General features: G+C 47.1%; 1 protein-coding gene across 1 annotated transcript; it reads right to left on the reverse strand.

Moving 5' to 3' along the window:
• Window positions 1-10,548: 10,548 nt before the first annotated feature.
• PLPP4 (phospholipid phosphatase 4) lies at window positions 10,549-112,426 on the reverse strand. Its single transcript, XM_037496190.1, has 7 exons — window positions 112,226-112,426; window positions 71,709-71,817; window positions 64,516-64,606; window positions 59,784-59,847; window positions 57,833-57,957; window positions 19,780-19,950; window positions 10,549-11,073 (listed from the first exon to the last, which is right to left on the reverse strand). Exons 1-7 carry the CDS (start codon window positions 112,279-112,281, stop codon window positions 10,874-10,876), a joined length of 816 nt encoding a protein of 271 aa, XP_037352087.1. The 5' UTR covers window positions 112,282-112,426; the 3' UTR covers window positions 10,549-10,873.
• Window positions 112,427-144,179: the final 31,753 nt, after the last annotated feature.

The raw sequence follows: 144,179 nt of genomic DNA on the forward strand, positions 1-144,179 counted from the left end.
CTGTATAGATCTGGATGTAAAACCAAGGATCTTTTTCTATTCTTAGAGTATGCTAAAGCCCACTGACTTGCAGGGCCATGCAAAGTCTCCAGAAGTGACTATGCTATACTTCTTGGAGTGTAAGTGGCTTCTGCTGTGACACTTACTCATGCCATTGTGTGGGTGGCATTATTCTGGCCAACAATGACCACACACAATTTGGGACTGAGTGGCATTTATAACCATTGCACTAGGCTCTGAGAGCTAGCTGGAGTTGACAGCATAGGGCTAATTGAAAAGGCAACTCAAGTTATTTACTAGATAATGAGGGGAAATGCCTGTGATTTAACTTTTACCTACTATTGTTCCCCAGGGGGGTTTTGGAGGGAAGTAATCACCTCCTCATTACTGTAAAGTATTACTTGGTATGTGTCTGGTGACTGTTGTCATAGTTGTTTCCTCCTGTGAACTCTCCATGAGGCTGAGTTATTTGTTCCCAAATGACTCCAGCTTCTTTTAGGAATCCATTAGGATCACATCTTAATTTCCAGGAGTCAAGAGTGAAACACAGACTCTCAGTAGTTAGCTAGTCTAATATTTTATCCAATGTATGCGTTCCTTTGTCAGTACTCTATAGAGTCTAGTCTCTGCTTGCACATCTCCAGATAGAGAGCCCCCTATCTCACTTGGAAGCCCTACTCAGAAAATTCTTAAAATGAAACTGAAGACTCTCTCCTATTTATTGGTTCTAATTCTTCCTCCTGTCATGCAAGAGACAAATCTACTTAAGTTTCCAAGTGACAGCTCCTGTGTCATAATCTGCTCCAACCCCTTCAACTATTCCCCAAGCCTTATCAGCCCCCAAGTTTCTCCTCCAGCCAAAGATAGTGCAATAGAATTCTGACCCTCTCGGTTTCTTTCCTTTCCTCTTATTCTGCTTTTTTTCTGGTGTTTTTTTTCTCCATTAAAGATCATACATTATTTGAAACACCACCCCAAAACACTGCCACATGACTCCACTAGTCCTAATACCTCTTTGAAAATAGTAAGGGTAGATCTTTTGCTTCATGGAAGTAGAGTTTGGATCCTATTTACATGAGAAATCACAATGAAAGTTTGCATTGGGATCTTACGTTCCCCCCCCCCCCCAGTGTCAATACCTCTCAGACTCAGATCTCCACTTTCATTTCACATCACACGCCAGAGGACAAAATGGAGCTGGGAATCAAGACAATTACTTGGCTTAATTCAGATGACAGCAATCTTGGTTTAAGGTGGCAGCTTAGAGAAGAAAAGTATCTCACGAACACGAGGCTTTCTGGTAAGTCTCCTCAGCCTCCACATGATCACCCAACCTAAAGTCAAGGCCTCTGAGTACACACCAAGCTCTGTGGCTCCTTGGCCCCCCAGGTGTGCTGTTCCTCTTTTGTAAGCACCGACTGAGATTCTGGAAACTCCCTACCTGCTGCAGAATGATATGTCAAGAGACAAGGCAATTGCGAACGAAAACTAACACCATAATTGTGAAAATAACTGACAAAGAGTATTTATTGTGTGTCATTATTGCTCATGATAATGATGGCATTTTTAACCCACTTTCTTCTTGTTTCTATGGGATGCGCAACATAAGACCACATTTTCCCTTCAGATCACATCAAAGTAAGACTGGATTTAAATGCGTATTTATTTATTTATATACACATATTTGGAGAAATTGGACAGCTGAATCCCTGCATTTTGCAAAATGATATAATGGGTATCAATAACAGGGTGAAATCATGGCTCTGAGCCATCAGACGAAATGGAAGCTGCAGGCCAGCTGGAGAACACACTCAGGCTGAGGAGGGAAGGCCGTGGAATTCAAAGCAGCCTAGCATGGGGCTCTGCATTCAGCCTGCATCACCCAAGACAGAAAAGCAGTGTGTTAACGAGGGAGAAGGCTGAATAACACAGAGTTCCCTCTACAGGGCGCGTGCATCACAGGACGGATGGCGTGCCGGGGCTGATGTGAGAGCTAAAAGTGAGCCAGCAGAGGGCCAGGAACAAATGGAACTCATCAAAAGAAATGCAGGCCTGGGCAGACTCCCATCAAGAAAAGGAGGCCAGAGGGAAAGAAGCAAGTGGGTGCAGCTCGTGTTTCAGGGCTTGAACTCACTGCTACTGGGCAAAAGGAAACTAGCCCTCAGGGGGCTCAGGGGGACAGGGGTTCATTGCTTCCAGCAAACAGAAAGCCAGGCGTTGGGCTGGGTGGAGAGGCCAAAGTGATGAATCTGTTCATTCTCTCCTTCTTCAGCCTCTGATTTCCTCCAGGTGATCCTCTTCCTGGCAGATGCCCCTCTTCAAGCGCTGAGGGCCATAGCTCTTCATCCTCTTGGCAAACTTAGGTGGAGAGTGTCTCTTTTTCAATAGTTCTGCAGAAGTTCTGAACTTCAGTCTCAGGAGTTCTGATTGCTCAACTGTGGACCACATGTCCCTCTCTCAACCAATCCCTAATCTCAGAGGGATGTGATCGTTTGTCCGGGAGCCATCACGTGCTGCATCTCTGAAGCTGGTGTGGGGTCAACCCCACATTTACCATTCACACAGAGAGAAGAATGAGTATTTAACCCCCAAATTTTTTTTAAATAATAAATTTTATTTTTATATTCCCCATACATTTGCAACCCCCCCATTCTGATCCCAATCCCTCCCTTCCCACCCCCCACTCCCCAAAAAGTGTCTCTGGTTCATAGTTTTTTGTTGATTTTGATTTTCACTTTCTTATATTCATTTTCCTGGTCCCTTATTTAAGTTTTCTAGATTCCTGCTATGAGTGAGACCATCCGGTATTTTTCTTTTTCTTTCTGGCTTATTTTGCTGAGCATGATCCCTTCCAGCGCCATCCATGTTGCTGCAAATGGCATGTGTTTATCTTTTTTGAATGCTGAGTAATATTCCATGGTGTATATGGACCACATCTTCTTGATCCAGTCATCTATTTTTGGACATTTGGGCTGTTTCCAAAGCTTAGCTATTGTAAACAGTGCTGCTATAAACATAGGGGTGCAGGTGCTCTTTGGAATGGATGTTTCTGTGTCCTTTGGGTAAATTCCTAGGAGTGGAATTGCTGGATCATATGGAAGTTCTATGTTTAGTAGGTCCAGAAATCTCCACACAGCTCTCCATAGTGATTGGACCAGTTTGCACTCCCACCAACAGTGCAGGAGAGTTCCTTTTTCTCCACACCCTCGCCAACATTTGTTGTTGCTAGTTTTTTTAATATGTGCCATTCTCACTGGTGTAAGATGGTATCTCATGGTAGTTTTGATTTGCATTTCCCTGATTACAAGTGATGTTGAACATTTTTTTCATGTGCCTGTTGGCCATTTGCATTTCCTCTTCAGAGAAGTTTCTTTTTAGCTCTTCTGCCCATTTTTTGACTGGATTATTTTCTTTGTTATTGTTGAGTCTCATCAGCTCTTTGCAGATTTTTGTGATCAGTCCTTTATCATTAGTGTTGGGTGCAAAAATGTTCTCCCAGTTGGTGGTAACCCCCAAATTTAAATGCCATCAAGGGGAAAGCAGGTAGGACAGAAAACAAAAGCAGGTAACCATCTCAAGGTAACAAAATTAGGGCCTCCCCTGGTGGCGCAGTGATTGAGCGCTGGGCTGTGAAGCTGCCCGCAGCCTCTGCAGTGCCAGTTAGATCCCCGGCCACCGGTGAGGGTCCCACATGGCACGCAGACCTATCCTGCCATGCCCACTGCTCCCCTCAGCAGTGTATTTCATCAGTCTGCCTGTTCTGTTCCCCGCTCTGGCTCTGGTGAATTCTCTCACCCTCCCGTGCTTCTGACTGTACCCAGTGCTTGTATAAATAAATAAATCTTAAAAAAAAAAGAAAGATAACAAAATTGATGGAAGGCACTGAGACTCCTGAGGACAACACTAAATGTGGCTTCATTTGCCATCATCCCAAATGAAACTACACATTCTGGGGATCCTGTAACCATCAGGGTTCTGCTTTTTTTCAGTCATCATTTTGACCATGACTGTTATTGCAGAACTATGACTCCCAATTTGATTTTGAGTGAAAAAAGCACGAGATTATCCAGGACAATTAGAAATGAGTTTATCCTCATCAGCAGCCGGTCCCACATTGAGGACTGATAATGTTTAAAACAGTGATTGCCTTTAGTTCTTGTGAAAGCTTGTAAGTTTCCATGTTTCCTTTATGGACTTTTATTAATGAGACTATGTCTATGACTCATTATCCATGGGGAGTGCTTCCAGTGTGCACTTTACAAGTATAGACGTTTCTCTGTGATTTTCTGTTGTATTAGAAGTGCCAGGGGTGATCATTTCTAAGTCCGTTAATTATGTTGATACCTCTCACAAGGGTCCTATGACTCTTCATGTTAGACAACTGGGAGAGATTGTTCTGAAAGTCACAGAGAGCAGACAAGAGGCTTCTAGCTGGTGAATTCACTTAAGAGGCCATAAAATGACAATATTTTGACATTCCTTTGAGGCTAATCCCCATCATATGGTGATTTCAATGGGTGGAAGAATTAGGAGTGATATATACAAAGCAGAGAGGTCTTGTCACTTACAGGCAGCAGATCCACCTCAGGTGGAAAAGACCCAGCTTGGTTATTGGGCAAAGTCCTGCTGGTACTGCCCAAGAAATCATTTTAACCTCCACACTCTGCTTCATGACCACCCAGTCCACTCCTAATCTGGCCATTCTTTCCACAAATGCCTGATCATAGGCCTCAGTGAGAGAAGAACATGGACCCAAAGCTTTCTAAGGAACCAGAACATGTCACCACCAAATAGGACACTTTGACATAATGATTCTTTTGAGTCTGAACTGTGCCAAGAATTCTGTAAGGTATCTATCCTAATCTGCCCCATCTTCTCCCTGACATCACCCAATCACTGGTCTTCTATGAACCCCCAATCTCGCTCTGAAACGTGTGGAGCTACTGTATTGTCAATCCATGTGACCGTGGCCTTTGCCCAGTGTCAGTGAATGGTAGAGAGATGAGACTAAGACCCAGCAGAGACCCACATGCACAGGATTTAGATAAAGACACAGTTTCAGACGCCATCTTGTTCAAGGCTTCATGACAGGGGATCACCAAGAGTTCCTAGAAATGGCAAAAATAAGAGCCAGTATTTTTCCAGTCCTCACCAGATGCCAAGCTCCACCTCTCAGCACTTTGCATGGGTTGACTTATTTTTCATAGTAACTCTCAGGTGAGTTCTGTCATTTCACCACTTTACAGATGAACAAACTGAGGGTAACAGAATCAAAGTAACTTGCCCAGGGCCACCTGGTAGAATTGGGTTATAAATGTGTGGGTATCAACCCGTGTTCAGTTAAGAACTGAGAAATTGTAGAGCCTCATTTTCACCTGCTCAGCTACACTTCCTCAACCAAAACATGGAACCGAGCCAACCAAGGTACAGAGAGTAAGGCAACAAAATGACATACCTGATCAGGTGCGTGAGCATCTACCCCCACTGCCATCTGAGTGAGGTGAGACTTGGGCATTGCAAGCCTCAGTGGACAAGACATGCCAAGTTACCTTAGTGTCTTTAGATCAAATTAATTGGACACCGAGACCCTATCCCAGTACTACTGGCCTGGCAAGGAATTCATGCTGAGTGAGTTGGGGGACTGCTATTACCCAGTGTCCTAGAAAACTTCAAGGGTCTGGAGAACATTGGGGCCAGGGGACCACAATTTTCTTTTTTAAAATTTTTAAAGATTTATTTATTTATGCATACAAGAGCTGGGATACAGGCCAGAGATACAGGGGGTGAGAGGATTCACCAGAGACAGAGTGGGGAACAGAAGAGGCAGATTGACTGAGTATAGCAGGGAGCAGCAGGTGAGTCAGGAGAGGTCTGCTGTGCATGTTGGTTGCTCCCTGGCAGGCCAGGGATCGAAGTCGTGCTGCAGAGGCTGTGGATTGCTTCATAGTGAGGTGCTTAGCCGCTAGCGCCATCAGGGAGGCCCCAGGGACTACAATTTTCAACCCTTGCCAAGCCACTCACTGTCCACACTCAGGCAGTTCCTTGGGAGCAGAGATTCTGTTGCCTTCTTGCCACGCTGGCATCCATCAATCTTTGTTGAGGATGGGGGTTCCAGGGCATGGGGTCCCTTCTGTCAAGGCAGAACACAGCCGAAAATCCACCCCCTCCCACCTGCCCCAGGTGTCCTATTCCCCTCCAGAAACCATCATGGTTCCTGGTCCTCTTCCCAGTGTGAGCTCCCAGTGCAGGCAGGTTTGTTATTTCCTCAGTGTCTAAGCCAGAGCTGACACAGACGGTGCTCCCTCCGCCCCTCCCCACCAAAGGTGCTCCCTGACCCCCAACACCCAGCACCAACCCCACACGGACATCAGGACAGAAGGTTCTTCAGGCCTGGGGGAGAGACACCAGAAGAATAGGACAGCAAAGACTCTCAGGGTTGGTTTGGTTTTTTTTTTTCTTCTCCTTCAGCAGCACAGAAAGAACACGAAGTAATACCCCAACAAATCACCCTGCCCTTCTCCGAACAGCCAATGAGCGTTCAGCACTATTCACCCATCTTCAGCAGCCAAGAAAAAAAGACACAAGTATGAAGATAATTTTGAAGATTTCAAAGGTCTTTCTGACGGCAGTGACCAAGTTTGAGAGGCTCCCTCCGCCAGCCCCAGGATAGTAAGATCGCAGGCACACGCTGAAAGGGGTTCCTCCCTTGCCCGCAATGCTTTTGTTCCACAAAAGAGCTCAGCATTCAGTGTGGAGGAGGCTGACGAAGTTCCACGGCAGCCTGCCAAGCTCAGCACCCCCAGCTCAGGGAGTCAGAGCCAGTGAGAGGCAGAGACACGGGGCAGGTGGGGGAAATGACTGTAAAGCCATGGACACAAAGCAATGCACAGAGACCCCGAAAAGACACTCAGGACAGAGAGACCCAGAGGGAAAATCAGCGAACCCACCACTGCCAAAAGGCAAATTAAATGTGCTGCCCGTCATTCCCCAAACTTCACTAGTTTCGCGTTAAAGCAGCAGCTCTACCCTTGGGCAGCCGGGGAAATCATTTCACTTAATGGGCTGTCTGACTGCAAACCTGCTTCAAGGCTCAGTCACTTAAGAATATCTTTGCTCTCTGCCCTTGTCCCCTGACACTCCCCACTTGCACTTGGTGTTTTGAATTTGCTCCCCTTTTTTTGGTCTTTCTAGCAGAGGCCTGTTGGTTTGCAGGTATGTTTTAGCCAACAGGCCTGCAGCTGCAAGTGTGCAATAGTTTCTGGAAAGATCCTTGTAAGTCAGAGATCTTGTCTTCAGAAAAGAGGAAAAGCCAGGCCCTATGGCGGTCACCCCATGGTGTCATGGGGAATTCATGTCATCCTTTTGTTTGAGCTAATCATCCCGTTTCCTTCTGGAGATTAAAGAGAAATTGAGGGGCCTCCCTGGTGGTGCAAGGGGTTAAGACACAGCATTGTGAAGCTATCCACAGCCACTGCACCATGAGTTCAATCCCCAGCCAGGGAGCTACCCACATGGCGAGGCAGACCTCTCCTGTCTCGCCTGCTGCTCCCCTCAGCAGTGTATTTCATTCAATCCACCTGTTCTGCTCCCCTCTCTGTCTCTGGTGAATCCTCTCATCCCCCGCACCTCTGGCCTGCACCCCAGCTCTTATATGCATAAATAAATCTTAAAAAAAAAATAAAAAGAAATTGAAAGAACCCCTTTCTTCCTGATCTCTGTTCCATATTTGCTGGCAGAATGTTTTTCCGCAGACCTCCACACCTCGCTGCATCCTGTGACCAGGGAGCCTGGCAGCAGGAGGCAGGAGGCAGAGGCCAGTCCTGCCCCTGCATGTCGCCCCTGTATGTCATCAGCAGAAGCTGAGTCCTGAGGGCAGAAGTGACACTCCCAAGGTCATGTGCTTGTCACCCTCAGGACGCCTGCCTCCCTACCCTCAGCCCTCCACACTGCCACCCAGTGGGAATGACCACAAGTCATTCTCAAGGAAGATGACCAGAGACAAGGGGCTTCCGGGACACGGGTCCTGTTAGGTTTTCTCCAACGGCAATTCCCTGGGGCTACCATCGATGGAAAAAGCCAGCACTTTGGCCTAATTCCCACACACCAAGAAGCCCTGAGATCTGTGAGGGAGGCTGGAAACAGCCTGCTGTGTGCATTCATGTGACATTTTCTTTTGTGCTTTAAGTTAGGTACTGCCAGACACTACTGATGCCAACCATTCTACCCTCTTCTGAAGCAAGCAGAATCTACCAACAGATTGCTGGGTACTATTTTCCAAGCCTCCCTCACTTCTAAGGATGGCCATGTGGCACAGTTCAATGTATGGGGAAGCACATTTCTCCTTGAAATTCAGAGGAACTGGCTAGTAGAATCATCTTGTCACCTGACTGGGCTCCTTCTTGCATTTAATAAGCATGACTGGATAAGGATGTGATTCTAGGGGATACTGCAGCCACTTTGTGACCATGAGGACAATACCAGTGGCATATTGAGCATGGTCGAAGAGGATGGAAAGGGGTGGAGACCTGTGAGACTCCCTTTCTCTCAAATCCTTGTTATTTACATATTAATAAACTCCTATCAACTGCTTTCGGTTGGGTCTTGAAAAATCAGATCTTATAACTAACCAGACTTGCCTTTTGATCTGGCAAGGACTACCTGGAGCTAGAGCAGATCAGCATCTTTTACCTGGGTGTAACTCTCTAGTTATCCACAGTCTCCACCAATCTCTAATGTCCCTCACTTGCCTCAATCACTGCATTCCTCTCCTATCTCTTAAGACATTTGATCTAAGGCTGATGATCTCTAATATAGACTCTGGGTGCACTCAGGGAAGGGAGGTAAGTCTTATAGACCACAGCCTCCAGGGTGGGCTTGCTTTGACTTTTTACACTGTGTGCAACCTGCTTTGTCAAAGTGATGGGATCAGTAACCCCTCACACTCTAAAATACATCAGGGACTGGGATTAAGTGTCTTCATTCAGGCCATTTTATTAATGTGTTATGAGGTTCCTTCCTTCCATTAATAGAGCATGAAATTAAAATATATGGATCCTCAAAAACACCTGCCTTTTGTGAACTGGCTCATGCTGTTAATTACAGCTCCTATAGATCCAACCATATGCTCCATGTTATTCTGTCCTTTGTAATTTTAATTACAATTTAATGAAAGCTTTTCTATGGCTTGTCATAGCACTTCCAACTTAATTATCAGCATTAACAATGCTGTATTCTTTGTTACTTTTCAGGGTTCTTCCATTTATCTGTAAGTGTATGTATTGATATTATATTTACACTTCATGCTCCAGAATTTTAAGTCATCATTAGTTGAAATACAGCTCTCACTGCCTCCTGCTCACTGTTGGGGAGAGTGGGTAAAACTAGAATCACAGAAGGAAACAGGCCCTATTTTTTTAAATAGTAGCAAAGGATCCTTTTCCTGCATTTTTGTTTTCGATGTGGTTTTTGAAAATTATAAAAATTTTAGTTAAATCAGAATATTGTATAACCTATTTTGCATAAATGTGCACTGAGTTTAAAATGATATCTCACCAATTGCTATGATTTAGTTTGTAAAACATGTCACATTCATTTTTCAAATCGCTTGCCAGTGTATCTGCAGCAATTTAAACAATCTGCTTTTGGACAGAAGTCAATTCGAGCCTTCCCAGCCCACACGGGACAGTCACTGTACAGACACCTTTGGGAAGGACCACGGCTGGAGAGAGTTGCTGGGGGGTCCTTGGATGAGGCCTTTACCAGGTGCACCCAGGCCTGAGCCCATCAAGGATGCCCTGGAGGGTGGGGCTGGCACTCCCGGCCCGGAGCTGCTCAGCCAAATGTCGCAGTTGCCTGAGTCTTTCCCAATGCTGCTGTTACACGAACTGCTGGCAAGTGACAGGCTCTAGACCTCAGAGATGCATCTCCTCCACGCAGGCCTGGGAATCTGAAGCCCCACACGGTACATTTGCAAAGAACAAGCGGGCCAAGCAGCAGCTCTGGACTCAGACTAAACAAAGCTTCTGAACTTGCCACATTTAAACAATGCCAAGAGCAGAGAGAAAGACACAGCACGTTGCTGCTACTGTTCTCGCACCTTCACTGAGCGCTACCACACTGAAACGCTGCCTGCTAGTGGGGAATGGGAATGTGCCGCCCCAGGAGGCAAAGTACCCTGAAGCTGCTGCTTACCGCCAGGTAACCCGGTCACACTACCCACACCCCTCAGACCATGGCGGCAACCTTCCCCACTCTGGCACTCACATGTCTTTGTTTTCGCTGGACTGAAGTCTGCACATGACTTCCTTCTAACTGCAGTGAGTCAGCAAGCCCCAGAAGCGCCAGGCTGCAGCTCCGAGCTGCAATTGCCCAGCACAGACTGTGAGAGGCCTCCCAGCCTGTTTCCAGGCTCCACACTGGAACCCCTACTGCCCGAGCTGGCTTGGGCCTGCCCACCCCGCTGGCCTCGGCTGTGAAACCTACCGCATCTCCAAATGACTTCTGCTGCACTGGACGGCCAACACCACGTCTTCCAGGTGGGAGGTTTTATTATGTTTTACAACCATGAAGACATAGGAAGGTGGCTGTGACAGCAAACATTTCAGAGACAGGAGTCGACCGCCCTGCACGCTGCACCCACCCCGCCCTGGCAGCCTCCTTCCACGCGCCCCTCGGAGATTGTTCCTGGGTCCTTCCTTTGCAAAGTCAAGAAAGTCGGATGCAGACACTTAAGTAGCAGGAACATCATCAGCAGAATGGGAGCAGGATAACTTTGAGAAAAGACTGATGAGAAACTCGCCAGAGAAGCCTCTTCTCTGCTGTTAAGATGGCAGGTTAGAAGCACCTGGGTCTAATGTCCCTCCTCCCCAAAGAGTCATACAGGGCCCTCGGTGACGCCCTCCAGAGGCAGGCTGGGCGCACTGTCGGCCATGGGCCTCTCCTCTTTCTTCATGGAGGTCGGGACCCGGAGGCTCACGTAGGGTTTGTGACAAGCTGTGTTGGCCAAGGGAGGGTAGTGCTGTCGGTAGCAAACGTAGGCAAACATGAGGCCGATGACTCCGCCAACAAAAGAATCTAGCAGGAAGGGGCAGAACAGGAGAAGAGCGTTAGCATTCACCCACATGCGGCTGGAACTTTCCAGTACCTGCTCTGCTTATCATCGGACACCCTGAAGGACTAAGGGAAAGAAGAAACGTGGGGGCTACACATCTCGGCCTCTGCAAACTCTCATTTCCATAGCGTCAACATCCCTGTCAGATGTGTGCTTGATTCACTCTCTTCTTTTTCTCTTTAATCCACACCTAAGCGTTGCACAGGCTCAGATTTACCTGCTGGCTTTCAAAAATCAATTCTAAAGCTGGGAGGATTCCAGCCATCCCTCTGCAGTCTCCATGCCCTCAGGGGCTGCCACTGCCTTTTGTTTAGCGAGTTCTCTCTGGGGCTGCAGCTGCCTTCGGTTTAGCAAGTTGCCTCTGGAGCGCTGCACCATGGCTGAGCCACAGAAGCCCAGGGTGCGTCCGTCTCAGCCTCGCGTGGCAAAGTGGTTTCCCAGGGAAGAAACCAACCTTCTAAGTCACAAAGTGAATGAGACATTTTATGATAATCAGGAGGGGCAAACTTGACAGACTCTGGTGGGAGGACCAATCCCTCCACAGGCCGCAGATCTCAAGCTGCAGAGATGGAGGGGGCAGCCGAGTGGGAGGGGCAGCTGCAGGCAAAAAAGCGTCCCCCACCGTGAAGCAAAGAGGACACTCAGCTGGTGCCCAACAGACTCCATGAAAGCAGCAGGCCCTGCAGACCTCTTCGTGTGTGTGCACACAAACAAGCTTTAACCTGTGTCTGGGTTATTCTTTTTTTTAAGATTTATTTATTTACCTATGCATACAAGAACTGGGGTACAGGCCAGAGGTGTGGGGGGGGGGTGAGAGGACTCACCAGAGACAGAGTGGGGAACAGAACAGGCAGATAGACTGACATACACTGCTGAGGGGAGCAGCAGACAAGTCAGGAGAGGTCTGCTGTGCCATGTGGGTATCTTCCTGGCCGGGGATTGAACTCATGCTGCAGTGGCCGTGGACAGCCCCATAGGCTGCATCTTAATCCCTTGCCAGGGAGGCCCAATATGGATTATTCTTGCCCAAAAGATCTTATCACAATGGAGAACCTCAACACAAAAGAAGCCTGAGCTCTTGTGAAGTGGCCACATGCTGAGCCATCATTCTCCATTTGAGGGTTTCACTTTCCACTCGTTATCTTGTGGGATCCCACACACTGAATTCCTATGTCAGTAGCACCAGCTTCACTGTGCAGAGGAAGGAGACTCCAAGAGGCCAGTGGACCCCTGCACCCCACACCCTCCTTCATGGCAGAACTAGGCTGGAGCTCTGTGTTCCTGCTTCGTCCGGCCCTTTCTCTCCAGGTGACCGATGCCCCGTGTGCAGCTGGCCACACGTGGGTGCAGGTGACGCAGAGGCTTCTTCTGCTGGTCAGTTCTCTGGGTAGTGAGTTTTCAAACACTCCCTGTAAGCCACACACTGTGCCTGGCGCATCGACTGCACACGGTTTTATTTATATGGTTTAAGTCACAAGCGGATTCCCTGGTGTCTCCTGCTGGGCCATTTGGGGTGGCTGTCAAGGAAAGGCATCTCAGGAAAACAAACTGTTGAATGCTTAAATATCTGCACCCCCTCATCGGTCTGCATGTGATCCTGTCCCAGGTGTCCCGGGTCCATCTAGATATATGGGAGTTATTTTTGGAGAAGGGGACAATGCTTTGGTATTTTATTATCTTCTGAAGATTGCTTCTACCTGCAGCATCTTTATTAGGTTAATCGGCTAAAGAGCAGGCAAAGGGCATTTCTCGGATGGTGGCATGAAGGCCACAGTGTCCTGCTGCTGCCAGGCTAACAGGGAGGGCTCCTGCCCACGCTCCCAGTCATGGGCCCCTCCCACGCCCTGCAGCCACTGACTTCCCTTCTGTTCCTCAATATGCCTACTTCCCCTCTCCTTCCTACAAAAGCTGCTCCAACCTAGGGGTCCCTTCCCCCCCACCTATTCAGTGTCTGTTCCCCCTCAGGGCACCACTCTACCTCGTGTGCAACGAAGCCTCCCTGACCCCAAGCCTGGTCTGAGTGTCCCAGGCACACAATTTCAACCCCCACTCTGGCCACAGATGCAAACAGGATGGCAAAAAATGACAAACTGCAACTGTTTCATGTTGAACCCATGAAGGCAGGGGCCATGTCTATTGTACTGGCTGTTGCGTCCTCTCCAACACACCTTGCTCACGAAGAACTGAGCTGGTTAGTCCCTGGGGGGCGAATATGAGCACAGACACACAGGGGCTGGATGCTGGCGGCTGCCCCGTGTGTCCCTGTGTGGGCTTCTCTCCCTCCCTGGGCCTCCGTCCTCACCAGTTAACACAAGAGCATGGGGTGCATGGCGACCAATAGACCTTCCCACGCAGCGTTCCACAATCCCCACCCCCAGGGTCAGCCTATGGGTATAAGCATTCAGACTTCTGGAAAAGCAGACAAGGCCCATCTAGGAAGTAGATCATATTCTTGGGATAAATGTCACTTAGCCACAGATGTCCTTCTGGTTGAAGGAGGTGGTCAGAACATGGTGGCTTCCTCGTGACAGGGGAAGTTACTAGGGCAAACTCCGCTCTGACAAAACCAACAATGCTGTGGTTGTTACTGTTCCTTTTATTCTCCCACCACTGAGGCTCGCTTTGTCTTTGGGGCTCTGAGTTTCTGTAAGAAACTTAAATAGCACAGGGGCTGTGCCATCAAGGGCAGCACCCACATCTGTCTTCCTCAACACCATGTTTTGGTGGAGAACATGCCTGGCACACAGGCCAAAAAGACACATGAATGGATGTAGGTTTAAAGTGTGATTTTTTTTTTTCAATGAAAGAATATGCAGACTAAGGTTCACTTTTAGCAAAGCCACCTTTAAAGAAAAAATAATCACAAGAAATGTTGAGGATTTGGTCAAAATCTGTCCTTCATTCACAATATTTATTGCGTGCTGTTGAGTTGAATTGCGTGTCCCTACAGATCCATTGAGGTCCTACCCCAGTTACTGAGAACATGACTTGATTTGGAAATGGAGTCTTTAGGGGGTGACCGAGTCAAAGTGAGGTCCCTGGGGTGGGCCCTCATCTGGCTGGTGTCTTTATGAAAAGGGGAAATGTGGACACAGCGACAGCAACATACAAAGAAGAAAGATGAGAGGAAGAAGCACAAGAAGAAAACCCCATGAATTTGGAAGCAGAAATTGAAATTACTTTGCCACAACAAGGGAGGGAGCAGTTGGGCTCCTCAAAGCCAGAAGAGGCCCTGGGGGTTCGGGGTGGGGAAGGGTCTTTCCCCTCCAGGTGTCAGGGAGTGGGCCCGGCCAACACCTTGATCTTCAACTCCTGGCCTCCAGACTGTGAGGGAATAAATTTCATGGAATTTTGTTATAGCAGCCCGAAGAAACTAATAAAGTACCTATCAGATGCCATCCTAACAAAAGAGTTACAAATCCCAGGCGACATGGAGGTTATATTCTAAATCAGAGTTCAAACTATGGAACCTCTTGGTTCCCACACTGCCTATAGCTGCTTCCTGCTACTGCGGCCAAGCTGGGGAGCTGCAGCAGAGGCAGGCAGGGCCCACATAAAGCTTAAGATATCTATTATCTGACCTTTACGGAAAAAGCTGCTGACTCCTGCTTGTGGATAAGGCCAGGAGTAATCAATACATAATGAATTGCTTGGTGTGTTAGACGCTGGTGAGTGAGCACAGCGAAGGGAGCACATGGAGCAGTCATCAGAAGACTTCCTCACTGAGTCGATAATTGAACCCAGATTAGGAGGAAGGGAAGAACAAGCCACACCCACCTCTGAGAGGAGCATTCCAGGCACAGGGGCCTGCAAAGCTGGACCTGGCATGCTCAAGGAACAGGAAGAAGCCCAAGGGGCTGCATTGGCGCTGGCATGAGTATGGTGGGGAAGTAGTCAGAAAACACCAAAGGGGTCGGAACTAAGGGACCAGATCTTGGAGGCCATCGCAGGACCTGCATTTGGACGCTGAATGCACGGGGGCGTCACTGGGGAAGCTCAGCAGAGGAGATGCACGAGCTGACTTCCGGCTGTACAGGCTCGTGTTGGCTGCAGTGTGAGGGGCAGGGGAGGGAGACTGGGGCATGGGGGAGGCATCAGCAGTAATCCAGACAACAGATGATGGTGGAACAGACCAGAGTGGGAAAAGAACATTGGATTCTAGAAATACCCTGAACTTAAGAGCCAATAGGAAAACAGAGAAAATCACAGAATGCAGGTAGGAGGATTCCCTGGAGTGAGATCGAGCTCGTCTGAGACGTGGGACCAGCCAATGTCCATCTTCCCTGGAACGAAGCCATGGGGAAAGGCCAGGACCAAGCCAGGACCAAGCCTCCTGAGGGACGCCGGAGATATAAGGAGAGCAGGAGGTGGGCTCACGGGCTATCAACACTCAGAGGTTCCCAGGCCCTGAGCAGCAGGACAGCTGCCCCAGCCCAGAACAGCGGACTTCCAAGGGAAAATGAGGTGAGATCAGTTTAGTCAGGACTGAAAAACTGGGGGATAATCACGGTGGTTTTGTTCCACACAAGGCAGGAGCAACACCATAGGTCCAAGGGCTCCATCTCAAGTCACTTCATTTAGAAAACACAGAGGTTGCTGGACAGCCCAAGGGAGGCCTGGTTAGTGGACTGTGTGTCCCTCACCTCCGGGGGGAGTGGGTGGGAGGAGAGAGATGGGAGCAGCCTCACCTGCCCTGTGAGGAGCTGGGAGTCCTGCCTGGCACCCGTATGTCCAGCAGGGCACCCGCTGCCACTCCCAGAAACACTCCTGAAGCCTGGTCACTCCACTTACATTCATTTCAAGTCACAGACCCTTCACAACCCAGTCAGGGAAGGGCCAAGGCAGTGGCGGCCATTTCGAAAACTTCAGCCCAGTCACACACGGTGTCCGTGACTGACAGGACGCTTCCCAACCTCGGGTGGGGACAAATGGCTGTTGCCTCCCTTGAGACCCACTCGTACGGATGACAGTCAGAGGAAGATGCTCTTTCTTATAAATGAAACACCATCCAAGGTTTCTTAAGAGGACCTATCATTAGAGAAATTAGTGTTGATTAAAAGGTTCCCCCCAAAGCAGCATCACATGAGAAGCCTGGGTCCAGGCACAGGAACTCGGGGCGGGGAGGGAGTGACATTCCCAGCTGTAACTGGAAACTATAAACATGCAGGTGTGTGGGTTCAAGGACAGACCGTGCTCTCTCTCTGCACTTTCCCTACACATGCTTTCCCTAGCATGAGGAGGCCACAGATTTTATTGCTTGAAAACATAGCTAAACACAAAAGTGAGCCTTTTTGTGATGCCCTGGGCACTGCAGCTAACATCACCCACGAGGCTCTCCAGCTTCCAGCTGACCCGAGAGCCAGCACGGCACACAGACACAGAGCCCCTCAGTCTCACAGGAGTCTGGTGTCCATCCAGTGGATTTTACTTCTAGAGAATGTTTCACCTGCCCCTCGGTGCCACAGCCTGTGCCTCACCTAATAAAACAAGACTTGTGTATCTGCAGTGCAACTGGGAAGGCAGAAAAAACCAGAAGGGTATGGACAACAGAAAAAAAAATAAGAAAGAAAGAAAAGAAACATGATAATGGACAGAGCAAGGCATATGAGTTTATGGGTTATTAACTGGATGTGAATATGTAACCGAGTAATCGGATGTACTTCCACATTAGGCACAGTTGCTTAAATCAAAATTGAAATGCAGTCATAAAATTCTCATAATATCAGTGCTGTTATAAGGTCTATAATGAGGGGACTTGGGTTTTGCTGGTGCCTCTGGGGCTCCACGTGAACTCACATGATGGATGGCCTCTGCCGACAGGCACTTCAGTCCACCCAAGAAAAGCAACAACTTATTTATCTCCATCAGGCATCCTGCTGCAAACACCCACCTACACTGCATCCAAGGGCCTCACCGCCCGGCCCTTCTCCAAGCTGGAAACCTTGAAGGCCTCTTCAATTACTCCCTTGATGAGTGACTGTTAGACATCGATACTTCTTATCATGCAAGAGGGAAAGAGAGAGCTGAGGCGCTACGTAGGTCAGTCTACACGGCAACAGACCTTTGGGGCTGAAAGCGCTATCTTGGGTGCCAAAGGATCCCCGGCCTCCACCCATTAGATGCCAGCAGCAAACACTATTACTGCCACCTCTGGCTGGTAAAACCAAAAGAAGTCTCCAGGCATTGCTCGATGTCCCCTCAGAGGCAGACACCACCCGTTGAGAGCCACTGGGGTAGACAGTGATGTATATATTCCCATGAAGGTGAATTCAGGTAAAATGAGCATGACTCAGAGCCCATTAGAGGATCCAAGGAGAGACAAGCTCCTCTCCTCGCTGAATTCATGGGCAGGGACTGAACAGGCAACGGCACAGCTGAACTGGTCCTCGGGCCACATAGGTGACCTGTACCGACGGGTGCACATTCAGTTTTGGCCACAGAAGTCTGCAGTGACAGTTTTGGTTCACTCCGAGGTAAGGGCCTGAAAATCACTGAACATAAAGCCTCTTGCTGTGCTTTCCCATAAAGCCCCAATATTCTAAGGCACTAATATTCTCCCTCCACTGCTCTCCAGGTTCTTTTTGTGCCAGCTGGATAGGCTGGGTCTGCAGCCCAGTTGCCAGCAGGCCTTGGGTGCACCAGCTGCATCAAGTCACCACTTACCTCCCTAAGCCAAGAAGCACCCCTCATTTTTTTATGCTGCACACCCACAGCTAGGCACAGGGGTGCAAACCCAGTGAGGACCAAGAGTACGTACTTAAGAGGGACTGAGCTCAGGTCTTAGTTTTTCAGGACAAGCTCACACTACAAAGCCTCTTCCCACCTTCCAAGGTAAAGCAAAAATCAATTCGATTCTGAAACCCTTAATCATCTCCCAAATCCAAAGTGGTAAAATAAAAGAGAAAACTGGAGATTCATAGCTTACAAATAGACTGTGTTCCCAAAACACAGAGGTCTCTAAATTAGTTTTTGGAAAACACAACACATCCTTCTTACGAAACAACACAGCAAACACCACCGATTTGCATTTGTGCAATATGTTTTCATTTCTAAAGTACATTCAGATCCATCATTTCACTCGGTCTATGAAATATCTCTGTGAAACATTTGGGGCTGATTTCTCCATGTTCAGAAAAAGAAACTGCAGTTTACAAGGGATAAATGAAAAGCGGTCTATAAAATGCCATGCAGCCTATAATATTCTTTGTGGAGAGGGGCTCTTCCTATGTGGGCAACAGTGATTCTGGGAGCAAATATTCCCATTTCCAGGGGTGCAGTGGGTCTTCCCTGGAGCTGCTGCTTAGTGACTCCCTCCTGGCTTCCCTTCTGTCATGTCGTGTGGCCCCATATTATCCAGAATCTCATCTAAGTTATTGATGATGACAGCAAAGAACAGGGAGCGCCCAGCCTGTAGTCTACACTGCCCGCCTCCATGGGAGAGCTCAGGATCCTGCTCAGCGCTTGATGCATCCTCCTGTCCAGACCAACCATCAGTCTTCCTGTGCCTTTGGCCCTAAGTCAAAGCCTTTTCTGCTGGAGGCTCATGAGCTCCGGGAGAAGGAACCGAGGCTGGGAAAGGAGCAGAAGTAGCAGCAGAAAATGGGGAGATGCTGCGAGGATCATGAGGTGCCCAGAGAAGAGAGGGAGAAGCCTCTCCCCACCACCATCTAGGGGTTCCCCTCATCTCTGACCTCATCTGCTGCCTCACCACTCGTAAAAACACCTGGGAAGGAGATAGACCCACAAGGCAGGTGGCTGCAGAGACAGAAAAGGTAGAGGAGGGAACAGGGCAACCCAGGGAAGCTGGAGGTAGGCACAACTAATTCTGCTTATTCACTTGTAGCTGACACAACAGAGCTCTTCACCAGTGCTATTTAGACTCCATCAAAAATAACTGACTTGCTTGTTACAAATGCAGACTCCAGGCTACTACTCCACAGCCACCCCCAAGGTCCTATTCGTAGCTCAGGGTGCCAGACTAAGGTGCTGTGTGGGCTGCCGTTGGGGAAACTCAGCTCTAGACCTGGAGCTCCCGGAGGCAACACATCCTGTGGACACGCATTTGTCTCTGCTCCACCCCTATTTGTAAGAGCAGGCGCTGCCAGCTAGTGGGGCAGCTGCGAGCTGGTTTAGTTTTATCCCTGAAACAAGCTCCTCATTCATCTTGTGTTCATCTGACTTTTCACAGATACCCGGGATTCATGCACACAGGTAAGCCTCATCCAGCCTTGCAGCAGCTGCTGAGAACACTGCAGGCATTGATCCTTGGCTGGACACATCCTTTGGAAGTTCATCCATGGTGAGAAATACATCCCTGTGGCATGGATTTGAAATGTGAAAGGAAAGAAGCCACAAACCACTTGGCACAAGTCTGGGAAACCAAGCCAATGACCCAACCTTGAGTCTGAATCCAAGGGCTTGCCATCCTGGCTGGACTCACAGTCTCCTTGAGCACAGAGGAGAAGGAGAAGCTTAGTTCTGTTCCTAGCAAGAGCAGCATGAAGGCCAGAACTCACTGGAACAGGCATATCTTCTTTAAATCTGTATCTACACGGTCACCTTGACCTTTGATTTACCATGGTGCTCAGTTCTCCCCAGTAGGTGCATTTCCACGTCCTCCTGCATGGGGAGCCAGGCTACCCCGAGGGCTGGGCTGGGGAGGGACTCACCTTGCCAGTGATGCTTGTAGTCACACATGCGGGACAGTGCGATCATCATGGCACAGTACAGGGGCAAGATGGCGGCACAGAGCCTCCAGCTCTTCCCCCTCCCGCTCTCCGTGAAGCAGTGCAGCTTGCCAGCCAAGTAGAACGTTGTGAAGCCAAGGCCTGAAAAGGCAACTGCCAAAGAAAAACAGCAGGTGTTACCTAGTGGGTGGTGACAGACGGACACAGGGCATCCTGCCGGCCCCCCGAGGCCCCTAGGCCCAGGCCAGGTTGGCACCAGGTTTCCTGCCACAGCCAGGCTGGCGTGAAACTGTCAACCATGAGCATGACCTTCCAGGCTGGCAGCTCAGAAGCTACCCCACTTCACCCACTCACTCAACAGGCACCTCATGGGCACCTAATGTGTGCAGGCGGGCCTGGCTCTGGGAGCAAATAAAAGGACAGCTGAGGGACAAGGCCACGCTAATGGGTCATTTTCATAGAAAATTTTGTGTTGCATAAGAAAACAGCGCATCCAGAACAAAAGACTGAAGATGGTTTAGCTGGGGAGGGTGAGGGAGGCTACGGGGTTTTAACTCGGTGGCATTCACGACGATAGGACCAGTTAACACTACAAAAGAGACAGACAGAAAAGCCAGAGATGACAAATTCCTGTTTTCTTAGAAATTAGGGTTGCAAAGACAACTGGGGTCTGTGCTAAAAGCGTTGTCAAAAGTGTGGAGTTGGGTGTAGCATATATTCCCCAAGCCCTTCAGCCAGTCAGCTTTTTTTTTTTTTTCTTTTATAGAGGCATGTTTTATTTATTTATTTGTTCGTTTGTTTCGTTTACACATGCACTGGGTACAGTCAGAGGCGCGGGAGGGTGAGAGAATTCACCAGAGCCAGAGCGGGGAGCAGAGCAGGCAGAGGGACCGAAGCAGCGGGCGGCAGGAGAGGGAGCAGCGGGCGGCAGGAGAGGTCTGCGCGTCATGTGGGACCCTCCTCCGGTGGCCGGGGAGCAGCCAGGGATCGAACCGGCGCTGCAGAGGCTGCGGGCAGCTTCGCATCCCAGCGCTCAACCGCTGCGCCACCGGGGAGGCCCCAGCCAGTCAGCTTTAAAACATAGTGAAGCTTAGTGAGATTTAAGGTGGGTCTCCTGTCTGCTCGCAACAACTGTCCTCAGCCCTGGCTCCACAGGTGCTCACCTTTAAATCTGGGAAGCTTTGAAAGATGCCGGTGGTGAAGTCCCACGGTCAGACATTCTGCTTGCGCGTTTCGACCAGTCCAGTGTGGACGCTAAGGGGAATGTGTGTGTGTGTACGGGTGTGTGTGTGTGTGTGTGTGCGGGTGTGCGCTTTCCCCGGGTGATTCCAAGGGCAGCCAGGATCGAATTTAGAAACCTCTATTGAAAGCAGGTGCTATAGCTAAACTGACTCTGGGTCAGTCAATCAAGACTTTCCCTTTCAGCAGTGCTCCGAGGTAGCCAGTCCACACCGCAACTTGGTAAAACAAGTTTTGTAAACACCTAAATGCCAACAACTTTGAGACTCAGCAGTAGCCTCAGTGCCACCAAAGTTGTTACAGATGCAGACTCTCAAGCCCGCCCCAACCCACTGAGGTAGCATCTGCGTTTTACAAGAGTCAGCAGTGACCTGTGAGCAGGTCCAGTGTAGGGTAAGGAAAAAAATGTCAGGCTTTTCTGCCCTCCCGCCATCAGGATAGACGATGGATCCTTGCGGTCCTGAATGCATGCCTGATGGCGGGCACCTGGAGCAGGGTGTGGGCATAGGGAGATGGGATTCACCTGGGCTGAGACTGTGCTTTTTAAGGTCAGCGTCATGGGGACGCCAGCAGAAGCCAAGAAGCCGAAAGAGAAGCCAAGAAAGAAGTAGCAGAAGCTGAAACAGAAGCAGAGAGAAGGCCGGAGAGCCCAGATAGAGTGAAGACTTGCTGGGGGCTGGGAGGCCTGCCAGCCTCCCGGCCCCCCAGCACTCCTGCCTGCTGTGTACTGGGTAAACCCCAATAAAAAACCCAATAAAAAACCTGCAAAACCCCTGAGGGCTGGATGGATCAGAAAACTGATTAATCAGTTTCACATTACTTAAAACGGCCTCATAGAGATGCTTTATGGAGAGGATGGGTGTGTCGTAGGCTGAATGTAGGGGCTGAATGTAACTGGTCCTATCATAGTGAATGCCACCGAGTTAATCAGTGGCAGTTACCCGGTCTGCGGGATCAGAAAACCTGCTCTGTGTCCAGTCCTGCCCCTACATTCAGCCTACGACACACCCATCCTCTCTATAAAGCATCTCTATGAGGCCGTTTTAAGTAATGTGAAAAATGTGGGGAAATCTAAGACGCTATTCTGTTCAAACTTACTTAGGATTATAGAAAAAATGGAAAGGGATGAATACAGAGGCAAACGGTGACCTTTCCATTCAGCGGGCTATGACGCAACCTCGAAAATTACTGTGATTGCACAGCAACGTGCACACTACTCAGGACACAATGTTAAGCAAAAAAGTAGGACCTGAAATTATAGGTTCAAGGTAATCATGGCTACAGGTGCAAAAAAACTGAATAACCTGCAGCTTTAACAAATAATCTCTGATGAGCATCTTTTTAGAAGGGATTCTCCGGGTAGGAACCGAGCTTTTATCAAGGTACAGCTTTTTCAGCAACAAATTAAACAAGGAAGCCGTTTTTAAAAACAGAATATAGAACCAGGTTTACCTCAGGAATAAAAATGAAGCACTTGAACATTTTGAATAATGATTAACATTCAAATACACAGCTAAGGAGCGCCAACATAAATCGAATGGCCTGCTTAAAGGAAAAAATATGTGAGAAACAGCATCGCCCAGCCCTGCTCTCGATGTTTGCTCTGATGAAAGGGTTTTAAGTGATTTACAAGGCGTTCCGAAGTCGCCCCACCTGGCCACTAGCCTAGCAGGCACAATGGGTTCTGAATTTCCATTCACCCTCTTCCCTGAGGTATCAGATGGGGAGGACACTGGACAGTGGGCTCCAGTGGGTACCAGCCTCTCCCTCAGCTCTTGCAGGAAGAGAAAGAGACTCCATTCGGGCCTGTCCAGAGTCCCATGCATGCGGAAAGCACCCACATTCGACCCTGAGGCTGTACAGGGTTATGGATAAAAGTCTTCAAGACTTCAGAGGAAAGGAGAGGCAGCTCTGTGTTGCCAAAGTAGCATCACTTGGGAAAAGAAACAGAAAGAAAGGAAAAAGCCAGTGAGCATCGGGTGCACATGACGCGGGGATGTGTGTGGGTCTCTATGCAAAATGGTCTGGAGATTTTAAAACAGAGAAGTCCCAGTTCCAACTGTCCTGAACAGCTGAGCACATCATGGGATGGACATGGGCTGGGGGCACTGGAACCCTGCATATCAAGACCTGGGGCAGGTGGTGAATTCACACCCTCGGCCTGCACCCGATCACCTCCTTGCCCCCCAGAAGCTGGAATGTGGCCAGCTTTGGTGCCAGAGGACAGTGGCTTGTTCTTTGAAGAGCAGGAAAAATGTGCTTTCTCACATGGTGGGGCTCAAGCTGCAGGCGCTCCAGAAAGCTCAAGTGCCCACAGCTTTGAAAAGGAGGCAGAACTAAAAGCATGCATGCATGCATCATTCATTCATTTATTCACATATTTTTATTTTACTTTTTTGCTATCACATTGGTTCACATTACTTGTGTATTAGAAGTAGAGATTCGGGCCTCCCCGGTGGCGCAGCGGTTGCGTGCTGGGTTGCGAAGCTACCCGCGGCCTCTGCGGCGCCGGTTCGATCCCCGGCTGCTCCCCGGCCACCGGAGGAGAGTCCCGCATGGCGCGCAGACCTCTCCTGCCGCCCGCTGCTCCCCTCAGCAGTGTATTTCGGCCCTTCTGCCTGCTCTGCTCCCTGCTCTGGCTCTGGTGAATTCTCTCACCCTCCCGCGCTTCTGACTGTACCCAGTGCATGTATAAACCAAACAAACAAATAATAAATAAATAAGACATGCCTCTAGAAAATTAAAAAAAAAAAAGGGTGTCTTGGTGGTGGGGCAGGGGCACTTTAAAGGCCCTCAACAGCCTAGGCCCATGTGCATCCACATCCAGGCAGCCAGTTCCTTCAATACTCTCCTGGCTTTGAGCAGTATTTTTAAAGCAGCACCATGTGCTCTGACTACAAGCCGATATGATGAGGCTCCAGTTTTATGCTAAACCTGATGCTTGTCATTTTCTCCTGTTGACATTTGTACTGTCATTGATTCAGCATGAATCTGGGAGGGAGGTAAGTGAGGCCCCCAGATATAGAGCCCCCACCCCCCACACACACTCACACACTTCTCTGGATTCTTCTTCCAAGGATGACCCCAGAATCCTCCTGGAGCCTGGGACAGGGGTCCCTCTGGACTCCAGGGACCAACAGCCACCTCCCAGATATTTGGGCTGCACCCCAGAGAACAGTGTAAGAGGTTCTCAGAATTCTCAGGAAAGATGAGGCTACAGAAAGGGAAGCAACATCTGAAGAGGGGGCTGATACTCCCAATATCCAAACATACAAACAAAAATGTAAACCAAAATTTCCTCAATTAAATTTTTTTTGAAAAAGGAAAGCACCATGAGCCACTGAGAGTCCAAAGGATGGATAGCCCGGGGGGGGGGGGGGGAGGAAAGCGCCAGGGAACCAGGATAGAGGGCAGGCACCCGGCAGGCACCGGGGAGTGGTCCAATAGAGGAAGGCCAAGCCCACTGGGTGGTGCCAAGCGTCTCCCACTGCCAGGCACCATGCAGCTTTCCTCACCTGGTTCTGCTTCATCCCCAGAACCACAAGGGAAGAGACATTAGGCTGCTTTATTGGGCAGAAGTGAGACTCGGTCCACTATTTACCAAAGGTTACTGCAGCCTAAGAAACTGAATTATTTCTAAATAGAGAGAAAAAAAAAAACCCTAATCATAGCTTTTCTTAGCACAATTGCAGGTCAACTCTGCTCACTGCCCATTCCCCTCTATGCCCCCTCAACAGGGGCCCAGCAGGGCCACCCCTGAAGCTGAGGACCCAGCACACAGCCTGGCAAGAGAATTCGCTGGAACGTCGTGCCTGCCTGAACATAAACACGGTAGAGCCCATTTGCCAGACCACAAACACCTGACTTTGTTCAACACTCTGGCACCAGACCCAGGCCCTCAGGGACATAAGGATACAGGTGACCCGAAGTGCGTGTCATCCATCCTGTCTCTAGGCTGGTGAGATGCAAATGACCTGAGAGCCCGTCCACGACGGAGATGACTGCACAGCCTTGTCTGAGAAGGAGCAACGGGGGAAGAGAAAGGGACCCAAACACTCATCATTAGCTTGAAAGCAAATGTCAGCGTCAGGAAAAGCAAACAAAAGAGCAGACTGTCAACTCCCAGGGGACCCCAGTGTGCAGCTTCCAGAAGGATTCTGCTCGGAACAGAAGGCCCAGCGCAGGCTCCGTGCAGGGAAAGGGCAGAGGGAGCAGGAGCCTTAGGGAAGAAATCGAAAGAAGGAAGAAGAAGGAAGAAACCTCTGGGAAAGTAGATGCTGCCCTTTGCCAACCCCCAGAGGCCCCGATGCCAGCAAGGGTCAGGGGAGGATTCCAGGTTTTTATTTATTTATTTATGTTTAAGATTTATTTTATTTATACAAGAGCTGGGGTATAGGTCAGATGCGCGGGAGGGTGAGAGGATTCACCAGAGACAGAGTGGGAAACAGAACAGGCAGACTGATGAAATACACCGCTGAGGTGTAGGGTAAGGAAAAATGTCAGGCTTTTCTGCCCTCCCACCCTCAGGATGGATGATGGATCCTTGTGGTCCTGAATGCATGCCTGATGGCGGGCGCCTGGAGTAGGGTGTGGGCATAGGTAGATGGGATTCACCTGGGCTAAGACTGGGCTTTTAAGGGCAGCGTCACAGGGATGCCAGCAGAAACCAAGAATGAACAGAAGCTGAAAGAGAAGCCAAGAAGCCGAGAGAGAAGCAGAGAAGGCCGGAGAGCCCAGATAGAGTGAAGACTTGCTGGGGCCAGCCTCCTGGCCCCCCAGCACCCTGGCCTCCTGTGTACTGGGTAAATCCCAATAAAAGACCTGCAAAAAACCACTGAGGACTCTGACTCCTCCTTTACCTGGTCTTCTGGATCCTAGAAAACCTGCCCTGTGTTCATTCCTGGCCTCTCCATGAGGGGAGCAGCGGGGAGACAGGAGAGGTCTGCTGCGCCATGTGGGTTGCTCTGAGGCCAGCGGGGATCGAACCGGCGCTGCAGAGGCTGCGGACAGCTTCACAGCGCTGCGCTCAACCACCTGCAACACTGGGGAGGCCCAGATTCCAGGTTTTTAAAATGACAACATGGGCTTCTCCCCGCCACCCACTCCTCACACTGCTGGATGAAAAATTCTTTTCAAGGATCATAAATGTCCCCAGGAAAGGTGCCAACAGCCACAAAGGCGGGAGTAGTTCTGAATAGCTGAGAGTCCCGTTCTACAGAGGGTCCCAATCCCCAGGACAGCTTTTGCATTCTGCAGTCTTGATTATATGCCACAATGATCTGAAACACACATTTAAGAATAAGCCTTCAAAAGGGAGAGATTACCTTTCCCCCAGAGCCATCAGGGGAGCTGATAAAAGCAAGGGGAGGAGTTGATAAAGATAACATTTTAATGGAACATAATTTTATTTTATCTCCACAGGCTTTGACACAACATAAATTTGATGGTGAGATTTGAAGAGAAATGCCACGTTTGAGAAAAAACTAAAAAGGCAGTAGCTCTTCATGTTCCTTGTGCTCATCAGCTTAGCCTCCATGGGGTGCAGGGGCTTCAGAAGCCCTTGAAGTCTTAAGGATGGTGGCTGCCCCGCCATCTTGCCTGAGCCTGCCTTTGGTGAGGTGTTGAACCACCTGCAGTGGACTTGTTAGGGGAAAACCACCTTTCTAACCTTGCCCTAGCAACCCTGATTGGGGAGCTCAGCTGCATGGCAAGGAAACGTGAAGCAGAAGAGTTATCTATGTATCTCCCCACGTCCTGGCACAGAGCTCCTAAAACCTTTGTAAATTCCCAAGTTCCAAGAGCACTAGGATCGTCTCTTGTATTGCGGTGACTCTGGTGGGTTCCTGGCAGCTCCTGAACTGGGGGCCGGTCACCAGAAAGACAGAGTCAACATGAGAAAATCCCCAAAGCAGTGAGAGAAGCTTGGAATTTCAGCCACACCCACATTCTTCAGAGATGGGACAGGGGCTGGAAATGGAGTTTGTGATTGATCATCCCCACAAAAGAAACCTCCGCAAAAATCCCCATAGTACGAGGTCCAGTAAGGAGAACGTCCCCACACTTCAGCAAGAGGACCCCACAGAGACAGATGCTCCTGACTCCGGACTCACCAGACCTCACCTGGCTATTCACATGGACTCTTCGTCATAGCCTTTAACAAGCTGGGAAACCTAAGTATTCCCCAGAGTCCTGTGAGTCGCTCTAGCAAATCAGCTCAACCCAAGGGAGGGAGCAATGGGTCCGAAGCAGAAGTGGAAACCCCGACTTGGGCTCCACATCTCAAGGAGGTCTTAGGAGACTGAGCCCCTTACCTGCGGGATCTGATGCTACCTCCACGTAGAGAGTATCAGAATTGAGTTAAATTGTAGGACAGCCAGCTGGCATGAAGAAATACTGTGGGGGGGAATCCCACATACCTGGCAGAAGAGCTGTGAATAAGGGAGTGGTGGTGGTAAGTGCAGTAGTAATTGTAGTAGTAGCTAGAACAGTCACTGTAGTAGTAGCCATGAGAGCAATTGTAGTCATAGTAGTAATTATAGTAGTAGTTGTAACAGTAGTTATAACAGTGGCGGTAACTTCAGCAGTAGAAGTAGTGGGTAGCAGTAGTGACTGTTGCAGTAGTGATGACAGTGGTAGTGACCGTAGTGGCGGTGGTTTTGCAGTAGCAGTTGTAGTAATCGTAGCAGCAGAAATTACAGCAGCAGTGATTGTGGTGGTGATGGTAGTAGTAATTATGGTAATTGTAGTAGCAGTAGTAGTAATTACACCAGTAATTGTAGTAGTAGTAGTAACAATGTGATGGCAGAGGAGAAACATAGGAGGAAAGATTGGCTTCTCCACACAGAACAGAAATGAGCTGGGCATTAAGGAGACCAATCTCCAAGGCCTTTGGCTCAAATGCTGACAAGCAGGGCCAGTCGCGGTGGGTACTGACCACTAGGCCCATCGCATGGCTGTGGGGAAGTGTGGGTGAAAAGGGGGACGGCATGCCAGCCTCACGTGCCCGTCCTAAGCTGGGCAAGGTGGTTTTTTGGCTACCAAGACTGGCACTTTCCAGTCTCAAGCCTGAGCCCCCAAGCTCCCGCCCCACCCCTGCCCCTGCTGGTTCTTCTTGAGAACCAATTCCCATCACCAAAGACCACCCATGTCCACCCCTCACTCACAGCCCAAGGACACTGACGGCATCTGCTTGATGTTCCAGAGACTGTCTCCCCTGGACATGCCCATCCCGGTCCAAAAAGATCTACATTCATATGAGAACCGCAGATGGTTTTTAAAGTCAGGAGGGCCATTGCAATTTGAGGATGCAAATACATGGTGTTCTCATCTCCTGTGGCCTCGGCAGACTCTGCTACCTGAGCAAGGGACTCTCTACAAGAGGCAGCTTTGGGCTCGAATCTTCCCCAAGACAGTGTCTGGCAGTGACGTGCCCCAACAAGTTGAAATTCACTTTCTGCTTTTAAATCATTTAATACAGGCCAGCGCTGTCGCAGGCACAGAATTCATCTTGGTGTGAGAAACACGGGGTCCAGGCCCTAGGAGGGGTGTCCTCTCCTCCCATGGTCTCATCTGGACACCAAATGGGACAACAAAGCCTGCATCACTGCACTCTTGGAAGACACAAGACTGTGAAAGTACTTTGCACACAGTCATTCAATATATGAACAAAAGATGCTGCTGTCAGCTGAGCTGAGGAAACAGGTCTGGATGCGGTGAAGGTAGCAGCTGGTCTCACCCCCGGATCTGTCCGCCTCTCAGGCCAAGCTGGGCCACCTTTCCTGTACAGAATAGCTATCATTCCCCCATCCTGACCTCACTTCCAGCAGTGTGGCGAGATACGACTCCCACTGAAATAATTAGATGCTGGATGAAACAGAAACAAGCAACGAGTCTTTTAAACACATCTCTGAGTTGACAGCCAGAGGAGACTTCATGAAAGCAGGTTTCCCCAATGTGAAAGGGAAGCAAGGACCTCAGGAGCAGGGACAGCAGAGCCAGACTGCCCCAGGGTCTGGAACCTATGCTTGGAGCTTCCACTCCGATGCCTCCAGGTCCAGAGTGGAGAGACAAGATCCCAGGTGTCCCAGGTGGACAGTGCAGCAGACAATCCCTCTAACCCTGAGAGGCTGGAGGCCAGAGCACAGGCCCACCCTGCAGAAGGAAGCAAGGGGCGGCCCCTCCACCCCATGTGTGAGGCGAGATTTCACATCTACAGGGTGACTCGTGTGGGTTTCTGCTACCCAATTCATGCTTCCCATGTGGTTCCCAAAACACCTTATGTGGGGACTTATTTTGGGGTGACATGGTAGCAGCTAGTACTCCCAAGTAATTGGCAGCATTTCTTGCTGAAGGGTTTCAACTTCAAAAGCATCCCCCAAATTAAGTTCTAGGAAAAAGTAAAAGCCCAGGGTAAGAAAACTCAAAACACAAATGATTTCAGAGTATTGGTATGAAAAATGGTTCACAATGACTTTAGATATTATAAGGCAATTATATTATTTGCAGTATGTTTAAGGAAAGTATAGAAAAGCATAAAATAAGGATGGAAAATATGCATTATAAAAAAAGAAGTAGAATTTTTTCAAAGACCAAGTAAAATTTCTACAAACAAAATACCGAACTTAAAAAGTGAATAGATTAAAGACCATATAAGACAAAGCTAAATAGAAAATAAGTAAATTGGAAGACAGAGTAAAAATTTTTCCAAAATGCAATGAGAAGAAAAGATGCAGAGAGCCAGAGTTGGAAAATTTAAATGAGAGGGTTAGTGACACAGATAATATGGTGACCAAGGTCACAAATGTCCAACAAGGATTGAGGGGAAAAGAAAGTGGGGAGGGGCCTCCCGGTGGCTCAGCAGGTTGAGTGCAGAGCTGTGAAGCTGTCCGCAGCCTCTGCAGCGTGGGTTCGATTCCCGGCCAGCCAGGGAGATTCGCACATGGCGCAGCAGACCTCTCCTGCCTCGCCCGCTGCTCCCCTCAGCAGTGTATTTCTTCAGTCTGCCTGTTCTCTTCCCTGCTCTGTCTCTGGTGGATCCTCTCAACCTCCACTGCGCGTCTGGCCTGTACCCCGGTTCTTATATAAATAAATATAAAAATCTTTAAAAAAAAAAAAGAAAAGAAAGAAAGAAAACAGGGAGGACGGAGAACAGGCAGAATTCAAAAGGATGATGGCTGAGGAGATCTCAGGATGTGGAAAGACACAAGCCTGAGGTTTATAATATCCAGTGAATCTCAGATAAGACCTGTAAAAGAAAGTCCATACCCGGACACATAATAAAATGTTATGCCTCACAAGAGGAAAAAAAAAGATACTAAAAGCATCCATAAAGGGAAAATAGAATACCTACAAAGAAGCAGCATTATGACTTATAACTGACTTCAGAAATGCCAAAAATCAAAGCCAGGAGACAGCTACATCACATCCTTCAAAATTTGGAGTGCCTGTCACCGTCAAATTAGAATTCCATATTTAGTAAAGCTCTCTTCCAAGAATGAGGTCAAATAACTAAAATTTAGAAAAATAAAAACAGAGCATTTATCACAAAAGAAGATCAAAGAAAGAAATGTCAAGGTATATTTTGGGCAGAAGGTGGAAAGGCTGAGTCGGCACAGGGAACGGAAGCAGAGGTGTCAGCATGTATGTGGGTTACGCTATGCACCAGTGGGTGATTTTGTTGGGGACACGAAGGAAGAATCAGGCTAGAATTAAAATACCAAGCAAAGCCACCAGATCAGTTACAATGCATTTACCAGAACTAAACATGTAATGTCTCTACAATGCTCAGAAGGAAAAATATATATGTGTGTATAACAATTGACTTGAGACTCTGTGAACTATGTATATGAAACCAGAGGCTTGATAGAACTCCCAAAGTTCCTCCCAAAGAGGAAAACAATGACATCAGAACATGAAAATAGTAAAGGAGGCAGGAGACAGTACATAATGAATGATATAAATAGCTGCTGATACACGAGTGATGACAACAAAGATAATTGAAATTAGGTCTCCAACTAAATGTTAAAAAAAAATACAGACACAAAGCATAGGACACAGAGAATCAAAGGATGGAAAAATATTAGAAATATGAGAAATCTGGCTTCAACATTTAAGTCAGATGATGTTTATTGTAAATGGCAGCATTAAAAATAAAGATGGTCGTGACTGCATTTTAAAGGCCAGAGAAGGTAATAGGAGATTCTAATCTGTTTATGCATCTCTTTGAAATATGAGTCAAAAGTGAACAGGATTTCAAATACCACTAAACTATGATATTTATTATAGTAGTAGACACATATTTGTAATTGATAAATAAAGCATAAACAGAAATATCAGGTAGGATATACAGGATTTGAATAGTACAATGAACAAACTTGGTCTAATTGACAAATATACAGTCTTTGTGTCCAACAATTTTAAAATTCACATTCTAAGCAAATTAAAAATAGAATGAACCTGATCTAGAATATCCACCAAAAAGCCATGCTTATTGGCAAAATGTTTAAAGCACTTCTATTATATCAGCAAGAAGACATGGACACTTGGTATCCCCACTTTTAAAATATTGCCTGGGAAATTCTAGCTAGTAAAGATAAGAGAACTATATACAAGGTTTTAAGAATTGGAAAGGAAAAAATAAAACCTATCATTATATGTAAAAGATATGATTTTCTATTTAGAAAACCTGAAATAATCTAATAATCAGAATTAGAAGGAGAATTAGCAAAATTTCTACATTAAAAAAAACCCAATATACCAAAATCATTGCCCTTCTGGACACAAGGAAACAGTCAAGTAAAAAAAATGTTATTGTAAAAATAAAATTTACAATAGCAGTAAGAATGTAGAGTACCTAAGATTAACCTAATAATGTGGCAATTGTTTAAAGAGAGAAGAAGAAAGCTATTAAAGGATATTAAGATCTAAACAGACAAAGATTTCATGCACTTGGGTAAGAAAATATCACTTCTCTCCATATTTGACCCATACATTTAATAAAATGCCAATCAAACTCTCAACAAGGATTTTCATGGAACTTGAGTCATTGATTCTGAAATAGGTATGGATGAGCAAAGGGCTAAGAATAGCAAAACCCTACTGAAGAAGACGGTCTTTTACTTCCACTTACACAAGAATTATACCCCCTACGCCTTTGGAATGAGGTCATGTGCTAGTTCTGGCAATGAAATATGATGTGCGCCACTTCTGGGAGGAAGCCGGTGTGTGATTCCCCAGGCTCTCGTCTCTCCTGAGGAAGTACAGGGTGAGACAGCACAGAGCCTCAGCCTCTCTGGACCCCCGAGTGATTACAATTATACATGGAGCATAAGCAAGAGCTGCCCCATTTTAGTCTGAAGCCACTAAGATTTATACTCAAAACTAGTACAGCCTATCCTGACGACAGGAGATCCACTGATTAAATCTTCGGCTGTCAGAGGTTGTGATGCTGCGAACTAGACACTGCAGCCTTGGTAAAGGGACAAGCAAATGGGCCCATGGATCAGTAAAGAAAGTGCTCAAGCCCCATCTTGGCAAGGACCTGAGCTATGGCGAAGGCTGTGGCTTAGACTAGTGGGGATCAGCAAATAGGGCCAGGAAAGATATGGAAAAAACCAAACAGAGTCACCAGCGTATGCCACACAGCATACTCAGAAATCAACTCCAGATGGATCACAGACCTCAAAGCAAAGCAAAAATACTAAGCCTATTAGAAGACAGCAGTGTTGGGCTTGGGAGACATGTCTTTTTTTTTTTTTTTTTTAAAGATTTATTTATTTACTTATATAAGCACTGGGCACAGTCAGAAATGCAGGAAGTTGAGAGAATTCACCAGAGCCAGAGCGGGGAGCAGAGCAGGCAGAAGGACCGAAGTACACTGCTGAGGGGAGCAGCGGGCGGCAGGAGAGGTCTGCTGTGACGTGTGGGACCCTCGCCAGCGGCTGGGGATCGAACCGGCGCTGCAGAGGCTGCGGGCAGCTTCACAGCCCAGCACTCAGCCGCTGCACCGCCAGGGGAGGCCCAGGAGACATGTCTTTAAAAAGACACAAAAAATACTAACGATACAGGAAAGGACTGATAAAACTGATGGCACTTAATATTGAGACCTTAGTTCATGCAAGTAGATAAAAAATCCTGGCCTGGATACGCATCTCACCACAGCTGAAAAGGACATTGGTGGTCTACTGGAACAGCCTGGAGAAGGTTCGCATATGCCTTTACATGAAAATTCACTCAAATGGAAAGTGGGATGATGTTGACTGAACTTTCATTTTGAGGACACACACACAAACACACAACATCCAATTCAGTAGAATGTACTCTAAGGCCTTGATGCTGGTGACTTTTGCGCAGTAGGAATATAAAATTCTTCATTTTAATGCTTGCTCCTCCGTATAACCTAACTTTCTACCGTGTGCATGCACTACTTTTGTGATATAAAGGGATTATTAAAAGAAATGAATGAATAAACAAATGAAAGAATGGATACACAAACCAACAGAAGAGATATGTTTGCTGTATATATGACCAACAAAGAACTAACATTCAGAATATTTTTTAAATCCTCTTAGTCAATGAGAAAAAGACAATCTAACTGAAAAATAGGCAAAAGACATGAATAGTAATGTCATAACAAGAGGAAATCTAAATTCCATTAGATTTATGACACTGGTCCAGTTCATGTATCAGGAAGATACATGATCACAATGGCCAGGAGTTCCCACCACACCCTCCAGAAGGGCAAAGTTAAATTCTGACAATGCCAAGTACTAGCAGGGCTGTGGATAATGGGAACCCCCATATCGGGCGTTATTTACTAAAGTTGAAAATAAGCAAATACTCCTGAAATATTACTTGCCAAGAATACATCTGGGAGTCATTTTTTGCAAAGAATGTACCAGGAATTCACAGCAACTCTGTTAATCATTAATCTAAATTGGAGATGACCCAAATGTCCATTAATATTAGAATGATTTTAAAAGCCTGTGATATAGGCATCACGTAGAATACAGCATGGCAATAAAAATGAATACGCTGCTACATACATCAATACACAGAGGTGTCAAGTAGCCAACGTCCAACTGAGTAAACTTAAAAATCTGCTGACTGGGCCTCCCCGGTGGCGCAGCGGTTGAGCGCTGGGTTGCGAAGCTGCCTGCAGCCTCTGCAGCGCCGGTTCAATCCCCGGCCGCCGAGTGAGGGTCCCACATGGCGCGCAGACCTCTCCTGCAGCCCGCTGCTCCCCTCAGCAGTGTACTTCGTTCATCTGCCTGTTCTGATCCCAGCTCTGTCCCTGGTGAATCCTCTCACCCTCCCATGCTTCTGACTGTGCCCAGTGCTGTATAAATAAATAAATAAATCTTAAAAAAAAAAGAAAGCCCTTAAAAAAAAAATCTGCTGACTTTATCAAATGATTCATGGATCAATAAAGAATCCATGTAGTATGAAGAAAGGAGCTTTCTAAGAAAGAGCGATACTAGGAAGTTATACATGAAAAAAATATGATTTCAGGCTTAGGGAGTTACCTGTGGGGAACTGAAGGGATTTAGATGGCACATGATCGCCTCTTCTTTTGGGGTGAAGAGGATCACCTCATTGGTGTTGACCAGAACATTCCATGCTGGCCTGTTAAGGTTATGTATTAAATGGTGGCAGACTTAGCAGTTAGGTTATGTATTAAATGGTGGCAGACTTAGCACAAGCAACTCTTTTGGTCCAGTTGTTTCTTTTTATCAGAAGACTCCAAAAAAAAAAAAAAAAAGAGATGAGCACAAACAGAAAATGAAAAAATTAATATTCTGTATGACTCTATAGATACAAAGTACAAAAACAGGAGAAACTAAACAATACATGTTTGGGGATCCAGAAGAGAGGAGAGAGAGAGTGTGTGTGTGTGCATGTGTGTGTGTGTGTGTGATTCTATGTAGAAAAACAAGAAATTATTCTTAAAATGTCTAACAGTGGTTAGAGTGGGAAAGAGATCAGTAAGTCACCAGGGAGGATTATGCAGGATTTCCAAGGTATGGTTGGTTCAATTGTGTTTCTGAATCACAGTGGTGGGTACATGAGGGTCTGCTTTCTGTTATTACTTACTATTGATTAATAGCATCATTTGACAGTATTACTATTATGCACTATTATGTAAACAAGTTGTATATTTTCATACATGACTTGTACATATATTTCACCATTAACTAACTGCCCCTATAAAACAGCAGCAGGGTATCAAAAAAATGATGTGCCCCAAAAGCAAATGCAGAATTAGAACCATGATAGGGACTATTCAACCATTCACTCAGTCATCAAGCAGTTAGACCGCTGACAAAATTTCACATCCCCCAACCCTGGTCATCTTGCATTGTAATTCATCCCCACACAGCCTCATGATCACAGCACACCTGGTGCTGGCCCATGCTGGAGCCAACACACACCAGTGAGCACAAAGCACAGATTTGCTTTTAGGAGGTACAAAATATTATCATCGTGGAGCCTTTAAGTTGCATTTGTATGACATAATGATTGGTTTAACCAGAAGACAGAAGCAATGGTCCTCAAGAAAACAACAAAGGAAGCCCACCTGAACTTCACCTCATTATTCAGGTGCAATGAACTCCGACTAATACTTAATTACATGAGGCATCTGGAAGTTCCAAGTAGAATAAGACATGGCATGCATTCTCCCAAGGCACTTGATTGATTTTCTCAGATTACAAAATTCAAGTCAGGAGAATTCTGAAAACATTGATTTAGCAAGAAAGAACCCAGGGAGCGCCCCAGATTTGTAATGGGAATAAATACAGAACAAATGAAATGAGCCAGGTCACCTCTTACAGATCTAACACCCAAGTGCATTTCAAGCTTCATTGCTATTTTATTTTTCTAATGTAACTGTTTCTTAAGGGTGAGAAGACAGACTCATTCCTTTTTCTCCTGTTCATCACATCACATGCTTGCACACTGTGCCACTTGTTATGATGATTTGCATGATTTGCACAGACTCAGAAATATGCTAAGCCAGGAGCAGGGTTATCTATTTGCTTTGAAAAAAATTAGCAATGAAGCATGCTCCATAAACAGGACCATAAAGTAAAATACTTTGGATACAAAGGTTTTGAGGAAGAAAATGACTGTCTCATGCATAAATCAACTGGAGATTTCTTCACTAAAATCTTGAACTAAAAAACAGACAAGTAAATGTTTATGCAATGCAGCACTGAGGTATCCAGTTTGAATTCTCAAGTCACTATTTATTAACTTGACCTAGGGAAGAATCCTTAACCCTCTGGGTATCACCTGCAAACTGGGATTAATAAGGATATCTACTTTCTAGGTTTTTCCTGAGGATTTAAGTAAGACATGTAGAACGTTTGGTACATATCCAGAATAATAAATACCACTTGTAATAGTATAAAATCTCAATACTCCATTCAGTACTCAGAGACTGAACTTTCTGTGTCTGTCCTATTTCATACTCAAGTCCCCACCTTTTGACATCTAGCCCATGAACTTTGAACACAGCCTGCATCCACAAACAGATATTTGGGCCAGAAACAGTTTAATCCTTTTGCTCCCACTGTGATTTCAAACATGAGAGACAGAACAACTGATCCCCAGGTCATGAAGATTCCCTCCCCAGGTGAATAAATATTAGTCTCAGGATTGTTTAGAAAAGCATAGACAATAGGAAAAATGCCAGCACCCTAAATACAGGGGAAAAAACAGGATATTTATTGTTTTAATATTTTTTAAAGATTTATTTTTTATTTATACAAGAACCGGGGTACAGGCCAGATGCATGGGAGGGTGAGAGGATTCACCAGAGACAGAGAAGGGAAGAGAACAGGCAGACTGATGAAATACACTGCTGAGGGGGAGAGGCAGGCGAGACAGGAAAGGTCTGCTCGCCGTGTGGGTTGCTCCGAGGCCGGCAGGGATCGAACTGGCACTGCAGAGACTGCAGACAGCGCCACAGCTCAACCACCTGCGCCAACAGGGAGGCCCAAAATCAGGATATTTAAAGAAGGAACTAGAATTCTGGAAATTAGAGATGAAACATCTGATGAGAGACTGGCAATATTCATAGAAGTGAGTGTAAGGTCTCCCAACAGGGCTCACCAAGTTCCTAAGGCAAGGAGGGGAGAGGGAGCTGTCAGTCACACAGGCTACTAGTTTGCAAAAATAACAGATTGGGGATAAGCATGCCTATAATTTGGCCTCAAGGTATATGAGTCAATATTCTGGTGGAATAATCCCTCTTTGATTGAGAGAATTTTATCAATGGAGTCTAGCTCCCTTACTGAAACTTTCAAAGACTTTTCCCTGCATCAATTTCATCAGCTCCAGTATTTACTCATCACTCAGCTCCTTGAAGAGATTTACAAATCAGCAAAGCTGATATGCCTTTCCAATCACTGATGCAAGACTACAGCTTTGGGGAAATGAAGCTCAGAGATGAAAGCTGGTATTCTGCACTGCCAAAGTAGGTCATGGATTCAATAGTTCAGTTAAAAAAAAGAAGAAGCAGTCATTTGTGAAGTCAGTTAAAATGGTCCATCTGGTCTACCAGTCACTCTGCTTTCCTGAGAATGAGCACAAAAGCATGTGTGTATAGAATGCAGAAAATGATAAGGACACTCTTGGATAACCAACAGTGTAGAATGAGGTTGAGAAATGTCAAAACCCAACAACCAAGTCAGATTCCAACTTTCTATGACAAGGTGGAATGATAATATATCTTATGCCTGGACTTACATACAGAAGCCAAGATTGAATTAAAGGCCATCTAATTATTGCAGCTAAATATCTAAGTTTAGTGAAAGGTGATTTTATTCCTTATAAGAATACAATCTTTTATCAACAAATAAGAAATCTCATCTGCCAAGATCTAGAAAAATGTGTTGACATCCAGACACACACACTTAAAACAACTATCAGCAGCAGCACCCCACTTGGGGCTGTCAGGTTGATATTTTTATTATGAAGTCATTAATTCAATAAATATTTACTCAGTTTGTGCTACATACCTGGCCAGGTATAATATTGCTTAGCTCTGGGGGCAATGAGACAGCCTTAGTTCTTGGCCTCATGGAATCCAGCCAGAGAAATAACTCAAAAAATGTTAGGAACAAATAGGTTTCTGGAAGTGAAAATGTTTGAAGGGGCCAGTGGAGGTACTGCTTTATACAATCTCAAAGGTAAGAGGGAGCTAGATATGAAAAGAACATTAAAAAAAAGATCCAAGGTAGAGAACAGAGACCCAAAAAAGGAGCGTTTAATATGACTGAAGAACAGTCGATGTGCCTAGAGCAGAGCATGGCATAAGAATGAAGCAGGGCTAGATTTTATAAAGACTTTGTGTAGCACAATAAGTCACTTCAATCGTATTCTAAGAGTTCAACTTTTATCCTGAAACTCTCAAAGAAAACAGTAGAAAATCAATTGGTTGGTGTGTGAATGGCTGGGTGTTGAATAGGAGCCCATTGGTTTCAGTTATTATATTAGCAGACAACAACTGAGCTCGGGTTACACAGCTTTTTCACAATATCTTTTCAAATACCACTTAATAATAATCAGAATTTATAGTCTCTTGTTTTTCAAGTTAAAAGAAATACTATGTGAAGGGCTTCATCAATTCACGAGGTGTTCTTGAATATCCTTGAGCTCTACTAGTATGAAAACAGTACATCTTGAATGTTTGAAAATTTTGCATTTGGTCTAGCCTATTTTATTGAGATAAATGCACATACGGTGATATGTCTATATCTTAAATCTTGAAAAATATAGACACATAAGCATGACCCCAAAGGAAGAGCATGCACAACCCTCTGTGGTCATCTTCCCAGTCCATGACCCCAACCTGACCGCATGCGCACACACACTCAGGGCACCTGCTCAGTGATTTACAGATTTAATCTTTAGTATATGATTCACTTAGAATTTATTTTTTACATTTATTGTGAGGTAGGGTCATGGATAATTTTTTTCACACTTTTTTTTTTAATTGAGAATTCTTTTTTTTAAATAAATTTTATTTTTATATTCCCCATACAATTGCAACCCCCTTATTTTGACCCCAATCCCTCCCCTCCCCGCCCCCTATCCCCCATAGAGTGTCTCTGGTTCATAGTTTTTTGTTGACTTTGATTTTCACTTTCTTATAGTTATTCATTTTCCTGGTCCCTTATTTAAGTTTTCTAGATTCCTGCTATGAGTGAGACCATCCAGTATTTTTCTTTTTCTTTCTGGCTTATTTCGCTGAGCATGATCCCTTCCAGCGCCATCCATGTTGCTGCAAATGGCATGTGTTTATCTTTTTTGAATGCTGAGTAATATTCCATGGTGTATATGTACCACATCTTCTTGATCCAGTCATCTAAACATAGGGGTGCAGGTGCTCTTTGGAATTGATGTTTCTGTGTCCTTTGGGTAAATACCTAGGAGTGGAATTGCTGGATCATATGGAAGCTCTATGTTTAATTTTTTTTCACACTTTTATTCAGGTTTTCTAGTACTGTTGATTTTTAACCTTTCCTTTCACCACTGTATTACCTTGGCACCTTTGTCAAAAATAAATTATGTGTGGCCTATGTCTTGACTATTCTATCCTTATGTCACAATGATGTGATTACTGCAGTTTTATAACAGGTCTTGAAATCAAGTACTATCAGTACTTTAAATGTGTCCCTCTTTTTCAAAAGTGTTAGGTTATTCTAGGTCCTTTGAATTTATACAGATTTATAATGGGCTTTTCAATTCCAACAAAAAAAAATTTAAATAGAATTGTGTTGACTCCATAGCTCAATTTAGGAAGAATCGATATTTCATCCACACTGTATCATATGACTCCTGGACACGGTGTATCTATTTATTTTTTTTCTTTCCTCAGGTATGCTTTGTAGTTTTAAATATATAAGTTTTGCAATTTTTATTGTTTATTCCCATATACTCAGAAGTTGATGCTGCTGTAAATGGTTCTTTTTAAATTGTACTTTTGAATTGTTTCTTGCTGTTGTATAGGGGGAAAAATGCTTTTTATATTCACCTAGCTTATGAGCTTTCAAAATTCAAGGATTCATTCTGTTATGTTTTGTAGATTTCTTAGAATTTTCTAAATAAATAACCACATCATCAGCAAACAAAAATAAGTTTACTTCTTCCTTACCTTTTATTTCTTTTTCTCGCCTACTTGCACTGACTGGGAAGCCCCTCCATCACAAGTTTTAGTAGAAAGAGTAAGAATGGACATCCCTTAATGATGACCCTCAAAAGGAGCCAGCATTCAGTCATTCTATCACTGAGCATGAAGTCAGCAGTGAGTTTTTCATAGGTGCCTCTTATCAAACTGAGAAAGTTCCACCTTATTCCTAGTTTTAGAACAAATGTTATTGTAAATGGCTGATGCTCTTCTACCTCACTTGACAAGATGACATAATTCGATGAGTTGCAATGATTGATTTCCAATTTTTAAATGAGCATTGCTTTTCTAGGATAAATTCTAATTCTCTTTCATGTATTTCTGGACTTGCTAATTTATTAAAGGATTTTGTGGCTTCTTATAAGCCATTGATCTAACATTTTTCTCCTCTGCAATGTCTTTGTCAGATTTTATTACCAGGATTATTTTATAACTTTATTTGTATCAGTTGGGATATGTTCCCTCCTCCTCAAATTTTTGAAAGTTTTGTGTAAGATCGATATTACTTCCTCCCAAATGTTTGATCAAAGATCCTAGAAAGGCAATCTAGGTCTGGAACTTTCTTTCTACAAAGGTTTATAATCACCAATTAGATATCTATTTCATTTTTTATCAGTATTGGTGAGTTTGACCATTTTACTAATATTTCTGAATTTAATGGAATTAAATTGTTTATAATTCCTTATGTCCTTTGAATGCATTTATTGTCATGAGCAGTGGTTGCTTCCTATTATGGGTAATGGTGTTTGCTCCATTTTTCTTTTATCAGTCTTGTAGGAGTTTATCAATTTTATTAATCTTTAAAAATAACAATAAAGATATACACAATACTAGCTTCTCCCTCATGGCTGGAATGAGAAGTCCTTTACTGAAAAGTGTTGATATTCCAAGGCCTGCTGGCACTTAAATCTATCCCTAGAACATGACACCATTTATTGTGGCTCATGGGTACCTGTTATCCTTACAAAATTCAATAGCATGTGACTAAAACAAATGAAAATATTAGCATATTTTGAAAGTTAACTGATATACACCAACATGATGAGATATGATTATATCCATTTCACAGAGGAGAAAACCAGGCTTTCGCGAAACTAAGCCATCATCAAAGTTCCAGATGCCATTGTGGGCTCACTCCTATGTGCTCTTCTTACTCCCAGTCCTCGGAATCCCCCCTTACACCATGAAATTTCCACAAACAACTCGGGACCTTCTGAGAGTATCTAAGCAGCCTCTGGAAAGTCATTAATGATGACAGTGGCCAAACGCAGCTGGAAAATGCAACATATAATAAGAAAAGGTGTCTTGGTTTTTCATAAGGCTAAGGAGGATCACATTGTAGGAGATAAAATGTACCTTTTGATGGTAATGAATCAAGCAGCAATTTGATCAATTCTAAATGAGTTTTTGACTTACTGACAATCAATCACTCTCCTACTGAGTTTCTCCTACAAATTATAAATTATTTTTCAAAAAAAAACCCATGATTTTCAACTCTCACTTCAAAGCATGATTGACAAAGATGGGAAATGTCACTTGCAAGTTTGTGTTATGTTATGTTTCATCAAAATCGTGCCATCTCTGTGTATTTAATAATTAATCCTCAAAGGGTTATGCTTTGTCCTCTAAGATCTAGACATTTCTTTGAAAAGCATTTATTTCCTCCTGACCAAGAAATATTAGGGTCTAACCAAACATTTACTTTAGTATTTGTTCTTATGGACTACCTTATTTTCGAAAATGTAGAGAAATAATTCCACTTTCCATTATTTGTGTTTATTACTCTTAAAGGCAAAGAAAAGGAAATTATTTCAGGAACCACTGTTATAGGAAAAAGCTGTCCCATGTCCCCTGAGCCCTGGTAAAATATTGAACGTACATATTAGACCTATACCTCTGCTACTACCTTCATAATAATAAATCATGCAATGACAAAAAAAAATCAGTGCTGTGACTTTTACTCTTCTTCATATTTGAATTCGCAAGGGATAACTGTTTTTTTGAATATTCTTTAGTGTTATCCTTACAGTCACTCTGCCAGAAAGACAAGGCAGGTAATATGGAGACTGAGCGGGGGACCCTCTCCACACAGGGTCTTCAGGAAGAGCAGGGATGTTGAGTCCAACCTTGAAAGGTGAGTAGGTGAGACGTACATGCATCTTCTCAAGGCTACTGCATGCCTGGCAGGCAGGCTGGACACTAGCAAGGACAAGGACATTTCCTGGAGGAGAAGAAATAATCCATAAACGAGGCCTGACACCTGAGACTGATGCTGACAGGTTCTCAGGTCAGGGTACATGCTGGAGGGAAAAGGAAGCTCTCTTCAAAGGGACAGAAGAGTGTGACAGTTAATTGTGTGTGCCGACTTAAGCGGATCACAGAGCAGCCAGGTATTTGGCTACACCATATTCTAGGTATGTCTGTGAGGCTGTTTCTAGATTAGCAATTGAATCTGGGGACTGAGAGTAGCAGGTGGCCCTGCTGATGACGTGGGCCTCATGGATCTACTGAGGTCCTGTGTAGAACAAAAAGATGGGAAAAAGAAGAACGTGCCTTGTCTCTCTGCTTGAAGATGTGGGCTGGGACATCAGCCCTTTCCTGCCCTTGCACCGAGACATCCTCAGAGCTCCTGGTGCTCAGACCTTTGGTCCCAGACCAGAATTTACACCACCAATATCCCTGGGCCTCCAGCGTGCAGACAGCAGGTCATGCTTCTGCCCCCACACTCACACGCACCATCCCTTAGAATAAATCTCACTGTAAACATGATTGGTTCCATTTCTTTGGGGAACCGTGATTAACATACCAAGAAAACCCAAATTGATACAAGCATGGCTTGGGAAAACCCCCAGATTGGAGTTCCTTAGTGAATTACTAAAGGAACTGGTGAGTGATGGTGAGCGTGAGTGACATAAAGCTCTCAGTTGTCAATGTGGGTTCCCAAGAAGAGCACTCAGGGCTTCTGGCATCGCTGTGGGAGAGAGAACTGAAGAGGGAGGCAGTATAGTGGGCTTGGGGTCAGGGAAGGTTCAGAATCCAGAAATTGGGGTCTCAGGAAGGATTTAGATGGAAAACTGGAGGTCGGTCAAGCCTTTGTCCAGCCCACCTTGAAGCTGCCCTGTCACTTCCAGAGCACAGCAAGGGAAAGGGACTACATCCCTTGACCTGCCTCTGGGTCCCACGGGCCCGGCAGGCTCAGTTTATGTCCCCTGGAACTGCAGGGGCTACATGCTGACCTCATAGCAGGGCGCTCAGCGGCAAGCAGCAAGGCGGGTCCAGGCTACCTGACTTGTGCACCCCACCCCCGCCCCCACCTCAGCATCCAAGCAAGGTCCCTGCTGCTGGAACAGGAAGGACACAAGCGGCGTTGGTGTGAAGGTCCCTGATGATTGTGCCACTGCAGACATGCACCCCTCTTCCTAGTCTGCTACTGATGTCACCCCTATGACAGGTGCCTCTGGGAGCAGTGGCTCTTAAAACTGAAGCCCACAGATGGCTTCTGGGAGAAGAAAAACTCCCACCAAGTGAGCATGGCCATTGCACAGAAAAACTGTAAATTTTGGACTTGGGTGTGATTGCAGTGAACGCCTGAGACAAGAGTGAGTGGTGGGTTTGGGGTCAACTTCGCCGGGTGAGCTGCTGTCGCAGGTCACTACAGAACAGCTAAGGAGTAAGAGCATGGGCTGGATGCACGAAAGGAACCGAGCACTTGAACAAAGTCACTATTCACTGAGGTTTGCACAATTCCTGTGTTAGCTTGAAGCCCCCCAACAGCACCTTCTTTTTTGGCAGGAAGGCAGCTCCCTCCTCTGCAGTGAACTGGCACCACCCTGCTTGTGACCTCCGGAATCCCGGCTCTCGGCTCTCGAGACCAACTAGGAGGAGGCTCAGTAAACAGCAGTTCCCTGCGGCTACTAACTTCCGAGGACAAACACCCAGCTGTGCCCAGAGGCGTCCCTGTGCCTCCACCAATTGCCTCCATCCAGTAGGCTGTTCACTGAGAAACTCACAGTTAATCATGCCCTTCGGTTTGGTCACCAGCCAGTGAGCAATGGGGTGGAGGAAACAGGTGATGACCTCAGTCCCAGGGTCTAAGGTCAGGCAGTGTATCTGGTGGTTTGTGTCGGGGCCCACGCAGGCCGAGAACCAGCTGACCTTGCTCTGTGTATTCCCGCCTCTGTGAACTCACTAGGGTTGGGCCAGTGGTAACTGGTAGATGCCCTTGGAAATGAACCTCCAGCAGGTCTTCTCAGCCTGAGGCTGCAGGAAAGAGCAACACACTGGCTCCTTGGACCAGCCATGTGCAGAGGCCCAGCACAAGGGAGGGTTCTTCGAAGCACACGCTGGTTGTCAAGAGTCATCTAAATGGCTCCCCACACTTAAATGCCTCCCTGGCCATGATCACAGAAATGTTTTTTTTAATTTTTTACTTTTGCTTTGAAAAATGGTAAAACACTGCTCCCAGTCTTTCCCAAGGTCAAAGTTCAAGGGCAAATAACACCAAGTGATGTTATTTAATTTCCCCACACACATCCCGAAAGTAGGGGTTAGAACTCTTGTCTTACAAATGAGTAAACTGAGGCACAAAGTCACAAAGCAACTTGCCCAGAGTTGCCTCATTACTAAGGGAACCAGGCCAGACTTGGGCGTGAGTCTGAAAATCTCTATCACAATCAAGATGGAAATACTTTTGAATACAACATCATTTAACGTTCCTGTGTCAGTAATTTAATGACTATAAAAGCAAATGCATCATTCTCAGTCCCAGCGTAGGTCTTAAAGTGGCATTTTTTTGACATCCAAGAATATGTAGTTATGACCACATGGGAAAAGAAGAAATAAATGAATGTTCATGGTGTTCAGACCAGAAATTCAAGTCTTAAAATGACCTACGTGCTTCAGCGCTCCTCTCCAGCATCACTCTGGCCCTTTCCGCCCACGAGGTGCTTCTCAGAAATGCTCTCACTTCCTCTTCCCGGTATTGGCACCCTCCGTCCCCCGCCTCCCTCATAATTAATTGTCCCAGATGCTTCTGACTATGGAGGAGACACCACTTAATCTGTACGTGTTTTCCCCTGCAGTGAACATCAGGACTGTATACAAAGGCCCCTGCACATTCATGGTGTCCATTGCTGCCCATCGGGGCTGCCAGAAACAGCCACGAGAATGAATATTCAGAGCCCGGGGGACCCGGCTGCTGAGGGCAGTGTGCCCCTGGGTGGTAACTGCTAGGTGGGGAGGAACAGCTTGTGGTCCGAAATTGAATACAAATAGGCTTCCAAACAACTTCTAACTTCTGAAAATATCTGTTAAAAAAACCCCAAAAAACAAAAAACAGACTCAAGGAATGTCAGTTCTCTCGAGTAAAGAAGCTCGTTTGTCTCTCTTCCCAGAAGTCTCCAGTCCCACAGCCCACCCAAGGCTTCCAGTAGAAAAGGGCCCTAACTCACAGTGCCATCTTGGTCTTCCTAGTCATTGGGCAGGACTCAAAAAGCACCTACTATGTGCCTGGCACAAGGCAAGGAGAGTCACTCCCTTTATACTTCCAGCTCTCCCAGCAGCATCTTTGGCAGGTAATTTTAAACCCTCTTAAAAACGGTGACACTGAGGCTGAAAGAAACCAAAGAATTTTAACACCCAAAGTGGATCATAAATCCAAATCCCACCCATCACCCCTTCCTCTTCTGAGTCAATAAGAAGCCTGAGCCATCAAACAGTCCCCATTAGGTTACCAGCTAGCAGGAGAGCTGACCAAGTTACCTCACCTGCTTGGGTCTCTCTTTTGCTCTAAACAAAGGAAGGTGAGGGTTTTCTGAGCACTCAGGCCAAGTGTAGATGTGAGTCCTTATCACCCATTTACAGCATAAATGTCGCTTCAATAAAGTCTTAATTCAATTAAACCAACAAATCAATCCATTCATATAATGAGCCACTCACCATGCAAGGGCCTGTGCACATCTATGTGCTGAGGAAGTCACAGCCTTGCCTCATGGAAGTGAAGACCAGTGATGGGAGCAGACAGAAAGCAGGTCAACCACCCAGAAGGTCACAGTCTCACTATGAGCAAGAACAAGAGGGCCTCCCAGGTGGCGCAGTGGTTGAGCGCTGGGTTGCAAAGCTGCCCGCAGCCTCCACAGCACCTGTTCGATCCCCCGCCACTGGGCGAGGGTCCCACATGGCGCGCAGACCTCTCCTGCCGCCCGCTGCTCCCCTCAACAGAGTACTTCGGTCCTTCTGCCTGTTCTGCTCTCTGCTCTGGCTCTGGTGAATTCTCTCACCCTCCCATGGTTCTGACTGTACCCAGTGCTTGCATAAATAAATAAATAAATATTTAAGAAAACAAAAAAAAGAACAACAAGAGCAGGACTGGGCACCTGGGATAACTTTCATACTGACACTCTTAGCTTGAAACTCAAGGAGTAAGTAGAAGTGGGTCATTGCCATGTCTAGCTTTGGGTCCCTCAGGATGAGACCCTGAGGTAGATTCCAGTGACCCAAGACACACTGGGTCTGCAGACCAGGAAAACAGCCCTCATCAGAAGGGAAGCAAGACAGGCTGAGGACACCAGCAAATTGTGTGATGACAGCAAGTCACAACTGTGGGCACACGGAAGGACAGTGTGACACACACACCGCAGACCTGTCTCCTCAGGGCAACAGAGCTGTGGTACTTCAACACCAACGTCCAGTAATCATCAGCTGATGGCTCCTCTAGGGTCTGGGATAAAGCATCACCCCCACAATCTGCGAGGAGCACAGCAGAGGTTCTGGCAGCCAGCAGAAGCCCTCTGGGAGAGAAGCAAGGGCCAGCTGTTGGAAATTGGGCTGGTGTGCATGACAGAGTCATGCTGATGGAATATGGGTGGGGTTCTGCCAGTGTTTGAGAAGGACAAGTGCAAAGGCCAAGGGAGGAAAGAGCACTCGTGCTGAGGGAGCTGTCAAGACTTGCGCTTTGAAGCCAAGTGTTGGGTTCTGAAGTCAGTTGCCCCGGGTATAAATGCCAGCTCTGTGACATGCAGGCTGCATGACTTTAGGACAAATTATTACCCTCTCTAAGCCTCAGTTTTCCCAGATGGTTAGAGGACTAATAACAGTACTGACCTCACAAGTATGCTGTAAAGCTATGGCCTTGGTTCTTCAGCCCTGTTAACAGAGTCTCTGACATTTTCACCATGTGCAAATAAATGACAGCAGCAGGCTGCATGATCATGAAAAGAACAGGGTGACTGGAATGTAAGAAGCAAGGGAGTGGGGAGCAGGATAGGAGGTTAAGGAGCCACCAGGGGCCAGACACACAAGGGCCTGAAGACCATGGGAAAGTGACTGGTTACCTTGGGTGCTCTGGAAGCCACCTAAGAGCTTTAAGCTGTGGTGTATCCTGACATCATCTTTCTAGAATGGCATGTGCTTCAAAGTGCTTTTCCTACTTCTGCATTCCCAGAGCTAACTCCACTGCTGGCATAGAAGGAGGCACTATTAAGCACTAATTAGCAGACTCCAGAGGCTGATGGAAGGAAGCATGGGTTTGAATCATCCAAAGACTGCACCAACTTGGCTGTAGAATGATGTTTCACTTTTCCTTCAGCAGACTTAACTTCCTAATTAAGTTGGCTCCAGCTCACATTCAAATGACTTTGCATTTTCCAAGCAGATGCCAACAGAGGCGAGAGGCAGCCCCCATTCTCAGCAGGAGGCATAAGGAAGCAAGCCCGGAATGAAATGCTCACTGTGGAGACACCCCGCCCGCCCCCCAAAGGAATAACTTATGTACAGTACTGAGTTTTATCCAAAAGGGAAAAGAAAACACACTGGTTCTAAGGATGTGAAAATCTGATAATGATTCTGAGAAAAACAAAGGGACCTAGTGATTCTGAACCCAACAGATAAAGTTTCCATGGCAGGGCACCTGCTAAGGATGGATGCCCCCCTAGGATTCAGGACAAGTTCCAAGTTCCAGGGGACTGTGGAATAGTGTTGGTGCAATTAATTGATTTTTCTCCTTCTCTCTCTATCCATCCATATCCTCAAAGATGTCCATTAAAGGGGGACATGTGGTAATTTGAATTTCTATCTTAGAACACGTCTAACATCTTGAATGATCTCCAGGCCCAAATATGGAAGGATGTATTTAAAACCCAATGGTTTGAAACAGTGAATAAAGGAACCCATACAAAATAGCTGTGTACCCAACAATTCCTTTATAATCAAAGTCTATCACCAAGGACCAGAACAAGGTCCTGTTATGAAAATGTTTCACAGTCTTTGGGCCCAGAGGCCTTGCATCTTTAGGAAATCATTACATGAAGTAGGAGGAGATAATATGTGGAGTAGAACATACTTTTTAATGATGCAGGTCAAAATATCAACAATAACCATCATAAACATGTATGTGCCTATAATTTCATAATTTTATAAGCAATTTTATATACTAATAAACTCAACAACCTGATAGAACTTCAACACATATGGAGTAAAATCAAAAGGAGAAACAGACAAATCTATATTCACAGTTGAAGATCACCAAAGCCTATCAGTAAATGACAGAATATTGAGGCAAAAAGAAAAAAAGCAAGATAAAAATTTCTGAATGAAACCTTATTAATTTAATTAACACATATGGAAGGGCCATAGCCAACAAATGTATACTTTCTTTCCAGGTGTGTCTGAAACATCCATTGAAATAAACTATACACTAAGCAAGAAAACAAATCTCAGTAAATTTCTAGAGACTGAAATTTTGTATATATGTTTTCTTTTCACAATAAAACTAAATTAAAAATTTCTAACATTAAGGTAGCTACAAAAGCCTTAAACATCTGGAAAGTTAAAAAAAAATCTAAATAAGAAGATCAAAGATCAGAGATGAAATCCCAAAAGAATTAGAAAATACTATAAACATGACAATAACAATACAATATACCAAATTTTGTGGGGTACACCTAAAGCAGGGCTTAAGGGAAATATGTAGCTTCATTGCACTAAAAGGAAAAAGATTTTTAAAAACTATGATTTAAATTTCCAATTTAAGAAACTGGGAAATGATGAGCAAATTAAAAACAAATTAAAGGTTTCACTTATACGAGGAATGTAGAGGATCCAAATAAGGGATCAGGGGGGAGAAAAGTAATCATAATAAAGTGAAAATCAACAAGCAGCTATAAACCAGAGACATTCAGCAGTGGGGGAGAAGGGAGTAGAATCAAAACAGGGCTGGGAAGAGCACAAGGGTGAGTTGGTGGCGGGAATTTCACAGGGACTATAACCAAGATGAGAAAGCATACATTGTACAAAAATGAAGAACGACGTAAAAATAGATAAAATAAAAAATAAAATAAATAAAAACAAATTTAAAAGGGTAATGCAGATAAGAACCAAAATAAATGAAATAGAAAAGAGACCAAATAAAAGAGAAAATAAGCCAAAACAAAAGTTGGGGTTTTAAAAAATTAGCAAAATGGATAAACCACATATTGAATTAATCAAGGAAAAAAGGAGAGAAAATATAAATTACTATGACAGAACCGAAGAGAAACTTTCACTGCTGATCTTACTTATCAAAGTCAGTAGGGAAATTTTATAAGCAACTTTACATACTAATAAACTCAACAACCTGATGAACATGATTACTCTAAAAACTCAATTTATCAAAACTGGCGATGTGAGGAGCTATGTGGATCCACTCAGCTCAGAACACAGGGGCCCCTCTCCTCTTCCACAGCATCAGTCAAGGGCAAGGGTACATTCCCCAGAGGGGCAGGGTGTCAGCATGTCTTGTGCCCCAAGAATACCAGAGGCCATGGTGACCCTCCTGCTAATGCCCACATCCTAAGGCATGGGTATCATTTAGAGAGAAAATGCCACTGTCCCTCACCCCAACTCCAGAGATCTATAATTGCCTAAACAAGCTTGAGGGGAAAAAAACAAAAAAGAACTCAAGCAGCCCGATTTCGAGACCTACCATAAAGCTATAATAATCAATACAATGTAGTTCTGGCCTATGGCACCGGATCAATGAACCGTATATGTGTTCAGAAACAGACCCACCCTTCAGCAGTCTACTGATCTTTGCAAAGGCACTGAAGCTATTTGATGATGAAAAGAAAGTCTTTGCAACAAGTGATGCCAAAAAATGGATATCAATATAGGAAAATATGAATTTCCAATTCTCCCTCAGACAATGAGCAAAGGTCAACTTGAGGAAAGCCTAAATATAAAACTTCGAAGAAAGCATGCGAAAATATTTTTGCAACTGGAGCCCTGGGAAAAGACTCGTGAACGGGGGACGAGAGGTAATAACCATAAAAGAAGAAAAGTAATACAATAGATTTAATCAAAATTTAAAACTGTTTATTAAAAAGACACCCTAAGAACATGATGGGAAAAATCATTGGTGGGAGAAAATATTCACAAAATATTTATCTGACAGAAATCTTATAAATAGAAAACGCACAAGAAGGTCCACCAATTAATCATAAATATGAACAAAAAATGAAATGGGCAAAGGACACGAGAGATGCTGCACAAATTAGTTATGTGAACACTTAGTATGCAAATGAAAATATACCCAAGATCACTCATCAGCGGGGGAATGCAATTAATACTACCACGAGAGCACGGCAAACCTACGAAAATGACCAGACTTAGAAAGTCTGACAACGCCAAACGTCGGTGAAGATACGGAATGTTCCTGGAACTTTCAAACATTGCCAGTGGGAATGAAAATTGACACAAGCATTTTGTAAAGATTTTGACAATTTCTTCGAACGTTAAAACTAATTCTTCACCCAGCCACACCACTCATGGGCGGACAGCCAAGATAAAAGGCAATAATCCACTAAGAGAATTGCACACAAATGTTCAGAAGCTCTATTGGCAATTGGGAAAACTGGAACCCATCTCAATGTTTACCAAAAGGAGGATGGATAAGCAAGTTGTCATTCTTTGCCATGAAATCACAGATATTCATAACAACATGAAGAATTTCGGGATATTATGCTGAACAAACGCTGCCAGACCCAGGAAAAGAACACCTGCTGTGATTCACTTCTGTGAAGTCTGAAATAGGCAAAGCTCATCTAAAGTTTAAAAAGGTATTGAGGAGATGAAGATGGAAAGTGGACATAAAGGAACTTTTTGGGGTTACAGAAATACTGGATAGAGTGCTAGGAAGATGCTCCACAAGGTGTAGTCGCTTATCAGAAATGGGTGATCTATACATTTGAATGCAAATTTTACCTTCAAATACTGAAATAAATTTTAAAATTCATCATCACGATTGAAGTGAGCAGAGAAAACCAGGAATTAGGGATGGCAGAGTCATGCAGAGCCTGGGGATTCACGAGATTACTGCTTTCTTTCACATATCTGAAACTTTATATAATAAAAAGTCAAAAAAAGAGAGAATGAAAAAGGCATTAGGCTTTAATTATAATATTTAATCTGACCCTGATCTTTTTTTTGCCCACGAAAATCAAACAGTGAACCATGAAGAGCATTTTGAATTAAAAATTAAACAGTATCCATTCCTAAAAATATTCTCTTTGTTCAGACCAGGAATTTGGAGAGTGGATAAATTTAATACATGAGTGATCGATTCCTCCCACTGTTTTGCCTATACCCTAGAACAGGGCTCCTTGGCCTGGACACTATTGACATTTGGGGCTGGAAAATTCACTCTGTGCACTATAGGGTGTATAGGGTGTAGAGCAGCACCTTTGGACTCTTCCCACTAGATGCCAGTAGTACCTGTCCCCTCCCAAAGTCATGACAACCAAGAATGTCTCCAGATATTGCTAAATGCTCATTGGGGGTGGGGGGAAAAGAGGGGGCAAACTGCCCAGTTAAGATCTACTTCCCCAGGACACACATTCTCAACCAAAACAATATGGATAAAAAGAGGATGAAATTGGTTCTTGGATATGAAAAAATCTTACATATTACAATTGCCATGGTCTTCTAAAGGGCCACGGTACATAAGCAGGTATAGTTTATCTGTGGCATTAAAATTTCATGGAAATTCCATACGATTCAGTTATTTGAAAAATAACAAAAACACTAATATGAAGAGATACATGCACCCACATGTTTCCTGCAGCACTACTTACAACAGCCAGGAGCTGGAAACAGCCTAAGTGCCCATCAAACAGATAAATGCAGAAAGAAGCTGTGTTGCACATACACAATGGCTACTACTCAGTTATAAAAGGGGGTGAAATTCTGCCTTTTGCAACACTTACAACACAGCTGGACCTTCGGGTTATTATACTTAGTGAAGTAAGTCAGACAGAGAAAGACATACACATGGTGATTTCATTCATATGTGATCTGTAGAACAACCAAATACATGCATTAAATAAAATAAACTTTAAGACTCTTAGACCAATGAGTGGTTAACAGGAGGGATGGGGTAAGAGACGTGGGAAAGTAGAGAAGGGGTTCATCATGTGGTGAAGGGCAGAACTTTACCACATAGGATGCTGACTTTTGACAATGCACACCTGAAACTTACATAATAATGTTGCAATGCAATGTTACTTCAATTAAAAAAAAAATCCATGGCAAAGAGAAAAAATATTTCTGAAAAAATATTTTCAGAGGGGGTGATAATGGAAAAAAGATGAAACATCCTCCTACCAGAGGTTTGATTCTACTTTTTAAAAAAAAGGTGTGCCCAAACCAGCCTTTCCAGTATGCAAAGAAGAGTCCATTTGGGTGAAAAAGAAGTTACAAAGTAAGTGTGGTTGCTTCCAGAATCCCCAAATTTGTCTTGGAAACTTGACATGTAGGATAACAAGACCCTTTAAGAAAAAAGGGTCTTGACATGATACTGAAATTGGAATTTCATTCCTAAGTGTCAAGAGAAACCACACAAATGGAGGTGACCTCAGATAAAGGACCACCTATTTGACCTGGTTGAACCCAGGACCTAAGCAGCTCATGTCTTAATGAAGCATTTTTTAAACTTCCCACCTACCAACAAAACCTCTTGACAGCAATTTCACTTCATTAAATGATGCAAAACTAACGAATGTTGCAGTTTCCTCTCTCCTGCTTTCTTTTTCTTTATGCAAAATCCTGCCGAAGCACTCAGACCAGCTGGTCTACAATATCAAATATTCATGCTTCGTGGAGCTAAACCTGGCTGGTTAGCATAGATGATGTCTTGTGATAATTTCTTCATTCACATCTAAAACCCATTCAGCAAAAGCAAACTCCTAGATTCTCAGCTTACAGAGACCCTCTAGTGTCTATACGCCCATCTCAAGGGCTGTCATCAAAGAAATCTTGAGGCTAAATGCGGACCTTCTAATGTTTGGCACTTCTGCCACTGAGGTTTTAATCATTCTAAGGGTATTTATGATCTTAAAATGAAAGGGGAAGGAAAGAAGAGCTGGGTGATGGCTAATTTGCTGTGTCGAGTTTTAGCTAGGTTGTAGTGGCCAGCTGTTTGGTCAAACAGCCAGATGTTTCTGTGACGGTCTTTTTCTGATGAGATAAGCATTCATAATCAGCTGATTTTAAGTACAGGAGCACTCCCTCCACAGTGTGGGTGGTCCTATCCAATCAGTTGAGGGCCTTAAGAGCTGAGTTTTCCAAATAAAGAATTCTACCTCCAGACAGCACACAGAATGCCCGAGTTTCCAGCCTGCTGGTTTGTCCTGCTAATTTTAGACTTTTTGAGCCATTTTAGGTTCACAGAAAAATTAAGAAGGTACAGAAAATCTCCCATATAACCCAGGCTTCCGCACATGCTTGGCCTTCCTCATTATCAACATGCCCCATCATTTGTCACAGTGTGGGAGCCTTCATTGGCATGTCACAATCACCCAAAGTCCACAGTTTTCATCAGGGTTCGCTCTGGGTGCTGTTCATTCCATGGGTTTGACACATTTGTCATGGCAGGCACCATCATTTTAGTATCATTTGGAATTGTTTCATTGCCCTAAAAGTTCTCTTATTCATCCCTGCTTCATTCCAACCTCTACAGTAGCGCTTTTGAACATTTTGTTTGGCGCATGCTCAACATGCTCCATTTTGTGAGCCATCTGTCACTTTTGCAACTATGTAAATAAATGTGCATCTCTGTGTACCAATAAAACTTTATTTACAAAAACAGGCAACCACTGGATTTGGGTGACCCCCCGGATAGCAGCATCATTCTATTCACTCCCACCATTTTTACAGGAAGAACATGGCATTCATAATTTGTCCTTTCTATTTTTCTCTTGGAAGGTTCTCCTCTTTCTGGAAGTTGAATCAATATCCAATCAAATGTTGAGATTATGCAATGAAAGACAATTTCCTTTTTAGAATATTCCCGCTGGGAGAATGGCATTGCTTTTCTCCACATTAAATCTCAAGCTCCTCATCACTCTGAAAGAAATTACTTGCTCTTTGAAATTGTGATCTCTGCTTTTCCAATCCCGGTTGTTTAGGCTGCCTGGGAGAGCAAATCCCCTAAGACTGCTGCCCTGGGGATGTCCTGTTTGCAGACAGATTGCAATGTAAGCACTTGTGGTGGGTGGGAGGCAGCTGTTCAGCTGCTATGGTTGGATTAAGGACAAGACCTTTTTGTTTCCAAAAGAAATCAGTGTTTGTTCTTAAATTCTGCTGGATGATGTGTGGATATGGACTACCTTTGAGGTGCCAGTCACCTGTGAACAGAGCAGAAGTGTCCCATGTTCACCTAGCATGAGCAATCAGCATAGAAGAGCCCTTAGTCCAGAACTCCTGTGTCCACTCACACATGTCCAGCTACACAACTGGTTTTATTGAGGAGGATGAAGAGTATGTGTGTCAATCCAGAGCCCAAGCAAGTCATCCCTTCTGGGCTGCAGAATCTCCTTAAAAGTCACACCAGCCACTAGGTTTCCTAGTGTCTACAACAAGAAATGCAGAGAGCAGCACTCATGGCTTTTTCTAAGTGGCTGTGGCAGCTTTCTGCAAGGCAATCACTGACCTGTCATAAAAAAGGGAAAAAAGAACAGACGAAAATACCCCCATCAAAGCCTAGAGGCTGGGGACAATTCTGTGTCTGCCAAATAGTAAGAATTCGTAACATTTTAAGTAGCATTTTAAGCAAAAGATAGTAATAGCTACTGTCAAAAAGCTTGTCTAGCACATCGAACATCAGCCCCGCATTTGACAAGGCAGCTGGCGGGCAGCCCTGTCAGAAAATGCATTTGCTAGGGAGGGAGTGCCTCTAAAATGAACATATATGGCCTCTAATCTCTAGGGTCCAGCAGTCTTCCAGCTTGAGATATTCACATGAGAGCCGCTTCCTCCCCAAGTTCAGATGCAACAGCAGATATGAAACGGTGCTGTGGTCTTCAGTCAACCACTTGAAAGTCAGGATTAAGGTTTTCCTAGAGGGTTTCATTTCTTACTGCTTTTAATTTTTGAAGCCCCTTAAAGCTCAGCACCAAGGCTTTGGGAGGACAAAAGACATTTTAAAACAACAGAGAACTTGAGTGACCTGGCAAGACAATAGATGGAGAACAATCTGGGTGAATACTATTCCAGGTGCCTCCAAATAATGCCTGTACAGTAGTCCCCAACAATAAGGAGACAAATAACTCGATACAGCTGGGATTTCCCCAGCTGGTATGTACCGCTTCCTCCAAAACAGACATCACTAAAAACGTGACTTTGGAGAGAAAAAACTAACAGAGAGAGGAAGTGATTTCCAAGGTATGTTCTATCTTAAGCTCCCCCCCACTCCCCGCCCCAACTATAAGACAAATCCTTTCACTAACTGGTAAGTGATCAAAATCTCTGTCTTCAAACCCAATGGCTGTTGTAACAAAGGATCACAAATCCAGTCACTAAAAACAAGAAATTTATTCTCTCACTGTTCTGGAAACCAGAAGGCAAGATCAAAACCTTGACAAGGTTACATCCTGAGGCTCTAGAGGAGGAGATTTCTTCATCTCTTTTGGCTTCCGGCAACTCCAGGTGTTCCTTGGTTTGGGGCAGTATCCTCCAACCTCTGCCTACTTCTCTCTAAGTTTCAAATATTCCTCTGTTTCTTTCTTATAATGGTTTCTGTCACTGGATTGAGGCCTGTCGAGCCGCACAGTGATCTCACCTTAAGATTCTTAATTATATCTGCAAAGACCCTTTTTCAACTGTCATGTTCACAGGTCCCAGGGCTAGGCGTTGGACAGATCGTTAGAGTCCACTATCCATTTCGGTACCGTGTCTGGGAAACTAGAGACGATATAACTACAGGAATTATTTATTCAAGTGAACATGAACGGTGAGTTCTCCATTATATTCAATCATCAGAAGTCCTCAGAGGCCGTTGTGAAGGTCAGACTTTGCACAAGTTACTGAGTCTGTCTGAGCCTCACCGGCCCCGTACCTAAAATAGGGACATCTGACCTGGCAGGCAGTTGACAGGTCAGCAGGGATTCACTTAGAGTGCCTGTATTCCAAGATAGTTGACAGCCTGGTCTGCAATGGCTCTCAGCCAAATGTCCAACAACCACTTTGCAGGGAAGGCCTCCAGTTATTCTTGGACCCAGCTACTATCAGGGAATGTCTTAGTTATTAGGGGAAAAAAAGACTGAAATAACAAGCTTGCCAATGGCAAACGATGATCAGCCCTGCAGGGAATCAAGGGTTTGGGGTCACGAGAGCACCCTGTACTCTCCCTGGGGTCACTCTCCATGGCCATGTTTCTCCCCCCATTATCCCAGAATCACCAACCTAGTATACAGTCTGCCATGCCCTGCCTGTAGCGTTGCCAGGACACGAACTGTGTCTTATGGATCTCTGCATCTTCAGCACTCGGCCCAGTGCCTTGGCACCTGAGCCATTCAATGAAGATTGATGGAATGAATGAATGAAGACAAGAGCCAGGAGGTTCCAATGATAAGCAAGGAGGTGGATAACTACTATTTATGTCAAGTACTTTACTAAGTACTTCCTATATATTGAGTGGATTAAAGATCATCACACACCTAAACATTTTGGCACAGTAGATGCTCCAGAAATGCCAGTGATCATTATCGCTCATTTTAATCATCACGGAGGCATTCACACAGCAGGAAGGGAGGCACAGGGAGCTGAGTCACAGAGCTAATACCTGGACAGCCAGGATTCATCCCACTCAAAGGTGGGTTCCTTCCACTACACCATGCTCCCCTTGACCCACCTGAGATCACCCATCTATAAGCAGACTCTCAGTGAGGGGAGGGGGAAGCCTATGTATACATATATATGCTATATATCGGTGTCCACACACAGACACACACACACACACACACACACACACACACTCTCTGAGGGAATAAATTAGCAAGAACGCTCAACTGAAAAGCATAGTATCTCACAGGATCTGGTAAATTCCCTTGCACTGTCAGGTTCCTGAATCTCACCACCTACGGGTAAAGTGTCACACGTCCCCCCGGCAAGCTCTGGAAAGCAACATATGTCCTGTGATCTCGAGAGATGCCTCTTATTACTACCCCGCAAATGTCTTGTCTCTAAGTCAACCATCCTGCGATGAAGACAGAACACCTTCTCTGTCCACCCAAATGTGCAAAACAGGGATCAGGAGACATGATGGGAATTAAAGTGAGTCTCGGCCACTGAACTTACAGGAGGAATGGATGCTGGGGAAGCTTTTGCGGCCCTCGGACACCAGATCCGGGTCACCAGTGCAGTGCATTTCCGAGTTCATCACTCCATCTGGAAAGCAGCGGTAAAAGAAATCGGGGCGAGGTCTACAAAAGACACCATGGACATTTTCAATATAAAACGCTGCCATCACAAACAAACCCCCAGCTGATCCCCGCCACTCCCAGCTGCCCCGACTCCTCCTCTGCCATCCGCACCCAGCTCCCTGTGGAGGCTCTAGACCCGGGGTCTCCAGGACGCTCAGGCTTCTGGGACAGGAAGATCTGATCTGCCCCGCGCTCTGACACTTACTACTTTTATGACCTTGGAGAGGTCACAGAGCCACCCCCAGTCTCAGTTTCCACTTCTGTAAAGGGGGAGCTGAGTCCCTACCCAAAGGCCCCCGATGTTTAAGGGAGATGAAGCACAAGAAACCCCAAGCACAGCCCCCGTGGAGGGAGCATAGATCCGGCCTCCACCTGCGGCCCCGCTTCCAGGGGCCCAGACTCCAAGACCCTTGCACCCCCATCTCTTGTGTCCAGGTGGCCAACTGCCTTCCTCAAATAGCAGGTCTCACTTCACCTCACTGAGGGAGCCTGGCAGCTCTGCTCCGCGACACGCGCATACGGACACCTGCCTGGCATCTCTGAGCCCTACCGGGTCCCAGACACAGTGCTCACTAAGCAACCATGGGAGGGATACAGCACACACTCCTCGGGACCCTCCTGCGGCCGGTCAGGGGCTGTCTTCACTTTACAGGTGGGGAAAAGAAGGCTTAGGGAGATGACACTGCTGCCCGAGGTCACTCGTAACCAGTAAGTGGCAAAGACAAGCTCTGAGCCCCAGCAAATGAATGCTCACAGCTACACCTTCACCCCCATGCTTTTCCTCCCCACTAAGGGGGTTCCCCACACAGGCATGGTGGTCAGTCTCTCCAGTGATTCAAGGAATATTTTCCAGATGCCCACCATGGGCAAGTCTCGCTAAGGCAGTAAGCCAGCGCCCCTTTTCTGCCTGGATCAGGTCACAGTCCATGCACACTGATCACTGGTCCTCCCTGCTCTGGAGGCCCAATGATAACCCCTCAATATCTGTAGCTATTGATGCTCAATGTCAGTAATCAACATCAAAACTCTGTCAGCACTGCTGGTGTGGTATACTGTCCTCCTACTCTAGTGCCTCGCCAAGCGTGGCTGTTCGTTTACCTGCTGAAACAGAACCTCTGAAGGACAGGACCCAAGGGTCAGCATTTAATCCAGGCCCCACCACAACTCCAAGCACCTGGAGCACTGCAGTACTGCCCAAGGGCATCCACCTCCTGCCCCCTTGGGCCTCCAGGGCGCCCTGCACCAAGGAGCTGAGGTTCTGAGAGGGAAGCCGCCCTGCCCAAGCCCAGCAGTTAGCCAGGGTCAACGTCAGGTCTCAAATTCACGCCTTCTGACCATTTGTCTCTACAGTGACTAGCTCACTTCCAGAGCAGGTGATCGAGGAGACAGGATAAATGGAGAATGGAATCATTTCCCAGGGGTAACAGAAAGGTGCCCCACGCCAAAGCTCAAATGCCAATGTATACTTTCCCCAAAGAGAACAGTAAATAAATAGTCTCAATTTTTTTGGAGGCCAAAACTGTCAAGTGAGTAGTGAGGCCCCGGGTTAGCAGGGGGTGACCCTAAAAACGCCCACGATGGGGTCAGGACCACCAGAAAGGCCCTTCAATGGACACGCTCTTCTAGGACCTCCTGCTCTCAGAAACAGCATCCACAGTTCAAAGAAGAGACAAGATCTGTGCTGGGGACAGAAAGTCCATGAGGAGGCTTATCTAAGGGACCACCAGAAGAGGCCAGCTCTGTCCCCTCCCATGCCCTGTGGCCAAGGCTCCTCCTCAGGTGGCCCTATGGGGCTCAGTCACCCCATGTTTCTTTGTGGAACTTACCTTCCCACTATTAACTTAATAGTGTTTGTGCAGACTCCATTCAAAGCAAGAGCCAAGGACACCGCTACAAAACAAAACCAACAGACAGAAAAATAACCAGCTGGCTCTCAGGTCAAAATCATCAGCATCAGCACCATCAGCATCAGCATCATCACTGTGACATCATCATACTGTTTAATTGATGACTAGAAATATGAACCCAATCTTAAAAAACAGAGGAAACTTGGTTGCTGGAGTAAAATATAATTAGCTCAGGACTCTGGAAAGTGACTCACAACATTTCAAGCCCCTAGGACATGAAATTTATCTCTCCTCCTTCCCTGAAATTTTCATTATCACAGAGGAGCCCATCTATCACTCCCTGGCTTGATGTGCACAGATTTAATACTACAGTGTGTAGAACCTCTTTTACTGGTAGCAAGAAACATTACTTTTTTATTTCCTCTGGCAAGTTTCTCAGACATAAGTCTAGTGAGAGCAGTTGCTGGAATCCTCCTGCGCACTAGGACATTCCCACCTGGCGATGATCTCCTGGATGAACTATCATCTACCAACAGCTGTCCCCGCTATAAAAGAAAGCACTGTTTTTGAGAAGGTGAAGAATCCCCAAACTGGGATTTCAGGTTTGCCCACTTGGTGCTTTTGTCACCTCAATTAGCAGGAACTTCTGAAATACACCGCTGTGAAAGAGACAGAATGGGGCCTTTCTCCAAGCAGTCTGGAAGGACTTTGCTAAGTGAAGGATGCATTGTCCAATGGGTGCAGAGGACCAGAGTTGCAGAATTTTCCCTGCGAGGACCTCCCCCATCTCATGTGGTTAGTTAGCCTATACAAAGGGTACGCCGATGTGCTGGAAGGTCAAATGCCTTGCATAAGCAATAAAGTCTATGGATGCTCTCTATTCCATTGCTTTGTTGAGTAATAAAGCCTCTGAGCTACCGTTTCCCTTTGACAAATATTAACTACTCAATACTAGCTGAGATTTATGTGTGAATACAGCAGGGGAGGGACATTTTCAGGAAGGAGTTGCCTACAGCAATTCATGGCCATCTGGGGAGATAAATGTGTTGTTCTATAAGCAGAAAGCACTCTAGAATGGCCAGCCTGGTCACCAAGGACATAGGCCAGTGGTGGAGACAGAAACTACCTGCTCTGAACCAGTGGTGGGAAGCAGAGAGAATGGGAGGGATCAGATCGAATGACCACCTTTGTCTAAGGGGAACTCATCACCTAAGTGTGGGAGAGGAAACAACTGGACATATATCTGAGTGTGACAGCAAAGGAGGGTTGCACGGGCAGCTGGTGGAGAGCAGAGCATGAATCACAGAACAGTACTGCCATTAAAACACCAGGCCTGCATCTGGGGTGTCTACATTGGAAAGAAGCATGGGGAACTTGGAGAGGTTCTCTGATGACGTATTTGCACAGACCCTTCCTAAAATGCTAGCTTCCCATCTGGAAACCTGGGAGCACTGCCGAGAGGTCTCTGTTGCAGGGAGGAGAGGAAAATCCCTGGGTTTTCTTCTCTGTGTACTGCATGCTAATGAACAGGCTGTGACATCACCCAGTAAAGACTGAGGACTTTTCCTGGTAGGTTTGACTTGCTCGCTGCTGAGTTTTCCCCACAGGGCTGGCTCATTCTGATTCCTGTCCTCATGGGGCTGAGCACAGAGAACATCTCCAAGAACAAGCATCACAAGCTGATCTCAAAAGCCCTTCAGGAGCGTTAGAGATTTCTACATAGATCCAGACACCATCCATGCTCCAACCTCTGCACCTGTGGGGCTTACTGCAGCACAGAGAGGTTCTTTAAAAAGCAGCAAGTAGCTGAGTTAGAAACGTGTGGCTGTGATGTAACCACAACTTCACTCTCTGATCCAAAAGCCTGAAGGAGGCAGAAAAGAGTGGGGATCTGGGGGTTTAGGGTGGAAGCCATGTCAGCATTCTGGGAGTAAACCAAACAGATGAGGATGTTCCTCTGAATAGCACATACACACCCCTCCAGGGATGACATGGGGGCCTCACACAGATACCAGAGAGAAGGCTGTGCTGAGATTCAATGCAGGAAAGCTGGGTGAGCAGAACAGGGACGGCCCAACAGGAGCCCTTGCTGACACACAGCAGCCCAGTGGGTCTGGCTCAGGGGCTGTTTGCAGCACCTCGCCTCCCCTGCACTGAAGGCTTGAGCAAAGCTTCAGACAGACAACCCAGACTGTATATGATAAAAAAGATTCAAAATGCCATGCATGTTGGCCTGCAAGTGGCCTGTACTGGGATCACCACTACTTATGAGCCTTCCCAAAGATCAGAGAACTTTTATTGAGACTTTTTTTGTCCTTGAGAATTCAGCACAGCAGTGCTTCTCTAACAGGGTCCCTGTTACAGACTTTGCTCTGCAGCCTAAATCCCTAAAAACCCAGTGCTCCCTGGGACAAGTCTCTCTCCTTTTGTCCAATGGCAGAAACACAAAGAGGACCTCTGTGAACATGCATTCAAGGGGAATCCTTGGGCTCTGTCTGCAGAAAATGCCAGAGCAAAGAAGGGACATCACCTCCCTGAGAAAGTCCAGAGCTCCAGATTGCAGTGGAAAGGCTATTCCTAGTTTTCTATCCTTGCTTTTTAGAGATCAGCCCCATCCCCTACTCTCAGGGCTTCCTAAGAGCAGTGATCTTAAGAAGATGTGTGCACTGGGAGGCTCTCAATCATTTTTACAGGGCAGACTTTCATTTATTTAGGCAAACAGAACATCCAATAACTCCGCCTTCTCTGTTAACTTATAGGAGGCAGGGTATGCTGTGCAATTTTGAAATGTCACCCTAAGGGAGATTTAGCTGAGAATGAAAAGGTCTAGAGGAAGTAACTATGAGCTACTTACTGCTGTAACAGCAGCTCGACTCCAAAAGCTGGCAGTAAATTATAACCATAACCATGAAAGATAGTTCTTACCCACAGACACATATCCTGGGACTCTGTGCCGGGGGAGCAACTAAAGTAAGGAGTGAACATGTCCAGGCCAACCACGAGGGGCTGCCAACAGGATATTTTGGGGACTGCAGTGATACCTGTCCAAGCACTACCCTCACTGCTAAGTCACATGGGGAAGGGCACATTTGCCCTTTCTTGGAAAAACTGAGCTTTCCAACCTCAGTTGAGGACACCAAGATCACGTGACTGCCAAACCCCCACCCACAGGGGAGCAGCCTGGGGCACGCACCTGACCTAAACACCGGCCACAGCCTTGTGTCCAGGCTTGAGAAATCAGGGGCCAGGGTCTCCGCCTGGGACATCTATACCATGAGATTCAGCAAAACTAAGTAACAAACACTAGAGCTGATCCCAGGAGTGGGGCATGAGCAACAACCACCGTGAGCCTCAGAAACAAGGCCGAGGCAGGGGAATGAGGTAAGTGGGGTGAGGAGAAGAGGGGAGAGGCTGTGAGCTGAGGGGAGCATCTCCACCCAGTGACCTGGCTCACTCTTCCAGTCCCCACTACACACCTCTGTCCTTCTCCCCGGGGTCTTAGATGTCTGTGAAATTGCTTGTTATAGCCGTACAATTAAACCCGCAATTTATCTGGGCTAATATGAGAGGGATTCTGTTCTTTTCAACTAGACTGAACCTAAATAAAGTCCAGTGACGTAAGCAATGTTGCCTGCCCTGCCTCAGAGTAAAAACCCTTTAGCTGTTCAATATACTCTAGATCTAGCTCTCACCCTGCTCCCTTACCAAGCAAAGGGAGGTCCTATCTTGCTACATTCACATTTCCTCTAAACCCAGTATCTAACAAATATGTCCTTTTGTGGGAAATCTCATTTTTCAGATTTACTGTCAAACCGAATGTCAAGTCCTCACAATAAACCAACAGCACAATTTGTGTGAAGGGTTTGGATAACTTTTATGGGGGAATGTCAAAAAAAAAATCTAATTCAGTTTTCATAATTAGCAAAAAGCTGGAAACACAGTTGCAGGCTGTCCCTTAACAGTGTCCTTTACTTACCATGAGGTGAATGTGCAAATCAGAAAAATGGATTTAATCTTAAAAAGTCCTAAAAAAAGCTTGTGTCACATGCAGACGTCTTAGCTTGGGGAGAATTTATAACACTCATATTGTGGCCAAGGACAAAGGCTGTGGACTCTTTACACTTGCTCAATTTCCAAAACGAATATGAGTCATGGGACTTGTTTCCAACTTCTATTTTATACCTGCTTTTGCATCTTTGTCATTAGTCATAGGGGGTTGATCAAGGAGTCTGTGGTCAGTTTCCAAATTCCTTGAAATGTGGGCCTATTAGGCACAAATGTGGGATTGGACAGCCACTGAAGCAAAATTTCAGATTCGCTTTGCTTACCACCCAAGGGGCTACGCCACCTCTGTACCAGATCATGTTCAGCACCAAGGACAACAGCAAAAAAAATAGGCTCCCCACCCCTCAATTTGTGCATTGGTTCTTTTTAGAGCTTAAGTCTATCTTGCCTATGGGTGCTATGGAGGCTATGGCCACTCCACCTGGTTGGCAGGCTGCCTGTACTGTGGAAACACGAGCAAGGATGTAAAATAATGGTATTTCAATAACAATGATTTTTTTTTTTTAAGCAAAGTCTATCTTGTCCGTTTCTCCCAAGCTTAATTTGACCAACAGAAAAATCCACTGGGTGAGCGAAGATATTGTCAATCTTGTGATCTGATTAAGTTCAGCCCCACCCCCTGAAGCAGGATCTGTGAATACTCTACCTAAGAAGGCTTCCTTAATTTCAGTCTTGTCTGTTCGCCGGATAATTTTCACCACACAAATAACAGCCAGGGGTGTGAGGAAAGAAATTGCCTGGAAAAAATAACAAATAATCCCTTATGAAGACAGCAGTTTGCTATCAATGGGCTGATTAATAATTAATTCCCATTAGCTTCCTTTACACTCACTAGTTGGATGACCTTACAGAACGCCTGACCTCAGACAAAGGAAGAGGATTGACATCTGCACACAGAGACGCCAGAGACTTGAAACACTGGGTAGCTGATGGTGGGTTATATTCAACTCGTAATTGCTGGGAGCCACATTGAAAGTGGTGGTTTTTTAAACAGAAAAGAACGGTCTATAATGATGCTGACTCATCTTTGCCAGGAAGCCCCCTCGCTGGCCCCCCTGCAGAAAGGGTGGAAGAACCCCTGGCCTCCCATTTCTGGCTCTCTGGCAAATAGGGACACGTGGGACTTGCTCAGAGTCAGCCATTCCATCCCTGTTCAGTGTCCTTTTGTACAATATGAATCTGCCCTCAAAGCAGAGGACAGTCCTTCTGCTCGAAGTCTCTCCTCCTTCCTCCTCCATCCTCTTTCCTCCCTGGCCCAAAGCACAGAAGTACAATAAGGACTTATGAAACCAAGCTCGTGGGATTCAGGTGCAAATGCTCATCACAGAACCAGAACCTCTAAGAGCAGAACTAGCGCAGGGACCACCAGACACTGGAGCCACGTGAATCCTCAGAATGACTGAGCCTTTCTTCTCAATTCTCAGGGACTAAATGAATTGTCCAAAGACACATAGCTGGTGAGTAGCAAGGCCACACTCAGGAGACCAGGTGCTCTGCATTCCACACCTCGTCTTAATTCAGCATTCTATGGTTATTAGTTATTTTCAACATTCCACCATCCCAGAAAAAGCTCTATACAAACACAAATACATAGCTTTATAAATGCATGTGTGTATGTATATATATGCATATTTATATATATATATATATATCTCACCTCCTCAGATTATAACATCTCAGGATAACAATGTCAGAAGGCACCAAATAGCTCACAAGTCCCCAGTTGGTGGCAGGATTGGCTGTAATAACCACTGATCACTGGTGTTCACACTTTTGGAAACTCCCACTGGTGCTTTAATGGGATGCTATTTTTAGGATAGAGTGAAGTAATGGGGAGACGACACTAATTGTATAAGAACAGAATTCATCCAGATGAACATGACCCTTCAAAATACTTGAAGATGCCCTGCATAATGCTACAATCAGACTGCAAGAGCTCAAAACACCTTGGGGACCCCTGTTTGGGAGCTGTCTTCAAAGATGGTTCACGAGATAGGAGAATCCCTTCCCTTACCTGCCTATTTCTTTCTGAGCACCTATGCACGTTACCAGCCTCCTTATCAGGCCCTGAATGATTTGGTTGCTTACATGCTAAATAAAAAAGTTTTGTCACCATAGTTTTCAAAAGAATGTGGCTTGGGTCTAAGGGCAGCTAGGAGAGAAGCAGAGGATTTCTCAGGGCAACTGGAAAAGGCAACAAGACTTTGTGCATTAAGTTTCCAGTAAGTCCATGCCAGGCTCCACAGCCACCTGGGGGCTCTCACACCTACAGGCCTGTTAAAAGGCTGGGGCCTGGGCCTCCCTGGTGGTGCAGGGGTCAAAGTCTCAGCACTATCAAACTATCGGCAGCCACTGTGACATGACTTCGATCCCCGGCCAGAGAGCTACCCACATGGTGCAGCTGACCTCTCCTGTCTCGCCCGCTGCTCCCCTCAGCAGTGTATTTCAGTGGATCCACCTGTTCTGCTCCCCACTCTGTCTCTGGTGAATCCCCTCACTACCAACCCCCCACCCCCTGCACCTCTGGCCTTTACCCCAGTTCTTATATGCATAAATAAATAAATCTTTTAAAAAATAAATAAATAAAAGGCTGGGTCCTTCCAATACATTTATCAGACAGGTCTGTGAATCTACATCTACATTAAGAAGCACCTCGAATGATACTGGGGCTGGTGATTGACAAACACTGCTTCAGAGTTTGGATTCACACATTCAGTGTTTAACCAGCCATGACTGGAGTCTCTGCTTACTTAGGTTCAAAGTTATAGTCAAAGTCAAAGAAGTTCCTGTTTCCCCAGATCCAATTCTCCCACAGGTCCACCTCCTTGCTTATTCTTACTTCCGTGCTGGAGGTCAGGCCACCTGCTCCCAACAGGGCAAGTAATTCCCTGAACAGTGAATGCCCTTCAGGGACCCCACTGACAGCTAAACCTTCACTACGAGGACAGCACAGAACTGAAGAAAGCCTAACACGATTGCCCGGATAATATATGCTAAGGTCAGACAGAAATAAAATGCCAGGAAAAAATAGGAGTTGGGAAGACTTTCCCTACGAAGCTGCAGAGACTGTCTCCAGGAGGCCCGAGGCAGGAGGGAACAGGCAGCAGAGGGGACACCGCACAGGGGCTCGAGGTGCTCGACTTGACGGCCAAGGGGGGTCTCTCTTAACACCCCTCCTGCCTCTGCTCTCCTTCTCCTAATGGGATCCCCCAACACTCACTGAACCAGACTGCATTTAATTTAACCCATTTCATGACTTCGGATACGCACTGGCTTCCTCTCCAGAACCACCAGCTTTGTGACAAATGCTCAGCACCCAGGAGGGTCCAAGACCCCATGGCATGAGCTTCTCACACAAAGGGATGCAGGCATCTGACAGGGAGCCAGGGGTTCAAGCCCCAGCTCTGACCCTTACCAGCCCTGTGGCCTTGAGCCAGTCACTCAACCTCTGCCTTTGAGTCTCAGTCTCCACATCCCTAAAATGGGGCCCATCACAAAATCCAAGGCAAAGTATCATCGCCAGGATTCAAATTCACTGGCAAATACTGATGCTTCTTATGTGTCACTTGCTAAGGAGGGTGCTATGAGTCTCCAATCTGCTGCCCCCAGCACCCTGGAGGGAAGCATTGCTAAAGTCTTTTTTACAGACAAGGAGACTGAGACACCAAGAGGAAGTGATTTCCCCATTTCTCCCACAGAGCTAGGAAGTTGGGAGTTGATGCTCAGCAGCCCCGCAAGGGCACACACCCTCCCCCTCCCCGAGTCCAGCGGAGAGTGACCATCCAGCGACCATGTCGGCTTCCACATCATAGTCCCCCGGGGAAAACTGTGAGCCAACAGCCCAAGCTAGGAAAAGCTTGGTAGAGTGACCAGGCCAGGGAAGTCATGAAGAGCTGAAGCTCCGGCCCCAGGTCCCACCAGTGGCACCACTGGGTCAGGGACAGGGCAGAGCTAATCCCAGCACCTCACCCTATCTCCACCCAGGGCCCTGCCTCGTGCATCCTCTGATGGAACCAACACGGGCCGGGCCACACCCAGTCACCCCCAAATGGGGCACCCCACGAGGAGGGCATGCCTGTGGGCATCGGGATACTCAAGCAAGGAGTGCGAAGGGAGGCGGTACCGAGGGTCCCAAAACTGTTAACAAGTGCAGGGGTCAAAGCTTGAGCACCCCAACGTGAGGAGATTCGCTGGAGACGAGCCTGTCACTGCTCTTTGTCCACATCAGACAAACAGTGGGCCCGAAATGCCTTCATTTCTGTGTTGGACAGAGAGGGGAGGAACCGAGCCATCAGGGAGACAATTCAGGACACGCAGACACCTGGAGGGGCCCTGCTGTGGGCAAACAATCCCAGCTCTTCGCGGAAAGAGCTGCCTCCAACTTCGCAAAAGAGGCTAAAAATTAAACTGTCCATCACCAGCCAGCCTGTCTCTTTCCCTCCCCTCCACCCCCAAAATTGCCTTTATTTCAGTCTTCCTTCAAATCAGCCTACTCCAGACTAGGAAGCCCTGTGATCAACTCCAGACAATAGCAGTGATATTCAAGGAAAATCAATCTTCTGGACACATTGTGGCTGGAGAAAAAAGACAAGGGCAAAGGTGAGGTCTTGCGTAAAAAAAATTTAAGTCAAGGGAAAACCTGGGGACACGTCTCTACCCGGGTTCCATCTGGAGTCCTGCCTGGGCTTCAAGGGTCTCATGAGATGCCAGACCACCACACTGGTGCTTATGCCCATTCCCCACTAGAGGAAAAGTCCTGCCTCTTCAGCTCTGCACCCCAATACCTAGCGCCAGGCTTGGCCCAAGGCAGGTGCCTCATACCTGTCTGTTAAAAGAAGGATAATGAACTAACCTCATGTCACCGCAGGCTGCTGCTTTCCTTGCTGCCCTGCACCCCTCCACCATACAGTGCTCCAAACACACACCTGGTCATGGGCCTGCAGGGCCCTTGCTGACCGTGTCTGTGCCCCTCTGTGAGGCCACTCCCACAGCTCCAGGGAGTCCACACTCAGCTGCCAGCACTTGATCCCAGTCTGACCACTGATGTCACATGATCCTAGACTCACTGTTTCATCCCACGACAGCTTCATTTTCTCCACTGAAAGGATGGGACAACAAAGGTGGAAATCCCAGATGACTCTAAGGGCTTCGCTGAGATGTGCTTATACGGGGATGAGCACAGTTCCACAGTCACACCGTGATGACTTGGTGGTGATGGTGATGATGGTGATGGGGGTGATGCACCCTGCAAGTTTACCCAAGTCTCTCCTCTGTTTCTTTCCAGATTCTATTTTTTCTTTAGAGTATCATGTCCCCCAGATGGCTTCAGGGTTCCCCAAGGGTATACCCCAAGTCTGATTTGACTCCCCATCACCTGCAGCTGCTATGGATTTCACCCACAGCAGCTCCTGGAGGGGTCCCATGTGGAAGTAGACACAGTTTCTAGTGACAACAAAATAGTACCAACAGCCCAACTGAGACTTTCCACCCTGAAGATGCTCTGGAGATCCCCACGGTCTCAGGCAGGAAGAGTGACTCTTTTGAAGGCAGGGGCCTGGGAACTCCCAGGAAATGTCAAGATTCAGTGCTCCTGGGAAGGGTGGGGACTGCTGTCATTGAGGGGAACAAACTCTGGGGATCAAATGGCCCAACCTGCATCTTGAAAGATGTCACCTCTGCAAATAGTGCCAAACACAGGCATGTCTTACTGACATTTCCTCTGCACTCAATTCTCCAGCCAGGATTCTGACACTATTTTTGTGACATATGACAAACTGGCTCCTCTAAAACTCTCTCTCACGCACGCACACACACACACACACACACACACACACACCCCTCCAGAGGCACTTATTTCCCAATCAAGAAATATCTGGGTTAATACCAACAGCTTTGAAAAAAACAATTTGATTACAAAGTTTGAAAGTTTTGATTAAAACATTCCAATTAAAAGTAAAAGATTTTCTATATCAAATAATGAAAGTTGAGCTTTCTATGGAAACCAAGCTACTTTTTAAAAACGGTGAAAATATGTTCAATTACTAAGTCTTCTATAAACACCTGGAGAGCTCAAGTGATCAAAATGATAGACAAATGGTATGTCAGACGCTTAATAAAACCGCAGAGAACACAGCGACCATAAGCGCTGGCAGAGCACGTTCATCTCTGTGCTGCAGGTAACACAAATCCAGCCACTGCTTTTCTTGGGTTATTATGAAATTGCACTAAATGCTGTAACCAAATGAATGAAATTTATCCACTGCTATTAGCAAAACAAAAGAGTGAACTTATTTCATTAGATTAGAGGGTAGGAGTCAGTATTTGTGGTTGAAAACCCTTCAGTTCTCTGAGGTCACAGTCCTGAATCATGCCTTTTCTGCCCCTTCCTCCCGCTGCCAGTCTGCTCATGGCTGCCGTGGGGAATGTCTGTGGCATTCGTATCTAGACCTCAAAACAATCCATTGTTCTACATCTAGGACACACCACCAACTTCTCACAACACCTCACATGAACACGTGTCTCCAAATTGGGTTTCACAGCACAGGAAATATGAAATCTTTGAAGCATGGGAATAAGGGGCAAATAGAAATTCCCTCCTATTAAAACCATGGCGTATACTCGCGAGACACACACTGGTTCCTTTATTTTTAGAATTTGTGGAAGATCTGAGTTGGAGCAGAAATGGAAAAGTCTGGTTTTAGCACTCACGGGTTAGGTAATGACCAACTCATAAACACTCTAATTATCCAGCTTCCCTGAGATTTCCCAAAATTGAGTTTATCTTCCCTCAGAAAAAATAATCACTAAAAGGTGAGTAAAATAATACTTTAATGCTTATGTAGTGTTCTGGGCATTTGGGAGAGTTCGCAGACAAAATCTTTCTGATCAGCACTAATTACAAGATTTCCTCCATAAAGTCAAGGGGATTTCTTTGGATGCAAAAGCACTCCTCTGGTGCTAGCTGAAAGCTCATTTCCACCCTCAGGGATGGGAAACACAAGAGCTGGTCAACAGAATTCCCTGGAGCTACAAGGCTGTCCATACAAAAGTTACTGTTCCCAGGAAAAGGGGGAGCTTAAATACTTCCTCTGCTGCTGAAGGATGTGATGATGGTTCTGCGGGTCAGTGGGGAGCAGCAGGGACGCCAGACCCAAGCTCCCTCATCCCCTGCACCCTAACTGTGCACCTGCCAAATGTGGACAAGACATTTCCTCACTGGGGGGGCAGATGGGATTAAATGAGATTCTCTCTTAAGCACCCCGTGAAAGTGCCTGGTACGTAGGAAGTGAAGAAGCAAAGGCTGAGATTGGCATGGGGTGGGGTGAAGACGTCAAAGTAACCCCAATATCTCCAGCAGCTATTTGAGTGCTTGTCCACTTCTCCCAGAAGCACAGAGACAGGAGACACGATCCAGGGCTGAGCCACACTCTGGTCTCAGCAGGTGTCAACAGCTGCTTGGCTAAAACAGCAAAGGGGTGAGCAGCTGCCTGAATGCCTGGGTTGGACACGTTCAAGGCAATCCTACAAGGGGGTGCAGCAGGAAGACCCCTTGCCTCGTTTCTAGTCTTATTTTTTGGTAAATATTTGGCAACAACTCAGCATAGCTCAGGTAGACAAGCCCCTTCTCCATCCAAAGTGTTGGGCAATAATTACTCCCTCTCACTTGACCAAGCAGCCTCCATCGTGATCTGAACTGGAGTTTAATTTGACGGGCTGCTTCTTTTCTTTTCCTTCCAGGCTGCTCTTGGCCTTCAGCAGGGGCTAGGAAAGCAGAAACGAAACCCATTTGGTTCATCCTGGGGAGAGTGGTCCAGTCAGCCATGAAATCACAGTACTTACAAACATGAGGCGGGTGGGGATGTTGTCTGACTGCACCAGAGGGTTTTTATAGAGCCAGATCTCTTCCGGCTGGATGACTCTCTGGAACGGATCCAAAAACTCTGTAAAACTGAAACAAAAACAAAGAAAGACGCGTGAGGCCCGGCCCGGCTCTTCCCTGTGCTCCCAGGCCCCAGCAAGGCGGCCGCACCCGCGGGCGGAGAATCCAGCCCAGGGCATGGAAACAGGCTGGCCCTGCTGGTGGGTCTCGCCAGGTACAACTGGGCAAAGAGGGAAAGAATTTCTCAGACTCTCGAATTTTCCGTCATCACCTGCCAACAAGGACCATTTCTGGGCAGGAGAGAATAGCTATGGGGTGACATCCAAAGGGCCTAAGAACTTGGGGTTCCAAAATGAACTGGGAGTTGAAGTGGTGAGTGGTGGCTCAGCCTGGGCAAGGCCACGGCAGAAGCATGGTCTCTGGAAACGAAATGCACTTGGGTTGGACCAAAGGGAGCATCAGCGGGGCCCCTGGGGAAGGAGCAGGTGGGCCCTCCAGGTCACCCTCGGCGTCCTGGCACCACCGCCACCACTAGGGGGCAGAATGAGCATGAAGAAATTTCCAAAACAACACAGGTTGGGACAGGAGAGGAACAGAAGGGAAAAGAGGAAGGAGGGAAAGGAAATGAGGTGCACTCTGGGGCTGCTGCCAAGGGCCAGACAACTTAGAGCAGCCACCTCCTCAGCTCTTCACCCTCCCGGGCCTCCCACACCTGAGAACCACACCACCCGGCAGATGCAAGCAACAGTCACCAAGAGGGTATCTTGGCGGGGCAGCCTGCAGGGACGGGGTCTGCTGTCGGCTCCCAGCCGCCGGCCACCTCCCAGCCCTGTGGCCCACTGCTCCACCCGGTGGGCCGGATTCGGGTGCCAGGTGGCTAGAGAGAGCCAAGGGAGCTAGGGGACTGAAGCATGTGTGCCAGGGTAAGGAATGTGGTTTTCCAGTCAGTGAGGGATGGAATGATCACGATGGGGAGTGAGCAGAGCAGAGAAAGGGAGGCAGACACAGGGACTAGGGGGGTGAGCCGGAGACATGCGCAGAGTGACGGAGGGGCAGCGGGATGGAGAGACACCAGCGGCAGGTGGGCGGGTCTTAGGGGTTTCTGAGGCTTTGGGTTTGCACTTCCAGGAAAAGGAAAACCACCAGCCAAGGCGAGGAGCAGAGGGGTTGGGAGGCAGAGAGGAGGAAGCCAGCTGTCCTGTCCTCTGAGAGCCCATCAGGGTGCCCAACAGTCTTAGGGTAACCCCTGGGGCTCGGACAAACCCCAACATCAGCTCATCCTAAAGCCATCCCAGGCCCTGGACAGAATCAGCCTTGGTTTCTGCCCCAGACTCAGGCTTGTGTGTGACGATGACTGTGATGGTTTGTGTGACGGTTTGCAAGTCCCCTGGAGCGTGTGGGGGCAGGGGCCACTCCAGGGCGTGTCCTCCGAGTCCAGAAGGATGGCTCCCTGGCTACGTAGGGTCTGATGTCTATTTTGCAACTTTGAACAGGTGCTCCAGAAAATATTCTCCATTCAAGCAGCCTCCCACTGAACTCCAGTGTGATCTAGAGAGACCTAAATTCACTTGGGTTTTGCGTCTTTCTTTTTCCAGGTCCATCCCTCTCCCTCCTTCCCTCCCTCTCACTCCTTTAAGGTTTTACACTCTAAAGCTCATTTGTCCAGTCTCTGTAATTTCAAGAAGAAAGCAGGGCCACCCGGGACTGTTCTGCCAGCACTGTGCCCAGCAGCCCTGCCTGGCACATGAGCTACTAGTGAAGTACTTTCTAGATGGTGGAATGAACCAAGTCTCCACAGCCCGGAGCCAGAAGATTTCTGCAGAATCTCGTCATAAATGCACTGAGATTCCCTCTTGAGTAGGAAGCATCTCCTGCTAGCAACCGCACAAACCTCCAAGAGAAGGTGTGGGGGGCACAGGGCTGCCGGACACCTGCCCTCTGTCCCTCACCCTGTCACTAAGCTGCTCACACCAAGAATGAGCCACGTCTCCTCACCCAGCTCAGTGTCCAGAGTCAGGGGCACCCACTGGAGATGAGGCAGAAACCTTGGAGAGAGACTCCGACAGGATGGGGCCTGGGCGTGCGGATTTGAAGACACTCCCCAAGGTGACCCTGAAGGGTCCTGAGTGCCAGCACTGCACCAGAGGCCCCCTCAGAGACCTCCACCCTTGTCCCCAAGGAGACACTCGGTGATCTTACTGCACAGGCTCTGGAGTCAGGTCCGCCCTTGCTTACTCAAATGCCAGCTCTGGCTGTGTGGCTCCTAGTAAGTTCCTGAACATCTCTGAGCCTCAGTGCCCCCCACCCCCGCCATCTATAAAACGGGTGCACCTTACAGAGTGGGGATGAAAATTAAAAGAAAGGAGACAGAAACAGGGCCTCCCTGGTGGCGCAAGGGGTTGAGACGCAAGCTGCGAAGCTGTCCACAGCCACTGGAGCATGAGTTCGATCCCCAGCCACGGAGCTACCCACATGGCACAGCAGACCTCTCCTGACTCGCCCGCTGCTCCCCTCAGCAGTGGATTTCAGTCAGTCTGCCTGTTCTGTTCCCCACTCTGTCTCTGGTGAATCCTCTCAACCCCCGCACCTCTGGCCTGTACCCCAGTTCTTGCGTGCATAAATAAATAAATCTTTAAAAAAAGAGAGAGACACAGGAGGAGGACCCAGGATTTCATCACCATTACCATTTTACTGCAGGCTCCATCTGCAAGATTTACTGCACAGTTTTCAGGCTTGTTTTTATTTGATTTTGTGACAAGCTACTCACTGCTCCCAAGGGTCTTAAGACATTTTAAATAAAACTAAGGAAAAAGAAATTTGTTTGAAAGATGCTTCTAAGAATATAAAACCTACAAGTGAAAACAGCAGCATCCCCAGTACCCCAGTTACTTATTGCTCATTCAAATGCTGGCTCTGGCTGTGTGGTTCTTAGTGGTGGCAGAAAAAAATCACCCCGCAACTTCATGAGTCCAAACAACCATTTGTTTTTCTCATAATTTCGTGACTCAGGAAATCGAGCAGGCGGTTCTCACTTAAAATCTCTCACATGGTCATGGTGGCCAGACATCAGCCGGGCTGCATCACCATGGACTTGACACTGGACATCAGAAGGTCACAGCCAGGGCGAGGTGGATGCTGCAGTCGGCTGGGGTCTGCCTGGAGCAACACACACAACCCCAAGCACTGTGCTCAGAATCCTCCCTGGCTGCTGGCAGCACCCAGAATGTATCCCAAGAGAACCAGGGAGAAGCCAAAGGGTTTTCCTGCCCTAGCCTGTGTTTTCCACCATATTCTATTGGTCTATTGGCTACAAGTGAGTCACAAGGTCAGCCCAGGTTCAAGGAAGGGAGACAGGACCCACCTGTTGGCAGGGGTGTGGCAAGGCAAAGTAGAAGGTTGCTGTGCTGCAGCCACCTTTAAAATACAATGTCCTCCAGGGTGTCATCACCTTTGCCTCCACAGTGCACACTCCCAAACCACCCCCCAAAAACCAAATCCCATTGTTTTGCCAAACAGTAGTTAACAGGTCAGAGCAACGGAATCCTGTCCTTCTGTTAGGGGGAAAAGGCTGTCCTAAAGCTAATCCCATACAGGCTTTGTGGACTCCACCCCCACCCCAGGCCAAAGCCAAAGACACTGGGAACTCCAAATCCCATCCCCACCCAAGGGAAGGTGGCTGGGACCTGAGGGTGGGGTTAAGCAGCCAGGTTGATATAAAGGCAGACCCGTGGGCTTTGGGGGGGGTCCCCCATTTTGGCTCTCCGCCAGCTCGCAGCGTCCCGCCAGTTCTGAGAGTGCCTTTGGGTTTCCAGGTCGGCGGATCGGGTAGGACGCATTAAAGACTTTATTTCCCTATTTTCTCTCTGAGTTGTACATTTTCCTTATTTCCTTTTCCCTTGTAAATAAACCTTGTATTAACCTTTTGTGTGTGCCTGTAGTGGAGTATTCATAAGTCCCTTTTAAGCGCGCGGGTGAGGACCCACAGCCAGGAACCCGTTCAATATCGGGGCTGCCCTATAACACTTCCTCACCTGTCTCCCAGGTGTCACTGTCCTAGAGGCAAACATTCCAAGCCTCCTGCACCAGCCAAGCAAGCGCCTCACCCAGCCCAGGAGCTGCAGGCGGAGCAATGTATGGAGCACATTGTAGCCTCAGGGAGCAGGAGCACCAAGGAAGACCCTTCTTCAGCCACACTCCAGCCTGGTGTCTGCCTCTGAGGCCCAGACAGTGAGGCAGCCATCTAGAGAATATGTGTCCCAAAAAGCAAAGGGAGGCAGGGGCAGGCCAAGTGTATGGTGGAATGTTCAGGTGACATTACAGGCTATTTCCAAAAGAGGGTATGGCAGGCCTGGAGACACCCCTCAAGCTCTTTGGGAGTGGTGTGAAATCCAGGAGATGGAAAGCCGACTTCCGGATGGACAGCTCCGGTGGGGCCTCTGACGCCCTGCCAACCAGGCTCCCCGCCCACTGAGGCCTCCCTGGTCAACATCAGATCAGCATGTCCCAAAGGCCTATGTGCCAGGGACCAAGGTGGAGGTATAGGGTGGGGACTGGGGTTGGCGTGTCCAGAGGGCTTCGAGGTGAAGCTGCTCCCCTGTGGATGAAACCCTGAGTGGAAAGAGGCCAGGACACTGTCAGCTCCTGAGGATGTGATAAATATATGGAATCTTGGGCCCCAGCCCAGACCGACTGAATCAGAATCTTCATGTTTAACCAGAGCTCCAGGGCATTCTGGGGAGCAGCGCCGGTAGAGACGCCCAGCTTCCGGGAGAGCCCTGGCCTCCAATCTCAGTTACTCAAGAGCCAAGTTGGTCCATTTTGCCTGCTCTTTCCTCCATGGGCACTGCAACTGTCCTTTAGACTTTGTAAATGAACTCAGTTATTCTAGAAGAAACTTCATGTCATGCCTTAATTTTAAAATCGCCCTTCCCCCCAGTGAACAGCGGCAAACATCAACATAAGTTCACTGAGAAAAAGATTGTTACTAAAGTCCACCCCAAGGCCATCACCTCTGAGCAGAAGCAGGGTCTCTGCCAGGGTCGCAAGTCCTGCCTATGCAAGAGAGAGGACGGAGGCAGAAGGCAGAGGCAAGCGCCCTCTCCCTGGTGGCAGAGTCAGAAGGTCCCGTCCAGGAATGATCTGACCACCTGGCAAGTCCCTAAACCGCCACCTGTGGTGGAGGCAGAAAAACAAAGTGGAAAAGCACAAATGAGGGCCTCCTCGGTGGCACAGCGGGTTGAGCACAGCGTTGTGAAGCTGTCCGCAGCCTCTGCAGCGCAGTTCGATTCCCAGCCGGCCAGGGGGATTCCCACATGGCGTGGCAGACCTCTCCTGTCTCGCCCGCTGCTCCCCTCAGCAGTGTTTTCAGTCCGTCTGCCTGTTCTGCTCCCCGCTCTGTCTCTGGTGAATCCTCTCACCCTCCCACGCCTCTGGCCCATACCCCAGTGCTTGTATAAATAAATAAATCTTTAAAAAATTTTAAAAAGAAAGAAAGGCACAAGTAACTCCAGAGCGCAGCCACCCGAGCCCCTGGGTATAGAAGAAACAGCCCCAGCTGCACAGCCCAGGCCAGGAACAGCCGAGCCCTTGAGCTTTCAAGGCTGAAGAAAGCGCAGCAACTCCCTGACCTTGGCATGCGTGTAAAACTGAGCTGACTTTTATTTCCAATAAAAATAATGCAGGTAACCACATCTCGATGCACGGAAAGGCTCTGAGAGATGGCTCGGCGTGAGAGTTCTCATTCTCCGGGGATGAGGCCCAAGCCTGTCCACACAAGGACACACACACACTCTCAATCACACAGAGAGACATGGGTGACACACACACAGTCACACATGTACTTACACGCTTACACATGTGCACTCACATGCACAGTCACACATGACAGTCAGGGAATGATTCTAACAAGCCAGTGACACCTTCCTGTGTCCTCCAGGCACTGCGTAGCCTGCCTCCCGGGCCCTGTTCTGCTTGGATGGGGTCCCGCATGTCCTCCTCCCTGGGATGTCAGCACACAGGACTAATGGGCAGCTGCCAATCTCATCACCCCATGCCAGGTGCCATCTACGACCATCTCTCAACCCCCTTCATCACTCACGTCTTGAATAGGAGATGACAGCATGGACTCCACGGCCATGCCCTGTTAAACATGGCAGGACAGATGCGGCCGGGGTGGAGTGCTGGAGGGAAAGTGTGGGCCAAAGCTGAGACCATTGACCCCTCCAGGTCCTGGGAGGTCAGGCAGAGGACCCGGCTCAGGCCGCTCGCATAAAGCAAAGCTACCAACTCAAAGACTCTACCTGCTCACAAGGACTCTTCTCCAACCTTCCGAAAAATGGCACTAAACCTGCCTCCCCTCCCTGTGGTCTCCAGAGCTGTGAACACACCCTGGTGTGCCCCCCCAAACAGGCGACATGGAGACAGAAGCCGTGGCAGGTACACTCTGAACCCAAATAATAAACCCTTGGACCTAAGTTCCAGTTGGTAGGAAATCCAGGGTCCGAGAAATAAGTCAAAGACCCTCCAGGCAACAGACAGACGAGTTCAGGAGTAGCACTGCAGGGAACATTCTAGACGGAAGCATCTGAAGAGACAAGACCACCGAATGGAACATAAATGCATTGACAAGATCCTGGGTCAAGGCAAATGGAAAGGAAACTCTGAGGAAGGCTGGGGAGATTTGGGGACGGCAGAGTGACCTGAATATTAAACGATATTAAGGAAATATCCATTTCCTGTGCTAGGGTAATGACACAGATAAGATTTTTAGAAAAAGAACATTTAGGGGGATTAGGACAAGCTGTGGCAGCAACTTCCTTTCAAATAGTTCCGGAAAATGTTATGTAAACGCATCAACACGGAGAGCAAGCAACTAGGGTGAGAAGGTGAATTGCTACATGGAGGTACATGGGGGATCCTTTAGCCCTTTCCACTTTCCTATTTGAAACCGTTGGCAGGATAACACGTAGGCGCAGAGAGAGCCAGCAGCAGGACTCCAACAGAGGGGGAAGAGCACCAGGGAGGTGTGGACAAGAACACAGGTGAGCGGCCAGGCCGGGGGCGCTGACCAGCCCAAGCTCCACCCCTGCCACTGACCAGCTGTGTGACCTCAGGCAAGCTGCGCCCCCTCTCTGAGTCCTTGAGTCCTGGCTGCCTCCTCTGTGGCTGGAGATACCCAGGCCACTCAGCCAGTGGGCAGCAGGGGAGGGGCAGGGCGGGTAATAGGGGTGAGGAAGCAGGTGGACTGTCCAGGCAGGCTGCTCTGCTCAGCACAGTCCCGGCCCCAGGGGTGGTCTCTTGGAGCAACGGCATATTCAAGACACCCCTGCAATGAGGCACAGGCATAAAGGGAAGCACATTCTGCAGAAACACAATGTTCAGAGCCCATAAAATCACCCCAGAAATCCAAACGTTACTGAAACTCTTTCCAAACATTTCAACAGAGGGCGCCTCCCCTTTGGAAGCAAATTACCGGAGACTGAAGATGTTTTCAGGACCTGAACTCAAACCCAAACTCCTGTGACCATGAACCCAGGCCGTAAAAGTGAACACGCCCACCGGGCGGGTCCACCTGGGGCGTCCTGACCTGAGTCAAGCGGCTGAGTCCTCCCCAAGCGCAAAACGGGCCACCCCCCTGCTGGGAAGCTGTGAGGATGTGAGATCACTGCGTCCCCCAGCAACTCAACGAGGGGCACCCACTCTGCCAGTCACGGGCAGACTGAAATGAAAACCAGACCCTTGAGTTCATGCCATCAGATGTTTTTAGGCGGGCAGTTGAAGGCTTTGTGTTTTCATGTTCTCGTTGATTAAAGTTGCTTTTTGTGAAGTATTACATGTGAGTGACGCCCTGTGATTTGCCTTAAAATACTCCACCAAAAGGAAAAAAAAGGCAAAGGAGGGAACAGTGGGGGAGAGAAGATGGACTCACTGGTGGAGAGGGTTTGAAAATTTCCACAGCAAAGTGATTCTTGGAATGATTTCGTTCACTGGTCAAAAAGACACTACACAAGTGAGTGTTTTATCAGCCACGGCAACTGATATTCTTGAAAAGTCTTATTAGCTTTGATTGAATTTCAGTGAAGTGTGACAATGGGGAGAGCAATAAAAAAAAATTAGGAAGGAGAAAGGAGGGCGGGAGAAAATCAGAAGCAGAAGGAAGGAGAGAAATGGCAGGAGGTCAGGTCATTCACAAAATGAGTTTCCTGCACACTGGATGGACCAGGGGCGCCTCAGGAGTCTGGAGGTGAGGGCTCCTCTCCCTGCCGCTGATGGCACCCAGACTGGATGCCGCAAAGCAGAGGCCTAATGCTGATGAGGGGCAGGTGAGAGACTCCTTCAGGAAGGTGACAAGGGTGGAGCCAGGCCACGGGCTCAGGACTCAGCCTCTCACTGGCTGCCAGGCTTCCCAGAGCCTGGACCCCACCCCAACACAAGCTGGGTCCCCTTGACCAGCAGAGCCAACAGTTCAGAGTCCTCCACACTGAGCCCCTCCGGGTGAGCCACATTTCCCAAAGGAAAATTAGGTTTGGTGCAGGGAGCACTGAGTTGTACCCAAGTCACAGATGAACAAAACCAGTCCAAAGAAAAGACCAGTAAAAGACAGAAGCAGGAAAATGTGTTTCTTTGCTGAAAGACTTCAGTCTCCAATAAATCTCTGACTCCAAAATGTCCACTTAATTTATTCCTGAATTAAGTGGGAGTCCTTGGGAATTTCTAATGTATTCTAGAACATTCTACAGACCCAGTAAAGCAGGTCCAAGATCCCAGGACACACCACTGAGCAGAGACTGGGGGCTGGTGAGTGCAGGGGACAGAATGCTACTCAAGACTCCAGGAAAAACACAGAGAAGAGAGAATTTAATCTGAAGGGGTTTCTGAGCTATAATTTTAATTAAAATATACCACTCAGAGAGCACTTGTTCCTGAACAGGGGCCTGTGAAGTGTCTTTCTGAGATTTTCCTCTCATATAACCTCATCAGAATACCCCTGGTGTGTCAGTGAGCAGCAGCACAGAGTTGGCCAGGCCTTCCTTACCCAAGACGTTGGCAGAAATCAGCACTCATGACCTTAAAGAAGTCCCTGGCCATTCTCCCCACGACTTTTCCTCCCTCAGAGGGATAAGGCCTTGGAGTCCTAGAATGGTGTTCAGCTGGGTGGGCAGGCAAGAGGAGGCACGTGCATGAGATGGCACAGGCATGACTCTAAGGCCGAGGACCCAAGACAGACATGATCAGACGAGAAGCTGATGGCAGGGACTCAGGGCTGACAACATAGGAGTGTGAGACAAGGCCAAGGTCTGGAGAAGGCAGAAGCTTCCCCTCCCCCGAGGAAGGCCGGATCTGTGAGTTTTAAGCAGATCAGGAACTCTCCTTTTTGGCCCATTTTTGTTTTATTTTGTTTTGGGTTTTGTTGTTTTTTTGTTGGTTTTTGTTTGTTTGTTTGTTTGTTTTTTGCCAACTGTGAGCATCACTAAGTGTTTTCATGACCACCTTCTCTTCAAACCCTGAATTCCTCATGCAAGATCAGTGGGAAGACAGCTCGTGCATCTGGGCTTGATTTGGGGGCACTGGAGATGTCCCCATGCTGGTGTCTGCAGCCCCACACTCATCAGCTCCTAAGCCCAGGACCAACCATTGGTATGAGTGGGCTCCATAGCTGGGACCAAGCTGCTCGCTCAAAAACTCCCTAAGAAAACTGTGAACAACCAGTTCATGGTCAGTGCTGCAGGATGGGTGCTGAAATGTAAGGGTCAGAGAAACAACGGCTCCAAGAGGCAGCAAGGAACCTTGTCTGCTTTTGATCAGAGCTGTAGTGCCAGGGCCCAGCATGTAGTAGGTGCTCAAGACTAACCAATAAATCCTTGGCAGTTGTTTCAATAAGAAGCCAATCCTCTGTCGCCGCCTCTCAAGTCCGAGGCTGGCAGCTGGCTGCCCCTGCACGGAAAGCAGCCTGCTGCTGTGTTTGTTTTGAGCTGCTCAGTGTTTGTGGGTTGTTTGTTTTTTTTAATGTGTAAGTCATAACCAATATTTAAAGCCCAGTAGCTCTTGCAGCATAATATGAATTTCTGGCTTCCACTGAAATTTTTGGTCTGGCCACCTTGGACCCGCGAGCCTCCAAGGCAACAGAGGATCTGAAAAGGGCCGCCCACTTTGGCTGGGCCAGGCGCTGTCCAGGGTCCTGTCGCCCCGACGGCGCCCAATTGTCTGTGACTCCTTCATCCATCTGTGCAGTGTGACATTTGCCCTCTTGTGGCTGCTTTAGGCTGGCTGTTGGTTGACCTGTGAGCTGTGGTGGTATTTAATAGTTCCCACGACCCTGTGGGTCCACTCTATGAAGCCAGCTCCCTGCAGACAAAGGTGTCTCTCTCTTCTCAGGGAGTCGGGCTTTGTGGGGTGGCCCATCTGCTGAGTGGTACATTGGCACCAACCAGGCCACAGCAACCAGGCCACAGTCCCCTCCAACACCATCACCAACACCACCATGTCAGATCAATCTGCAAGCCTTAGTCTGTTCTTCCTCTGTCCCAAGGGATGAGTTGACCCAGCATGCAGAATGGGGTTTATACATCATAGATTCCCGAATGGCTCATCATTCACATATTAAATGAGATGTCATGTCTTTCAGAGACATCCAGAAGGAAAGGAGGAAGAGAAAGCAAGGGAGGGGCTTGGAAGGAGGGAGGGACCAGGAGGAAAGTAGGGAGAGAGGACCAGTTGATCACTTACTGAGTGCTCCCAACCCACCAACAGCCTGCTAGGCACCTCTTCCACCTTATCTCAATCACTCTGCACCACCAAAATGTAGGCACTCTTATCCCTACTTTCCAGGGAGTGAAACTGAGGCTCAGAGAGGTTTCTTGACTTGCACAAGGTCAGTCAGCTAAGAAACAGCAAAACTGGGACCCAAACTCAGGTTTCCTAAACATAACCCTGGACTGGTTCCACTCCCACCACTTTTGGTAAATGAGCACATTGAGGTGGGAGTGGGGACAGTGGGTGGGCTCAACCTGGTGGAGGGGGCAGTGGATGGACCCTGAAGATACAGGTTGGGATGCAGTATGGGGTGCAGGCTGACACAGGTTAGTAGCAGGTTGAACGAGGAATCAAAAGAGCTAACCAGCCATGACTCCGCACTGATTATTTTATAATTTAGGAACTCACTCACCCTTCAATGTTGTTACTTCTTTATGGGTAAAATGGAAATCCATTCACTTAGTCAATCATTCATTTGCAGTACAGCGAAGAGTTCAAGGAAAAGCATAGGTTTTGAAACAAGCTTCCTTGGGTCTGACCTTGGGCAAATCACCTGAGTTCTGTGTGCTTCAACTGTAAAAGGACTTAATAATTGAGATGACTGGCACATAGTAAGCAGGCCCGATAAATGTTATCTTTTACTCATTCATTCAGTCAGTCTCTTATTCATTCAGCGAGCACTAACACCCAACCCACTGAGAAGATTTTGTGACCCTCCTCAAAAGGAGATAGTGTTGACTCTGGGTCACTCTGGGTCCTTTCCCTCCTGTCCAGTCCCTCCATGAATGATGTTGGCCCAGGAGGCCATCCTGCAATTCTGTGGTAAGTACAACACCTGCTCTGGGGACCAGGACAGTCCCTGATTTTTTTCTGGTCTTCCCAAATTGACATCTACACCCCTGAGTTCATTCTCCTCCTGGATTCAATTGCCAGTAACTTCTGGGATCACAGCTGTTGGTTCCCTTTTGGCATCTGAAACAAAGCAAGTCCCAAGAGGGCAGTAGCGACCAACACTGGAGGCCAGAACACATCTGCTCTATTCGTGACTCAACTATTAAGTCAATGTGAGTAATTCATTTAATCTCTCTCTTCCCCTCATTGTTCTCATTAAGAAACAGGACTGGGTGACTTCAGAGTTTTCTTTCTGTCTGAACACTGCAAATCTTCCCTCCCATACAGCGGAGAACCTAATAGATAGGGAGCACTTTTTCCTATGTCCCAGAGGCAGAATTATGTGCTAACAAATCACTTGATTCAGACTTGACCAAAACCTTACAAGTTTATTTTGCCTGTTATAAAAATGAGTTAAAGAAGTGCTGACTGAAGCCACAGTGAAGCATCACCTCACACCTATCAGAATGGCGGCCAATAAAGAGACAAGAAGGCAGAGAAAAGGGAGCCCTTGTGCACTTCTGATGGGAATGTGAGTCGGTACAGACACTGTAAAAACAGTATGGAGGGTCCTCAAAAATTAAAGCTAGAACTACCATATGGCCCTGTGATCCCATTCTGGGTATTTAACCAAAGACAAAATGAGACAAAATGTTTTAACAGAGACAACAGAGACAAATGATTTAACAGAGACAAAATGTTTTCACTCCCATGTGCACTGCAGCATCAGTCACAATAGCCAATACGGAAAACAGCCTAAGTGACCATCAAAGAACACAGAGCTACACATGCAGATAGAGCTGGATATATAGGAACATTATAGGAGCTGTGTATATATATATATATATATATATATATATATATATATATATATAAACATTATTCAACCATAAGAAAGAGCATATGCCACTCCCAACAACACATTATGCCAAGTGAAATAAATCAGAGAAAGATAAATATCATATGGTATCACTTATTAATGAAATTTGAAAAGCCAAAAGCATAGAAGCAGAGAGTGGAATGGTGGTCACCAGGGCCTGAGGCAGAGAGAGTGATCAAAGAGTATAATTTCCAGTTAAAGACGCTTAGTTCTGGGGGCCTAATGCACAGCACAGTGACCATGTTAACAATACCGAGGGAGTAGCTCTAAAGTGTTCTCACCAAAAAAAGGCAAGAAAGATTCATCATGTGAAGTTAGCTAACCCCATGGTGGTAATCATTTTGCAATATGGAAGTGAATCCTGTCCACACACTGTACACCTTAAATGTATACATTCTATGTCAATGATATCTCAAGGAAGCAGGAAAAAGTTCACGTTCAATAATAACTGAGTTTAAAAAGTAGGTGACACCGTATGCTATGAAATAAGTCAATGTTATTTCTCTGACTTAAATGATTTCCTCAAGTTCTTTCACTTGTTATTCTACAAACAACATTGTGTCTTCAATGCGCAGCGCCCGGTAATCTGGTGACATGACCAACCAGAATGACCCCTTATAAAATACCCCAGGTATGTCTAAATACTATGCCCTCAGTTAGCAGAAGAGTTAGTACCTTCCCACCTATATACATTAATTGCTGTGTTTAGAAACATATAACAATAACACTCCCCAGCTGCCTCTAAAATATAAAAAAATTCAGACGCAGAAGAGTTATTCTCAACAGCCTCAACTTATTGGCCAACCTGCTAGACTTAGGAGACAGACTTCCCGGAATCTGTGGTCATTATTGGACGGTCTTAATTGGCTTCTGAGATTTTGCACAGCACTGCAAATTTGGATAATCAAGTTTGGGAAAGAGTGTAATCAAGCTGATTTATCCACAATTATCTCCCCCTATTATCCTCCTTGTTACCCCATTCTGCAATTACTTGCATGGAAAATTTTTATGTAATGGAGACATGAAGGAGAGAGCAGCAGGCCCCTTCTGAATCCCGCAGAGTGAGGGCTCAGCTCTGTCCAAGGGGCCCCATCGTCCCTACAGGGACAGCCCTGGGCAGGCTGACTTCAAGACAAGAAAAAGCCCAGCAAGCACCCATGCCAAAACTCACAAGCTCTTCTTACCCCACGCTCATTTGGAAACACAACTGCCATCTCCAGGAGAGGATTTGCTCCCTATCTGGTCGAGGAGTGGACAGCGCGGATCAAAGTCAGCTCAAAAGCCACAGTGGGAAAAAGCACCCACTGATACGTGCTACTGGCCTTGACACTTGAACTCTTGTTCTCTTCTTTTTATCAACAGTGATTCAAAACGACATTATTTATAGCATCTGGCATTCATGTGCCACACACTGTTCTGGGCCCTTTAAATGCACATGGCTTTCCAACCACACCGCCCTATGGAGTATTACCAGAACTGTCCCATTTTACAAATGGTCAAGCTGAGGCCACACAGGATTAATGCAGCCGATATCGGAGCCGCTGATCACACCCACTGAGTGGCCCTGCCTCATCAAGGGAGAAGATGGAGACAGAAGGGGTCCATGTTCACACAAGAAAGGGGCATTTGGAAAAGAAGCAAGGAAACACTAAAGAAACTGAAAGAGAGTCCCTTGCAGGCAGAAGTGGGGAACCATCCTGATTCAAGGCTGCAGAATCTGGAGGGTATACAAAGTCGGCAACCGGAGACCCTGGTCTCAGCTTGGTCACTCAGGGAATTGCAGATGGCACCTGCGATTCTGGGTAAGAGGGAGAGTGGGGGTATCCATCACCTGACACCTGGAAAGTGAGGATCTGGCTATACCTCTTCTCTGGCCCTGGGAGCTTTGACCCTGGTGTGTCATGACTTACCCTGAACCTTGGTTGGGGACCATGGTCTCTGAGCAGTGGCCATCAGAGGAGATGCCAAGGAACTGGACCTGGGGTCCCCCCCTACTGGCCAGTGGATCCACCTTGCCATTGTCCTCATTATTCACTCACTCCCTTACAGCCTCCTGGTCTCCCCAAACTGCCTTCTACTTTCCAAGCAGACTCCCGTGTCAGGAAATTGTACTTACGATTCCCTCTACCTGATATGTTCTCCCTAGTCTCCTGCCTGGCTGATTCCTCACGGCAGGACAAGCACCGGGAGCTACACATGGAAAATTAAAATCCATTGGTCTTCATGGAAATGCTCACCTACGTGTACAACAGAGTTCTAAGACTCCACCACAAACACACAGCTGAGAAGAGATGGACAAGGGCCGACTTTTGTCAAGGAGGCACTGTATTAAGTGCTGGATACTAATTCTACTTTTCACAGCTGAGGTTCAGAGAGGTGAAGTCATTGGACTGGAGTCCCACAGCTTGTAAGTGGCAGTGGAGACTGAGACCCAGGCCGTGTGACTTCTAGTCCGTACGGTCTTCCATCCGCCCACACAGTGACAGAAGACCAAGGTCTGCTGTTCACCAGCCAGATGAGCCTGCCCACTTGCTCTCCCGGGGTGGGGGTGTCAGGCCAGCATAGATCAAACACTGAGGCAGTGAAGGGTCAGTGACTGACCAGGAAACAGATTCTACAAGGCAGATGAATCCTTGCACTTACCAGGTTCTAGGTGAGGTGCTGCTGAACCTCAGCAGAGCAGAATCACAGCATCGGGGGTCCTTCAAGTAAGAACAAGCTTTAGTCATCAGCTACCTACTAGTTGGCTGACATGAAACAAGGGCTCAGAAACCTCACCTGCCAGTGGAGATGCCAGGAGCACCTGACCCCACAGGGAGTCTCGAGGACTCAGTTACTCAAAGTGAGCTGATGAGAGTGTGGTCATTACTATTACTAGCTTCCAGCATCTCCACTTCCAAGTTAAACATCCTCTCTGCGATTCAGCATTCATGGTTAGTGGGTGGCGTCCATCAAGGATACAGTCTGAGTGTTGCTGGATGGCTCCAGTGATTTCAAAATTCGTCCACTAAAGGAATGGAGTTTTCCCCTTCCCAACATCCCTGTGCTGTCCTGGAACCCCCAGGATGATGCACACACTCCTTCCTTGGTGGTCCACAGCTGGGCATGGTCTGGCTAAATGACCGATTCCATCACCTGGCGACAAGGTCTGCAAACCTGTCACTACCTGACTGCAACGGAGGCACAATATCTGACAGCACACGGCCCAGAACACACTCCAAGAATGGATATACTACCACCCAGGGTGTCCACTGGGTCCTGCTGTGTTCTGGCCACTGGTCACTCTGCTAAGGGCAGAGCATCTAACAAGCAGATACAGTCTCTGTCTCCTGTGATCCAAAGGGGAAGACACTGGGCACACAATTCATGATCACAGGGACGCAGGAGAACTATCTCACCACTTGAAGTAACTCCGCCTTGCAGACTCAGGAAAAGCTCATGGAGAAAACAACAGCCCAGCTATGTCTGGAAAACCAGTACAGGCTGGGATAGGATGTGGGAGGCAGGGGCAGTTGGGGAAAGAGCTCCATGCAGCTCTACAGAACAGAGCCATCCTGAGACCATACTGCTAGGAATCATGTTTAAGACATAATTAATTTTTTTCAAATAGCATCAGTGAAGCCCACGGCTTCCTCAGTCTTCTGTACACAAACAGACTTCAAATCCCACCCCCCGGCCTCACCCCCCACCCCCACAGCTGCTGGCGGGAGCTGCAGGACTTCACATGTAATCCTGTTAGGGTTTACCTTGTTAGTTTCAGACCCATCATTGCTGTCAAGATTTTTATGAATCTTGATTCTATTATCCTACATATTAGCCTTCCATCCTGGTTTTGTGTCATTCACAAATTTAATAAGCCTGCTTTCTACATCTTTATCCAAGTTGCCGATAACAACCTTGGACAGAGGAGGTCAGGTTCGGAGTCCTGAAGCATGGCCCCTGATGGCAAACCCTGGCTGCACTCCAGATCCACAGCATTGCCCATACTCTCTGCATACATGTTTGTTCCACCTCTAACTACTACATTTGCCAGAAGACATTCTCCTGTTGTATGCAAGGGGCGGGGGGGGGGAGTGGAGGGTAAACTCAAGGGAGGCTAACAAGAATTGTAATACCTCACTCATCTAGAGCACAACTTTCAACACCACCCTGCTCTATGAACCAGCCAGCAATTACAAATCCTCTGGGCATGCAGAGTATGCAAGAACTTACAAAGAGGACCCTCACACTAAAACTATTCACTCTTTTCCATGCACGATTTTAATAAGGTGGCTATCTTCATTGCAGGCCTTGGTAGATTTGTAGTTACAGATTGGAAGAAGAAATGTTATTTGCTTTAGGTAAGTGATAAATGTCTGCAGTCTGCCAAGAATAGAGAAAAAACTGAATTAAAGAAATCAACCACAATCTCCAGTGAGTTCATGGAAAAGGAGCCTCAGCACACCCAAAGGAATCACAGCACCCCCTGAGGATCCCTGGCTACCAGCAATAGCATAAATTATGTTTGGCATCCTTTGTTTTAGAATAAAGGTAAAAACCTTCTTAAATGCATGATAATAAAATATGTGGGTAAACATTTATTCATTCAACAAACTTACCTGCACACCAAGATGTGCAGGGATGGTGGAAATGATGAATTGATGGAGAGGCACTGGCAGACAGCAGCGACCCTGACAGGCCATGTCTCTGAGCTCACAGGTCTTACAAACTGCTGAGCAGGAGTACACAATAAATAATGTCAATAAATGAACATCATTTCAGATTAAAAATAAATGTTATCATACAAAGAAAACACAGTAATATAATAATGCAATGGGGGGAGTGTGGTACATTGAACGGAATGTTCAGTGAAGGTTTCTACAGCAAGCGACATTTGAACAGGAATGATGAAGAGAACCAGGCAGATCAGACACCACAAGGAGGAATGTGAATTGGTACAACTTTTCCAGAATGTGTTTTGGCGAAAGTAGAGGGAGACTGCTTTGACCCAGAAACCCCTCATCTAGGACTTAAGTTGGGGAACATAATCAGAAGGGTACAAAGCAACCCAGGATATTTAGCACAGTGTAGATTACATCAACTAGAAACCAGAGACAACCCTCAAATGTCCAACATGTAAACTGACCGTGTTAAATTATTTGATTTCATTTAATGGATTGTATGGCAACTATAGCGAAGGAAAAGAATTTTTCCAGTACCCTTCTGAGTTCGTATTGGGACAAGCCAGAAGCAGTGTTAGGCCTTCCAAGGGTGACAAGCTGTGGGAAGGACCATACACGAGAGAAGACAAGTGGCACATGAAGGCGAGCTGTAGCCTTTATCTCACAGATGCCTCTGGTGTGGTCTCCAGGCTGACAGGCTACGGAGTTGTCTCTAGGTACCAACCCCTGGCCTTCCTAGTAAAGAAGGGAGGAAGGGCACCCTTGAAAATGTATGCCCTGCTTCTAGGCAAAGAGGGGGGAGGGCAGGGCATCTTTTCCTTCATCTGCCTCCTTTCAAGTGTTCTCAGCTCAAAACAATCTTATGCCAAATTGGCATATTTGGGGTAGCATAATTCTGCCACCACAACTAGTACAAAAAACAAAACGGGAGGAATATTTATCGAACAGGAAGATGTTGGGGCATAACACCAAGTGGAAAAGGCAGGCTTCAGAATTTTATTTCAGATGATGCATAGCTTTTGTGCAAAAAGGTATCATATTTATGGCAGAAGGTGAAAAATAAAGAATGCAAACCAAATTATTACCTATGATTTTCTCTAGGTTGTAGGATCATAAATGATTTTATTTTCTTTCCATTTTTCTCTCCATATTACATGTTTCCTATATGGAGCCTGTGTCTGATTTATAATTTTTTAAATCACTTATTTCAAATAAATGAGAATTCTAGCAAAACAAAATAGCTTAAAAGCTGAAGTTCTGGAAAAAGTAAGCTTTCACTGTAAAGGAAAACAAGTCACACAAAACAACTCACTCCTTGCGAAGAGGTGTGAAGTAACTGAGTATGAGGTATGTACTTGGGGCAATGGGGTGACTCCACTATGGACCCCCTTGCTATACAAAGTTCACAGTCCCACCCAGACAGAGCAGAAAGTGAAAAAAAAAAAATTAAAGAAACCTCTGGGACAACATCAAAAGGAATAATATTCATATTCTAGGGGTTCCAGAAAGAGAAGGAAAAAAGAGCCAGAAAAATTATATAAGGAAACAATGGCTAAAAATTTTCCCAATCTGGAGAAGGAAACAGACCTCCAGGTACAGGAAGCCCAGAGAGTTCCAAAATAAGAGATCTCCCTGGTGGCACAAGAAGTTTAAGCACAGCGCTGCGAAGCTATCCACAGCCTCTGTAGCACAAGTTCTATCCCCGGCCAGGGAGCTACCCACATGGCACAGCAGACCTCTCCTGACTTGCCCGCTGCTTCCCTCAGCAGTGTATTTCAGTCAGTCTGCCTGTTCTGCACCCCATCTTTCACCCACCGCATCTCTGGCCTGTACCTAGCTCTTGTATACATACATAAATAAATCTTTTAAAAAATAAACTGCAAAAGTTAAGAGAGAATCTTAAAAGCAGCAAGGGATTAAACAGCTTGTCACAAACAAGGGGGAAGCCAAAAGGTAGCAGAGTTTTCAACAGAAACTTCAGAAGCCAGAACAAGTGTTGAAAGGAAAAAAAAAAAAAAAAACTTCCAACTAAGAATTCTGTATTTAATAATGTTAACATTCAGAAAGAGATTCAAAGTTTCCCAGACAAGCAAAAACTAAAGGAATTCATTACTGCTAAACTAAATTTGTAAGAAATGTTAAAGGGCCTTTTCTAAACTGAAAGAGAAATAGTAATAACCAATATCAGAAAACATGCATTAAAAAGTTAAATACATAGTAAAAGTAGTTGATCAATCGCTTTTTTAAAGCGCAAAGATTCAAAGACAAAAATAGTAAAATTACTAAAGCCTCAAGAATTAGTTAAGGGCCTCCCCAGTGGCGCAGCGGTTGAGCGCTGGGTTGCGAAGCTGCCCGCAGCCTCTGCACCGCTGGTTCAATCCCCAGCCGCCAGGCAAGGGTCTCATATGGCGCGCAGACCTCTCCTGCCGCCCGCTGCTCCCCTCAGCAGTGTCCTTCGGTCCTTCTGCCTGCTCTGCTCCCCGCTCTGGCTCTGGTGAATTCTCTCACCCTCCCGCGCTTCTGACTGTACCCAGTGCTTGTATAAATAAATAAATAAATCTTTAAAATAAAAAAAAAAGAATTAGTTAAAAGATACATATCTGATGAATATGTAAAATGAGGCATCAAAACCACAACCTATGGAGGAAGGGGAATAAAAATTAATAGTTGAGGAATGGATTCCTAGTTAAGTAATCAGCCCAAACAGAGCGCCATCCACATAGAAAGCTGTGTCTGAACCTCGTCTGAACTACAAAGCAAAAACTTACAGAATAAGGGGAAAAAGGAAGGAACGAATAGATCAAAAAACCCTTAGATCTGACAACGGAATGTTGGTTACGAAGGGAAGGGAAGGCTTGGCTGGGAAAGGAACAGGGGCGAGGAGAGGGGATCAACTGTATAAAACTAGACGATCCAGTGCATTACGTAGAATGGTATCAAAATATAAAGCTGTACATCTGAAACTTATTTTAAAAATAAAAAACAAAGGAACAAACAAAACAAACCCTTAGATTATGAGAACAAAACGGCCACCAGAGGGGTTGGGTGGGAAAATTGGGTAAGAGGGGTGAAGTTGATGATAGAGGGTGGAAACCGGGCTTTGGGGGATATCAAAATGTAGCACATACAGATGTCAAATTATAATGATGGAAACCTGAAAACTCAGTGATGTTCTAAACCAATGTCACTTTAATAATTAAAAAAAAACCTCTTAGGAGATAGGAAGCTTATAGTCAAGCAGGGCAGCTGCTTTCATAATCCACAGCTACTCAGAGAAATTATTCCTGGATTTACTTATGCCTGACATTGATCTGTACTTAGAATTTGACTTGGTTCATGTGAAACCAAACATGCCTTAGTCTGGAGTAAGACCTGCTTTCTGGCTTCCCGTGCAGAGCTGGTCATTTCCAGCAGCGCCAGCAGGAGACCTCCAGAGTTGTTTTCAAAACACCTAGAAAACAAAAATCCAACCATGGGACGCTGCTCTCCAGAGCACAACCTTCACTAAATTCTTTCTCTCCTTCTTCTTTCTTTCAAACTTGAAACAATTAAATTTAATCCAAAAATTATTCAGCACCTCTTTAGATTCTCTGAGAAGGATAAGAAAACCCTCAGGCGGTAATTCTAAATGCTGACACGGCAGTAGGGAGATTTTTTTTTTTTTTTTTAAACAGAAGTCTGATTCATTCAAAGCAGGCAGTTCACATTCTCGAGTGGAAAATGAAAACCAAGCTTCTATTCACACATTAGGCACAAAATACACAGATAATTAATCAAGCGTCCTTTGCTGCTCTTAATGCTTTTATGTTCCTATTCTCGGGCAGGTACTGCTTTCCAGCAAAGCCCACTGACATCCAGGGAGAGGTTCTACTTATACCAGAAAGAAACCCATGGTTATGGTGAACCGAGACAGATGATTCTTATAAACAAGCAGCTCGTGCAGGTAAGATAAGGTCTGGATGACATGAGACCCATTGGAGAAGGGCACAGAGAAAATTATTCCTGGATAAGGGCTGTGAAGATGGGGTGGAAAGGGTAGAGAAATTTCCAGAAGAGAAGGGATGAATGTCACAATCACAGGTGGGCTCCCTATGTGACAGGCACACCTTGCTGGCACTTAACAAAATGGCACCATTTTACCCTCACTTTGCAGAACAGTAAACTGAGAAAAGACAAGTTAAATGAGAGACAAAGGCAGGTGGATCGCAGGTGGTCTGGCTCCAGATCCTGGGATCCTCAACACCAGTTTTGACCACATCTGACTGTGGGTTTTGATGACAAGCTTCATGCCACAAACTACCTTGTGGCTTTTCCTCAACAAAGACACCCCCACCCCATCCACCTGCAGCAAATGAGCAGTGGGAAAAAGAGGCATCAGAGGGCAGACTCCATTCCACCTCTGGTAAGTGACCACAGCCAGAGGATACCTTCCCTCCCTGCACCACAACCTTCCCTTCAGCAAAATGAGAAAAATACCAGTTTCCATTCTGCTGGTGGTATGAGGATCCCATGAGCTAACTGCACATAAAGCCTAAGACCCTCACCTGGCACAGAATAAGCATTTTTTAAAAAATGAAGCAGCATCAGCTCCTATTACTCCTGGAAAAGCAGTTTCTAAGGGCAGCCTGGGGCTGGAGCACCAGCAGCAAAGTCTACAGAGAGAAGGGCACCGCTGGCCCCAGGCAAAGTGGTTCCCTGATGTCCTCCAACCCCCCCCCACCCCCCACCCCGCTCTGGGCACTGCCGTTCTTCCCACCTACGCCCCCAAAATTACAGCAGGTGCAAGGCTTTATTTAGCTCTGTGTTCCCAGGGCACAGGACGTGACCCAAGAGGCACAGTCTCCCCACATCCAAGATTACAGCGGTGAAGGAACAGAATGACTTTGACACGCCTTTTACTGGGAGAGTTGACTCTGGCACCATGTCATCCACTTTTGCTCCCATCCCAGGCCTGGGAGCAGAAACTCAGGCCAGCAGGAGCCAGGCTACAGAAACTCAGGTGTCACCATTCACAGAAGTTCTGCCCCAGGACAGGTGTTCTATGTGTGGTGCCCCCATTTTCCAACTGGTCTTTGTGAGAAAACACCTCCAATACCTGTGCCTGAAGGGTAGGTTCTACCCATTTTCCTCATACGTAAAACTAAGTCCATGGGAAGCCTTGGCTCAGCCTGTGAGGAGGAGAGGACGCCAGCGAAGGCCTGGCTCCCCCATACCTCATCTCTGAGCCCTGCGGGTGCATCTCTCTCACATCCCACAGAAGTGTGACAAATACATGAAAGAACCATCCGGACTTCCTTGTTCCCAGCTTTACTGAGCTATAAGGAACATGTAACACTGTATGTTTTAAGTGGATAAGGTGCGGATTTAACACACACCACAAAAGATGACCGCCATGATGTTTGCTAACACCTCAGTCATGACGCAGAGCCAGCCTTTCCTTTTTGGGATGAGAACACTTATAATTGACTCTTTGATCAACTTTCAAGTACGTAATACAGTATTGTTAACCACAGTCACCACGCCATCCATGAGATCCTCAGAAGGTAGTGATCGTCAACAGCGTGATGTGGAACATGGGGCAATGTTGGTCAAAGCACTTCCTTTGGAGCAAGAGTTAGTTTTAATTAAAAAAAAAAAAAAAAGGCCTCCCAACTAGCTGCTCCACGGAGGTTGTCTAGAAGCAGACGTTCATTTGAAAGACCCCAATAGATAGGGGTAAGACAAAACCAAAAGTGAGAGAGACTTATGTCTTAGTAAGAACAGAGACGATCACATGAGTGGTTCAATCTAGAGTCTATGATTTCACTGAGGTTGTCAGGGTCATTTAATTACCAGAAAGCCTCACTATAGGTTCCTTCTCCTCCTCTCTCCGCCCAGATCTGATGTAAATTGTTGTAATACATAAAACACTCAAATTGAAATTTCCACTGAAAGCAATTTCATCTTACTTCTTAACAGTGTAACACTGGATGAGTTCAACAACCTCCCTAAGTCTCAGATTCTGCATCCAAATAGGAAGTACTACTCATCAGAAAAACAAATCCCAACTTCATAGGTTGTTTAAAGATTTAAGGAGTAAACTTCTTTAGCATGCTGCCTGGCATACAGTAAATCCTCAACAAACATTAGTTATTATTTTCATTAACATTATTATCATCATACCTAGAGCTAAACAACTCCAGTTTGCTACTTTCATCAAAGCAAAAAGTATCATCACAGTAAAAAGTATCTGTCAGGGAAAATCAATGCAAGGCATCTCTGTTTCATATGGTTGTTCATAAATACCGTAGTTATAATTTAGAAATCCAATTTAACATGTTCTCTCCACGAGACTGAAGACCTCTTCATTGTTCCAAAAGACTGAATTAAAGTACGATACATCAGTTACCAAGTATTTGCATTATGAAAAAAAAAAGATAAATGTAACACTTCTATATAACTGTATCATCATTATCACATAGATTTATTCAGGAATAAGATGTTTTAATCAAGACGTCACAGAGAAGTAAGTTTTGAGCCACTTCTTGGAAAATAGGTAGGTCTTTAGATAGACAAAAAACAAGTCACCTGATTGATGACACAGAAAACTATGAAAACGGCCATGAGTAAAAGTAACAACTGATAGATTTTAAAGTATAATTTTATAAATAAAAATATAACAAAGAAAAATTTGAAAGAGCTTTTTAAAGAGCCATCTAGTTCAAGGTAGCTGACTGAACTATGCATTTTGCCGTTTTTCTTTCCCAAAACACCACTGAAAAATATAAACAAATCCATACACAAAAAATCCATAAATCCAAAAACTTAAACAAATCCATAACTAGGCTGAAGAACCTCCAGGGGTACAAATGAGCAAAACAGAATAGGAAAATAATTTAGGAAAAAGATAAAGCAGATGGGAATAAAATAATGGGTAATACCACAAAGAAGGAATCCTCCCTGGAAAGGAATTTAGAGAAAGATGAAACCTAAAATTCTGTGTACAAATTTTATTCAAATCACTGGCTAATTCAGAGATTGCTATGGGCAGGATAAAACCCCAAGGATCCCAACAGAAAGTTACAGCCACAGTCTAAAAAGTGAAGCAGAGGTTTCAGCAACTAGCCATACTAGTGTTATAGGACAGGGAGAGGGGCAGCCCAAACCCCGCAAACCTGTCTGTTTTAAATGGGTTTTGTCATTCGCCGCATCAACACAAAACATAGGAGACTTTAATGGGAAGGAACTTTAATAAAACTAGGAAACAATAAAGGTAAGGCAAAGAGTCTAGTTTTTAAATGAAGCACCCAAAGTTACCCGTCCCCTCGTGGGTAAAAGTCCATTCATATGGGAATGGCCCAGAGCAAGGCCCCACAGTCTGTCACAAGTCTAAAGCATTTTTTAGTGGGGACCCACAGCAAAGGGTCAGAAACAACCAGACAAGCCCAGAAGGAAAAGAGCAAAATCAACATTAAGATAAAAGTTGCCATTGTCACCTGCCCATGGGTCTCACCCACATCTGTGTCACCCCGTCCACGACCAAAAGACAAGCGCAGTTTTTTTTACGTGTCTTTAGGCTCCATGTGCCTCCTTTAGGTTTCCTGGCTCCATTCTGCTTCCTTTTTTAGTCTTTTTTGTAGCTTTTTTTCTTTTTGCTCTGTTCCACCCTCCCTTGGGTGGGGCAGGGAACCTCCCCCTTTAGGGGGAAAAGGATGTCCCAAAGCTAATTCCATATAGGCTTTGTGGACTCCACCCCCACCCCAGGTCAAAGTCAAAGACACTGGGAACTCCAAATCCCAGCATCACCAAAGGAAGGTGGCTGGGACCTGAGGGTGGGGTTAAGCAGCCAGGTGGATATAAAAGGCAGACACGTGGGCTTTGAGGGTCCCCCATTTTGGCTCTCCACCAGCTCGCAGCGTGCGGCCAGCTCTGAGAGTGACTTTGGGTTTCCAGGTCGTGGGATCGGGTAGGACGCATTAAAGACTTTATTTCCCTATTTTCTCCCTGAGTTGTACATTTTCCTTATTTCCTTTTCTCTTGTAAATAAACCTTTTATTAACCCTTTTGTGTGTGTCTGTAGTAGAGTATTCATAAGTCCCTTTAAAGCGTGGGTGAGGACCCACAGCCAGGAACCCGTTTAATATCGGGGTTGCTCTATAACACTAGGAGATAGAATTTGGAGCAGAAATTTCTTCAAGTTAGTCTCTACTGAAACCTCAGGAATAAAAATCACATCAAGGGCTAAAGTAAACATGTTATAATCAAAAGCAAAACCAAAACAGACTCATTCAAACACAGCACAGAATCAAGGTCCCAAGGATTAAGGTGACCCAACATTAAATTAAAAGCATACAAGCACAAAATTCAACATTCTTCAGAAACAACAGGATCCACAAGACAATTCAAAGACATTTCAAAAGTGCTGAAAGAAAACGGCCCACCTAGAATTTCATATTCAATAAAAATTTTCAAAAGGTAAAAGCAAAATAAAGAGGACTCTCTTAGAGCCAACCTGAGTTACAAGAAAAGCTAAAGGAATATATTCAGGCTGAAGGAATATAATCCCACGTGGAACACTACATCTGAAAGATGTAATAAAGAGCATTGGAAATGGTAAATATTTTGGGGTAAATATTTTTAAATTTAATTTCTATAAAATTTTACTAATGGTTTAAGGCAAAAATAATTCAAATGTTCTATGGGATGTTTAAGTGAAACCAATGAAATATTCCTAAGGCATGAGGGAAAAAGTGAAAGTATGCTACTGAAAGATTTTTTTTGGTGAAAAGGTGACAAGTTAAAAAATACATATTATAATCTCCAGACAAGCTACTAGTAAAATTTAAACAGCCATAACCAAAAATATAATAAAGGAGATAAAATGGAATACTAACAAGTTTTCAATTAGTCAAACTAGAAGGAACAATAAAGGACAGAGAGGAACAGAGTTGCATTAACTGTAAATGGCTTAATCACTCAAATTAAATGGCATAGATTGGACAGATTGAATAAAGCTTAAAAATCAATTAAATGACATTTACAAGGGACGTACATTAAACCTAAAAACACAGGTTGAAAATAAATAATGCGGCTATTAATCTCAATAAAGATAATCTAGCTATATATTATTAAAGTTAATAAGATAAGGAATATCAACACAAATAGAGATGGAAACCTTGCGATAAAAGGTTAAATTCATTAGAAGATAAAATTTGAGAAGACTAGAAATAGAGACATAGGACTTTTGACTTGCAAATTTTGAAAGGAAAAAAAAGGGAGGGTAGCTAAAAAAAAACTTCAACTATTCAACTAAAAGCAGGAAACAGGAAGTAAGAGGTGAAATACTGAAAAACAGCACTGCAAAAAGAAAACGGAGAATAAGTTGGCAGCAATAAGACAAAATATTAGTTATCTAAAAAAATGCTTTAATTACCCTAATTTGACAGAAGTAGCATATCTTTGCATTGAAAAGGACTAAATTAAAAAGGAAAATAGAAAAGAGTGTGAACACAAAGGACTGGAATAGCACAGCCAATGTCCTTCAATATATTTAGAGCATTATACCCAGGAAACAAACTATTCATTATGTTTAAACTATGTACATTTACCAAAAAATTGAGTGTGTATGCAGCCATACAGAAAAGCATAGCAAATTATAAAACATAGAAATCAGACAAGCCACAGCCTCTGATATCCAGACAATGGAGCTATTTTAGCACTATTTTTATGCCCATATTGAAGACTGGGAGGCAAAGCACAGAGATAAAGCAAACCATGCAATTCACAAAGCAAGTAAATAGCAGATTCAAGTTTTGACCCCAGGCATCCTGGCCCTGAATCCAGGCAACCTTAACTTTTACATCAAGCTCTGTTCCAGGGAGGAGGGACCATTTCTTCTCAGATATTGAAATAGACTATAGAACTTCAGTAATTGGAACGTTACAATGAACTTTGACTAGGTAAATAGATAATCAGGCTCGACTTCACTTGCAACCATGGGGATATGGATATCTGTTCCTGATAATGGTGCGATTAAGGAGATGATATTCATGTTGTAACTGGCAGGCAAGAAAAAAAAATCCTTTAACTCACTCCATACATTAAAAATAAATTTCCTATAAAGAATTAAAATGAAAGTATAAAATGCTAGATACTGGGCCTCCCCAGTGGCGCAACAGTTGAGCGATGGGCTGCGAAGCTGCCCACAGCCTCCGCAGCGCTGGTTGGATCCCCGGCCGCAGGCGAGGGTCCCCCATGGCGCGACAGACCTCTCCTGCCGCCCGCTGCTCCCCTCAGCAGTGTACTTTGGTCCCTCTGCCTGCTCTGCTCCCCGCTCTGGCTCTGGTGAATTCTCTCACCCTCCCACGCTTCTGACTGTACCCAGTGCTTGCATAAATAAATAAATAAATCTTTAAAAAAATAAAAACAAAATAAAATAAAATGCTAGATACTAATTAAAACTATTTCTACTTCAGATGAGAAAGCACTTTCTAAGAAGGACAGAAACTCTGAACACCTAAAGAAAAAAAGATTGCTAGGTTTACCTACATAGAAATGAAAACAGGAGCAATAAGAGAAATCACAAGGAAACTTAAAAATCAAACACAAATGTGGAGAAGATATTTACAATATATGAAGAAAAAATGAATATCTATAAGGCATAAAGCAGCCCTACATATGTTAGACAAATTGAAAAATCTAGTAGGAGGAATAAAGGGAAATATTACAAATTTCACTAAAGACGTACAAAATGCCAATACATAGGTAAAAAGAGGCACCAGGAATGTTCCCTCTATAGGTAAAAACATAAATCATCCGTGATATCCACCACCGGTGAGGGGCTGAGCACACAGACACCTTTGTACACCCCTGGTGGGGTGGAAGCATGGACAGCCCTTTGAGGGAACAAGCTGGCAATATCAATCAACATTTAAAATAACATGTGGCAGGCCTCCCCGGTGGCGCAGTGGGTTGAGCGCATCGCTGTGAAGCTCTCCACAGCCTCTGCAGCGCAGATTAGATTCCCGGCGTTCAGGGAGATTTCCCCATGGCACGGCTGTCTCACCCGCTGCTCCCCACAGCAGTGCTTTCAGTCCATCTGCCTGTTTTGTTTCCCTCTCTGTCTCTGATGAATCTTCTCACCCTCCCACACCTCTGGCCTGTACCCTAGCTATTCTATAAATTAAAAAAAAAATCTTAAAAAAAAATAAAATACGTGTGGCATTTGACCCAGAAACATCATTTGCAAACATTATTCTTTTTTGCAAAATTTTATCATAGCAATACTGTAACAGTGCATTACAGTTTGTACAATTTCAGTGGCATTTCTCATTGCAAAATTAGGAAAAGTCCCTAAAATTTCAATGGAACAGCAGTCAGTGAAAAGAATCAAGGACATCTATATAGATAGAAAACATTGCCAAGAAATAGCAAGTAATATGTATATATAGAACTATAGTTATATAACTCCATGTGTAGAATCTGTTCTCAGTATTTTTAAATTATATTTAAGTGATCACTAAAAAAATTAACACTAAAAGAGAATGGAAAGGGGTTCAAGAAACCAGACACTTTTCATATTGTTTTAAATTTTGTAAGCGCTTTGTAATCTTAAAATTTTTTAAGTGAAGGCAGGCATCACATTCACAGCCTGATGTTTCCCCAAATCATATTATAGATACAATAGTTATAATTCTAAGATATATTTTTGTAGAGTGTTGTCTTCTATAACTACTATACTACATTATCAAAATTCAACACATTTCATTGTGATCGAAAACCATTTCTTCATGATTTTCAAAAACTATTTTAGTAGTTACGTAATAGTCTCTGTGTCCGTAATTCAGCAAACCATTCTTCAAATGCTGACCACTGGGTTTTCATTCATTTTTATTTAACAAATACATCTACTTGTTTTACATCAAGCACAGCAACGGACATCTTTGTACATGCAGCTTTTTGTACCTCTTACATTAGTGCCTCGACATATTTGTTCTACGAAATCTAAATCAAAAATCAGGAATAATGCAATGATCAGTTAGGCACTGCAGCATTTGCTCTTCAAGGGGCCTCCCCGCTCACAACTCCATCTGCAGCAGCTGACACCTCCATCTCACCAGCCTCGCACGCCCTGCACATTAACCCTTATTTTCTGATTTTTCCTTGGAATATTTTATTTGATATAAAATATAGAAAGGTTGATTCATGACACATTCCTACTTCAGACATTTCTGAAGCAATCCCAGAAGAATCATCCGATGCCCTACTTAAGGCTATTTCTTTAGCTTCTTTTTTCCCCCATAAGAAAAAAATCTATATTGATTTTTCTGATTGTATGTGAAAGTAACAAATGCTTATTGTAAAATAATTTAGACAATACTAAAAAGGAAAAAGAAAAATGTATATCATCCTATCAGCCCAAAATAATCACCATTAAGATTTTGTTATGTATCTTTAGAGCTACTCTTTTTACAAGATAAAAATTGATTTTATTATATTACCTTCTTCAAGTAGATTCATGCACAATGGTTTCTGGGTATGTTCCCAATCAGCACAGTTACCTACCTACCTAATTTTAATGACTACATAGTATTTTCATTGTAGCACAATGAAAAAGTTTGCTCTGATCTATATGGAAATCAATTAGTTGTACTTTTTTAAGCTCCCTGTTCCTGACTGTTGCCCATGTTTCTATAGGAGAACTCTACTCTTTCCTTGACTGGTAAGCACATTCGCTCTTAACTCTGTAAATCAGGGCAGCAATATCACCTCCTGGGGGTTGTGAAACTTAAAAAATTTGAGGTATGACAAGTACCCAGCGCAAAGTTGGCACAGTGTCAAAACTCATCTCCTTTCCTTCCCCCAGCTCCCTTCCTACCTATCACCTAGGAGGAGATACAGTTAAAAGACACCTACATATATCTACAGATCGGTCATTTCTCTTCCTCAATGGCTCTTGGACAATTATTCAGAATGCCTCCCCTAACTTGCTAAGTTCTAATTCAAGGCTCAGGATTTCTGTGGCACTTACAGCCCCAATGCTGCATCGTAATACCAGGTATCTTCATGACCTACATACATCTCCACCTCCTCAGACATCACATCATCCTCACAGCCTCCCTGGAGGTGCTACTGTTGTCCCATTTACCAGGTGAGGAGGCTAGGGCAGCCGGGATTTAACTCCAGTGCCCATGACTCAAGCATGGAGCCATCCTCCTCGAAGTAGGGACCGGGTTCTGGACTCCCTTCATCCTTCCCCATGGCCACTGGGTGCTTTACACAAAGCAGCTGTTCAACAGATCATGATGACAGCCTCATATGGACGAGACCTTTCTCTGACAGTTAGCCCTGGACAAAGAGAAGCCAAGTCCTTCTTTAAAAACCTCAGACATATAACCTGGCATTTCCCCTCCTAGGTCTAGACCTAAAAGACACGACAAATATGTTCACCCAAAAGCAAGAGCAGCATCACACCTAACAGTCCAAACAATAAATAATCCAGACGTCCTTCAGCAGTTTGATGGGTAAACAAAGGTACAGACGTGGTAAAACACTCTAGAGTAACAAGAATTCACAAACTACAGCTGGGAACTCCAGGGATGCTCAAATTCATGCTGAGCAGGGAGAGGGGAAAGCCACACACAAGAGCACAGCCTGCAAGAATTCAAAAATGGTGCTAGAAGTCAGGGGTGGAGACACTCAGTGGTGGGGGAAGGTTGGGGGCTGGGGGTTGCTGGGCATCTGCACCACCTGTGTGTGTGTGTCGTATTTTTAAGTTGAGCTAAGTGAAATCCCCATGTTTGTAGGTCAAATCAATCAAATATCAATCATTTTATATGGCTCAAACTAATAAAAGCAGGTCCCCCCTCCCCCCCGGCCCCACCACCACCACCAGTCCAGGAGAGATGAACCCCTGGCACTGGCTGGCAGACTGCAGCTCCCTTCCAGAAAGCCAGCCCAAAGGCACCTGCAGTTTCTGACCCTGTTTCTCCTCCCTTTGTCTTCAGTGGAGATGGAATAACAACTAGTCCCTCACCTCTGCGGGACAATTTTTCACAGTCACCCTGGGATGAGAGACTGGGATGAAGTCCTCGGTTTCTGCAGCCCCAGCAAGTCTCCACTCCTGCTCACTCCTCCCTGTACCCCAAGACCCCTGAACACCTCCGTGCCTTTTCGTTGAAGGATGGGGGCACCTTGGCAGGCTCCATCCTGTCTGAATTCACTTCCTCCCTGCAACTTTGTGTTTCTAACTCATCCAAAGAGCAGTAAGACTATATTTTTGATAGATGCAATATTACTAAGATGATTTTCATATTTAAAAACACTATTTGTAGAAAAATAGAGGTGCTGAGCTTTTGTGAGCCTCGTGTGGGTCATAAAAGGCATAATCTTTATAACTAACTGAGATAACTTTACCCACAAGTTATGAAACGGATGATCTCCTGTTGTAGTATTACAGGCATTCGTGTCCCTGTGGAAAACAGCAGCCACGCTCAGGAACCTGGCGCAGCCAGCTCACTTTACATCACAAACCAGCTCACTTTACATCACACACACTCTTTCAAAGAGAAAGATATTCATTCATAGGATGACAAGGCAGAAGCCTTGGCAGGGACCGGGAAGCTCTCCACACACTTGGGGGGCAGAGGGCCCTCAGTATGGGCTGAAGAGGACTCCCTACACCCGGCTCCTGCCCGAACTCTGTGTGATGAACACAGACTCAGAAGAAAATGATTCATTCTCCTTATGCCTTATCTAGAGCAGCGACGCTGACAACACCTTCAAGTCAGTGTCCTAGAATCACTGTTATAAATGGCCATCCATTTACGTCACCACAGGGCTGGACCACCCCTCCATCAAACCGTTTGCCACCCACACCAGCCCATGGGGGACCGGCTCATGGGATGAAATCCTGGCAAGTTACACACCTCACATTGGGGGCTAAAAGGAATCATCTGGAATAGATTTAAAGGGATGCATTGTTTCCTAGAAACCCTATAGCAGGTTGTTTGTAAGGAGAATGTCATTGGTGACCGATGCTCTGGTCTTCAGCGCACACACAGCTTCATCTTAATGAAAGGACAGTAATACCAGCACCGTTTCCATTGGCTGGACACCCACGGCCAGCGCAGCACTGTCTCTCTCATCCCCACACGCCTCCCATTGGTGGAAACTGGTCAAATAGAGGAGGAAACAAGGATGTAAGCAGGACAGACAGACACTTTGCAGAAAGGCTCCCGCACCTAATAAGAAGCAAAACCAGGCTGTGGTCCCAGCAACCTGAGGCCAGGGGCCTCGGCTGGGGCTACCAGGCCATGCTGCCATTCTCAGCCACTACATATATGTAACAGGGACTCAGAGGGTGCCCTGCAGGCACCTGACCGTGGAAACCCAAGGAAGCATCATTCCCTTTTCTCACACGAAGAAGCGGAGGGTCACGGATTTTCGGCAATGGGTTGGTTAGTGGCAGAGTTAAACTCCAAACACAGAGTTGTCCAGCTCCAAAGCCCATGGTCCTTCAAAACACCACTGGGCCTCAAACAATCCCTTTCATGTAGAGAGGGAGCAAAAACGGTTATAGGCACAGCAGTTGGCTGCAGAGTCTCAGGGAACCCCAAATCGAAGTTAACACAGTTTCCTTCTCCCCCACAAAATCCACTTCCGAATAGCAAGAAACAGGGTAGCTGTCCTGCTGTCGGCACTGTGTGGCTCTGCCACCCCAACACACAGCTCCACACTCGCCGCCAACAGGGAGGGACAATGACAAGCCACTGAGCAGATTTACGCTCAGCCCAGAGGCGACATGTCATTCCACCCATGTTCCCCCAGCCAGAGCTCTGCAAAGGCAGGGCCCTGGGAAGGGTCATCTCCTATGTGACCAGAGAGGTGAGGAGCCTGATGAGACCGTCCACCACAGAGGGTCTCATCTACCGCAGACTGCATGTTGGGTTCCCCACTGCCGTGGACAGAGCATTGCTGGTGAAAATGCAGATCTTGGGGTTCCAATCACATATCTATTCAGTCAAATCCGAACTGAGCCCCAGGTGATTCCGACGCATGGTCAGTAGACTCCCTCTAAGAAGCCTTGCTCTGGATAATGCAGAACATCCAGGTCTTTACAAATGATCATCAGAAATCCAGTGTAATCTGGTGGGCTTCAGACTGCTCTCCTGCCGAGGTGCTTAGGGATGTGGGGAAGGCAAAGAAGATAAAGATGCAGCCCAACCCCCAATCCCACAGCCAGACAAGCAGGGGCACCAGCGTGCGGCTCCCAGGGAGCACAGGTGCAGCAGTGCTGTGCACAGCCAGATGGTGAGACCACAGGGCCTCTGTGCCCAAGGAACGGTCACTTTCTGTCACGCTGCCTTTTGTTTCAAACCTCCAAGCTCCCCAGTGTGCCCAAGGGACTGTCCACATGTGGCCACCCACATTCTTCTCCCAGGCTCGTATCCCACCACTCTTACCACTGCCCCCTCAAGCCCCAGACTCTTCGCTGCTGACCTGACCCCCTCCCAAAATGCGCCTCCAGGCCTCCACTCCAGGACACTCCATCTGCAGCAGGCCCAGGTGAGAAGCAGTTCCCTGGCACCTGTCTCCTCCTGCTCACCCCTCCCGAAACTAACGAACACCTCCCTTTCCATAAAACTCAGCTCTTTGCTGCAATTATCCCCACCCGGAGTCCTAGACTGGGCTCTTCAGAGTAACAAGGCAAGTATCTGTTAGTTGCTGTGAATTCCAACTATCCACCCGACGGCCAGTGCAGGTCACCTGGACCAGCTAAAGAACTAGTTCCCTTGCACCTGTCTGACAGGACATCAACCAAAGTCTGCTAAGAAGAGGAAAGAGATGCACTTCTGCAGGGCAGGCACCCAGAAGATGCCAAGGAAGCCTCAATCCACTGGATGAATGATGAAAGTGAAATAAGACTTTCAAAACCTCTGTGTGCATGAGAGCTAAACAAACAGTTGCACACCTGCTCTACTGGGTAGGGGGCTCCTAGAGGGCCCCCCGCCTTCTTCCTCCTCACCCCCAGCACCTGGCACAGGCTTCCTGCACAGGAAGTGCTTAGAGGAGGTTGCGAATTGACCCGAGTGAGACAAATGCCATTAGCTATGCCACAGCGTCTTGAGAAGGCCCACAGTGTCTGGGGAAACCCAGGCAGGGTGCCCTCCGGAACCACCAGGGGAAAGAACAGAAGGTGGGTGACTGCAGGAAGCCCCGGCTCACAGTGGAGAAGGGCAGATCACACCCCACATCAGCACTCAGAGCATCACCATCTTACCAAGGCTGGGTGCTGGAAATAACTGATGGACTGGAGAGGTCAACAGCTGGGAGAGAAAGCACAATGCCAGTTACATTCGGGCCAGAAATTTGCTCATCTCCTCTTGCCCGCTGGGCTCCAAAGACCTCAGAAGACCCCTGGACATCAGCACTGGTCTCTAAGCCCATCCTAGGGCATGTGAACCACAGGAGAGGCCACGTGAAGAGTCTGCTGTGAGCACCACGGCCACAGCTCTACCCACCCAGCACTCCAGGCTGTGCAGGTCACGGAGGGGATGGCTTCGAGGAGGGGCCATTTTCACTCTGGTCTGGAAGCTGGCGCCGGACACGCTCTGCTGCAGTGGCTGATGGCTGATGCTGGACAGGGATCAACGGCCGGAGTCCAGGTCAAACCTCCTGCTAGTGAGTACCTTCAGGCAAGCACTCCACCTTTCTAACCCTTGCCTTCTGTATTTGCAGAGTGGGGAGAAGGAAGAGTATCCACTTTCAATGAGATGAGGCTTAAGAGAGAAGCCACAGGGACTGCAACTGCAGGCAGCGCGCCCTCTCCTGACCAGCCCGGGCTGCAGTGCAGCAGCTTGGCTGACAGTCCAGACGCCAGGGAGCACCAATGTCAGAGCTCAGGGAGGCCCTTATCCAGCTCTGTGACCTGGGCATTTCCTTAATCTGCACGTACTTGGGTTTCTTCATCCGTGAGCAGAAATAACAACACACCCCCTCCACCAGGTCGCACAGGCTAGATGGTGTGGTCACCTTCGTTGGTGCCTGCGGGTGGTGGCTTCCTGGACCCAATTTCCAACAAGTGTACGTGGCGGCTTCCTCACATCAGCAATCCTCAGGCCCCAGTGGCGTGTCCAGAGTCCAACTCAATCTGACACCATCTGCCTGGAGACAGCGGCAGACGCCTCAGGTTGAGGACTCGGTCTCCCAAGACCACCCTCCACCTCAGACGGGGAGCAGGTCATGCTGCCACCCAGGCCTCTGACCACCCAGCCACAGACACAGGCCCCCACCCCCGCTCAAACTTTGGGTGCCTGTTTCTTATGTGTGCTTCTGTCCCATCAGAGGAGCCCAGGACACCCTCCTAGGTATAATTTTCTAGAACAGCACACAGGACTCAGGAAACCTGCTCACTCTCTAGAGCACCAAGTTGTTACAGAAGTTATGACTCAGGAACCGCCAGGGTAGCGATGCCAAGGGCAAGGGACAGGGGTGAGCCCTGGGGCTCCAGGTCCTCTCCGGGCACGGTTCTCTCCACATCTCCACGTGCTCACCAACCCAGGGGCTCCCTGGGGCCTCTCCCTCTGTCTGGTCTTCTACGGAAGCTTCACTACCCACCTGGCTACTGGCCCTGAAGTCGGCCCTCCCTCTCCCTTAAGTGTTTTCCAAAAGTTACTTTCATTAACATCCCTGTAGGGTAAATAAAAAGCATCAGGCTTTCCTGCCCTCCCGCCATCAGGATAGATCATCATCGGGATCTACGGTCCTGAATGCATGCCCGATGGCGGCACCTGGAGCAGGGTGTGGGCATAGGTAGATGGGATTCACCTGGGCTAAGACTGGGCTTTTAAGGGCGGCGTCACAGGGACGCCAGAAAAGCAGAGAAGCAGAGTGAATGACAGCGAAAGAAAAGCAGAGACCACCAGAGAACGAGGGAGAGCCCAGACAGTGAAGACTTGCTGGGGGCTGGGAGGCCTGCTGGCCTCCCTGCCCCCACCCCCGCCCCCTGCACCCCTGCCTGCCGTGTACCTGATAAATCCCAATAAAAGCCTGAAAAGCCACCGAGGGCTCCAGGCCTCTCTCCTCCTTCCTTCACCGTCTGCTCAGGTCATAGAGATCCTGCCCTGTCCATTCCTGCCGTTACAATCACAAAATCACAAAAGCATCTTTATCACTCTCATCACTTAGGAGACTCCGAGACTTTGAGGACTGTGAGCCAGGAACTGTGAACACCACTTAAGAGAATGACCCATAGAAGTATTTCTTACAAATCACAACATTGCAGCTTGGCACATGATAAGCCCTCCATAAATGCCAATACTGGACCAGCCATGGAAGGAACACGGAAGGACACCGGTGCGGTGAGCCTCAGCGAACTTCAGCCGCAGGTGCCCACAACCTTAAATGACAGGACAAAAGCAGGTTCTGGAATAAAGTACGTTCCGTCAGCACTGGCGGGGAGGGTTTTTTCCTCATCAGTCAGTCATTGCCTTCACAGGGGAGGCTCTTTGAGGCCTGCTGCTGTAGTCATGCACCGCTGATGGGGCTGTTGACTAGTCACCCCCTTCTCCCCATGTGCTGGCTGGGAAACGTCCAGTGCCGGCCTGGCCCGTGGAGAAACAGCTCACAGAACCTGCACTGGACCCCCAGAAGGCAATAGAATCAAGCAAGCCCAGGGTGCTTCTCGTTCCCCCACCGCACCCCAGCCCGTAATTGGAAGCAAAGGGGCCTCTGGGCCCGCCAGGTGACAGCCGCACTTGTATTCTGACTGTGCCAAGATATTGGGTCCTCGAACCAATTTGTTCCCTGTTGGGTTACATTTTCTGCACTGGCTGGGATTTACATGACTCATTACTCATTTCTTTTCCAGTGATTGGAAGTTCCAAGCCAGGTCTGCCCAAAGGAACCTCAAGGGCCATCCAGGGGGGGTTCCTAGGAGCTCCCTCTTGGGATCCTGGATCACCAAACCTGCTCGACAGAGAACTGGTTCCTTAAGAGAGCAAGAGAGAGCCTCCCCTGGCGGCGCCGGCGGTTGAGTGCCTCGCTGTGAAGTTGTCCACAGCCTCTGCAGTGCGGGTTCGATCCCGGCCAGCCGGCGAGGGTCCCACATGGAGCGGCAGACCTCTCCAGGCGCACCTGCTGTTCCAATTGTTAGGGGGAAAGGATGTCTTCCAATCCCATGCAGGCTTTGTGGACGCCACCCCCACTCCAGACCGAAGCCATCAGGACATTGGGAAAGACAAATCCCATCACCACCAGAGGGAAGGTGGCTGGGACCGGAGGGTGGAGTTAAGCAGCCAAGTTTGATATAAAGCCAGACATGTGGGTCTTGGGGGAGCTTTTTGGCTTCACGGCTCTTGGCTCGCAGCCAGCTCTGAGAGTGCCACTGGTTTCCAGGTCGGCGGATCGGGTAGGACGCATTTAAGACTTCATTTCCCTATTTTCTCTCCGAGTTGTACATTTCCTTATTTCCTTTTCCCTTGTAAATAAACCTTTTATTAACCTTTTGTGTGTGCCTGTAGTGGAGGATTAATAAGTCCCTTTTAAGCGTGTGGGTGAGGACCCACAGCCAGGCACCCCGTTTTATATTTGGGCTGCCCTGTAATACCCTCAGCAGTGTATTTGTCAGTCTGCCTGTTCTGTTCCCCGCTCTGTCTCTGGTGAATCCTCTCACCCTCCCACGCATCTGGCCTGTACCCCAGTTCTTGTATAAATAAATAAAATCTTTTAAAAAAGAGAGAAAGAGCATATATCCTGACGACCTATGAGTCCAAAGATGCATTTCGTGAGCACTAACTCTGCGTCTACAGGAACATGTGGCTGTGGGGCTGGGTCCCTGCCCTCAGCATTGCTCTCTCCGAGAACAGGTGCCTCTATGGGCTTTGCTTCCCTGGAGACACCAGTTTGCAAAGAAGTAGGTATCCACCAAAAAAGGTTACTCTCTTCTCCTGAGAAAAAGTAGCAACAACAAGCAGAACCAGGTGAATCAGATCAGCTAAGCTGGACCTAACAGCCAAGAAATGGAATCCAGCTCACTTAGAGGGACTTTTTAAACCTACCTGGGTGACACCCTGCTGCTGAGACCCCCATTTTCTTAAGCACAGGGGGGTTATAAGCCACTGACTCTTCAATCAGACCAGGGCTACTGGCAAAAAAGAAAAAGAATCCCCCCTCACACCCCTACCCACCATTCAGTCTCTGAGAAAACAAAGCGTCATCTGTATCCCCGTGCTCCGGGCCAGCCCTTCTGGAATCATTATCTGCCTGATGATATCAGCATCTGAACATGCAAGTTTCCCACCCGAGGAGTTTCACGTGGCAGATACCAAAGCTGGTCTTTGCAGGTAAAAGAGCCACAAGGTGAGCGCACTCTTCATATTTCCAATATGATCTGAAATCAGAGAATGGACCAAAAATCCCATAAACGCCCTGGTGTGTCCCTGGAGAATGACAGCAGATCCCCTACTAAGTAATTAATAAAAAATTAATCCAAAGGGGAATATATTCTGGAGACCAGAATATAAACGGCCTGTCTGGTTTTTATAAAACATCCTTAGAGGAAGCAAGAAGCACATAAAAGGATAATTAGCAGCTTTTCAAGCCCACTGCACAGACCATTATACATTTGTAAATATCTTGTCAGTGTTTGGGGGGGGGGTATTTGAAGGAAAGCTGAAAACAAGATAAATATTTGCATATTACTGACTCCCTTTTTTTAATCTGACAGTTCCCGCCAGGCAGCTGAGTCTACCTCACTTTAATTCTGCATTACTCACACAAACATCCACCCAACAAATGTTCAATTCTCCAGTGCACTGAACACGATTTTATCATTTCTTTCACATAATAATTTAATGAGGCTTAGCCTATCTGCCCAGTGGAAACGGTCTCCATCTGATGGCACAGCAGTCACGAATTTTAACACATATTCCGAAGGTAGAAAGAGTAAGAGGAAGGGAAAGTGTTTTCTGTTTCCCCAAAGGCATCGAGATCCAGCAAAAGTTCTTCTCGTTCCTTCCTCCCACTGAATAACACTAGTGTTTAGTCAGAAGCTGGGCGAGGGGGGCCTGCATCTGGGGGAGCGCCGGCTTTTTCTGATGGTGTGAATAAACACGCTGGATGAATTTCATCCCTAGTAAAAAGAAACATGCAAGAAAGGGCATTTCTTTCCATGCGTGGACCCTGGGCTGCAGGGAACAGAAGTCATCTCACAGCCTCCCACCTGCCAGCAGTGACTCCGGATTCAGGGCAGAAATCCAGAGGGGCCTCCCCTTGGGAACGGCTGAGCAGGCTTTTCGAGAAAATAAAAACAAAACAAAAACACGCAAATGCAGAAAGTTCATGCAACTTTAATATAAAGACGCGTCAAAAGACAGCCGCGGGAGGTGGAGGGAACCCCTGAACCCCCGATGGAGGGACCGAGGGCAGGTGCGCGCCCAGGCAGGCGGCGGGGGCTGTGGAAGGGTCTGCGCTGGGGTTCGGGGCTGGGATCCGACAGGCAGGGAAGGGACGCGCGGGCTCCCTGCTGCTTGGGCCCGGGAGGCCGGTGGGCCCAGGGTCCCCGGGACCCCCTGGGGCTCAGACATCTCTGCGAGAACCTGAGCCCGCGCCCCTTCCTCTTCCCAAGGTCGCGATTTCCAGGTACCCGCGGCTCAGGCCCCCCGGGGCACTTGGCGGCCGCCCCGGGGCCCGCGCCCCGGCCGCACGGGCTCCACAGCCGGGTGCGGGGCGGATGCAGCCCCCGCGCCGCCGCGCCCCGACTTGCCCGAGAGCCACAGCAACAGTTTCCCGGCCGGAGAAGTCCCTCCAGAAACGCCTTCTGGAAAACCAGGAGGTTCGGCTGGGCAGGACCCGGGGCGCTAAAGCCAGACGCTCGCGGGGAGACCGAGCGCGGCGCCGGGAGCCGCGGGGCGCAAGAGGGGGGTGGGCCGGGAGCAAGGATTGCGGACGCCGGGCCCGAGAGACCGCAGCCAGGGAGAAACTTCCCGGGTGTGCGCCCGGCCCGGGGGCAGCCCAGGGTCCCCGGCAGCAGGCGCGGGGCCGGGAGAGGCGCAGGGAGGCACCTCCCGGCCCGGTGCGGGCGCGCAGGGCAGGTCCCGGCTCCGGGCGCGCAGGTCCCCCGCGCCGGGGCCCCAGGAAGGGGCTCCAGGGGCTCCCCGGGTCCCGCGGAAACACCCCGGGCACCGGCGCGGAGGGGACCTCGAATCCAGGCCCCGGCGGGACGCAGCGGCGCCAACAAAGTTGGGGCGCAGAGGCGCTCGGATGCAGGGCCCCCGGGTCCGCGCGTCCCCGCCCGCGGCGCGCCCCTACTTACACGAAGACCCCGAAGAGCAGGGCTCGGACCCCGATCTCGAGGGCCAGCTCGCGCATGGTGCGGCCGGGCGGCTCCGCGGCGGCGGCTGGTGCTCCCGGCTCCGGCGCGCGGACCCGGGCGGCGAGGGCGGCGCGCGCCAGGCCGCGGGCGGGGGCGGGAGGCGGGCGGGCGCCGGCGGGGGGCGCGCGGCGGGGGGAGGGCGCAGCCCCAGCCTCCGCCCGGGGCTCGGGGCGCCGCGGCCCCCGCTCCCGCGCCGACCGGGGGCGCCCCGCGGCCGGCTCCCCCGCGCCGGGCGCCGCCTTGGCACCGTGGGCCCGCGCCGGGCGCCCGCGGCTCGGGTTGGGGGGAAGCCCGGGGAAGCCCCGCCGCCGCCGCCCCGCGCGCTCCCCGGCTCCCCCGCCCGTGGGCGGCCCCGGGGCTCCGCGCCCGGGCTGCGCGCTCGCCGGGTCGCGCCCGCGGCCCCTCCGCGGCTCCGCGCGGCCTCCGGCTGCGGCTCCCGCGCGCGGCTCGGGCACCGCGCGCACGTGGGCACGGAGTGGAGAGCGCCGGGCGTCTCGGGCTCGCGGCGGCCCGGGCACCCTCTCTCGTGCTGAGCAGCGCTGCCTCCTTCGGTGCTGCCCTCCTTGCACCTTCTCCACCTGAAGTCCTGTTTTTTTTTTTTTTTTTTTTTTCTGCGATCACTTGCAGGCTCAGCTTTGCCCCCAAGACGTGCCAGCCAGGCTCCAGAGTTCTGGCAAAGACTAAGAGCAAAGGGGAGGCTGGCTCTTTGCCATGCCATGCCACCAAGGGGATCTCCCACCCCCAGTAGCTTTGTGGAAAGTGAAAAAAAGGAGATAGCACAGTCCCCGGCCACGGCAGGTGGTCAGGGTCGCTGGTCGCTGACCCAGCAGCCGTCAGAACCTGAGGGTCTGCGGGTAAGACGAGGAGCTTCATCCTAAGGGGGCAGAATCAAAGGTAAGACCCTCACCCAAGGCCTGGGGTCAACCGTGACTCAAGCCAGAGTCCAGCAGGGTTTGCTTTGCTTTCCTATCACTGCCAGGATTGTGCATGTTTCTTTTAGACTCAGAACGTCTCCGCTTTGCTAATGTAAACCAAATGGGCGGGCAAGATGCAAAGCGCACATTAATCAAAACCAGGAGGCTGTCCCTGGGGGGTGCCAGATCGCTCCTGGGCTTTAGGAGAGTCCTATCCTGGATTCCAGGAGCAGGAGAATGGGTTAGCAGGTGGAGTCTAGGCATGAGGGACCATCTCACAGTCGTGGACAGAAGGCAGATAGGCAGAAAGAGGGCCTTGGGAGGGTGGCTTGGGCATCGGAAAGCAACAAACAACGCACATCCAAAGGGACACACAAAAGATCCAAGATTCCCCAGCCAAGACATCTCAGGGTGTAGGGAGAGAGAAGGGGACCGCAGAGGAATGATCCTCGCTTTGTGACAAAGGGACTCCACACTGAAGGCCCCCCAGGACTAAATGCTCCTGCTTTGTGCATCACTGGGTACCTGGCACAGGCTAGGTGTTTGGTGAATGGATGACTGTGTATCACCGGGCATGCGGGGTGTCAGGTGTGGGTGGAGAGGGAGGGACTTGGAGGGAGGACATTTTTCCTCTGTCTTGGGCCTGCAACTACCCTGGACCCACCCAGCCAGCCATGAGTTGTCAAAGTGGCGTGGGAGAGCCCATGTCTTCACCATAAACTCTAACGACCCGGCTCCAGCCTGCCAGGTGGCCTGTTCCAGGAGACACTCACCCATAAGTGTCAGCTGAGCACAGCCTGTGCAAAGCTGCATGCTGGACACCAGGATTCATAGTCTGTATCTGCCCTCAAGGAGATGGGGAGCCAAAAATATCAAAGAAGCATCCAGGAGCTTATTAGCAAAGCATTATGAAGTTCATAGAAGTGCTTCAGAAACTGTCTCTCCGAGGTCACAAGTTCCTTTGCTCTGGGGTGGCTAGGAGACCTGGGCTTACCGAGGAGAGCTGCTTCTTATATGGCAAATTAGGAAAGCAGAAAGGGAGGAAATTCTGCGTGAGGGCCAGTGCATCGGTGCAGGTGGGAGCAGGGAGAAGGTGGAAGGGGTTTAGAAGGCACCGTGGGTGGTAGATTCACTGGCAGAGCAGTGGGGTGAGCCAAGGTCAGGCTCATGGTGAAGACCTAGTAGTGGAGTCCTGTCCACTGGGCAGGTCATCTGTTACCAAGATGGCAAAATTCATCTTTATGGCTCATTCTGTTCATTCCTTTCTTGTACTGGAAATACCACAAGAGGGAGTTAGAAAGAGCATGGACCTCATTGCTGTATTCACTGGGAAGTGACTTTGACACAGATCTAAAAACTGTCCAGTTCAACTCCCCCCCCCATTTGATGCCTTTGATTGAGTTGATTTTATGCTTCCCCTGTCCACAAGTGGTCATCTTATGAATATTGGAAAATGCACCACCTGAAAGGAATTCACCCTTCAAGGAGTCTGTCTCCTCTTCATATAGCTCTGTTGAAAACTTTCCTTCTGGAAATTGCAGCATACCCCCTCCTGAAACTTAGAACAATGCCCTGTTCCTGTCCCTCCTGCTCCCACTCCCTGCCCACCAGTTGCCCAGAATTGATGATTCCTTGGTGACAAGCAACAGTCAAGGGGAATATCAGCTTCAGGCACAGCTGGATCCAGGGGCTAAGCAGCATCATTAGGACTTGTTTTTTTTTTCCACCTCTTTGCTCTGTTTGCACTGTATTGGCTTTGTTCTCAAGTTCCTGGCAGTGGCAAGATGGCTACAAGAATTTTCTCAGTCCAATCCAGCAGGCAAGACACCGACCTTGATCCCAATACTACTAAGGAAAGCCTCATTGAATGTTATTGGCTCTGCCCAGCCCCTAACCAATCACTGAGGCCAGGGAATCATGAAGTATTGATTGTTTCAGGCCTGGGTCACATGCTTCATCCCTAAGCTGGGAGTGGAACCTTCACCCAAAGTCCCTGAGTTGAGAATGGGAAAAAGGTGAACCCACAAATAGACACTGATACCGTGGAGTGAGGAAGATGTTTGATGCAGAGCCAACAAACAAGGACCAGGACACCCCCTGCATTGTGCCACTCAGTTCTGGCCCAACCCCAGGGTCTTTAGCCAGTGGAGGAGCTACCCTGGGGCTCCATGATCTGGCTGCCCGGCCATCCCGTCTTTGTCTATACAGATGTGCTGGGCTGCTTTTAAACAAAGCTGTGCTGTCACCCCGAGGCTTGTCTTCAGCCTCGCAGACATTCCCGACTCCATGCCCTTTGGCGACCCACTCACCCTCCCGAACAATCACCTTTCTCATTTAGCAAAGTCAAATCAACTGCTGAGGGGAAGCTGTAAGGCTTATTCGTTATGTAAACTCAGCTTGCTCTTGCAGAAGGATTTTTAATTGAGGGCAGATCTCTCTTAATGTGTGCACAGGTTCAGTTCCCCCATGAAAGAGACCGAGGATGGCATCTTCCATCTCCCAAACCCTCTCAAGCAGGCAGCCACTCTTGTGCCTTGGATGAGACTGGCTCCAGCAGCTGTCCAGCAAAGCACTGAGCGGACAAGGAGGTGAAGAAGTAGAGGCAGGTGACACACAGCGACCGGGCAGAACACCCTGGGGCCCTTCCAGAGGCTGCGTCTTCATAACATCACATTTGTGGAATGTGGTGCATTTTTGACAAAGGAAGCAGGGTCCGAGCTTCCAGCAGCCTCGGAAACACCATCTTAAGAAATAAAATAAACACGTCAACCCCTTGCCCAGACATAACGAGCACGGGAACTGGAAAGCATGTGAATGCTCTTTGAAAAGCACTTCAGGATGTGAACATTCCAGCAAGGGCGGCTTCTCCGGTGCTTCTGTGGCCTCGCACATGGCTGCCACTGGAGAAAACCTCTATTTCAAAAGCAGCTTATGGGCATCCCAAGAAAATCATCTTTGTGCCTCCAAAGTCATGGGGATTGTTTTTTAATCCCCAAAAGGCATTGTCCACTACAATGATCCCATATTGTCCAGAGTTCTGGCTCTTTAAAAAACCAAAGCCAACTTTGGAGAACACAACTTTGCAACAATTTCTAATCATCTTGTTTCCAAAAGATACACTTTGTATCTCAATGTCACTTATCCAGCTGCCCTGAGAATGTCCTGGTCACCAGCAGGCAGCACAGTGGCCCTCACCTGCAGAGCCCCCCATATCTGTGGTTGCTGCCATGCATGTGCTTGCTACCACACCCAGCATCCACGGGGAACTTCAGAAGAGGCCATCGAGTTGGACCTAGTCCAGGAATACCTTCCAGTGCATGTAATAAATATCTCTGTCTGCTAGAATGTGGAACTTACTCATTGCTCATCCCATTTCTGGGAAGAACTATTGTCAGAATAGAAAGAGACTTGCCTGTCACCCATATCCATAGGCCTGAACTGTGCTTTGGAAACCAAGTAATAAATTGAATGCCTAGCCTTTGACATTAAAGCCCTTTATTCTGCAACTGAAAAGAGGGACATAGAGGAGGAGAGGGTGCAAGAGACTAACTTCTCTTTTCCAAACTAAATATTCTTAGTTCTTTCACCTTCTTTCAAGTAATAATATTTATAAGACCTCTGAGGATACAGCTCTATAGACCCAAGTCTGAAAATGCATTAAACCAAATTCCACATCATAAAGCATAATCCCCCTACTTCCAGGAAAGAGGTGAAGCACAGTGAACGTGAGTTAGGCCTTTCATATCTTTTGAATAATTATTTCATCCAAAGAGAAAATATATAACATCATAACGTCTTCAGGGGGAAATGTTGCTTTATTTCTTAGAAAGCTTTAAGTTGGGAACTTTCTCTCCCAGCTTAATTTTGTCTATTATTTTCAAATTCATTATGTGAGAAGTCAGTGTCCGTCCCCTAACTTCATCCACAGGGAAATCTGCGTGGGATCTATCAACCAAATTCTCAGTGGCCTAGACCTGTGACACAAATGAGGATTCTGGAATATTAGTGCAGGGGAAAAAAAACGGGGGGGGGGGTGGCTAAGAAGCTTTTGTACTAAGTGCCCAGCTAGCTCTATGCCTCTGCTCATTGTTGGAAGTCTGCGGCCTTGCTCCCAAGAACCCCTGGGGAGCAGAGGCAGGATGAGAACCCAAGCCCTCATTCACGGTGCCATGCATCTCCGTGGCACCAGCTCACACGGGCTGAAATCTTACTGTGGTTTTGGGCTGTTTCCATAATGGCCAGTGAGGCTGACGATCTTTTCACCTCTGGGTTGCCATGACCTCATCTTTTCTGTGAAGTACCTAGGTCTGCTTGTCGCCTATTTTTTTTATTATTATTTTTTAAATGTGCTGGTTCATTTTTTTAAGATTTATTTATTTATGCATATAAGAATTGGGGTACAGGCCAGAAGTGGGGGTGAGAGGATTCACCAGAGACAGAGTGGGGAGCAGAACAGGCAGATTGACTGAAATACACTGCTGAGGGGAGCAGTGGGCGAGTCAGGAGAGGTCTGCCGTGCCATGTGGGTCACCTCCCTGGCAGGGGATCGAACTCATGCTGCAGTGGCTGTGGATAGCTTCAAGGTTGTGTCTTAACCCCTTGCGCCACCAGGGAGGCCCCTCGCCTATTTTTTTTTTTAATTGGGTTTTTGCTTTTTATTATTGGATTGAAGGAATTTCTAGTATATTCTGAATATGAGTGCTGTGTTACTTACACACGTCACAGTTCCAGGCTCTCCATCTGTGCCTCTGCTGCTGCGCTCTCTTAACACCGCCCCCCAGAGCACATGTCTTTATGTTGAAGTCTCATTTATCAGTTTCCTCTCTTATGGTTGCTCCTTTTGTGTCCTAAGAAATCTTTGCTTACTTCCCTTTTGTGAAGATAGTCTTCTGTTTTCTTCTAGAATCTTACAATATTAACTTTTTCATTTAAATCTATTATATCTCAAATGAATTTTTGCAAATGGGATGGAGCAGGGGCTGAGGTGCTTTTCCTCATAAGGGTCCCCAGATGCTCCAGCGTTGTGTGTTAAGGATACAGGTCCCGGCCTCCCTGGTGGTGCAGCAGGATGAGCGCAGCGCTGTGAAGCTGTCCGTAGCCTCTGCAGTGCGGGTTCGATTCCCGGCCGGCCAGGGAGCTGACCCACATGGCGCAGCAGACCTCTCCTGTCTCGCCCGCTGCTCCCCTCAGCAGTGTGTTTCATCAGTCTGCCTGTTCTGTTCCCCGCTCTGTCTCTGGTGAATCCTCTCACCCTCCCTCGCCTCTGGCCTGTACCCCAGCTCTTGTATAAAAAGAAATAAATCTTTAAAAAAAAAAAAAAGAACACAGGTCCCGCACCCCCACACACCTGAGAGTAGAATGGGCTGTGATACCTTCCTTGAACTGAAATGACATAAAGCAAAAAACAATGGCCAATAATTTACATAGAAAACATGTTGTGCCTTCCCAGACCCAAAAAATAACCTACTGAGTCAAACCAAACAACACGTGAGATCTAAAATAACACTAACGTGGGAAAAGCAGGGATGATGAGATAAATACACAGCCCGTGCAAAGTAGTTCCCAGGGCACAACCTGGACACTACCGGGGTGCAGCTCCGCTGCAGTGGCTGCTGTGAAACTAATTACTAAACACTGCTTCCCTTTTTACCTTTTCTCATAAATGTGAAACTCCTCACAGGATGTCCTTCTGTTAGGGTTAGCCGGCTCGAATGTAGGTCCTTAGTAAAAGTGAATTGGTTTAATGCAAACTTTTGGAAAGCAGGGGACACCTGTACTATCTTTTCACATTGAATTGTCTTGACAGCTTTGTCAAAAATTGAGTTTGTTTGGGTCCATTCAATTCTTTTCGTTTTCTCCACCTGTCTCTTTGGGACCCTGCTCTGTGCAAGCCAACACCAAGAAACTTCTACAAATATTCCTAGCAGCCTTGTTCATGCTAACCAAATGCCAGCCACAACACACTGGCAGGACAATGATAGAGAGGCGTGTTTGTACGATGGGATGTTACCCCATAATGAAAAGGAGCAATACGTGCAAACACGTGGACAAAACTTCAAAGCATTATTTTAAGCAAAGAAATCAGCCATGAAAGAGCCCACCAGATGATGCCATCTCTATGAGTGCCCAGAACAGGCAAAACTGGGTTAAAGCAATAGAAACCCGGTGGGCCCAAGAAAATGTCACAAGGGAACTTCCTGACGATTAGAAATATTCTCTACTTAACTGAGTTGCTGGTTATATAGGTTCACATATATCATTCCACTCAAAACTTTCATTCTATTTCATTGTGGGTAAGTTGTTTCTCCATTTTTTAACAGAAGAAGAAAAGAAAAACTAGGTCACAGGATATGGAAGAAATTCTCAGTGAGATCCCCCAAGCAAATCATGCCAATTTCTTGCCAACTCTTTGCCTGCCATGGGGTTAGTCTCACCCAGCAAAAATATGCCATAGCTGTCTCTCTGAGACCCAAACTGAAAGCTTGCTTCCAAAAAAACATTTGGAAGCTTTTCAGATGCCCCCAGCTAGGAGGCACTTGTACAGAAAAAGCTGTTTCCCTGGCCACCAAGCCAATGTGGCTGGTGAGCTCAGTTCTCACAGCCCTTTCTTCTGGGACAACTCTGCATTGGTTTTTGAGTTCTTATCCTCCACTACCCAAAACCTCCCTTCCTGGTATTTGCACAGGTCACCTTCACACACTCAGAAGGCCAGGATAGCTCCACACCTCAATTTTCTCCTCTGGTCAAGGAAAACTTGGCCATTCATTGGGTTAGTCCTTTCTCCTTAACACCACCTTTGTCTCTGAGAGCTGAAAAAATATCAATCAAAAGAGAAAAATGTTCACCTTTTTGAATCCGGATTCTCCAGCTCATAACTCCTATCCTGGGGATGAAGCAGCTGCAGGGCCTGCCTACAGGGCCAGGGGGAGAGGTACCCACAGAATAACCAGAGAGGTAAGCAGGGCCGCTGCCCTCAAATATCAACCCTGTCATCTCACCGTGATAGCATCTTTCATGCAGCAGTGAAGGCATTTCCTCCTCGAGATCCCCTTGAAAGGGCAAATTCTCAAGTGGTCATGATGAGACGTTCATGAACAATGATGTCTTATTTTTCATATGTCACTTTGCTGGGTACAGCTCACTCTCCCAAGCATTTCCTCCCTTGAGTCACACCACGAGTTCATGTAGAAGAGAAGGTTTATTCTTATTCTCATTTTTTTGAGTATACCCACTGCTTACAGGGTAGACACAGCCAAAGTGGTCACATGGCAGACCCAGACCACAGGACCCATCACAGACCTGGAAATGATCTGGAACTAAAGGATAAACCTGCTAGTGCCCTTGTCAGAATGCCAAGGCACTTGGCTAAATCCAGGTGATGGATTAACTGCATCTGGACAAGGAAGTAAAGGCACGTGGGCAGGGTGTTGGGGAAACAGAGGGTTTGATGATAGGAAGGAGGGGGTGGTCAGGCACATCTGTCCTCAGAGAGCCTTGTATGCACCAGGTACTCAGAACATTCTGAGTCCTCCAGGCTGGCAGGTGACTCAGTTATGGTTCCTCTTATTATAATTGGTAGAAAGCCCAACTCAAATGGACCTGGACCTTAATGTCTGGAGGGGAACTGAGTTCAGGCAGTTGGATCCAGAGCCCCGATAATTCCCAAGGCTCTGTGTCTTTTGCACTGTTGCTCAGTGTCACTTTTTTCTCCACACTCAGATTGGTTCTGTCCTTGTAGGAGAGACTCTGGTTGTTCCAACTTACAGCTACTCAAGTTCAAGTTCAGGAGGGAAAAAAGTGAAAGCATTTGTGGGTGTGGGTGTGTATTTTTCAATAGCAGCACCTGCAAAAATCCTGAGATTTGATCTGACTGGACAAGCTTTGGTCAGGTACCCAGAGGTACCCATTGCCACTGGAGATTTGGGGGTACGTGCACTGATAGAGATTAACTCCGCATACTTCCCTGATGATAAGTGAGCATGAGCATTTCTCACATGCCTGTTGGCCATCTGTTAGTCTTCTTTGGAGAAGGGCCACCTGAGCTCGAAGCCTGGTATTTCAAAACACTGTCTGTAACTAGGGTGGCTCCCCAAAAGGAGGGACCCACCTCAAGGCATTTTTCTCTGCCATCCACATAATTCCTGCACAGTCTCTTCCAGTGAGACCTTAGAGTTGCTCTTTTTTCTGCTCAGTACCAATTTTCCCTTCTTCTGCCATTGGCACCTTGTTTTCTTCTAGGGAGCCTAACCCTTAAGGCCCAATATTAGGTGGGACCTTGATGTCTGGTGAAACCAGGGGTTTCCCTCCCACTCTACACCTGTGGAGTGGGGGCCAGGCAGTTTCTGCTTATCCCAAGGATGGTTTCAGTGCCCTGCCAGCCCACAGGATGATTCAAACTGGCCAATCACAACCTCCCCTGGTAACCAGGGGCCACACACCCGCTGGACACTATATACAAAGCCTGCTTCCTACAACTTCTGATGGTTCCAGCCCTCATGTGTCAGCCATCCCCAGAGCCCCAGGATGGGAATTGCTCTTCCGCAATGGGGAGAAGAGAAGGTGATTAAGACCATCGCTGTCCCCCAACCTCAGATGTTGAGCATCCAGTGAAGCTGACCTCATTCTGGCCTCAAGGATGTGCACTGACTCAGGCCAATCAGAACCACATTCTTCCAGAAACAGCGACTGATTGGGGGAGGGGCCCTGGAGCCACTTAGAGCCAATGAGACACGGTGCAACTTCCTGGCTGAAGAAAAACCCTTTCACCTCCTTTGAATTCATACCTTGGAGAATATAGTACTGAGAATTATGATAATATAGAGATCAGATTTAGGGCCTCCCCAGTGGCACAGCGGTTGAGCACTGGGTTGCGAAGCTGCCCGCAGACTCTGCAGCGCCGGTTCGATCCCCGGCCACTGGGCGAGGGTCCCACATGGCGCGCAGACCTCTCCTGCCGCCCGCTGCTCCCCTCAGCAGTGTACTTCGGTCCTTCTGCCTGCTCTGCTCCCCGCTCTGGCTCTGGTGAATTCTCTCACCCTCCCACGCTTCTGACTGTACCCAGTGCTTGTATAAATAAATAAATCTTTATTAAAAAAAAAAAAGATCAGATTTAGAGAGATCAGGTGCTATTGACAATGGATGGGAAAGCCCTGGGGTAAGCTATGTTGAAGCTGCCAACAGCTGAACTTCCAGTTATCTAAGCCACTACACTCCTGATTTAAGACTGACTGGGATTCTTTCTGACACTGAGACCTAATTGAATAATTACAACTATCGTCAAATATCCACCATGCACCTGGTGCTTTTGAGGGATATGTGGAGAATGGAGAAGGTACAATGGCTGCAAGGATTTCATTAGGAAGGCAAGATCAATACCCAGAGAGCTATCAGCCAACGACTAAGTGCCCCAGTAAGTGGTGCAGACACTGGGTCTGTCCATCTATTGCCTATAAAATAAAATCCATTACAGGATGACTCCCTCCTCTTGGTCCTCTGAGGAAACCATGTACTTGACTAGGAATTGTCCATGGAGGCTGCAGGAGAGAGCGATGTCTGCAGGGTAGAGCTAGTCCCTTCCCACTTTACCTGAAGCTCATCTCCTTATTCAATTCACAGGTCTGTTTCATAACTTTCCAGGACACGAGATATTCTGACACTTGAGTAATAAGTGATATTCACAAGATGTTTCCCCTTGTCCAGGCAAGGGCGCTAATGAGGGTACGCCCTGACTCCTCCCTTCCTGACCTTCTCAGAGTGTCAGGCGAGAGTCTTCCTCCCTCTCAACTTCAATCATCATCACATCTAAACACCAGCATCTTGACTCTGCCCTGGGAAAAAGCAGAATGGAATTGCCACAACCCTGAAGATTTACTTTGGCTTTGTCCTGGTGGGTTGAAGCAGAAGGTTAATAACAGGCCAAGGTCCCAGTGGACCCACCAGGTAGGGCAGCCAGACAACCCCAGATACCTCCAGAGCAGAGGTTCCTGGGAAAGGGTGGGCCGGTGGATGGTCACCTGCCCCACCCACAGGGGACAATCTGCGCTAGCACCTGCATGCATCCCAACACCTCGGGCTGTTTTTTCCCTGACTTAAATTTTGAAATATTCTCAATTCACAAAGCAGCACAATGGTCCCACAGACGGCCTCACCTAGGTTCATCAATGACGAATACTCACACCAGTTTCTCTCTGAATTTTAGAGTGTGTGTGTGTGTTTCTATGTCTACTCCATTTACTTACAGAATCATTTGAGAACTTTTTGATAACAGCGCGCCACAAAGTCCAACGTGGGTCTCATATGGGCATTTCCTATTAACTGTAATACTACTCTGTATAAGAAAAATTAGCAATAATTCCATAATATGCTCTAATATCCGGCCCATTTTCAAATACCTCTGGCCCAAGACCAGTGCTCAGGAACCAGAATCCACTGCGGACGGAGGGCAGGAGGAGCTGGCGCTTCTGCAGGCTACACGCCAGAATGCGGTGGCTTCAAACTTGGCTGTTTCAGGGGCTCCAGGCAAGCAGGCTTGGTTTTAAAGTATATTTGAACCACTTCAGAAACAGTAATGAGAAAGAATATACACCTTCCCCGGATGGCACTCGAAGTCACCACATCTGAGATTGCCAGTGCATAACACGCTGCAGCCAGATTAACTCAATTTTGTGCAAACTTGGGGAAAACACCCGTCTCCCATGTGGAAGGTTCGACTACACAAAGGTGGCAGTGATTTAGCAGTGTGGTGCTGTGTGCTGGTTATTCAAATATTCTGGTGTCTGCACGTTTCTGTGCATCAAATGCATAAAAGACACCACTTCCCTCGAGTGCACACCCTTGTCACCTGGGAACAGCTGCTGTGCTGCAGGTGGACACACAGGCATGTCCACTCACGTGTGCCAACCCATGGCTGTCCCAGGGGGGCTCCTGAGCACTGGAGGCTGACTTCGCTTTGCTCATAAGGTCCTTCTGCTTCTTGCTTGGCTAATATTTGTGGAATGGAAGTAGTTATTAGATCTTGTCAATGATTCAATTGTGAAAACAATTCCTACCCACCTCTCGTGCTTCTGGAACAGTTTCACAGAAGACGATATGCTATGACCGCAAAGGGAGATCTTAAAAATGTCATTAGCAGGCCTCCCTGGAGGCACAAGGGGTTAAGACAGCACTATGAAGCTATCCACAACCCACATGGCGCAGCAGACCTCTCCTGTCTCGCCCGCTGCTCCCCTCAGCAGTGTATTTCGGTCAGTCTGCCTGTTCTGCTCCCCACTCTGTCTCTGGTGAATCCTCTCACATCTCTGGCCTATCCCCCAGTTCTTGTATGCATAAATGAAAATAAATCTTTTTTAAAAATGTCATTAGCATTTGTCACTGGGCACCTGTGTGAAACAGCAGCTCTGCTCTTTCAGGCCATCTGGACAACAGAGGAAGTCAAAGGGCCGCATGGCCTTCAGAACCACACCTTAGTTTGGGCTCCTCTGAAGGTCAGCCCCCAGGCGAGGGTTTGAGAACTTATGGTGACCCCAGGAAGCCTGGCGGGGGGTGAGGAAATCAAAGAGGGAAGGGAGGATGGCCATGCATTCATTATCCAGCAGGTGAACCCTGGGGGCAGCTGAGAGATTCACTTGTGACTTCCAGCAGAGGGAATCTCAGAGTCACCCTCACCCGCCCCATCTTGGAATCAGGGCGCTGCTGAAAAAGTGGTGCAGGGTCACTTCTCAGCAGCCCGCAGGATACTTCTGGGCACTGCTGGTCTTTCCTGAGTTCAGGCCAAGAGATGACGAAGACCAAGAATGTCCTCAGCAAAAAGGTGCAGATGTTTGCAGCTGGAAGCTGGGACACTGTTATATAAGGGACGGTGAGCCCTAAGGAGCCTGGGTGGGGCACAAACACCCTCTGCTGCTCCCCCACTGCCCAATGCTAATGACCAGGCACAGCTTCGTGTCCCCCACCCACATCACCGCACGAGAGGTGCTGCCCCTGTCCCCATCACGCAGATGAGAAAGCTGAGGCCTGGAGAGGAGGGATCACCAGCCCGCAATGCCATCTAATAATCCACAGTTCAGCTCTCAAACCTGAAGACTTCAAGGTCTTCAAGCTTGGACTCTAAAATCTTTCTCCTTTATCACCAAACTCCACCAAACTCATCTTCCTGTCATGGATAATATCAACTGATTGCTCACCCTACTTTTTATTCCAGGGTGGGTGTGACACAGAATATGGGGACAGGCAGGCGGCGGCTATGTTCAAGGTTACAGAAGGAAACTCTCTCACATCTGTCACTTGTCTTAATGCTGAAACCCCATGGTGGCCACATGAGGTTCGGCACCCCTTCTTTTAAAAAAAATGTGAGGATGCAATGTGATTTCTGAAAGACTTTCAACAAGACTCACAAACAAGGTCCAGGTGTGCTTTGGAAGAGTCCACTTCAACGACAGGTACCATCCATGCCCCGGCCAGGCTGGGGAAGGAGGTGCCGCTCCTGATCCAGGAGCCCTCGGCCCACTCAGGAGCCCAGAGCCCAGAAAGAGAAATGGCTGAAGGGCTGAGGGGATCTTTGGGAGGATGGCTTTGCGGCCTCTTGGGGATTCCCAAACCCATGCTTGGGGTGGGGAGCAGCACCCCAACATCTCTGGGGGACCCTGTGGGGTGAAATGCTGGTTTTAGGGAAAGCTACAAGCCCAAATTAAATGAAGGGGGAGCAGCTGGGAGAGAAGGCACCTCCTTTTATTTTGAAAGAGCTTTTCAAAAACTGAATTTGAAAACAGCCCAACCTCTTGAGGAGCACTGCCTGGGAAGGCTTCTGCCAGCTTGTTTGAAAAGGAAGCATGGAGCTAAGGCACCCTGAAGGGGCTAGAACCAGAAGGAAAAAGCATCCTTTAAAGCAGGTGTTCTGTGTGACCACGCACCACCACTCTGGAGAGTTCTACAACTTTGAAAACCACCCTTCAAAGGGAGTAGGTTGATGACCTTCAGACACAGCCTTGGAAATATGAGGCATAGAACTCTACAATTCTCACCTGATTTTTGGTTCCCATAGATTCAGGGGCATTGGAGAGAGGAAATTTCTACAAGCTAGCCCAGTGCCCAGGTCTAGGTCCCGGATCCCCAGTGACTCAACGCAAGTCTGTAGGACAACGAGCACAAGGCTCTGCCTCCCACTTGAACATCAAACGAAATTCACCAGACGCTTCCTTGTGCTCACCGTAGCTCAGCTAGCTCTGCGGTTAGACATTGTAAGCAAAGCCAATGCAAGATGCATTTAATGCAAAAGATTGAAGCTGACAATGATAATATCTCCACCTGCATCATTGTTATCATTCTCATTATTATCTTCTGTAGTTTTAAGAATCTGATGGAATTTGGGGATCTCAGTCAGTTAAAATAAAAGCTCTGTCTGCAAGATTTGTTAGGTGTTTGCCTGTAGAGGAAAATGTGAGAACCCTGAACTGATGGGCTGCATGGGAAAACTTAGCCTAGAGGGAAACTGAAAAGCTGGGCCAGTGATTCTGGGAATTTAGCCATTTGCTCAGCACATCCCCTGCTGAGTGTCACTCAAGCCACTCAAGTCCTTGCCAGCTCCAGATATCAGACTAGACTTGGCAGAAGGAGGTGGGGAACAGTCGTTGGTGGAGAGTTTGTACACCAATGTCTATTACAACATTATTCACAACAGCCAAAGTGTGGAGGGAACCCATGTATCCACTGACTGACAAATAGATGAGCAAAATGTGGTCTATACCTGTGATGGAATATTATGCAGCCTTAAAAAACACAGAAAATCTGACACCTGCTACAACATAGGAAGCTTGAGGACAAGGTGCTACATGAAATAAGCCAACAAGACAGGACAAGTGTTATAGGATTCCACTCATGTGAGGGACCTAGAGGAGTCAATGAGTCCCCCTAGAGAGTGGGATGGTGGTGCTAGGGTCTGGGGGGCGGGGGGGAATGGAAAGCAACTGTTCAATGGGTATAAATTTTCAGTTTGGAAAGATGAAAATGTTCTGGAGGGGGGCAATCGTGATGGCCACACATTGATGTGAATGCTCTTATTCCCACAAAATTGTACACTTGAAAATGGTTTACATGGTAAATTGGTATTTATATTTTACCACAATAAAAAAAAACAAATCTGTGTGCTGGAGAATTTCCCATCTCGATCTCTTTACATCAACCAAAGAACCAAGTGCAGCAGTCATTCACAGCATTTCTCAAAGTCCATATTGTTCACCATTTTAATTCTTATTGGCGTTTTTGCTTCCTTTCTTCCTATGACCAATAAGGTGTTCTTCCTGAGCAATTGCCTTTGGAAACCCCTAGGAATAAACTTCCCAAGGGATGTAAGAATTTGGGGGGAAAACCAGACCAAAACCTGGGTTATAGCAACCTATTTCTATTTCAAAGATCTGGTAAAGGAACTCACTTTGAATTGAATTTTTTAATACAGAATAATAAGAGTTATGTTTTTTTGTAACTGAAGATTTTAGGGGAACACATCACTTTCTGCTAATAACCTGGGAACAATTTATATAATTTTTTGTAACAGGCCAAGGACGAAAAGGTCAAAAGGGAAAGTGACTTACTGTTTCTGAAGTGCCCTACACATCATCAGTCCAATCTTCCTTTTCATGCACTGTCACTACTCTCCAGCAGCATTTTTTCACGTTCTTCATTTCAAGAGGGACTTTTGTGCCAGCCGATAATTACAGATTTGAAAGCAGTACAAAGAAACACCCCCCTTTTCAAAAGAAAGGGAAGCAGGATATCTGAAAATGGGTTCTGTGAACTCCTGGTGTGAGAATCACTACACTGCTTGGGGAGGATGCAGGTGCCCTGCTGGGTCGGAATCTCCGGGAAGGCCAGCCTGGCCCTGCTTTTGATTACAGAAGAGAAGGGAAGGCCGGGCTGAGGCAAGATGGTGGGAGGATGCAGCTTGCTTTTGGTCAGTAGGGGCCTACGTCAAAGCTCGGGCTAGTGAGGAGCAGACCAAAGGCCTGTCTGACCCCACCCCAGGTGCCCCATATGCCTCAGACCCCAAACATCCTCACTTCTGAGATCTTACACACTCCCACTGGCAGGCGTCCAGGGAGAAAGTGGACCACTGCTCCCTCACACCATTTAGTAAACAAGGACACGTTGGTGCTGGAGCCTCCACTTACCCTCTTTCAAGCAGAGTCCCCAGCCAGGTCCACTGGAGTGGCTGGGCCAGGGCTGGCAAATGGGTCTTGGTCCTGAATGCTGCATCCCTGCCATAGTGTGTGGGAATCTAGGATCTGCAGCCTCTCACCTGCACTAAGATGGACAGAACATCCTCAGATTTCCAGCACACCCTCTCTGCCCTTGAACTGCTTTCAGACATGACTTGTCATTGCTCTGTGCATTACTGATTCATTTATTTATCTTCAGGGACTTACATAGCACTTTCTAGATGTCAGACAGTCATCTGAGGGCTTTACATATATGACCTCATTTCATGCTTATCACAACATGGTGGCAAAGGCTTTTTATTCTTGTTTAAAATGGTGGCCACTGAAGCACAGAGAGTTCAGAATATGCCCATAGTCACACAGCTGAGAATATGCCCATAGTCACACAGCTGAGAACAGGTAGGAGCCCAGGCAAGCAGAGGTGCTCTGTCCAGTTAGGACTTACAAACCCTTGGAAGGAAGCAGGAGGGATGGGGTGGAAGGGCTGATTGGTTGGTGGTGGACATTTAGTGTTGTAAACTAGTGTTCTCTGAATACAAATAAACAAATAAATAAAAAAAATCAACAAGATGAACTTAGATAAAAGTAGCAGTCAAAAAATAGGGTTTCTATGAGCTGATGACACAAGCCCATCAATACAAAGTGCTGTCAGCTCATTACTGCAGCCCATCCTGAAACTTGCTCTTTGTTGAAAGTGGAAGTGGAGCATTTTTCTGAAGAGGTGTTAAAGGAATTAACACAAAACTGAAGTGTGTCCATTGATAGCATCAGAACCAAAAGAGAACGTAAACTGAGTTACTTCCTTGCTTTGTGGGTCGCTGTTATCTAAATGTGTCCACAAAGGACACTTTTGTGACACCTCCAGGGAAGCACCTGTTGATCAAGGATGACCTTGGCCAAAGCACCTGTGAGTGCCAGGGACACTGGCTTGATGGTCCTGGGTGCTTGTTGATTCGCTGGGAAGCAATCCTTTTTGTGCAAAACAGCATGGTTAGCCATCATTGGAAGGTCTCTCCAGGCTGGGTTGAGATCACTAGTCTTTATAGCTGAGTGTTTCCAACCAGCGCACACTCTGTGGCTATTGGTCCAAGACACTGATTCTCACTGTGATCTCTACACTTACAGGCGCAGTGCCCCCTGGGAACTTGCTGGATGTTCTAAAACTGGTGTGGAAAAAAATAACCAAAAGTAGTACATACCATAGCAAAAACGTTGCATTAATTCCTTGCCAAGGGTTATATTTCTAAAAGCTTATATAGATCAAATCCTGGCTTTATAATTGACTGCTTATGTAGCCTGAGGCGAGTCACTTAACCTCCCTCCATTTCAGCTTCCTTATCCGCAATATAGGTATAATAAGTTCTAATGTAGGGTGTTAGGTGGATGAAATGAGAAAGATGCTCCCAGAATGCTGATGGTGCAGAGAGAATGACAAATGCTCAAGATATGTTTGTGCTGGATTTACGGCCTCTGTCATCTTTATGGGCAAAACAGCATTTGACAAGGGATACCTTAAAAGGGGGAGAATTGTATTATGCGTGGAGAGAGGAATTCCAATGCTGCTGCTCAGAGAGTATCCAGGCAAAGGTTGTGGACAGAATCCAGCCTGTTCAAAACATGTGCCTGCTGTCCACACTCTTCCGGGCCTGCTGTTACCCTGGAGCAGGGCTTATTCTGGCTTTCAAAAACCCTTGCATATAGAGTCAATTCTGTCAAGAGACACTCCCAGTCAGATTCTTCTCGAGTCAAGGAAGAATTTGCAGAGGATGAGTTGGGGAGGGTCATGGGGTTGAGGAAGGAGGAAGGGACCATCCCTAGGCAGATCCCCAGTCCTTCCCAAGGCCCCACACCTTTGCCCTCCCAGAGCTGCCATGACCTGGCTTTTAAAATATGCCACTCCACTGCCCCTGGAAACAAACCTTCCCTCGTATCCTCCCACACAGGCTGGAATTTTCCAACTAAAGCTAAAACCAAAGAGAGGCCAATGGGGGAAAAAGGAAAATAAGCCTGAAAGAAAGAATGAGGAAAGCAAACACTAACCCCCCAAACCGTGGCGCTCACCCCCAGGGGTTGGGCTGGATCCTACAACAACAGCTCAGTAAGTATCCACTAAGTGATTTTTTTTTTCCCCCATTAAACTGGAATCCCAGGGCTGTCCAGAGGGAAATGCCACCAGCCAGGGGGAGCCCAAGTAGATGGACGGACTTGCTTTCTAGTTCATCTGAATTTCTAACCCAAATGTACAGCTCTTCCTTTTCCTTCCTGCTTAATTCCTTGGGGCAAATCAACAAATGGCAAATAAGGTCAGGACACTTTCTGCAGAGGTGTCTTGAACCAGATCAGGAGGATGAGAGAGTCCATCAGATGGAGGATTATAATAACCACAACCGAATACCTACTGTGTGCCAGGAACTATGGTGAACATGTCACATCCATCATCTCAGTTACTCCTCCTAACAATCGACAAGCAACAGCAATACGGTGATTGTTCCTGATCATCACCGTCTGCCATCACTGCCGGAGGCACTGGACATTTCTTCATGATATGATTCTTATTACAACTACCCAAGCTAAGTATCATTATGCTCATTTTCAGATCAGGAATTTGACACACACAAAAATCAAGTATTGGGCCCCAAGTCTCACAGGAAGAAATAGCAGAGGCTGACATTGAACCCAGGGAATCTGATCTGAAATTCCACCCAGCTAAGAACTGCATTTTTAGGATGGAGGGAACGGCTGTGCAGAGCACCACGCCCGAAGATGAACAGCTACTCAGGAGCCAGGGAGAGGGTGTGAGCTGGAAACTTTGTAGGTCTAGCTTCATTAGTGCTGGGAACTTTGCAGGTCTAGCTTCAGGAAATGATTTGCATGATAAAGAAGAGCGTGCAGGCAGCTCTGGGGGTGCAGCAGTGAAGAAAAAGTAAAGTCAGTTTCAGGTGGGGGGAAAAAAAAAAGAACTGAGAAGTGAAGAAGCTGAGCTGCTCTGTCTAGGTCAATGGTCTTGGTTATAAAGAACTGAAACCAAGATAGTGAACTTAACAAGCAGGTCTTTGGTTGGGTTTTATAATGTCAATGGAAAAGACAAAGAAGGGGACTTGAAAAGCAAAAATAGACAAGAACAAGCACTATCCAGGAAGCAGAAAATGCTGGGTGGTCACACCCTCAGAAATTTCAGTTAGGCCCTGTCCCTGACTCAGCCACTGGTGCCACAATCTACCTCTCAGTGTCCCTTCATGAGTGCACCATGTCCCCAGGTGGAAGAATCACATTGGCTGAGTCTGAGATAAGTCTTTGTATAGCTTCTAGAATCTCTGGCAGAATTCTCTGGAAGATGGGAGATGCCCTTCCCTCCCTCTGAGCAACTGCTCAGATGACATGAACAAATGTGCCAGATGAACAGAGGTCCTGAAGACCAACAGGGTGGTAGCTGATGGACAAAAGCAGCTAGCAAGGTGCCAGGAGAGAGGGGAATGGACATGCCACTTCCCTCAGGGACTTTGGCTTTAAAGATATCTGCTCTGCAAGTTCTTTTAGTTGGGAGTCACTGTCTTCTGTCATGTAAAAAGGCCTTCTCTACTCAAACACCTCGAAGGCCAGATCCCATCCCGATGACAAGGTCCTCATTCCCAGTGGTGGACAATGACGCAATGTTCCCACAGTGAGTGGGGTGGAAGCCACCCCCCCCCCACAACCCCCCTGAGCACACCACTCCTAGCATGACCCACGCTCATAGGAACAGTAGTGGGAAAAACAGAGAGGGGGACATTCATGCCCATTTGCAAAAGAAGGAATCACGTGACCACAGGACCTTTTTCCATCTGATCCATCAGAGGCTGGACCTGCACCCAAATCTCCTGAACTTTGTGCAGACCTGGAAATCTCAGTGAACTCGATTACACAGTGATGTGTTTTTGCCAAGCTCCCAAAACTCTCATTACTGTACCTTCCTCTTTCTGCTTATCTCCAGCTTGACACTGGAGTGTCAGACGGTGAATCATTAAGCAAAACTCTGCATATGTCTGGAGCCTAACAAATCTGGTGGCTGAAACCAAGGCATGAACGCGCATATGGTGGGGACAGAACAATTACCATGATCGTGAACCCAACAGCTGATCGAGGGTGATGACAGAAGGAAATCTTTCATAGGGAAATTTAATTTCAAAGGAAAAAGCTGCAGAAAATTATAAACGCAATCATTTGATTTAATCATCTGCATTTGACTAGCTCTGCATGAACAATACATTTAAACATTTTTAAAATTAAGATGCTAAAATTAATGTTTAGCTATTATAGAAGTCTTAGAATTGTTCAAATATCGTGCATAATTAAATAGCAATTTTAACTGTACAGGATTCGGTGCCATGAAATTGTCAAAAGAGAACATGGAAGATTTATTGGAGGAAAAGTTTGAGAGCTGTGAGCCCTCCTGTGGCCACAAAGAGCAGTGCAGGCAAGACCTCTGCACCCCAAAGCTCAATCCTAGGGGACATGGAATTAGGAGCAAGAGTCTGAGTGTGAGCGCTGCCTTCTTCATCAGACCAGAACCCCGGATTCCAAAAAAACTACAGGGCAGGAGGCAAATGCCCTTCTCTCTTCCTGGCACCATCAAGGGCGTGAGCACAGAGTCCAAACTTTCCACACCTCCACTGCCCCTGGGTAACAAGGCTTCACGGAGCTGAAAGTTGCATTGATGCGCAGTGTCACTTGATCTGTAAAGCAAGCACCATCGTCCTGTTCTGAAGATGCGGAAATCAAGTTCCCCGACACAAGGTGGCTGGCCCAAGGTCTTTCATCTTTCTGATATCCTTGATCTTCAAGTTCACCTTCTCCTGATTTTAAATGCCACCTGTTGCCTTCTGTACAAAGTCACTCACCACCCACCCACGCACACCAACTAGCATTAAATGCTCCATCTTCCTTGCCTCCACTTCTCAAGACAGGATTGAACCATAACTGGTCTGGTGTTTTCTGCACGTCTCCACACTAGAGCAGAAACAGCCGTGGTGGGTCCAGCTCTGCCTTGTTGACCTGGTGCTCTCAAGCTCTCGTGCTCCATTGGCGTCTAGCTACAAGGGATATGGTCAGTGAGGCTTGTGCCCACACCTGCTGACTCGATTTCTCCAAAATGCACCTTCCCCCTTTGGGGGCAGTTTGGGTCCTAGACAGTCAGTCCAGCCCACAGATCCCCTCTCCTCATACGTGCAAGGTTAAATGCTACATCTTGTCCCATGCATTCATTTCTCCTTTATTCAGCATCTCAGACTGGAGGCATGATTTCCCATCTAGTTACTCCAGCAAGAAATCAGGGTCTCATCTTGACCCGTGTGCACTGGAATCGCTCCCTCATCTCTACACATATCTAACAAGCTCCAAGTCCTGCTACCCCTGCTGCACCCCCTGAGAGCTGCTCTCTCCGCCACACTTCTCTGCACAGGTTGTCACAATTCATTTGGTTAGGACAGAGGCCAGCCAGCTGCCCTTCCCGCTCCAGGCGGGAGCAGCAGGAGGGGCGGGGGTTACCAGGTCTTGGCTACCCTGAACATGCCCGGAATGCTGACCTTGCTTAGAGCTGGGCCAAATGCTAGCACACAAGCCTGTTTAATAATAAAGTGTCAAGTCTCATGTAATTTACTTAGTGCACCAACCAAACGTGACAGACAATATAGGATGCGAAAACACAAACACAATATCCAAAAAATACTAGCACCACGATCCACTGGTGGTGGCGGACTGGCTGGAGCCATAGGGGTGGGCATGCAGCCTGCTGAGGGCATCAATCTACCTATGGGCAGCCCAGAAAAATGATCTAAATTCAAAGTTTGGATTCTGCTAAATACTTCTCCGCTTTTGCAGCATCATAATGTCAAAAAATCATGAAGTCAAACCATCGTAAGTCGGAGGCCTTCTGTGTAAGTTTACTCATATTTTTCTTGGTTCTTCCAGCTCTTGCAGATCCAAAAAAGAGCATCCTCAACTTACAGGTGCAGCACTTGGCCACCAGGCAAGATGCTCGCCCCACTGGCAGCCTCTATGATGACAGCAATAATGGCCATCATAAAGGTGCTAGAAGGTGTCAGCCATGCAGGGACTTTGGCCACAAGGTAGCCGCCATGGGGCTTCAGAGGGACCCAAGCTGGGGCTGGAATATGGACTTGAGCTCCTGCAGAGACCCAGAAGGCAACAGCTGCAGGTGCAGAGGCAACACTAGTGGGAAGAAAGTTCCAGTGGTTGCACATCCAGCTACAGGAGAAGTCCATTTATATTGGTTGCTATGGCAACCTTGCCCTTCAAATTTGGTAAGTTTCTTGAGCAAGATCACCCTGGTGTTAAAGATTTCATGAAAAGAACAGCTGACTCAGCCTGGGGGAAGAGGGGGTGCACTTTCTTTGGAGGTCTTTTCTCACACAGCCAGACACAGGCTAAAAGCACTCAAGGCTGATAAATAGGAACAGGAAAACCTGTTTCATTTTCCTCCAAATAATTCTGGATTTGTGAAAATCAAAGCCCTTTGCCCTAGCATGCAGTTAGTTCCAAAAAATATATTTTGAATATAATGTATGAAGAAAGGAATATTTTTAATCAAATTGACTTTCTTATAGATAGGGAGCTATTGCTATAATAAACATAGAGATTTATTTAATTGTCCCATAAAACTGCCTAGAAAAATAAAGTGGCTTTGGAAGTTGGACTTTTCAATGCACTATAATTGATGAATAGAACATCATCACTGACAGGTGGGAAAAGCTGGGGTTCCCACCTAGGATCACCTACTGCTAGAAGGCTGCTGTTCTCGTTTGAAGGTGATCGTGATAATGAATAAGAAGTGTGTGCCTGAAAACAGGCTGGAAAAGTTTAAGTGCTAAACCAGCGCTAACAGTTGTTTACTCCCATCGCATCAGACACAGGTTTTTATGCCTCTGCTCCTTTGCACCTCTTTCTCTTTTCCGTGGATATTAAATATTGCTGTTCTGCTGCCTTGAGTCATCACATCAAACAGACGGATGGAACCAGTGAGAAGTCTGTAGAGTGGGCAGCTTTCTGAGTACTTGGCCACACCTGTTTGTGCAAAATAGAAATAGCATCGGGGTACCAGGCCCCCCTGGCACAGGCAGCAAATGCCTGGTGACTGAACTCTGGACACTGAGCTTGTTTCAGGGCAAATGACCTCACTCTTGGAAATAGGAGCTTTGTCTGAAAACCTATGCAAGCTTGCCTGGCTGAAATGTCCATTGCGTCTTTTTCAGGTGTCATGATTCACAAAAATTCCTTCACCCAGCTAGATCTGCGCCCGGGCAGGTATGGTCTTACACAGCCACACAGAAACACAGGCTACACTGTGAGTGTCTGATACAGAAATCAGACATGGGATGACGTCGTGGAAGACCTGCCTAAGGAAGTGACTGAGGGGCAGTGTGGTTGGGGATGGGGGTTGGTATAAGAGGGTCATCGTCAGATAATGCCTGTGACAGCAGAACACAGAAGACAGGCCTCAGGCTGAGAATAATGTCTCCACAATGAGGTGGAGAAACCGGCAGTGCAGATGCCAAAGTAGAAGCAAAAATGGACAGTTGGGCCTCCCCGGGGGCGCAGCGGTCGAGCGCTGGGCTGCGAAGCTGCCCGCAGCCTCTACAGCGCCAGTTCGATCCCCGGTCACCGGGCGAGGGTCCCACATGGTGCGCAGACCTCCCCTGCCACCCGCTGCTCCCCTCAGCAGTGTACTTCGTCAGTCTGCCTGTTCTGTTCTCCGCTCTGGCTCTTGTGAATTCTCTCACCCTCCCGCGCTTCTGACTCTACCCAGTGCTTGTATAAATAAATAAATAAATCTTAAAAATAAAATGAAATAAAATAAAATAAATTTGTTAGTTGCTTGGAAGGCAATACCCTCTTCAATCCAGCCATTTCACTTTTAAGATAGGGTTATCTCTCCTACCATGATATCTGCATGTCTGCAGAGAGGGAGAGGCATAAGACATAGCTATTGAAATAACCTAAAATTGAGTAATAAAGACAAATTGTTATCAATAGGGAAATGGGTGGAATACATCTTAGTAACACCTATTGTGTGAAAAATTCCAAAAAGGAAGTGAGCGCAGAGTATAGGTGTGAGCAGGGAAGTATTTCCCATTTCAGTTGAACAAGCTCCTCAAACCCCACGGCCCGGATTAAGTCCTGGAGGATGAAGACCAATAAAACAGAGACCTCGCCTTCTTAGAGTTTCTAGTTCAGTCCACACAGAAACACATGGCCTCAATGCATCTGGTGATGATAAAAATAGGCACGTGCACAGGGAGCCATGAGCATAAAAATTAGGGGTCCTTAGCTTAGCCAGAAGGTCTTGGAGGAGACAGATGGACAAGTAAGAGAATCTAGGGAGCAAAAGATGAGGAAGCAAAGGGGTTAATGAATGCATGGGATTTGAAACCAGTGGATTAGCCTTGCTCAGGCCTCAGCGATGACACGACCCCGTGGGCAGTGGGGGAAGACAGAGGCAGAGGCAGGCAGGCCAGGGCAAGGGAGGGCTCCAGTGCCAACCCATACTACGTGCGTCACCTCAAAACACACCAACTAGCTTCTCAATGTGGATCCCCCAAATGCCAACTGTCATGTTGGGATTCTGACACTCAGTCCCTACTGTACTTCAGCGTGTTGGGGAAGGAAGTTAAGTCATGGCTGGGAAACAGCCGTTAAAGCTTTATAATGACTCTTGGCTGATATTCCTCTCTCAGATGAAATGGTTCACTTCAGAAAGTTCTAGAGAATAAGCACTGGCCCGATTGCTTTTCAGAGTCAGCCTCCTGCCTACTGATAAGGCTTCACAGTCCTTCGGAGGGAGATGCAGGGCTGGGCGAGGGCAGGTTGCTCTCCCTCCTGCTGAATTGGGGTTTGGAAAGAGTTTGCACTGAGGTGATTTGCTGCTTTTCAAATCAGAGAACAGCCAGATGCTCCAGGATGTCAGCACCACGGCACCACCTGGATGCCGGCCCAGAGGTGCTGCCGCAGAGCCGTGATAGATGGTTACCAGCTTGTCATGGTCACCCCAAATGCTGCTGGGGACTTGGTGCTCTGCTCGATTCAAGAAGCATTTTCAATGCATTTATCCATGTGGTTTTTTTTTTTTTTTAAAGATTTATTTTATTTATTTATTATATAAGCACTGGGTACAGTCAGAAGCGCGGGAGGGTGAGAGAATTCACCAGAGCCAGAGCAGGGAGCAGAGCAGGCAGAAGGACCGAAGTACACTGCTGAGGGGAGCAGCGGGTGGCAGGAGAGGTCTGCGCGCCATGCGGGACCCTCCTCCGGTGGCCGGGGAGCAGCCGGGGATCGAACCGCTGCAGAGGCTGCGGGCAGCTTCGCAACCCAGCGCTCAACCGCTGCGCCACCGGGGAGGCCCTATCCATGTGGTTTTGATCCAAAAAAAAAAAAAAAAAGAAAAGAAAAATTGATCCACCATTGTATGACCCATAAAATCTGCATTTTTCTTTCATTGTTTCAAATTCACTTTTATGGAGGTATAATTTACAGACAGTAAAATTCACACTTTGGGGTGTACGATCCAGTGACTTTGGATAAGGCCATGTCACCGTCACCACCCCTGGGGAACAGAGCATTTTCATCAGCCCAAACAATTCCCTCATGCCCCTGGGCAGGTCTCCTCCTTCTTCTACCCCTTTCCTTGGCGATCCCTGATCTGATTTCTGCCCCAATTCTTAAAAAATAATCTAAGAATCAAATAGGAAACATCAAATACTACAGAAAGGTGTGAGACGAGAGAGAACGGGCAATTTAAGAAATCTTTTCTTCTTTTTGTCAAGATGCTCAGACTGGGAGGAAAATGGAGACTGATCTTTTTTTGTCAGTGACTTTGGTTTCACTGCACGGGGGCTACAGAACGCAGCCTCACACTTGGACGGTGGGCTTTACCGAGATTTTCTCCACCGTCAATTTTTGTCAAAGTGGAAGACTATTTGAAAGTGAGGTGCTGTCACTCTCAGTGGATATGCCAATGTCCATTAGCTTGATCTTCTTGCTTATCATTTTTGGTTCCTTCAAATCCTTTTTTATTTTCAGCAAACATTTGCTTTTATTTTATTTGTTTCTTTTAGTTGTGCAGGGTATCCATCTCCAGAAGGATGGGATATATAACTGGGTGCTCCCCATTCATTTTTTTTTTTTAAAGAGGCATGTATTTTTATTTATTTATTTGTTTGTTTGTTTGTTTATACATGCACTGGGTACGGTCAGAAGCGCGGGAGGGTGAGAGAATTCACCAGAGCCAGAGCGGGGAGCAGAGCAGGCAGAAGGACCGAAGGACACTGCTGAGGGGAGCAGCGGGCGGCAGGAGAGGTCTGCGCGCCATGTGGGACCCTCCTCCGGTGGCCGGGGAGCAGCCGGGGATCGAACCAGTGCCACAGAGGCCGCAGGGAGCTTCACAACCCAGAACTCAACCGCTGCGCCACCAGGGAGGCCCCCCCATTCATTTTTTAATAAATATATTTATCCAACCAGTTTTTGAGACACCCATCTCTAGGAAATGATTATAGAAAAGAATATTAAATGTTTCTAATTAGTGAGACTTGTACTTTTTTCTTTTTTTTAAATATTTTATTTTATATAATTCTCACATCATTTTTCATTTTTGCAAAATGTACACATTTTCATTTTGGTTATATTCCCCATACAATTGCACACCCCCCCTTATTTTGACCCTAATCCTTCCTCCCCCCACCCCTCCGCCCCCAGTGCACCTTTAAATCCTTAAATTTATTTTTCTGTTTTACCCAATTCCTAAACTAGATTACTATATCAAAAAGACCCCCCAAATATACAATGATGTAAATGCAACAGAAGTTTATTTCTCACTCTTATAAAATGTCCTGGTCAGGAGGTAACTCTCCTGCAGGTAGTGCCTCAAGGACACAGCTATTTTGATCCCAGACTCCTCCCAGAGTCCCTGGCCCATGGCTGTCCATCCAGGGGGGCAGCCTGAGCAAACCAGCAGACAGCGCAGAGGCAGAATCTGCCCTGCAGTGATGCTCAGCTTTTGTGTTTCCTCTGGATTTGGGTCAGCAGTGGTCACTGCCATGGCTAGGCAGAGTCCTCTGAACTATGCCCTTGGCTTTCTGCTGAATGGCTGGCCTCACGCAGCTTCCTTGTACGGGATGAGGGGACATCTATTTCTTAGCTTACTTCCCAAGAAGGGAGGAGTAAAATGTCTATTCTCCACAAAGATGCCAGAGCAAAACAATTTTAATGAAATTAAGACTAAGCCACTTCATTGCTTAAGTGGTACCTCCCACCACATCTTGAATAAAATGCCCACAAGCATCCCCAGTGAAACCCCTGCCCTCAGCCTGCCAGCATCTGTGGCCCCGGAAGGAGAGTGGGCTAGACCACCCCAAATGTGCCATTGCAGCAGAAGGATTATTTCATTTTGGGAGAAAACATCTGAGAATCAACAACTGCAGGAAGAGATCTCTTCCACAACTATGTTCTTCCTAAAACAGGACAGGGATTTCCCTTTCCGGGAGGAGCAGAGCAACTTTATCCCCACAGGCAGAGCCGCCCCTGAAGTGAGCCAGCATAACCTTACTAAAATAATCATCTTCCATCACAGCTCCACAGAGCCCCATCTATTTCTAATCACTCTCCCACAATTTATCAGCTCAACCCCCTCTTCTGATATTTCCCAAGTGGTATATAATCTCCCAAGTCTAATTACTTCCTAGAACTTCAGTTCTTTTCTGTAAGCTTCTGTGCATACATGAGATCAATAAAATTTATATTCTTTTTCTCTGATTAATCTGTTTTTTTTTTTTGTTTTTGTCTGCTAAATTTGTAAACCCCAACACTGGGGAAAAGTGTTTCTCCCTCGATACTCTGTCCTTCTTGCTTGCTTTAATCCAGTCACACCTGCTTCCCCAACTCCTAGAATGCACCCAGCTCTCCCCAGCTCCTGTACAATTCCTCTCCTCCACCAGAATATACTATAAATCCAATAAATAGGCATCCTGATCTCCAGCACACAGTTTATTTCCACAGCATTCTATTAGAATGCAGAACCCAAAGCACAGGCACCAGGCCTGGCATACTGACCACCCCATCACTGGAGGATACAGTAGAAGGTGCTCAGAAACATTGTCAGGGGACAACTGCACCACCTTAAATAAATTACCTGGGTCAGGTAAGCGGGCCCCCCACATACCACAGGGTCATCTTTGATGACACATATTCCCATCAAAGGACCACGTTTCAAGACCAAGCTTCCAGTTTCAAAGACTCTACAAATGTTCATCAATCTATCACTTGGGAGATGGTTCTCCCAAGAAACCAGAGTGACTGATGTCTGCTACTTCCTCCCCAATCTGGCACACCCCCCAGGGCCAGAAGTAGCTGCAAACCCAGAGATAATTTTCACTTCCTCTATATGACAGAACCTGAACATTGTACCTAAAGTCTCTTCCTCATATAACATTCCAGAAAACCTCAGAAACCCACGTTGCAACATTTTAAAGAGATTTAGCATTTACTGCCACATGAGGATACATGAAATGAATTAATTATTTAGCTATCTTCTGTAAAATAGCCCAGAAATACCTTTGAGGCATCTGCTAAAGGATTAACAGTCTGCTTAATTTATCCCTTTCATATTTTACTAATTTTTCCCTTCTATGTTTACTCCATTAAAGTCCCTCACAGTGGGGCCTCCCTGGTGGTGCAAAGGGTTAAGTCTCAGCACTATGAAGCTATTGCTAGCCACTGCCGCATGAGTTCGATCCCCAGCCTGGGAGCCACCCACATGGCGCAGCAGACCTCTCCTGTCTCGCCTGCTGTTCCCCTCAGCAGTGTATGTCAATTAGCCTGTTCTGCTCCCCACTCTGTCTCTGGTGAATCCTCTCACCCCCCTGCACTTCTGGCCTACACCCCAGCTCTTGTGTGCATAAATAAATCTTTAAAAATATATGAAAGTACATAACAGCATAGAAGATGAAAGAATGCATTCCATTGTTTCAAAATGTTAATTTTGCCAAGCCTGTGGTGGGTGTTAAGGTGATTTCTCCTTTAATGAGGAAATGACTTGGTAAATTTCTGACTTCCAATGTCAACAGTTCAACGTTCAGTTCACAGCCTCCCTGACTTATGTGTTAATGAGATCAAGAGAAGTTTACATTGCCTACCTACAAAACCTGCAATTCCTTCAACCATTGGCAAAAGCAAGGAAATTATTCAGTGTATATGCATCAGTATTCACTCTCTGAAAGGCAGAAAGCAGTAATCATAAGATGATGGAGACTATGAGTTGGTAGAAATTATATCACACAGACATGTAAATAGAAATGATAAAATAAAAACAAATTCACAGAAGGGGAAACATAGTAGGAAACATGTTACTTACAAGTATTCCTACTATTGAGGTAAATCTGAGAAGGTCCTCACCAGCAAAACCCCAAAGCAGGTCCTTTGTCCTATGAAGTCCTGTGAGGCAGGGATAACAGGTCACTGCAACTATACCAATCCCAGGAGAAGAATGACTCCAATTCAGGTGCTGCCCAAGGAGGGGCCACCGTCTGACTCTGTAAGCGTAGGACAGTATGTTTCACGGGCACGTTGGAGACCAGTCTTTACCATGCATTCAACAAGTAGTGGGCAGCTTCGTGCCAAACATAGGGTTGATAAGGCCCGTATCCATGGACTGTGCAGGTAGGCTCTGCTGGTAGACTGTGCAGGTAAACTGCACAGATAAAATGTGCAGGTAGAATGTTCAGGTAGACATGTGTCTGCAGGCTGTGCAGGTAGACTCTGCAGGTAGAATGTGCAGATAGACTGTGCGGGTAGAATGTGCAGGTAGACTGTGTGGGTAGAATGTGCAGGTAGACTGTGCAGGTAGACTGTGCAGGTAAAATGTGTGGGTAGAATGTGCAGTAGACATGGGTCAGCAGGCTGTGCAGGTAGACTGTGTGGGTAGAATGTGCAGGTAGACGTGTCAGCAGGCTGTGCAGGTAGACTGTGCAAGTACACTGTGTGGGTAGAATGTGCAGGTAAAAGTGTCAGCAGGCTGTGCAGGTAGACTGTGTGGGTAGAATGTGCAGGTAGACATGGGTCAGCGGGCTGTGCAGGTAGACTGTGTGGGTAGAATGTGCAAGGAGACATATGTCAGCAGGCTGTGCAGAGCTGTGGTCCCAACCCAGTTGCTACTGACAGTGAAGCAGTGACCACATAAACACGTCCCTGCCCTCAGGGGGCATATGTTCTAATGGGCCTCACAGGAAATAAACAAGCAAACAAATACATCATCATGTCGCTGATCAGACTGCGGTGTGGGGAGAGCATCACAGGAAAGGCTCATGGAGGGCAGCTTCTTTTCCTCTCTCTGCTGCACCATGACTACACACTTAGTGACTCAAAACACACATTATTCTCTTTCATGTCTGGGGGCCAGAAGTACACAAATGAAGACTTTGGCAGAGCTGTGTTCCTTCTGAAGGCTCTAGGGAACAATCCACTTTCCTGCCTTTCCAGCTTCTAGAACACAACTGCACTTCTTCACTCCCAAGCCCTCCCTCCATCTTCTAGGCCAGTGGCATGGCATCGTCCTCTCCCTCCCTCCTGCCCTCCTGCCATCCCTCCGTCCCTCTCTCTCCTCACCTGACACTGCCTCCCTTTGGTAAAGCCCCCTGTAATTGCATTGGCCACCCAAATAATTCAGGATAAATTCTCCATCTCAAGATCCTTTATTTAATTCTCTCAGCAGAGTCTCCTTTTACACAGAAGGTAAATATTCGCAGGTTCTGAGCACTAGATGCGCCATCGTTAGGAGCTGTTATTCCTTCCGTCACAGAGACTAGGGCCGACCTTCCTGAGCAGTTACGTGAGAGGCGGTGCAGCGGGAAAGCTGAAGGGAGCTGGAGAGAAGTCAGGATCTGAAGAGGAGAGCAGAGACAGCAACGGGAGCAAAGAAGGTGCCTGAGTTTCTCTGGGCTCCAAGGAGTGTGGTATAGAAAGTACGAGAAAACAGCCCCCTCTTGAGAGGACAGTAGGGGAGACCAAAGAGTGCATGTGTGGAATGGCAGGGACCGTAGCCTGAGTCCCCAGTGGTGTGGGAAAAACACTGGAAGGCAGGGGAAGTGGAGAACTGGGTATAACCACAAAGTCTTACAAGGACAAGAGTCACTGCAGCTGTGGCCACCTGGGAGGTTTGCGATCCAGTGGCCACCGAGGAGGACATGTGAGGCATGGGCCTCCCTGGTGGCGCAAGGAGTTAAGCACCACACTATGAAGCTGTCCGCAGCCTCTGCAGCATGAGTTTGATCCCTGGCCAGCCAGGGAGAAACCCACATGGTGCAGCAGACCTCCCCTGTCTCACCCGCTGCTCCCCTCAGCAGTGTACTTTGGTCAGTCTTCCTGTTCTGCTCCCCACTCTGTCTCTGGTGAATCCTCTCGCCCCCCACATCTCTGGCCTGTACCCTAGCTCTTATATGCATAAATAAATCTTTAGGGAAAAAAAAAAGTCTGAGGAGGCCTGATGCTCCCCTGGGGGGAGGCCCCCCGGGCGTCTCCCACATCAGCAGCGGTGTACTGGACTGTGTCACAGGCAGGGCCATGGAGCGCCAGTGAGTTAATGTCAAAAATCAAGTGAATCTTCTACCTACTTCTCCATCTGTCCACCCCCGATCCATCTGTCCTCCTGTCCATCTACTCACAAATCCACCGCCCACCTGTGCATCCAATGGTCCACCCTCCCCCTGGCTGCCTGGCCACCTCTGTCCACCG

This window comes from Talpa occidentalis, unplaced genomic scaffold (genome assembly GCF_014898055.3).
Source record: "Talpa occidentalis isolate TD23 unplaced genomic scaffold, MPIMG_talOcc4v2.1 talOcc4.8, whole genome shotgun sequence".
NCBI lineage: Eukaryota > Metazoa > Chordata > Mammalia > Eulipotyphla > Talpidae > Talpa > Talpa occidentalis.

Bases quoted from the DNA above. Each gene is read 5' to 3' on its own strand.
- PLPP4 (XM_037496190.1), bottom strand. From the start codon at position 112,281: ATGCGCGAGCTGGCCCTCGAGATCGGGGTCCGAGCCCTGCTCTTCGGG. The intron at 19,951-57,832 runs GTAAGTTCAGTG...TTTCTTTGGCAG, and splicing joins CCCCAGCATCCATTCCTCCT to TTGCCTTTTCAGGCCTTGGC. The intron at 11,074-19,779 runs GTGAGTCCCTCC...CCTTCCTGCTAG, and splicing joins CTACAAGCATCACTGGCAAG to ATTCTTTTGTTGGCGGAGTC.